Source organism: Microcebus murinus, chromosome 19, assembly GCF_040939455.1.
Source record: "Microcebus murinus isolate Inina chromosome 19, M.murinus_Inina_mat1.0, whole genome shotgun sequence".
Classification (NCBI taxonomy): domain Eukaryota; kingdom Metazoa; phylum Chordata; class Mammalia; order Primates; family Cheirogaleidae; genus Microcebus; species Microcebus murinus.
Window position 1 is genome coordinate 26,390,350 of NC_134122.1, and position 143,064 is coordinate 26,533,413.

Sequence of the window (143,064 nt, forward strand, 5' to 3'; positions counted from 1 at the left end):
GGAGTTATTTGAGCTTCTTGGATATGTAGCTTAATGTTTATCATCAAATTTGGGGTATTTTCAGGCATTTCTTCTTCAGATATTAGTTCTTACCCTTTCTCTCTCTCCTCCTCTTCTAGGGCTCAGATTTTGTGTATTTTGGTTATTTAATGGTGTCCTACAGGTCTTTGAGGCTTTGTTCCTTTTTTTTAACTTTTAAAATAAGCTTTTTGTCTTAAAATAGTTTTAGGTTTATAGAAAAGTTGTGAAGATAATACAGAGAATTTCCATATACACCACATCCAATTTTCCCTATTATCAATATCTTACATTACTATGGTATGTTTGTTACAACTAATGAATCACTATTGATACACTATTATAACTAAAGTACATACTTTATTCAGATTTCCTTAGTTTTCACCTAGTGTTCTTCTTCTGTTCCAAGATCCCATCTAGGATACAATATTATAGTTAGTCATCATGTCTCCTTAGACTCCTCTTGGCCGTGACAATTTCTCAGACATTCTTTGTTTTTCATGACCTTGACATTTTTGACAACTACTGGTCAAGTACTGTGTAGAATGTCCCTCAATTGGGATTTATCTGATTAAACTAATGTTATATGTTTTGGGGATGAAAATCACAGTTCATCACATCATATAAAGAGCACATAATACCAACATGACTTAACAGTGTTGATGCAGACCTTGATCATCTGGCGGAGGTAGTATTTGTCAGGTTTCTCTATGCTTTGTTAAAGCTATTCTTCCTGCCTTCCCACCACATTTTGCTCATTTTTAATCATTCTGTTTTCTTTCTGCTCCTCAGACTAGGTGATCTTCATTGGCCTACTTTTAAGTTCATTGATGCTTTCTCTGTCAGCTCATATCTGCTGTTGAGTCTCTCTAGTGAATTTTTAATATCAGTTATTATGTTTTTCAACTCTAGAACTTCTATTTGGTTATTTTTAAAATAATTGCTATCTTTTTGTCAATAGTCTGTATTTTTTTAGTGGTTTGTTTTCTCGGGTAATGAACTCACTTTTAAGTGTACAATTCAATAGTTTTTAGTATATTCACATATATCCATAATGATCACTGCAATTATTTTGACAATTTTAGAACATTTTTGTCATCCCCCCAAAAAACCTTGTACCTATTAGCAGTCACTCCTTATTTGCTCCCATCACCCCTTCAGCCCTAGGCAATCACAAACCTATTTCTTTCCCCCCTCAGCCTCTGGCAACCATTAACCTACTTTCTATCTCTATGGACTTGCCTACTCTAGACATTTCATAAAAATAGAATCTTATAATATATGGTCTTTTGTGACTGGCTTCTTTCACTTAGCATTATGTTTTCAAGGTTCATCCATGTTGTAGCATGTATCAATACTTTATCCTTTTTATTACCGAATAATATTCCATTATAAAGATATATCATATTTTGCTAATCTATTCATCATTTAATGGACATTTGGGCTATAGCCACCTTTTAGCTATTATGAATAATTTTGCTATGAACATTTGTGAATAAGGTTTTATATGGACATATGTCTTTAATACTATTAGGTATATACTTAGGAGTGGAACTGCTGGGTAATATAGTAACTCTGTGTTTAACATCTTAAGGAACTGCCAGACTATTTTCCAAAGCAGCTGTACCATTTCTGTTTTCATCAGCAATGGATGAGAGTTCCAATTTCTCCACATTCTCACCAACATTTGTCTTACCTTTTTTTTTTTTTTTTTTTTTTTTTTTTGAGACAGTCTTGCTCTGTCACACTGGTAGAGTGCAGTGGTGTCATCATAACTGACTGCAACCTCAAACTCCTGGGCTTAAGTGATCTTCTTGCCTCAGCCTCCTGAGTAGCTGGGACTACAGGTGTGCATCACCACAGCCGGCTAATTTTTCTATCTTTTTGATAGAGACTGGGTTTTGCTCTTGCTTAGGCTAGTCTTGAACTCCTGAGCTCAAGTGATCCTTCCACCTCAGCCTCCCAGAGTGCTAGGACTACAGGCGTGAACCACTGTGCCCAGCCTATGTCTTGTCATTTTTTATTGGATCTGTCTTTTTTATTAAAGGTATTCTATTGGGTATGAAGTGGTATTGACTTGCATTTCCCTGATGCCTAAAGACACTGAACATCTTTTCATTTGTTTATTGTGCATTTGTATATTTCCTTTGAAGAAATGTGTATTCATATCCTTTTCCCAGGTTTTAATTGGATTATTTGTCTTTTTGTCATTGAGTTGTAAGAGTTCTTTATATAGTCTTATCATATATATGATTTGCAAATATTTTCTCCCATTTTGTGGGTTATTTTTTTACTTTCTTGGTGGTGCTCTCTGAAGCCAAATTTACCTATTTTTCTTTGTTCACTTGTGCTTATAGAGTGCTATCTCTGAAATCATCATCTAATCCAAGGTCATGAAGATTTATGCCTATATTTTCTTGCAAGAGTCATAGTTTTAGCTTTTACATTAGGTTCTTGATCTGTTTTGAGTAAATTTTTGTATATGGTATTAGGTAGGGATCCACCACCATCCTTTTGCATATGGATATCCACTGTCCCCAAACTCTTTATTGAAAAACTATTCTCTTTCATTGAATTGTCTTAGTACCCTTGTTAAAAATCAATTTATTGTAGACTTTAAGGTTTATTTCTAGACTCTCAATTCTATTGTTTGATCTATATATGCCAGTGCTACACTCTTTTGATTACTATAGTTTTATAGTTCATTTTGCAATGAGGAAATGTGAGTATTCTAACTTTGATTTTATTCTCCCCAGAAGAGTGTTTTGACTATTTGAGGTCCCTTGAATTTCCATGTTAATCTTAGAATCAGCTACTAAATTACTGGAAAGAACTACATGGAATTTTGATGAGTATTGCATTAGATCTGTAAATCAATTTGGGGAGTATTGCCTTAACAATATTAAGTTTTTTGATCCATGAGCATGGGATGTCTTTCCATTTATTGAGGTCTTCTTTGTAGTCTTTCAATCAACCTTTAATTCTTTAGACATCTTTATAATAATGATTTAAAGTCATTGTCTATTAAGTCTAACTTTTTAGCTTCCTCAGGCTAAATTTTTATTGATTGCTTTTTCATCCTGTGTATGGAGCATATTTGTTCTTTGTGTGTCTTCGAACTGTTTTTTGAAAACTGGAAATTTTAAATCATGTATTGTGACAACTCTGGAAATCAGTTTTCTCTAATATCCCCCTTCACCAGGGTTTGTATTTTTGTTGCTGCTACCACCTTTCATATTTTAGTGCTTTTCTTGGACTAATTCTGTAAAATCTTTACATATTTTTAAATTGCGTATGGCCACCAAAGTCTCTGCTTAGTTAGCTTAGTGGTCAGCTACTGATTGCACAGAGATTCCCTTAAAATGCTTTGAGCCAATATGTCTCCCTGGTTTTATTGATGGTCTCTGTGTGTTGGGGCACGTATTTGATGCTCCTCCGGCAGTTTAAAATTCTGCCTCAGGCTTCAGTTCCTGCTTGCACAGTCTCATGATCAGCCAGGGATGAGAAATGAGGGCCTATTCGTGTTTTTCCTGTGCATGTTCATAGTCCTGCACATGCACGTGGCTTTCGAGATTTCCAGAATATGGTGGAGCTTTTCAAAGCCCCCAATTGACATATCATTCCCTAGATTTTTCTTTTAAGTTTTTGATCAGCCAATTAGTAATGCTGGCTCAGGTAGGCAACTGCAATGTTAAACAATTACCGCTGACTATTTTCAACAAACCAGGGATAGGACTGTTTACCACGAGGGATCTCTGAGTCATATCAAATAAAGATCCTGAAAATAGTGCCTTTCTAGGGAGCTGCCATACAGGTCAAATAGTGAAAATTCTCCGAGGATATACCTTTTGGGGAAGCTCCAAACCTATTCTGTCTCTTCCAGTAGCTGCTAGGCTGTTTTCACAGTTGCTATGGTAGTGAAGCTGCTGGTTTTCAAGGCTATCACGGAGGTAGGCAAAGAAGAATGGAAATAGGGCAAGTGAAAATGTCACAAAGCTCATTGTTCTTACCAGGATTCAGCCATTTTTCTTTAACAAATTGACTCATGTTGTTGCAAACCTTTGGCTAATTCCTAGAGTTGTGAAGAAGTTCATTTTGACAAGTTTTGCCAATATTCTTGTTCCTTTCCACTCTGGAAGTTCTTCTCCTCGTTATCTTTGTTTTTAATATAATTTAATTATAAATTTATATAATTTATTTTTTAACAAAGGCTGTGTTTAACAACCAGCATGCAAAATTCCTTAAGGTTTAACATTGGCTTTCACGAGGGCAGCTCAAGTACTGCACCAACAGGACCCTCCTAGGTGGCCTGTTTGATCCAGCTCAGCTCTGTGAATCTTTAATATCTCTGAGTGCCAGTCCTCTAGAGGTGCAGCTCATCCACTCCTAAACTTACTCCACAACCTTCAGCATCCAGCCCTCAGCCAGAGCTTACTGGTGGGACAGACACTGACAGGAGGGTCTTCTAAGTGCTGGCTTGGCATGGAAGATAACTTGGAAAAGGCTGAGTATGTGTGAGAACAGTTGTAGAAACTCTGAAAGATATTGCTTCTAATCTTAGGCATCTAATCCCAAATTGTGCTAAAGGCTGTTTTCTAACTCCTAGGTAAAACTAAACAAAGCCAACAGGTTTTCATTTGTTTACTAGAATCTTTAACTGGAAGTCTTCAAGAGAATTATTGGGCAAAGGGATAAATGGTGAGGTGGGTGGTGGAGTAAAGGTTTCCTTTAGACACCCTCTGAGGACTGTGTACTTTAATCCCTGTTCTGGTGTTTTCTTTAAACTTTTGGGCTTGGACAAATAATAACAAAACCTACTCTGGGATTGTGGTCTGATGTGTTGTTGGGATGTACCTTACCATGTGGATTACGAGGCAGAGCCTTCGTTAGACCAGTACTACTGCAAGCAGTAAGAGTCTCCTCCCAGTACACAGCGTGAGTGTTCCCTGGCTTCCTTGAACTCAAAGTCCAAAGCTTCCTGATAGAAGTAGAAACACAACAGAGTGATTGTGTCTCTTTTTTAGACCTTTGCCTTCCTTCCACATCCCACATAGAGACCAAGAGAAGCCTGGGATGTTTTAACTCAGCATTTCACGTTCCAGCTGTTTGTTTCCTTAGGTGTTTATTGGCTTGCCTCAATCATTCAACAAATGTTTTCTGCGTATTGTCTGTGTATACACTGCTGGGTTAGCATCATGTACAGCTGGCATTTAGGACATTTGGGGAATTTGGAGAACTGGGGAGGCTCCACTGTTGCCAGTGGGTCAAATCCCATTTGATAAGATTCAAATCAGTTCCTCTAATGCACAAACTGGACCATAGGTGCTTCTCTAGAAAGGCCTGGCATTTTCTCAACCCCAAGGCCCCTGACCACTATGTTACTTGTGCCTGGAAAGTGCTTTTTCTTGCTTCTCTGCAGGACTGGGATCTCACCTTACCTCTTGGTGGGGAGATGCACCAAGCAGCTGCTCCTTCCTGGTACTCAGGACTAGTAGTAGGCACCATTTCTTTAGAGAACACCTTCTCAAATCCAGGCCCTGGACCAGCCCCTGGGGATACCCTAGCTGAATCAGACTTAGTTGCTGTCCTTAGAAAGCATACAGTCACAGAGGCAATAGAACACGCAGCTGGGATAGCAATCTGTACAGGGCCCGAGGCGGAGGGGGGGGGCACTAGGAGATGCTAGTCATTTCTTCCGGTATTTTGTCGATGAAGTCATATTTCAGGTGAGTCTTGAGAGATGAAAGGAAGAGTGTCTGCCAGGTGGACAAGAGGGGACAAGAAGGGCACTCTTGGCAGAAGGAACAACCTGAGTTCAGGAGCTGAGTCAGTGGGTGACGCGGGGAGATGCATTCTCTTCTTGTGGAAATGAAAAGCCTAAAGCTCCTTGACGGCCGATAGGATGTGTAGGTCAACCTAAGGAGAAGAGCCTAAAATAGCGCTGACAGGTAAAAAATACAGCAGAAGACAAAACAGACCTATTTTTGCATGTTATAAAATTCTGACCAATAGAAACAGGATGATTTTTATGGTCTTCTTTACATTTTCCTGTATTTTTTAATTTTAAAATAATTGTCGGTATTACCTGCTACCCACGCACTCCTCCGTCTGCAGGGGGCGCACCGGCGGCCACCTCTCCCTCCCTCAGGATGATGGGGCGGGGCCTCCTGGGCCAGTGTGGACTGACGAGTGGCTAGCCGGGCTGTCTATCACGGCGGTCCCGCCTCCGCGCTACGTCACATGACGCAGCCCATCATGGCGGCGGGAGCGCGGTTGCCGGGGCCCGCGGCTCCGCAGGGCTGCTGCCGTTGCTGCTGTTAAAAGGCAGCGGCGGCGGCGGCGCAGGCGGGCAGGAAGGATGGTGTTTGTGCGGCCAGAGAGGCAGGTGCGGACCAGGAGCCGGACTGAGGTTTGGCCAAAGCAACGTGTGCTCAGAAGCAGCCGGCGCGGGTGCTGTTGAGGCAGCGGAGGGAGGCAGGACCGACTGACGGACGGACGGAAGGAAGGCGACCGGAGAGCGGGTGCGGGAGCCGCACGGTGGGCGAGATGCCGGGGCCGCCGGCGCTGCGGCTGCGGCTGCTGCTGCTGCTGCTTCTCCTGGCCGCCGGCAGTGCCGGGGCCGCGCCACTTCCGCAAACAGGTGCAGGTGAGCGGGCCCGTGGCGGGGACTGGACTGCGGGTCCCCTGCGGCGGGGGCGGCGGGGGAGGGGGTGGCAGGCCCAGTCAGGCCTTGGCGCCAAGGTATCCGAGGGCCTGCCCCGAGCGGGAGGCCCTGAGAAGCAAGTGATTTGGAAGATTTCTGCCGCAGGGGCGTGGGATGGGGGGGGCGGGGGTGAGGCGATGCCTTCGGAGCTACGGAGGGCGGCAAGCTAGGTGGCAGAGACCGACCCCTCCCGGAGTAGGCTGCGGTACCAGCTCTGGACCTGTTGCCTAAAGGTCCTCATTTTCTGTCCCTTTTTGGCAATTCTGCTTCTCTTTCCAGATGTCACCTGCGTCTCGTGCGTTTCTCACATCTTATAATAAGAACCGTTTCTTAGCCCTAATCATACTTAAATGCAAATGACTTGGCAAGCTGTACAGAGTTTCCTTCGCTGCCTGCAACTTATTCTGAAGTTGCAAATTGATTTTAGATACTGTGCTTTTTATTCGGAATGAATCTCTGGGGATGAGAAGGAAACAACTATAAATATTTCTATTTTAGGAAGCCTGTATTTAGAGTAGCAGCCTTTGAATAACTATTGACAAACTGGCTGAAGGGTGATTGAAGTTTCTATTTTAGCTACGTCAGTGTATGCTTTTTTCTTTCTTACCATTTTCTCAACATTGTTTTCATTTGAGGTTTATGTTCCTAAATAAAACTTCAACCCAAGAAAGCATCCCTAGTTAGGTCTTTCTTTTTTCTTAAAAGGAAAAGAAAAAATCTAGGCTAACTTGCTACTATCATCTCTTGCTTATTTTTGAAGTGGGGAGAGATTGACATTTCATAGATTTATGGAATTTTAGAGTTGGAAGAGGCTTTAAAGCGAATTTAATCCAATTTCTTCATTTTGCAGTTAAAGATATTGGGGCGCTTGGGGTCAAATGACCTACTACCCAAGGTGACACAGCTAAATTATAGGCGGAGCCACAAACCCAGGTCTGAGATTCCCCTATTTGTATGATTTTTTTTCCACTTCATTTCAAGTCTGTTTTGGAATACTCTTGAGGTCAAGAGTTATTTTAGAATAATGTTAATTGGGTACAGAATATGAATTACTCTCTCCAGTAAAGAGAGGTTTTTCAAACAAATCTACAGTGGAAGCTACAAATAATTGCTTCCAGAGCTACACGAGGTTATGTCATTGAGTGCCCTTTAGTTGAGTGTTAAATGTTATCATTGTACCATATAATGTAAATTTTTGCCACTGCCTTAGATCAAATATTTGTTAAGGTGAATTCTGTTTTCTGATCTGATAGATAAGAAGAGTCAATGTTATCAGAAGTCTGTAGGCAACCCAGGTAAGGGTCGCAGAAAATACCTGGGAAGTTATGGAAGATGATATGGAAAGATAGTGATGTTGATATTTAAAGACATTGAAATTGAAAATTAGTACTAGAGTAAGAAAGTTGGTAGAAAGAGTATTTATATGAAGGGGATTCAAGAAGTTTCCGGATGACTTTGCACTTAATCAGATTTCTATATATTTTGAAAAATCAATTCTTTATAGGAACCTATGAAAATGTGTCTGCCTGTACACCTCTTACATGGTTTTTATTCAGTCTTTTACTCTTTTATGGAGGCATGAATTATTTTAAAAATGAGTTTTTCTGGGGTGTTGTAGATCAAAGCAATCAGAAAAATTAATCCATACCTAGAAATATCAAATCTTGACATAAAGCATAAAGAAGTATTTGGTGATTTATAGCGGCTTTTGCAAATTTTTCTTTCATATTCTGGTCCTTGGAGAATAGGTATGCGTTTAGAGGTGTGGCATATGAATAACAGGTACCTCAGATTAAATTCTGTGAGAGAGATGCATAATCAAACATAGATTCAGGGGTTTGTTTTTTCATCCAAAAGTGATTATTGGTTAACTGGTTAACTGAGCTGCATTTTTGATAAAGATGTATTAGACCAAGAAGAATAAAGACACCTTTGAGCTAATCCTGACTGTCGAGCTCACTGATTAAGGAAGAGGAACCCCTTCTAAACATATATGCTAAAAGAGTAGTTACACGTTGAAAACATCATTTTCAAGCTTTTGATGATCCAGTAGCCTGCATTCCATATGAAGATGGTGCTAGCCATTTTCAAATAAGGATAGACCCACTGTGTGTAGAGTCTTTTGCCTTCTTGGTCTTATTCTTTCTTAAAGTTCAGACTATTTAATTTGATGGTGGCTTGTGAGAAAGTATGTTTGTCAAAAATTTGTTGAAAAAAAATACTTGAGTTTTATCCTTTGCCAGCCTATTTGCATGGGGAAAGAAATGAGGCAGTTCACTAAAGTTCAGCTTTTAAACTGACATTCATTTATCCAAGGTGTCTTCATAATTGAGTCATTTCTAGGTTTGGAAGTTGAAAAAGGTGTTTACTTGTTCAATTATAATAAAACTAAGTAAATATACAGAGTGCCCTTGCACATTAGGCAAGAAGGCATTGTTTGGTTGAACTTTATTTTGGATCTCTTCATTGTTGTGGGATGCCTTCATGCTCCCCTGTCTAGGAGCCTCTTTTCCTGAGAATCTGTATTTCTGCAAGGGCCTTTGTTGCTACATAGACTGAGACCTTGTTGGTCCTTGCTGAGAAGCTTTTGTGTAAAGGGAGAAAGTCTACTGTTTTCACATTCAGTTAAATTATCAAACTGTGATTACAGTTCAGTTCCTTTTTCCAGATCATAGTCATTAGATCATTCTTCTTTTAGAAAACATTTATGTGCCTTTTGTTAGATTCTTAGGATTTACATCATAAATTGGGATGCAAAATAAAGATCTTGTATATGTGAAAGCACTCCTCTAAGCTCACACTTTCCTATTAATATTAGGATAGTGGTTAGACAAGGAAACCCACTTCTATTGTTCTGCAGCATATTAGGTCACAGAGTACAGAGGAAGCTTTTAGCAGTTCTAGATAAAGGACCTCACGGAAGCGTGTGAAGCCAGTGGGACTCAGCTACTGATTAAACGACAGCGGGCCTCTCTCGTTTTAGGTTAAACAAGTAGACTTGTATCTTGAAAAAGATTTCTAAAGTAAAGGAAATGCTTTCTAGAGTATGAATTTTTGTGTTTATTTTAACAGCTTCTGAGAAATCAAAGTTATTTTCAACAGGCTTTTCATGCACATTATTTCAAGATTTATACCTATAAGGCTTGAAATTTTATTTTGGTTGGGATTGCTGTAATTGCTTTTACATGGTGGTATTTTGGGGTTAACTAAATAAATATGCTCGTTCGAATGGTAATAGGAAACCTGTCCAGTAGTTTTGTAGCTGATCAGCATTGAAGTTATCAAATCTCTACAATTTTGCTGATACCAATGTGCTGAGTGTTCATGCAGTTCTTTGAAATTTAGAAAGTCCTTGGGCCCTCTCTGCCCTCTGTGTGCTGTGTCATTTAGATAACAGCTGTACATATAATAAAAAAGACATTGTCACATAAAGAAGGGATGTCCAGGGTTCTGAAACAGTCAAATCAGTTGTCAAAACAGTCCTACAAGGACTTTTAAACGGACATATAAAAAGAATCTAACTTTTTAGTCCAGTTGAGAGTAAAATACATGAACCATTCCTGGAGGAGGAGCACAGAATCTTAGAAAGAACTTGGGATTTAGAGTTAGACTTGGGTGTGAGGCCTTCTGCTGCCACTGGAGTAGCTTGAAGACCTTGGATCAGTTAGGGGACCTTTGGGCTTCTTAAAACTCAACCATTAAAAAGGATGATGATGATGATGATCATGATGATCATCTTCTATCTGAAGTGATGTGAGGGAAGGGAGTGTCTCAGTGGTGTGCCCTATCACATATTTCTTCATTTTTCTTTGTAAATTTGGTGGGTTATCATAGAATTGACTAATGGTAGGTGGTATGGCTTCAAAAGATGAGCTTAAAATGGTAGCTGCTTAACATGGCGTGTCTGAAATTTATCTGATTTAAAAACCTTTGTTACTCACAATAACTTGTTATATAGTGGATAGAGATTCTTTAGAGAGAAATCTGGTTCATTTAAGTATGATATATAAGCTGGTATTGTCACTACTTGAAATTCATAATGTTGAGGAACTATGCTAGAAATTTTTAGGATGTCAGGATGTGTATGGCTGAGTAAAAAAAAAAAGAATTTTTAGGATGATCTGGATTAGTCTGCTTTTATGTAATAAACCTGTTTTTAAATTTCAAGATGACTAAAGCTCTTGCATGTGAACAGTTGCTGGTTTTAATTTTCTTAAAGGAAGTTTTCTTGATCCCAAACACAATTGTGTATTCGAATGAAGCGTCCCTGAAGGCAGCATGATTAACCCCGGCTGTGGCAGAGCAAGCCCAGGGCTGGTGTTTCCCCCCAGAAACTGAGGAGATTAATGTTACTGACTTTTTGTGTGTGTCTCTCTCTCTCTTAAAATCATATGCTTTTATAGTCTACCAGCTGTGCTTTATTAATCTTTTTAAAGTTTTTATTTACTAAGACATGAAGACAATATCATGAAAGTAGAAGCTGTACAAACATTCTTATTTAGAACAGACTGCTTATATCTAGGGTTGTTTTTAGATTCGATTCTCTACTTTTATTTGAGTCTTCACATGAAACTACTGTTGTAGAAAACTAGGGAAATATGGTAAAATCAGTGTGTCAGCAAAGCACAATAATGGAGTGATGTATTTTAAAATTGTAGCAAGTGACTAATTTGGAACCATGCTGTGGCATTACAATTATTTGAAACAAAGCAGGCATATCAGAAAAATAACCTCAGTGTTTTTAAAAAGTTTTTTTGCAAAAGTTAGCACGGTGCAGTGATTCCAGATCTCATTTGATTTTGTGATTCAAGTAGGAAAAGTGAGAACTATTGACGCCAAATGTCTCAAGTGCCTGAAACCACAACGTGGTAAGTTCATTCTCCCTGCCTGATTTTGATCTTGGCCGGTTTCTCCTCCCTGAACCACAAAAGAGTGATTTTGTGGTTTTGTGGCCCTCTGCTCCCTGGGCCTTCAGGGGAATGATGGTGGTAAATCTTACATTTTATTTCTGACAGGTTGGCAGATTTTGCATTTTACTATATAATATGTGTTTGTTTTACTATTTTTAAAGGGTTGAGTTACCCTCAAGTCAAATAGATGTGGCAGGACCATACGCTGTGGCTAAAGTAATAACCCCTGGGTCTGACCCCAGTTTGGTAAAGGGAGGTTATTGCATCTAGATGTCTGCTGTCAGGTGTCTATTGTTCCTGTTGCCACCTTCCATGGCACTTTCCTAAGAGCTAAATTGATCTGTTTATAGTTTGTAAAACTATATTCTGTGCAAATTCCCATCTTCTAGCTCTCCATATATTATCCTTTTGCAGTTGCCTGTCTCTTTCCTTCGCTAAGTGCTGTTGTCTTTGTTTTTTAACCTCTTTGCAGAACCAGCTTCCCTACTGAGTTTTTTGTCCAGGCCCCCCTCCCCCTTTAGAGATCTCTGCCCCTGTGAACTCTGGAAGTGTGGACCTGTGGAGCAAGATGTTCCAGGGGTACCTGATAGAAACATTGGAACTTATGTTTTTATTTATTTTCATTTTATCTTTTTAAAATTTCAACTTAATATGACTTTTTAAGGTATAGACTATATTGGTACACGGACACTTTTATGGTTTATAAATAAGTAAATTTACATGGAATAGAAAGAACATATAGAAAATTTATTGATAAGCTGTGTGATCAAAAAAGGTTTAGATTCATTGTACCAGTTTATCACTTGTACTTAACAAATACCACTTGGTATCATTGTGTAAGTCCTGTCTCTTCACCTAGTGTGCAAGGACTGTGTCTTATGTCTTTGGTATAGATATAGTACATCCTTGGTATAAGTGTTTGCATGGTATGTTGCAGGTTGTAGACACTCAGTCAAAGTCTGTAACCGAGGATGATGAAAATGATACTGGAGAACCAAGTTCACCAAACCAGAACCCCAGCATGAGTGTATGAGGGTGTTAAAAGGAGAGGGTGTGAACTAAAGCCTCCCCTTCTGCTACGGACTTGACTTTGCATGCAGCCACAGTCCTTCATCTGGAATGAAGCCCGTTATAGTTTTGCATTGTTTTTAAATAATAAGTTTTTCTTTTAGAACAATTTTAGATTTACAGAAAAGTTGCAAAGATAGTACAGAGTCTTCCTGTATATCTCTTACCCAGTTTTTCCTATTGTTAACATCTTACATTAGTGTAGTACATTCATCACAACTAAGGAACCAGTATTAATACATTATTAACTGAAGTCCATACTTTATTCAGATTTCTTTAGTATTAAATGTTTCCCTAATGACTCTCAGGATACCGCATTGTATTTTGTTGTCCTGTCTCCTTAGGCTCCTCCAGTCTGTTCCTTGTTTTGAATGACTTTGATGGTTTTGAGGACAGGTCAGGTCTTTTGTAGAGTGTCCCTCAACTGGGGTTTGTGTGATGTTTTTCTCATGATTAGACTGGGGGTCTGGGTTTTTGGGAGAAAGACCACAGAGTTAGCCATTCTCATCCCATCACATTAAGGGCAGATGCTGGCAGCATAACTTTGCACTTGATCACTCGGCTGAATGGTGTTTGCCAGCTTTCTCCACTGCAAAGTTACTCTTTCCTCCCCTCTCCATAAGTGTATGGATGCACCTTAACCCTTCAGGGGTGGCCAGTTATACTCCACTTCCTCAAGGGAAGGTATCTATGGACATAATGGGAAGTCCTTGTGTATGGGAGATTTAGCTATTCCCCCATTTATCTATTTATTCAAGCATTTACTTATATAAGTGTGGATGTTTATTTTATACTTTGGGTTAATCCAATATCATGTGATTTAATTTTTTGCTCACATTGTACCAGTTTTGGCCATTGGGAGACCTTTCAGTTGCCTCGTCCCATTGACATGGCCCCCATTTTTTTCTTCTTTTTTTAATAGCACTTTTTTACTTTCTGGCGTTACAAGAAGCTATAGGCTCATCTTGTATATTCCCTGCCCTAGCCCTGGAATCAGCTTTTTCTCCAAGGAGCCCTGGTTCCTTTTATTGGAGAATATTAGAAACCAAGATCTGGGTGCTGAATTTGCTCATTGCTTCTGGGACATTTATAATAGGGTTTTGATCCTCTCCTTCCTATATGTAATCCTTGGAGTTGGGGGAGGGGAGGAGAGGACAGTTTTGGAGGGACAAAGGACCTCTTAGAGACAGATGAGTTGGAAGGACTCTGCCTATGTTTTTTCCCTGTCACTTAAACTGTTAAACACTATTCTAAATATCCTAAATGTCATGTTTGTGGTACCAATGTGTTGTAACAATATTGGCAGGATTTTATTTTTCTTTTTAGGGAGATAGATACATGAAAAGTAGATTTGATTTACTTTCTCCAAGAACAGGCTAATCTTTATAAGACTATGAGAGAGGCCTGGCGTGGTGGCACACACCTGTAATCCTAGCACTCTGGGAGGCCGAGGCGGGTGGATTGCTCGCGGTCAGGAGTTCTAAACCAGCCTGAGCAAGAGCAAGATCCCGTCTCTACTATCAATAGAAAGAAATTAATTGGCCAACTAATACATATAGAAAAAATTAGCCGGGCATGGCGGCACATGCCTTGTAGTCCCAGCTACTCGGGAGGCTGAGGCAGGAGGATTGCTGGAGCCCAGGAGTTTGAGGTTGCTGTGAGCTAGGCTGACGCCCCGGCACTCACTCTAGCCTGGGCAACAAAGCAAGACTCTGTCTCAAAAAAAAAAAAAAAAAAAGACTATGAGAGAAACCTCTTTGGCTTAAGAATTTAGTTAGAGAAGGTTATTTTGGGGTGAGGTTCAGCATTCAAAATTGTAGAAAAGAGTTGTAGGCAATTCCTTGAATTGGTAAAAGTTCAGATAAAAATTTCCCTGGCATATCTCTTGAATAGCTGTTTTGTTTACAGGGATTTGTTTTTCTTTTAATTTTTTATTATGGAAAATTTCAAACATACACAAAGGTAAATAGTATAGTGAATGCTCATGTTGCCGTCACCTGGCATTACCAGTTTTTAATTTATGGTTCATCTTGTTTTCACTACCCTTCCCACCGCCTTGGCCCCTGTTGTTTTGATGTAAATCCCAGCCTCTAATCAGCTGAAAAGGCTTCAGGAAACTGTATGGATGCTTTTATAAAACAGCATTGCTTGCATCAGGATCTCCTAGGTGTTTATAGAAATGCAGATTTTTTGGCTCCTAACTAACCTACTGAATCCGAGTTCTGGAGATTGGTCTGGAAATCTGCATTTGTAATACTTTACTGGAAAGTTGTCTTCCATAAAACTTAGGAATGGTGGGAGGGGTGTTGTGGGGGTCACAGCAGGAGGTGAGTGGTGGGTGGGCCAGCGAAGCTTCATCTTTAATTACACTGGGGAGAGGGGGACACCCCCCCATAGAAAAATTGTCTTCCATGAAACCATTTCCTGGTACCAAAACAGTTGGGGACTGCTGTCTAGATACAAAACAGTGTCAGTTATTTACTAGAAATCTATTGACTTGTGTAACTGGTGAGAGCCAAGGAAGGAAGGAGAATTTTAGATATAATTACAAACTTTAAATTTTAAAATGTATGCCAACACCTGAAATCTGAAGAAATCACTAATCCTGACCACCATGCATGAATACTGTTCTGAAGAATCTTCCTGTGAGAAGTATGTAAGTTATAACCACAAAGGAATTTAAACACTCCAGGGTAGAACACACTTATGGCTCTAAATACCTTTCTTTCTTTCTTTTTTTTTTTTTTAAACTTCAGGTCCTTCTTTGAAAGTCAGTATAAATAATAACCTCTTTACATCTTATGAATATCCTGTATAAATAATCAGTAAAAACTGTGAGCTGGTCGCCTGACAATCAGCTGCCAGCATAGTGAGCTAAGAACCCTGCCAGCCCTGGGCTGCCAGGCTTGGCCTGCTGCAGCTTGAGTCAAGGTGGCAGTTAACTAGCAAGGAAATTGCTAGAGCAAGTATACTATAGCAACATTTTTAATTCCCAGGGTGATAGATATGAGAACCCATGATTCTTGGTCTATACAATAACTTGCAGAGCTTTTTTCTTCCCCCAATACCATATGTTGTTAACACCGTGCTTTAAAAAAGTTTATTTTTCTAAGCTTAATTTATTTTAGTATGGCCCAGGACTTGTAGCCTATTTAATACTTTTCAATATGTACTTTTTTCATAGCTAGTCCCATTTTGATATATTTGCTGTGGATGTATTGATACATACAAAATATTCTTATGATGAGCTAAAGAAAGAAAACTTATCTCTGAAACTGCTACATTATAATGATTATATGTGTAATCAGTTGGGTTTGATTAAGAACATCATAAGCTCATAAACTGTAGTACAGACTATTTTTTTGGCACATTTGCCTTGGGTGGGAGAAAAGAATACAAGCATCTAGGAAAATAATTTTTGAGAGTGAAGTTGCTCTTCTTTAAAGGTGAAAACCACTATACTTTTTTTTGGTAGTGATGAGGTCTTGTTTTATTGCCTAGGCTGGTCTTGAACTCCTGGCCTCCAACTGGTCTTCCCCATTTGAATTTAATTTTTAAAGGCTTGTTTGTGTCTTTTTTTCCCCTTTCAGGTTCGTGTTCACAGTCCATCTCAAAACTTTGTTCTATTTTTGCTATACTGACAGGAGACTTGATTTTGACATGGTGTAATTGCAACCTTTAATTATAGGAAGTGAATCTCTAAGACATCTTGAACTTAGAAGATAAAGGATGAGTTTGCAATCATTTTGCATGTTTAAAATATCTATTTTAACTAACTAGTAATTGCAAAATTTTGTAGTTTCAGCTTTTTATTGCAAAACTAAAGTGTTGTGATCTGTTGGTTGCCTCCCAGATTAGCTGCTAAATTTCAGCTTAAAGTGTTTTTCACATTGCAGTTTCTTCCTCAGAACCCTCAATAAATTCAAACCCGTGTTTCTTTCAAAGGGAAAAAAATCCTCTCCCGATTCCTCCCTGGCAATTTGCCTTTGTAGAATGATTCTCTACATAGGCAATAACTGTTACTTTCCAAGGATACAGCCTGTCCCTGACTGTGTGGAGTCGCGCTTGACTCTTACCTCAGACTATTATTAAAATGCAACACCCGGACACTGATTGCTAGTAAGGCACTGAAAAATAACAAACTTACCAAAATAGTCCTCTGGGAACACTTTACCAGAGGACTACTGCAGCATTGCAATCCAGAAATCTGTAATTTAACTTAGTTTTCCTTCAGGAAAATGAAATTAACTTTAATAAAAGATCTGATCACCAGTATTAGCCACATAGACACTTAGTAGACTCAGAAAATTTTGGAATCATAAATCTTGACTATAGAATTTTAGAGCTGAAATGCCAATTTACAGATGAAGGAACTGAGGGCCAGAGAAATTACGCAGTGTAGTCACTCCCCTAGTGCCATTTAGTGGCAAATCTAATTCTGCAATGAGGAATTCTAACACCTGGCTACCCTGTTCACCAAGGTGAACTGCCTCATGCTTTAAAGAGCCCACTTGTTAGTGTGATTCACACATGCACACACATAGACTACCTCTAATCACGTCCCTTCTAGACATTTATTTCTGTTTATTCTCTGAAAGTACTAAGGTGAAATTTTAAACTATTTGTCATAAAAATGATTCTCGAAGTACTAAAGAAAATTCCACATTGAAAATTAGGAAACTAAAGTACTGACTTCCATAATCAGCCTCAAAAAGCCGTATTACATACTGTTTTTAAAATTGTAAGAGCACCTGTTTAGTTTCCACATCTGAGATAAAGTTGTATCATTTAATTAAAGGTAATAAAAGTATTTCTGACCTTTAAGAAATGTAATCATAACCTTGCAAACATGGAAAATTCTTTAAACACCATTAATTTATATGCTTTTGTGGGGATCTGGACCCTTTTAAGCATCTGCTGACTACTGTGGAGCCTAAGAATTCTACTTGTTCGCAGATATTTTATATATCCTTTAAGGATTCACAGACAGGTATTTTAACAAAGCATGTGAAGTAGTAGACAAATGTCATTTTTGTCTTCTCTTCTTTCTCCTGGTCCTTTAAGACCAGCTTCCTGTGCCCTGGTCCCATCCTTTCCTGGCTCAGCTCCCTTGCAGGACCTGGGGGGCAACAGCCTTTCTCACTCTCACCCTCTCTGTTTACTGTAGGCATTCTCTCAGCTTATATGGTAAATAACAACTCGGTGTACCTATACTTTCCATATAGCTTCATTGTATAATATTTGTCAAATAATGTGTGTAAATGGTTTAAAAAGTTAAATAGTTTTCCAGGGCTTATAATTAAAATAGCAAAGCCACTGTGCGGTTGCATCCCTCCCCATCCTTACCTCCTATTCCTGGTGGTACCGTCCTGCAGCTGTGTTAGTTGTACTGCCAATTAAGTGCTTGTACCACTGTTTGTTGGTTTAATTAGATATTGAATTTCTACTATGCAAGAAGAGGATTTATATATTCACACATATACATGCATACCCTCTTCTCCTCAATAGATATTTTAAACTTTTTGGTTAAATCACTATTCATTATTTATATTTTTATGACTACAGACATTATTCACAGTTGACCCTATAGTGTTTATGATGATTAAATTTATTTTATATCTTTTGTTTTGCCTGGACTTGCCCTTTGTTATCCATTTTTTAGTTTTTTATGTATGCATCCTTAATTCACCCATGTTCCTCAGCAAGAATTTAAATCTCCTCTCAGTGTGTTTGGCTGGTCTGTCCTGGAGCCCTCTGTCTCCTGTTCCAGTCTTGGAGTGGTGGCTCTGGCTGCCTTCCAGTGTTCTATTGAGAGGTCTGAGGACATCTGATTTCCTTTCCTATGTAGCCTCTTTTTTCCCCTCCTTGGAAGCGTTTGGCGTTCTCTCTGTCTAGATTCTGAAAAGTTGTAAAGCTATGCCTTGGTATTAGTCTTTTTTCATTCATTCCATTCGTTCACGTGGATACTCAGTGGGTCCTTTGAATCTTGAAAGTTGTGTGCTTTAGTTCTGGAAAATTTTCATATATGTGTGTATATATATATGTACACACATATATACACACCCTTTTTGGGGGAAAATTATCTTTTCCTTTTCTTCTTTCCTTTTAAAACTTTTATCAGTTGAATGTTGTATTTTTTAGAATGAGCTTTCACTTTACTTCTGTTGATCTTTTTGTCTCTTTGTTCTTCCATGTGAGTGTATTTTTCTATTACATTTGATTTCCAGAAGGTTCCCCTTCCCCACTTTTTAAATAGCATCTTTCTTCTCATGAGCCATATTATCTCTTCTTATTTCTGAAAATATTAATTATAGTTGTTTAGTTTTAGTTTTTTTTTTTTTTTTAACCCCTGCATTGTCTGTTTTCTTCAAGTTCCTTTTTGTATGTTTGTGTTGGGCACTGACTTTTACCTAAGGTTTTCTCAAATGTCAGGTAGTGCTTGAAAGTCTGCTTTTGTTTAAGAGTCAGGAATTTACAAGATGGGTTGGAGGTGTCCTTCTTGGCCCTTTTCCCTCTTACTTTACCTCACATCTGCCAAGTCCTGGCATTGCCTGCTCTCGCCTCTGAACTGTCATGGACTGGGAAGGGCAGGCACTCTCAGTGTCCCCACACAGTAGCTGTGACCTTGGATAAGTTGCTTGGTCTCTCCATTGCTCAGTTTCTTTGTTTTAAAATGAGGTTAATGATACTACTTACCTTAGAGGGTGATTGTGGGATTGGATGAATTTAGAATAGTGCCTGGCACAATATAAGCATATTTAGGTATTAGCTGTTTTTATAATAATTCATGTAAGAAATGGTGGTGATTTTCACCACCATTTCTTACATGAATTAACACCACCATTTCTTACATGAATTATTATAATATCAAAAATGTGTTCCTTGGTCATTCCATGTAAAATAACAATCTCCCCATCCCCTGCTTTATTTTTCCATATTGCTTCTCACCACAAAAGGTATCATATTTATTTATTTGCTTATTGTCTGTTGAGAATGGAAGCTGTGTGTGCAGAGGTTTTTTTTTTTTTTTTTCATTTCTGTATTCCCAGAACCTATAGCAGTGCTTGTCCTGTAAAAGAGGCTTAGCAAATGTTGGATGAATGAATGGGGCTTCATTGGATGGGGCTTGCTGACTGGTGGGCTTCACAGTAGGGTGATTGAGCAGCCGTTTCTATGGGAGACACCACTCTTCCACGGCCCTCTTAACATCTGGAAGTCTTTTATCTTGGGCTGGACACCTGGGTATCTGGAAACACCTGATTTATTGGATTAAATTGGTTTTAGGTTTATTTTTCTGTATGATATAAAGATATATCAGTTGGAGCATCATCAAATAGGAAACCCTAGATAATCTTGCCTTTGTGTGCTATAGAACCTTGTTTAGGTCAGTGTTATAAGTAGTTTCTGGCTTAGTTTTGAAGATAGTACTTAAAAAATAAAACTTTATTATAGAGAATTTCAAACATACACAGAAGTAGATGGAAGAATATGATGAGTTCTCTCTCTCCATCCCACAGTCCCAGCCATCGTGGCCAGTCCTGCTGCATCCATACCACTATCTACTTCCTCTCTGAAGAGAAACTTTGGAGGACCCATTGTCTAAGATTGCATTTCAGTTACATTAGCAAGAATTTAAGTTAGACCTTAGGAAGCTAGAAGGATTCTGAGAACATAGCCTTTATCAAGATGTAGCAGGAAATTTAAAGAAAAAGGTAGACATGTTTTTCTAGGCTATTTACGGTCTGCTCTACCTGGGAAGTAAGAAGCTTACATTTATGGCATCCCTCCTATGCTTTGGCTGTATTGTGCAGAAATTGTATTGGCTAAGTGTTGTGAATCTAGTACCACCATTGATTTACCTACACATTTCTACAGATTTCAATGGAGAATTGTGTGGAAAAACAGAATATCCTTCCCCTCTACATTGTTGGTCCTCTGAACTTAGTAGTTGTGAGTGAAGAAGTGCTGGGAACCTGGCTCTGAGTTTCTACTTCTGGGCCTAGGTGCTTCCTGTTTCTGAGCTGGCTTTATGGGCTGTAGTTTGATCCAGGTTCAAAGCTGTTACATTTAAGTACTGTGAATTACTCCACAATGAGACTGTGCTATCAGCTTAGTTAAGATTATAGTTTGCAGCCTGGTATGGTGGCTCACGCCTGAAATCCTAGCACTTTGGGAGGCTGAGGCAGGAGAATTGCTTAAAGCCAGGAGTTCAAGGCTGCAGTGAACTCTGATCTGACCATTGCACTCAAGCCCTGGCAACAGAGTAAGACCCTCTTTCTAAAAAAACAAAAAGCAAAAAAGAGAAAAAAAAATTCTAGTTCACAAAATATTCATCCCATCATTTTCTTGGGGTGTAGGGGTCCAGCAGCAGACAGAAGTCATTCAAATCTGATTTCTTTTGACCAAACAGTACTGCCTTAGATGAGTTCTGTGGTTATTTCCAGCCTAGTTATTGTTTTGAAAACTGGAATTAAGTGACTCTTTGATAACAGATTTTAATGGAATAAGCTGAGAGAAACCAGCATCTTTGTATAAAATGATCTCATTCACAGGTATTTAATCAGCACTCAAATTATATAACCTTTCTGTAAGTGTGAGGCAGCAGTTGGGTTGGCTGACCTTGAAAATAACTTTTGAACAAGAGGAACACTTCATGTGATTAGCACATAGTGCAATTTGTTTTTCTAGGCCGATGATATTCTGGCTTAGGGGGGTCTTTGTGGAATCTCTGATTCATCCAACTAGATCAGCTAGATCTGTGTGTTCTCTGTGGTTGAGTATATTTAGTGCTGTGCTTCATTTCCCCTTTCCTTTCTAATATTAGAATATATTAGGGAGATTGTGGATTTTTTTAATGTTATTATAAATAGATATATTGTTACATTAAGAGGCAAGGAAAGCATTTTGTGACTTAAGATTCTATGTACAGGAAACCTATATAATAGATGGGCTTGTGATTTTGAGATGTTAAATAAAAATGCGTGATGTACAATGACTGCCCAAATTTTTATCTCTAAGTAGCATGATGATGATTTGTTTCACTAAGTCTCTGGGATGCAAAGCTCCTTGTCAGGGTATTGGAAGAGGAAGGTGGACTTACTGCTTATTTAAAAAAAAAAAAGCCCAAACTGTGTGTTTTAGAGATGGACTTTATGTCAGGGCCAATTTGGAAGATTGCTAGTCCTTAGCTTCCCTCAGTTCTACTGATTTTCCTTTGTCTAGCCAGCCCAGTATCCTCCAGTTTTATTAATAATTCTCAGGTAGGTACATAATCTTCTTCTGCAAATTCCCTGAGGTGAGAGTTTTGGGAAAACAGACAAGTTGTACACATACCTGACTTTCGCTTTATACTTGCTTTGCCAGACACAGTTCTTTCCCAAGGCAGGATATACCTATTCCTGTGCCGTCAAGGACGGACCCCCTTACCAGTGGGATGGTGTTCTTAAGTTAATTTACACAGTGTTACGGGCTGAATTGTGCTTCTCTGCCCCATACCTCAGTCTGTGACTGTGTTTGGAGACAGGGCCTTCAAAGAGGTAGGTTAAAATGAAGTCACAAGAGTGGCCCCTAATCCATTTTGACTGGTGTCCTTATAAGATAGGGACATTTGGACAACAAAGAGACACGAGATGCATGTGCACACAGAGAAAAGACCACAGGAGGACACAGTGAGAAGGTGGCCATCTGTAAGCCAAGGAGAGAGGCCTCAGGAGAAACTAAACCTGCTGACACCTTAATCTTGGACTTCTAGTTTCCAAAACTGTGAGAAAATAAATTTCTGTTGTGTAAGCCACCCTGTCTTTGGTATTTTGTTTTGACAGCCCCAGCTAACTAATACACACAGTGTGCCAGACTAAAACTTAAAGTTAAAAATTAGCACTTAAATTAAGACTAAAATTTAGAGTCACATCTTAGCATCAAGATTCCTTTTTTTTTTTCCCTTAAATATCAGAGTCTAGGCCCAAAGGCCCTGGCTAACCAGCAAAGGTGCCCTGCTCATGTGGTTTCTTCTCAGTCCAGCATGTCCTGGGGCTCTGGAGGAGAAGAGGGTGTGCATTTGGAGTCTTCTTCTGTTAACACATAATACAACTGCTCTCACTGTTTCCAGTGCAGTGAGATGATGTGGAGAACATGGTGCGTGTCGATAAATGTGTTAAGTATGTTATCATGGGAGAACATAAGTTGGGGCATATCCACTTTTTAAGAAAACTTAATTTTTAAAGAAAATAACCCAGTGGTTATACTGCTAAACAGGAATTGCAAAATGGGTAAATGTTTGTGGGAGTTCTTGGAGACCTGGGAAATAAGTGATTAACTACCCCAATAAAGTGTATGTTAGTAGTGGAAAATCCTCAGCAAGTAAGAGCATAAAGTCATTGGAGGAACGCTTCTTTTGTAATCTTCTTTTGTAATCTTTGTTTGGCCCTGAAAACATAAGTTTATTCTATTACCCGCTAGTTAAATGATGGGTTTCTTTCTCTTTGTTCTATTCTGCACCTTTCTCTTGCTCTAATCCCTGCTCATGCCCCTTCATTGCTGTCTCTCTCCCTTTTTCTCTCTTTCCTTCCCTCCTTCCCCCCACTTCCAACTTCTAACTGAATGCCAGGCACTGGGAGTCACGGGAATTATGCAAGCCTGGTCCATGACCCCATTTAGCTTGTAGTCTAGTGGGGATGGCATATGAGCATTTAAGATATAGAGTAATTGGCTGGGTGTGGTGGCTCATGCCTATAATACCAGCACTTTGGGAGGATGAGGTGAGATGATTGCTTGAGGCCAGGAGTTTAAGACCAGCCTGAGCAAAAGCAAGTGGCACACCTGTAGTTCCAGCTACTCAGGAGGCTGAGGCAAGAAGATCACTTGAGCCTAGGAGTTTGAGGCTGTAGTGAGCTACGACACCACTGCACTCTAGCCTGGGTGATAGAGCAATACCCTGTCTCAAAAAAAAAAAAAAAAGTGTGATAGATTCCATGGGGAAATTCCGGGTAACTGTGGGTCCAAACACAGGGACTCTAACTGTGGGACCTCAAGTACAGTTTCCAAGCTGAGATCTGATTGGCGAGGATGAATGAAGGATGTAGAGTTTCTTGGTAAGGGAGAATACAAGACTGAGTGACTAAAGATCCATCTGGAAGGATAGAGAGGGCCATTGTAACTCATGGTAGAGTTAGGGAAGAGCAGTGGGAGTCAGAGTTGGAGAGGTAAATGGTAGCCAGACGATGGAGGATGCTGCGAGCCTTGTTACGGAGTTTGGAGTTTGGCCATTTAGGCTAAGGATGGTGAGACGCTCATGGCACAAAAGTCAAAAACCATCAATGGATAGAGTACCTCCTGCCTTTGTTCCAGCCACCCTCCCTGTAGGCATTTGCTGCTGCCAGATAGTTACCTACAGGGAGATAACCTGCTATTCTCTACCTTGTCTGTTTTTGGTCTTTTCTTGTTTTCACTCAAACATATGTCCTAAAGATGGATTGAATTGTGTTCTCCCAGAATCCATTTGTTGAAGCCCTGACCCCCAGTACTTCAGAATGTGACCTTATTTGGAGAGAGGATCATTACAGGGGTGATCAAGGTAAAATGGGGTCATTAGGGTGGGCCCTAATCCAGTATGACTGCTGTCCTTATAAAAATGGGAAGTCTGGGTACAGATGCACATGGAGGGAGGACAATGAAAAGACACAGAGAAAAGGCAGCATACACCAGAAGCAAGGAGAGAGGCCTGGAACAAATTCTTCTGTCATGGCCCTCAGGAGGAACCAGCCCTGCTGACACCTTGATCTTGGACTTGTAGCCAAAACTGTGAGATAATGAATTTTGGATGTGTAAACCACTCTGCTTGTGGAACTTTGTTACAGCAGCCCTGCAAACTAATGCATGTATCAAGAGAAGGCAGGAATATAGGTTGTAAATTATTACATCTGCTTTTTTTCTATTTAAACTTTTTCTTTAATGGATGGGAAAAATTATTTAATAAATGGAAACCTTCAGGTTTTTGCAGGACTAGACAGATACTACGGTGAATTCCCATGCCCCTTTCACCCGGCCTGAACAATCATCAGCTTATGTCCCATCTTTTTTCATACTGCTCCGGCCCACTTCCTCCACCCCTCATACTATTTTGAAGTAGATTCCAGACATCACTTAAAAGTAGGTCACTCTCTCTAAAAGATAACGACTACTTTAAAAACCATAACCACATTACCATTCTCTGTTTTAGGAGAAATGAATCATACTTCTTAATATGATCAGTTATTCAGTGTTCAGATTTCCATTTGTTTCAAACATCATAATCTAATAGTTTGAATCATGATTCAAATAACATCCATACATTGCAATGATTGGTATGTCTTTTAAGTCTGTTTTAGTGTTTGTGGCCCTCTCCCCCATTTCTCAGTCTCTTTCTTTTTACAGTTTATCAGGTTTTTTTCCCCAAGTGTTTTTCATAGCCTATATTTTGCTGATTACATTCTTGTGGTAGTATTTCACATGTTCCACTATTCTCAGTGTTTCTGTACCTTGGTATTTGGTTGAGAGGCTTGGTTAGATTCAGATTTTATATTTTGTGTTTGTTTTAGGCAGAATTATTTCATAGGTGGCGATGTGTTATCTGTTGAAACAAATAATGTTGTCTTTCGCTTTATCAGCTATAGCTATAAATTTCGTGTGTCATGAAACATTGTTCTTTTGGGGTTTTTAAAAACAGCTGTTTAAAATTGTAAATTCTTAGCTATTCTTAGCTTTCAGGCCATACAAAAGCAAACCATGGGCAGGATTTCACCCGCAGGCCATAGTTTCCTGATCCCATGCTAGGGTATCTACCTCGGGAGGAAACTGCTTAGACCACAGCCATACCAAAGTGTTACAAAATGGTGCCAGATTGTTTTCTAAAGTGGTTGTAACACCAGCAGTGAATAAGCCGCTCTACTCCCTGAAACTGGCGTCTTTAAATGAGTAGTTCACTTTTAAAAAAAACCAAGAGTCTTGGGGAAATGATTGATAGGAGGTCTGAAGCAGGGAAAAAAAAAAAAAGCAAGCATGGAACACACCAGGAAATGAAAGAAATCCAAGAGATAGGGGCCCTGTTGCAGGGCTGAGGGAGCAAACCTCTTTGAAGGTCCTCCTGGCCAAAGATGGGACCATGTGAGCATCAGTAAGAATAACCACAATAGACAGAAACACGCCAGCCAGGTGGTCTAAATCCATTAGTTCATAATGATACCACAGAAGAACAGCAGCTGTCCTAACTGGTGACTGCCAGAGAATGTTAGTGAACAAACCGACCCATTTTTTAAAAAACTGAAAGAGAAAGATTTAAGTATCTAGCCTACCTTTCCTTTATGACTTGAACCCCACTGGGTTATCAAATAGTTTATATAGGAAATTTCTCTTTATAAAAGTCTATTAGCTAGTAAGTGAAGAAGGAATGACACAATTTGAATGTCAGCATTTTGTAATCCCTAATGGATCTAGACGTTGATCATCATTTCTTATCTGTGGGCCTTTACAAATTTTTATTTAATCCAAAAATGGATTCATAGGTACCTCTTTGGTTAATTACATATGGTTCAAGTTCCACTGGAGGTTCTAGAGATCATGAATCAGATAATTGGGCTGGAGTTATAATGGTTGAATAGTCAGGTAGTACTTCTGACTTACTCTGAGTCATTGCTGAGAAATTACATTCTCCAAATTACCTGTCTCTAAAACAGATAATATATACCTACCTCTTAGCATTTCTCAACCTTTCTGCTTATTAAATCAAGTGCTACATAGCTATTAAAATGCTTTGAAAACTATAAAATGAAAACTCACAAAATGTGCTGTAGAGATACCAACCAAGTAGTTTTTAGTCAGTGTCTTGGGGAGGTATTCCAAGTACCCCAAACCCCATAATTGCCCTTGTTCTTGGTTTGTAGTTGGTAAAGCTGCCTAAATATGGCCACACTCCTGTTGTTTTTGATGTTTTTCTTTGGCAGATGATCAGTTTGATTTATTCCTTTCTCAGTGCCGTAGACTAAGAATGTTAAAGGAAAACTGCCTTTCTTGATTGTGTTCTAACAATTGAACAATTACAAGCAGGAACCTTTTTGGGGCGTGGTTTCTAGTTTGACCGCTGGGGCATGGGGATTTTAGTTGTGGTTCCTCACGTCTAGAATTTACTTCCTCTTTCTGGTTTGTGCAAACCCATCTCACCTTCCAGCCTATGATTTGATTTCCTCATTTTATGAGAGTTTTTCCTTCATTCGTATATTTAAAGCATAGTGCTTTGGACTGAATGAAAAGAAAATTACAGTAAATAAAGTTTTTAAAAGTGGTAACTATAAAAATGCCTACTTGAGGCTATCTAGTAAATTTCCCAGGCAGTAATTTGTGAAGTCCTTTTAATGGGTCTGTTAGACATTGAGAAAATCTGCGTAGAAAGAGCAGGTGCTCACTGCAGTCTTGTGATAGAAATAAGCATGGAATAAAGGTAAGGCACAGCTTGGCACAACGTGTTGTTTCTAACATGGGTGTTGCTTTTCACACCCACCTAATGACTCCAGGGACAGTTTCATGAATCAGATAATGGGGCTGGTCTTCAGGCAGTCCTGATCAAATTTTACAACAAATGGGTAGTGTGTGATGATAAAAACTATGGGTGAAGGAGAGGAAAAAGTAATTTTATATCAGCTTTGTGGAGTTTGGAGAGTCCCAGAAGTATGAACTTCCTTAATTATCAGTAATAGACTTGGGTTCAAAGTACACTAGGCTGTTTTTAAGTGTTAAAAGTTAACTATGTTGAGGCAGAACATTGTGGTTTCAAGGAGGGAGTGGGGCTTGCACTGAGAACCCCTGAACTCTGCGTTGCCACTTTCCCACTGTGGGTTCGTGGGCATATCTTCTTCATCTGTGATGTGGAGCAGACATGACAATCAAGTGTATTAACACTGTATTTTATCAAATCTCAGATAAGATTAATTATAAGTCACACCCTACTATTTGAACCATTGAAAAGGAGAGATGTGCTGCCAATTAAACTAACTTGGTTTCAAGTGTGAGATGTACCTGACATTCAGAGTTGTTATGGACAAATTGTGTCTTAAAAATCAATATAGGCCGGGCGAGGTGGCTCACGCCTGTAATCCTAGCACTCTGGGAGGCCAAGGCGGGAGGATCACTCAAGGTCAGGAGTTCGAAACCAACCTGAGCAAGAGCGAGACCCTGTCTCTACTATAAATAGAAAGAAATTAATTGGCCAATTAAAGATATATAGAAAAAATTAGCCGGGCATGGTGGCACATACCTGTAGTCTCAACTACTCAGGAGGCTGAGGCAGGAGGATTGCTTGATCCCAGGAGTTTGAGGTTGCTGTGAGCTAGTTTGATGCCACGGCACTCTAGCCTGGGCAACAAAGTGAGACTCTGTCTCAAAAAAAAAAAAAAATCAAATCAATATAATACAGTGTGTGTGAAAGTGCTTTGCTATATGATCCTCAAGAGTCATATTTAATTTTTATTGTGTGAGTCGGGGGAGTGAGGCAAAGTTATTAGGAATAAATAAATACCAGTGGGGAAGCTCAGGCTCAACTGGGTGAGAGAATGGCTAGCTGCAAGGAGGAAGAGAAGAAGGTGATCTCTCTTGGTCTTCATTCACAGAAAATTGGCTCTTAGTGCCTCAGGCTCCTCAGTTTAGTTTTCCAAATGTATGCCTGTGCCAAATGTATGCTGTTCTTAGGGAATATCTTGTTCCCAGAGAAGGTTGACTTCTTCCAGATTGGTTTTGAGAAGAATTACCAAGTTACCTCCTGTGTTAAATGCCTGGAGGTCTGCTTTAGACTTTGATGATTTAGACCTTGCAGATTCTTGACAACAACTATTTTGTTTTGTAGCACAGACTTAAGGAAGGCTTTGACTAGAGCAACCCCACTTGTAACAATGGTGTTTCAGCATTGCCTTCACAAAGGGACCTTTTGTTATTGAAAAAGAAACTTAGTCCTGTTTGCAGTTCATTTTAGACTTCTTTGATCTTCACTGAAGTTTATTTTAGAATAAACTTCAAGAATGTGTTTTGCTCGCATAGGAGCTTGGATGAGTTTTTCTTTTCTTCATGTACTATAGCTTCACTTATAAAAAAGGTGGCATTGTTAACTTATGTCTCTGCCTTCCCTTTGGTGCGTTTGAACACTTAGCCATAGGTGAGGATTTTAAGGAAAAGTTCATTTCTTAGTAAAACACCGGTATCTGAGACTTAACAGTTTGCTCTAACAAAGAAAATATTCAAAATAAGATGTTTTCTGGATAATTAAGTCCACCTAAAAGCTAGATGTAAAAATCTTTATGCTCTAGATAGGGATGGGAAAAGCAAAGCATTCTTAGCTGGGAGGTCCATTTATGGAACAACAGGCCACACAGGCTGTGGTTTGCAGACACTCCCTCCCCCTGTTAGAAAAGCACCTTTCATGACCAGGGCTCCCTGGAGAAATGGCTGATTCTAGAATCAGGGTAGGGAAAATATAAGAGGAACTTGGAGCTTCCTGTAGTGCCAGAAGTAAGGAAGTGTTGGAGAACAAGGAAATGGATGGGGTATGTCAAAAGGATCCAGTAGTCAGTCAGCTTGAAAGAGTTCCCAGTGGACAAGCTGGAATCATTTGAGCCACAAAGTAAATTATGATGGTATTGGATTATAACCCAGGTAAATATCCAGGAGTCCAAAACTGTATAAATGACACTGTAAAATAAGTAAGTGGAAGAGGAGGGACAAATCTTCCTTACGCAAGAATTCTAAATAATGAATATAGCTAAAGTGAGAAACAGAAAATCACCATTAAAACATCACAGTATTGGCTGGGCATGGTGGCTCATGCCTGGAATCCTAGCACTCTGGGAGGCCGAGGCAGCTGGATCATTTGAGCTCAGGAGTTTGAACCCAGCCTGAGTAAGAGCCAGACCCAGTCTCTACTAAAAATAGAAATTAATTGACCAACTAAAAATATATAGAAAAAATTAGCAGTATTAATTGCTGTAGGCAAGATGCACTGCCAAATGCAAAAATGGGTGTGCAAAACTTTAAGGAGAACCAGGGCATCTGTGTAGCCTCAGAGTATCCCCCCAAATATGTATTAATTGTTGTTGTGTTTTTTGGGGTTTTTTTTTTTTTTTTTTGAGACAGAGTCTTGCTCTGCTGCCTGGGCTAGAGTGCTGTGGCATCAGCCTAGCTCACAGCAACCTCAAACTCCTGGGCTCAAGCAATCCTCCTGCCTCAGCCTCCTGAGTAGCTGGGACTACAGGCATGCACCACCATGCCTGGCTAATTTTTTCTATGTATTTTTAGTTATCCAGCTAATTTCTTTCTATTTTTCAGTAGAGACAGGGTCTCACTCTTGCTCAAGCTGGTCTCGAACTCCTGACCTTGAGCAATCCTCTTGCCTCAGCCTCCCAGAGTGCTAGGATTACAGGTGTGAGCCACCGCACAGGGCCTGTTGTAGTGTTTTTAATATGTCTCTACAAACTCTTTCGTACTCCTTCACCGAGGAAATACAACTTTCTTCTCTTCCCTGTGGGTATGCACGGACTTTGTGCCTTGCTCTTGAGAAATGCAACATGTGACAGAAAGGTGGCAACTTTGCAATGGTGAGGCCTGGCCAGACCCACCTGGACTGTGTGATCAAAGGTCACCAGGAATAAGTCACATTCCAAGAAGGAGAGCAATCTGCCCTTGGCCGTATTCTAGGTTCTTCCCAAATGCCTACAACCTCGGTCTAATCCTGAGAAAACTTCAGGCAACCCAGACTGAGGGACATTCCACAGAATAACTGTCAAAGTTGTGAAACACAAGGAAAGACAGAAACAGACAGAGATGGGAGGAGACATGGTGATTAAATGCAGCATTGGTAGTCTGGGTTGCATCCTGGAAAAGGAAAAGGGCTTCAGTGGAGAAAATAGTAAAATCCAAACAAGTCTGAAGTTCAGTTAATAGTATTGTGCCCATGTTATTGTTCTAGTTTTGATAAATGTACTGTGGTATTATAAGCTGTTAACATTAGTGGAAGCTGGGTGAAGGGTATATGGGAACTCTCTGTATTGGCTTTGCAACTCTTCTGTAAATCTTAGATTATTTTAAAATACAAAGTTAAAAAAAACCCTCAACAACTTACCCTGGTCATCAGCTTTATCTGGAGTGTTATTTTAGTAACCCTTGATCCTATTTGTATCCAGAGGAAAATATATTGGTTCACTAATTAAAGTTGATTTTGAGGAGTGTACACGTTTTTAATATTATTATCTCTCTTTCCAGGGGAGGCACCTGCTGCGGAAGTTTCCTCATCTTTTGTGATCCTATCTGTGTGCAGTTTCATGATATTAATTGTGTTAATTGCAAACTGTGTATCCTGCTGTAAGGACCCAGAAATAGACTTTAAGGTGAGCACAGATGGTAGGAACATTTAAAATCATCTTCTAATGTGTGTATCAATAATATGACTGCATATTACAGTCCCTTGGGAGCAGGGTCAGCAAACTTTTCCAGTAAGGGCCAGATAGTAAATAGTTTCTGCCACAGCGAATAGTAGATACTGTGGGCCAGTCTCTGTCACAGCAGCTCAACTCTCAACTCTGCCATTGTAGGACTACATCAGTCATAGGCACTGTGCTAGCAAATGATCATGGTTTTGTGCCAGTAAAACTTTATTTACAAAAATAGGCAGTTTGGTTTTGGCCCATGGCTGTAATTTGCTGACCCTGCCTTAGGACATCATTGACAATAACTACTTGTCTGTGGTGAGTTTAAGTTTTTGCTAAGCGAGGAATAAAGCACTATGATTGAATTCACTTGCCACGGACCTATGAGAAAGAGCAGGCTGGTTTCGTGTTGTTGTTTTCTTTTTTTTCCAAACTTTTGTAGGCTGGTGAATTTGTGGTTGTTAATATTACTGAGACAAAAGGATTCCCCAATGTGTCTTGTGTATGAGGAAGAGCATGGAAACCACCACTTCCCTAAAGGGGAGAAGAATGCTGCCTATTGTAAAATCCTGGCCTGGGGATAGGAGAAAAGGGCTGGAGGTGTAGCAGCTGTGAGTGGAATCTACCAGTAAACCAGCTGGGAAATCCTGTGCTAGAACTTGCTACTTGCCTGCTGGCATGTATTAGGGCTCAGTAATTACTTGTTAAGAAGGAATACATGGAAAAAAAAAAAAAAAGAAGGAATGCATGCAGAGAAAATGGTCCTGTAACTAGAGTTGGCCCAGAAGTCCTGAGGGCCACTGGTTCAAATTAGGAAAAAAAGAAAGTTGTCTCCTAGCTAAAACCTTCTCCTCACTGGACATGGGGACTTGATTTCTAGAGCCTCATACTTGTTTTTATAGTGTGTTCTCTTTACCTTGAGTGTGGTGACAGCTCTGAGGAGACAGGAGATGGGCTGTTCTTACAGCTCAGCACACAGAAGGCTGAGGACAGAACAACGCAGTAGGAAAAGACTCACTAACATATGTCATTTCTTTAGAAGATTTTGCCTGAAACCTGTGGGGCTTTATTCACAGCATCAGCCCCTAGGCCTTAGAATCCATACAGGTACTTCTGCAGGAACTTAATGACTGCACCACGGGGTCACAGTTGTTAAGTAGACTGGCTGTGTCCCCTGACTGCCGGTCTTTCCGAGGGACTTTGCACAGAAACCTGGCCATTTCGGGACAAAGATAAAGTCTAATCAGTGTTGTTGATACTGAAATCCAGTCTTCATCTCACATTTCATGATACCTCATTCTTGCCTTAGATTGTTCTAACGCTTTTGAATCTCAGTATCAAATGAGAGTGTTCATTATGATGCAAATTCAAGGCAGGATGCAGGAATCTGTATTGTCAGGCTTCCCCAGGTGATTCTAATGCAGGGGACACAGTATGTTACAGGACCCTCTCTAGCTCTAGAATCTATGTGACTAAATAATAGTATTACCATCTGTGATTTGTTGGTTTCCTTTTAGACTTAGAGCTATGTAATTTCAGAGTTGATGGTCCTGTGGATGTCATTTTATAGACCAGGAAGCTACAGTCTGGTAAAGTAAGTGACTTGCCCAAGTTCATCCAGATAGCTATTGGCATAACTTTAAAAGTGACCCAGTCTTATCTTATTTTTCTCATTATTATACTCTATTACCTGTCTGAATCTTTAAAACCATCTACTGGTATATATCTAATGGTATGTCATGCTGCTGCCAAGTTTTAAGTACATTATTTTTAAGATAGGAGTGATAGACAAAGTTTTTTTTACTGAGAGAACTTTTAGGAATGTCCAAAAAGGAAAATCAAGGAATTTTTTCAGCCCAGAAGTAAAGTTACAGTACTTATTTTTCCTGCTTCCTGCCCCCTTCATACAAATAGCCATAATGTCCTTTAATGCATTTGAGAACATATATGAGAATAATGTCTTCTCACGTGCATTTGTAAACATAAATGTTATAGAAATCTACTTTTATAACTTTTCGTTTCTTCCTTGTATGGGTGGGGGCTGAGGGAAGGTGGTAGAAAATGAAAATGAAAGGAAGGATATTCAGAGAGGAATGGAAATCGGTCTTGTTCACTGATCTGTTCTCAGCTTCTGTTATGGTGCCTGGAGGGGGTAATACTTGTTAATTATCCGAATGAATGACTTGATAATTTGCTGTATCTGTGGTAAATTAACATGGACATCAAGGTATACCCAACTCACTAGAGTGATGAAAGGAAGAGTTGGAATAGCTTTCTGCAGCACAGTCATTTAAAAGTTTTCCACAGCCTTATTGGTGCATCCTCAAAGTTGTCATCTTTAGAAAACCAGACATTCTTGTATGTTAATTCCACTTACATGCTACATAGTTTTACTACTTACCTCTGTGGTTCAGACCCTGATGATTTTTCTACCCAGTTTGATAATGTTTTTATTATTACTCTTTCCAGAGAAATAGGGCTGTCTTAAAAATATCTTTTGAGTCTTTTAACTTTCTTTATTTTGGTAGGAATCACATTGCAATTGGAAATACACAATTTAAAAACAAAATGAATTCGTTTTGATTGAATATGCAAAGAGATTTATGAAACTGAATAATTTTAAGAATTGCTTAAACTGTAGTAATTTAAAGTAAACTTTTCAGCTTAGAAGAGTATTTCCATGTTAAGTTCCATGGTTATTTTAGAAAATTTTGCACTTCAAGCCATCAGTTTTAAAAGGTACATAAAATATATGTAATTTATTTTCAACTCTTATTTATTGTGCTGTTTGGAGTTGGAGAACATAATTATATATGCTTTTTTCGTGAAGTATGTATAAATTGGAATTAAAGAACTATGGCAAATTCAAAATGAGTGAATGAATATGTTCCTATCTTAAGTGTTAGCCAGTGGTTTTTAATACTTGCTCTCTTTTAATTTAGGAATTTGAAGATAATTTTGATGATGAGATAGATTTCACACCACCAGCAGAAGATACTCCCTCTGTCCAATCTCCAGCAGAGGTCTTCACACTTTCAGTACCAAATATTTCACTACCAGCTCCATCACAATTCCAGCCTTCTGTAGGTAAGACCTTCCATGCTAATGTCATAGTTCCATGATTCTTCTGAGAAGTGAGAATGGGAGCCTTGCTATCATAGAACATTGGTCTGTCCATCCCCTCCTTTGCTTGTTTCTCTTCCTTCTGCTCCTAGTGAAGCTGGATTCTAGTGGTCAGGCCCATTGTATTCCTTCAAAAGCTGAGTCTTTTCCTTTCTGGACCATGGGTCTGGTATAAGAATAAAACTGGTCATCTTGATTCATTGAAATTGAGTACTTGGACACAGTGCTCTCGGATTCTGTTTTGGTAGCTGGTTTCTTTACTAGTTCTGGACACTGCATGTCTTGCTGAGTAGCACAGTGCTGTCTTCTACTGGGATGTCCTGCATTTGGGAGGGAGGGGTATATTTGGCTATGTTAATCAGATTTACTTTCATAAACTTCTTAAGATAGGTTTGATTAGGTGTTGATTTCTTGTTCCAAATAGAATATTACTCATGGTTCAAGAAATAAGGTTTTCCAAGACTACTACAAGAAAGCTGTTTAAGTCTGTAGGTGCTAGGACTGCCTTTTGTGGTCCTACATGCACTGCAGGCTATGTTTAGGGCAAAACAAACCCAAGACTTGATTGTACCACTGTAGGTATGCATGACTACAAGAAAAAGTCAAATGAAACATGACACAGCTGGTGCATTTCATTTAAATATTTGTAGTTAGGGTGTATTTTCCTTAATCTCTGGGACAGCTTATCTCTTCAGTAGGAGGATGGCTGCTAGCAATTTCAGGTCCATATCCTTGTAGTTTTACAACCAGAGAGAAAAAAAGGCTTCTCTCTCCTTGGACCAGAAGGAAAAACCTTGGAAAGGCACTCTGGTTGGCCTCACCTGAGTCACGTGATGGGGAGCCATCATGGTAGGCAGGAAGTTAGGAACAGATAAGAGACTGGCAGCTTCTCTTTAGGATCTACTGGGGATGGACGGGAGCACAGACAGACGTGGGCAAGAGAGAGATTCTAGGGATCTGGGCAGCCATCCTAATTTTGTTTATACACACCTCCCCTTTCTGTTTTACTGAAGCCCTCTGTTTTAAAATCCCTCTTAATAGAAAAAAATCATTTTAAGTTTCTCTGCATAGAATACCTACAGAATATTTTTTTATCATCTTGGGATATAAGAGGCCTTTCCAAGCAAGGCACCAAGTTAGAAGCCATAAAAGAAAATATTGCCACATCTGATTTATAAAATGAAATATTTTATATGGAAAAAGACACTCTACACAAATTTGCATGTAGTAGCAAAAAATATTTATGAACTACAAACAAGATTTGAAATGGTTACGTATTAAGAATATAAACAATTATGTAAGAAAAAGAGTAACAGGCCACTAGAAAAAAAAGCTGAGGACAGGAAAGAAGAAACTCATGGAGAGAAATTCAAATGGCCAATAAACATAAGAACAAAAAGAAATGTGGGCAGGGGTGGTGGCTTAATACCTAGCACTTTGGGAGACTGAGGTAGGAGGATTGCTTGAGGCTAGGAGTTAGAGACCAGCCTGGTCAATATAGCTAGACCCCGTCTCTATTTAAAAAAATGTTAATTAAAGAAATGCAAACAAGGTAAGCTGATTACAGATAGATAAAGATGAAGAAAAACAGCACTAGGTAATGATTGGTGGGTGTGCCTATGGTGGAAGCTACACTGGCGCTTAGTATAGCCATGAGCTGGAGGCATTCTTTCTGGAGGGGCAGCCTGACAGTGTGTGTCAGAATGTGAAATCTGTTTACTCTTGATCTAGCAATTCCACTTTTAGTCATTTATCTTCAGGAACTAATTGGGTAAATATACAAATATATATGTAAAAGAAATTTACTGCAGCATTGATGGGCAGTGTAAAATGGAACCAGATTAAATGTCTGTCAATGTGTGATTTGTTAAATTACAGTAAATTCATGCAGTGGAGTATTATGTGTTACTATGAAAAGATGAATGTGAATTGTATTTGACTATGAAAGATATTTGTGATATGTTACGTGAAAAAGGTATGCTACATACTCAGGAGCCTAGAAAAAAAGTTCTACTAGTTTTTTTCTCTTTTTAAAATGTTATTTTATTTTTTTGAATAAATAACATAGTCACTTGGTTCAATGAAAAACCAAAGCATAAAGTATGTATAATGAAAAGTCTCCCTCTAATATGTGAATCTGACCTCATTTTCCACCTCTACCTTCTTTAGGTAACAACCTCTCTTCTTGGTTCTTGTTTATTATACATCTTTATAGAGTTTGTTGATAGAAATATCCCCACCGTTTTAAAATTTAATTTTTTAATTTTTAAAAGATTTATTTTTTAGAGTGGTTTTAGGTTGATAGCAAAATTGAGAAGAAGGTACAGAGATAGCCACATACCGCCTGCCCACATATATGCATAGGCCCTCCCCCTTTTTGACTCAAAGGCATCATGGTAAATACATTAGTCTACATCTTGCTTTTTTCACTTATCAATATACCTCAGAGATCTTTCCATATTAATAAGGAGAACTTATTTATTCTTACTTATCGGTTCATACTTTGTAAACTGTATGGGTTTAGCACAATTTATTTAAGCAGTCTGCTGTTGATCGATATTTGGGTTGTTTCTAATTTTATGCTAGTACAAATAAAGCTTGTGTCTATGTTGTTTTGCACATTGTTGTTGTGCTTATATATTTGTAGAATAAATTTTTAAAACTGGGTCAAAGAGTATATGTGTTTATAATTTTGATGGTTATTGCCAGCTTACCCTCCACAGAAGTTGTGCCAATTTATATTCCTGCCAGTTGGTATCAATTCAAACTAGATGTTTATAAGTTTAGGACATTAGCTGTAATCCCCATGGCAACCACTAAAAACTATACAGAAAAGGAAATGAAGAGATAATCAAAATGATAAACTAGGCCGGGCGCGGTGGCTCACGCCTGTAATCCTAGCACTTTGGGAGGCCGAGGCGGGCGGATCGCTCAAGGTCAGGAGTTCAAAACCAGCCTGAGCGAGACCCCATCTCTACCAAAAATAGAAAGAAACTAATTGACCAACTAAAAAAATATATACAAAAAATTAGCCGGGCATGGTGGCGCATGCCTGTAGTCCCAGCTACTCGGGAGGCTGAGGCAGTAGGATTGCTGAGCCCAGGAGATTGAGGTTGCTGTGAGCCAGGCTGACGCCACGGCACTCTAGCCTGGGCAACAAGTGAGACTCTGTCTCAAAAAAAAAAAAAAAAAAAAAAAAAAAAAAATGATAAACTAAAAAAAAAAAATCACACATACACAAAAAAAGATGTTTTTGATGTATAAAGTTCCTAATTTTAATATAGCCAACTTAACAGTCTAAGAGTTTGAAATTTTAGTCTTTTTTAGAGTTAAAACATTTTGTCTTAAGAAATCCTTCCTCATTCTATGATCAGAATAACGTTTTTTAATGTTTTACTTTGACATTTAAATCTATAACTCTTTTTGAGTTGATTTTTGAGTATGGTGTTAGGAGGAAATTCAAGTCGTTTTCCTTTGTAAATTGTTATATTTTTCAGTTTCATTTGTTCATTGGTCTTTGCTTTTCTCTCTGCTTCCGTTTGTCTGGGGCTGTTTTAGGTTTCCCATTCTCTTTCATTAGTTGATTTGTCTATTTCTTTTTTTTTTTTAATTAATTTTTTTTTATTTCGGCATATTATGGTGGTACAGATTTTAAGGTTTCAATAAATGCCCTTTCCCTCCTTCCCCCCATGATTTGTCTATTTCTTGCCCTAGCACCACTCTCTTGATTATAATAGCTTTATAATAACATATGATTTGCAAGTTTTTTTTACATTCTGTATGCTCTCTTTCACTCTCTTAATAGTGTTCTTTAAAGCATAACTTTTTGATTTTGATGAAGTCCAATTTATATGTTGTTTTGTTCCTTGTGCTTTTGGTGTCATATTTAAGAAACTATTGCCAAATCCAAAATCATAAAGATTTGCCTGTATGTTTTCTTCTATGAGTTTTATAATTTTAAGTCTTAAATTTAGCTTTTTGACCCATTGTGAGTTAATTTTTTTTTTTTTCATTTCACTAAATGTGTAACATGTGAGTTAATTTTTAAATATGATTTAAGTTAAGGGCCCACATTAATTCTTTTACATGTGCTTATTCAGTTGTCTCAGTAACAATGTTTGAAGAGACTGTTCTTTCCCCATTGAATTGTCTTGGCACCCTTTTTGAAAATCAGTTCACCATATTTGTTTGAGGTTTTTTTCTGGACTCTCAGTTGTATTCCGTTGATCTATATGTCTGTCCTTATGCTAGTACCACACTGTTTTGATTACTGTAGGTTCTGTTTTGTACTAAGTTTTGAAATCAAGATGTGTGAATCTTCTGAATTTTTCTTTTTTAAGATACTTTTGGCTATTTGGGATCCCTTATAATTCCATGTGAATTTGAGGATCAGTTTTTCTATTTCTGCAAAATAGGCCATTGGGATTTTGATAGGTTTTTTTTTTTTTTTTTTTTTTTTACATACCATTTTGATTCTTTCTCATTCTCTTTTGATTATATTCTTAAGATATTTTCTTAATGATTACCATTAAGATTATAATTAACATCCTAAATTGATAACAGTTGAGTTTGAATTAATATCAGCTTAACTTTAATGGCATGTAAAAACTCTGCTCCTATTATAGCTCAGTCCCTTCCCTTTAAGTTGTTGTCACAAATTATGTCTTTATATATTTTGTGCCCATTAATGTAGATTTATAATTTTTTATGTGTTTGTCTTTTAAATCATGTAGAAAATAAAAAGAAGAGCTACATACCAATAATACAATAATATTCGTTTTTATATTTACCTATGTAGTTACCTTTGCTGGAGATCTTCATTTCTTCAAATGGCTTCAAGTTACTGTTTAGTGTCCTTTTATTTCTGTGCCTTTTATTTCTCCCTTTAACATTTGTTGTAGAGCAGGTATACTGGCAGCATACTCCCTAAACATTTGTTTATCTCAGAATATCTTAATTTCTCCTTCATTTTTGAAAGATAGTTTTGCCAGATATAGAATTCCTGGTTCACAGAAATTTTCTTTCAGTGCTTTACATATATCTCACTGCCTTCTGGCCTCCATGATTTCTCATGAGAGATTGGCTTTTTTTTTTTTTGAGACAGAGTCTCATTTTGTTGCCCAGGCTAGAGTGAGTGCCGTGGCATCAGCCTGGCTCACAGCAACCTCAAACTCCTGGGCTCAAACAATCCTTCTGCCTCAGCCTCCCGAGTAGCTGGGACTACAGGCATGCGCCACCATGCCCGGCTAATTTTTTCTATATATATTAGTTGGCCAATTAATTTCTTTCTATTTATAGTAGAGACGGGGTCTCACTCTTGCTCAGGTTGGTTTTGAACTCCTGAGCTCAAAGGATCTGCCCGCCTCAGCCTCCCAGAGAGCTAGGATTACAGGCGTGAGCCACCGCGCCTGGCTGAGAGATTGGCTTTTAATCTTATCGAGGATCACTTGTATGTGATGAGTTGCTTTTCTCATGCTGCTTTCAAGATTCTCTATCTTTGGTTTTCTATAGTTTGATTATAGTGTGTCTGAGTATGGATGAATCTCTTTGAGTTTATCCTACTTAGAGATTTTTGAGCTTTCTGGATGTGCAGATTCCTGGCCTTTAACAGATTTGGAGCAGTTTCTACCTTTATGTCTTCAAATATTTTGTCTGTCTCTTTTTCTCTCTTTTCTCCTTCTGAAGCTCCTCGTATGTGTATGTTGGTTCATTTGATAGCATCCCACAACTTCCTTAGGCTCTCTTCATTTTTCTTCTTTTTCCTTTGTACTTCTCAGACTGGATAATGTTATTTGACTTATCTTCAAGTTCACTGATTGTTCTGTCTGCTTAAGTTTGGTTTTGATCCTCTCTCGTGAATTTTTCATTTTACTTACTGTACTTTTCAGCTCCAGAATTCTATTTTGTTTCTTTTTATAATTTCTGTGTATTTGTTGATTTTTCTCTATTTGGTAGGGCATAATTCTCCTGATTTCCTTCAATTCTTTGTCCATGTTTTCCTTTGGCTCTTAGAACATATTTAAGAGAGTTGACTTAAGGTCTTGTCTAATAAGCCTAATGTCTGTTTTCTCAGAAATGGTTTCTGTTCATTCCTTTTTTACCTGTGAATGGGCTATACTTTCTTTGCATCCTTCATAATTTTTTTTGTTGAAAACTGAACATTTTAAATAATATAATGTACAAAAAAGAAGTCGTAGAAAAGAAAGAAAAAAATACTCTCTAGGCCTTTACAAATTGGCTCTGTGTGTTAGGGCATTCCTTCATCACTTAGCCAGGCTGTGTACAACTCTGCCTTAACCTTCACTTCCTTCGTGTGCTGAGCCTAAAGACTAGCCAGAAGTGAAAGCTTATGTTCTTCTCAAGTCTTTCTTAAGACATATCCTTCCCTGAGCATGCGCATGGCTATCCAGGTTCCCCATACACATAGTAGTGTTTCAAAGTCCCTTTTCTTCCTCCAAAATCTCACTCCCCAGCTTTTCTGCCAAAGCTTTTAGCATGTGTGTTGTTTGCCTCAACTGTTACTTTTTGCCCCAGGCAGCAGTGGCTTTTTCATTTGACTTTAGTTGTTTTCAAGGAGCATGTGACCACTCTGGCCTGATAGAGTTCTGAGTTAGGTGAAACAAAGAAGCCACTGTGGCAGTCCTTCAGTGCTGCAGTGCCCAACCTCCAGGCTGTGGACTGGTACCAGTCTGTGGCCTGTTAGGAACCAGGCTACACAGCAGGAGGTGAGCGGTGGGCAAGCTAGTGAAGCTTCATCTGTATTTACAGCCACTCCCCATTGCTAGCATCACCGCCTGAGCTCTGCCTCCTGTCAGATCGATGAGCAGCAGCAGCATTAGATTCTTGTAGGAGTGTGAACCCTCCTGTAAACTGTGCACAAGAGGGATCTAGATTGCACGCTCCTTATGAGAATTTTTCCGAAACCATCTCCCCCATCCCACACCCAGTATCTGGAAATACTGTCTTCCATGAATCCTGTCTCTGGTGCCAAAAAGGTTGGGGACCACTGCTTCAGGGAAACCCTGGTCAAGTCAAAATAAACAGTTATTTGGGAATAAGGTCCACTTTGCTCCCTCTCAAACTGGTACTCACGCTGGGAACACAAGCCATCTTATACTGCTGCTGCACTGAGGTGGGGGAGTGGGCTTAGGGTAAGTGAAAGCTACAGCTTCAACCCTGTCCCAGTAAACTTTCTCCTGGTTCACTTTGGTTACTGGAAACCTTTAAAAACCTTTAACTATCTTCCAGAGTTCCGATAAGGTTGATATTAATAGTTTTTGAAATGATTTTTAGTGTTTCTAGGAAGGGACAGCCTCCAGAGGTTCTTACTTCAACATTTCCACTGATGTCACCTCTTCTATGGTCAATTCATTTGATAGAGGTGCAGTTACATGGTGCTGGAACAAATGGATATTCATAGGCAAACAAATGAACCTTGATCCATACCTTGTACTATATATAAAAATTAACTCAAAAGGCATCACAAGCCTAAATGTAAAGCATAAAATTATAAAACTTATAGAAGAAAATCTTTGTGATCTTCAGTTAGGCAAAGATTTATTAGATATGACACCAAAAACATCATTAAAAAAAGGAAATATTGATAAATCGGACTTTATCAAAATTAAAAACTTTTGCATTTTGAAAGACACTATTAAGGGAATGAAAAGTCAAGCCGTGGACTGGGAGAAAATATTTGGAGCTTTCAAAACTCAACAGTAAGAAAACAACCCAATAAAAATGAGGCAAAGGGCTGAGCATGGTGGCTCATGCCTATAATACTAGCATTCTAGGAAGCTGAGGCAGACGGATCATTCAAGCTTAGTAGTTCAAGACCAGCCTGAGCAAGAATGAGATCCCATCTCTATTAAAAATAGAAAGAAATTAGCTGGACAGCTAAAAATAAATAGAAAAAATTAGCTGGGCATGGTGGTGCATGCCTGTAGTCCCAGCTAATCTGGAGGCTGAGGTAGGAGGATTGCTTGAGCCCAAGAGTTTGAGGTTGCTCTGAGCTAGGATGATGCCATGGCACTCTAGCCCAGGCAACAGAGTGAGACTCTGTCTCAAAAAAAAAGAAAATGAGGCAAAGATTTGCACAGATACTTCACCTCAGAAGATACACAGATGGCAGATGAGCAAGTGAAAAAGTACTCAACATTATGAGTCAATAGGGAACTGAAAATTATAACTAAAATAAGGTTGTATACCTTTTATAATGGCTAAAATGGAAAAGATTGACTATACCAAGTGATGGCAAAGATTTGGAGCAACTGGAACTCTCACGTTTTAAGAAGCAGTTGGGGCCGGGCGCTGTGGCTCACGCCTGTAATCCTAGCTCTTGGGAGGCCGAGGCGGGCGGATTGCTCAAGGTCAGGAGTTCAAAACCAGCCTGAGCAAGAGCGAGACCCCGTCTCTACTATAAATAGAAAGAAATTAATTGGCCAACTGATATATATATAAAAAATTAGCTGGGCATGGTGGCGCATGCCTGTAGTCCCAGCTACCCGGGAGGCTGAGGCAGAAGGATCACTCGAGCCCAGGAGTTTGAGGTTGCTGTGAGCTAGGCTGATGCCACGGCACTCACTCTAGCCTGGGCAACAAAGCGAGACTCTGTCTCAAAAAAAAAAAAAAAAAAGAAGCAGTTGGTAGCTTCTTAAAAACTTAAATACACACCTACCATATGATCTAGCCATTTCACCCCTTGGTATTTATCCAAGAGAAATGAAAGCATATGTCCATATAAAGATATGGACATATAAACATATGTTTATAGCAACTTGATTGGTGATAGCCCCAACCTGTAAACAACATAAATACCCACCAACCTGTGGATGAATAAGCAAAGTCTAGTATATCCATTCAGTAGAAAACTTTTAAGTGATAAAAAAAAAAAAAAGGATGGACTCTTGATATACACAAAAACTTGATTGAATCTTAAAATAATTGATAGAAGCCAAATCATTAAAGAATACATACCATATAATTTCAGGTACATAAAATTTTAGAAAATGCAAATTATGGTGCACATGAATGGTTGTTTAGAGGTGGGGTCCAGAGGGAGGGATTACTGAGGGGTGTGAGAAAACTTTGAGGGGTGATAGAGATGTTCAACATTTTATTTTGGTGGTGATTTTATAGGTGCATAAATATACCAAAATATATCAAATTATACATTTTAAATATGTGCATTTTATTATATATCAATTATACTTCAGTAAAGCTGTTCTTAAAACATTAAGGGAGAGTAGTTTAAGAGGGCTAATCCTATATCCATGTGAGCTGTTAAAGAGAGATCATAAAAATAAGAACTAAGTAAAGGCTGTTGGAATGGTGAGTGGTGGTTATGTTAGAGTAGTTGGACCAGAACAAAACAGTACAAGGTATTAAAGGATCATGGTAGGATACTCATTAAAAAAATATGGTCAGTTTTAAAACCTGAAATTGTTTTGGTATTGTTAGTTTGAAAGAGATGTTTTATGTGTCTATTTCTACCTTTATTAGCACAAGCATTAAATTTCTGTTAGTGTTTGTACTTTATAGGTTATGTATTTAATATTTACTTTAGTTAGAAACTTATATTTAATTTTTAATGTTCTTTTCTCTACAGAAGGTTTAAAGTCTCAAGTTGCCCGCCACAGTCTGAACTACATACAGGAAATTGGAAATGGCTGGTTTGGAAAGGTAAAATGTTCTTCACTTTGATTTTTTCCCCCCTCCTAATTATACTGTTTAGAATTTAAAGCTAATTAAGAACTGTACTGTGAGACATTACATGTTCTCTGTAGACGCTGTAGTACTAATTGAGTTTCCCCATTGTGAGCCTCAACATTCCTGGGTGTGTAACTTTTTCCAAGAAGGTTGTTTTGGTTTATTCAGGCTCTTGTTAACAAAGTACCATAAACTGGTTGGCTTAGAAACAACAGGAATTTGTTTCTCACAGTTCTGGAGTCTGGGAAGCACCACATCAAGGTGCCAGTAGATTCAGCGTCCGATGAAAGACCTGCTTTCTGGTTCATAGATGCCGCCTTCTCTCTGTGTCCTCACATGGTGGAAAGGGAAAGGCAGCTCTCTGAAGCCTCTTCTGTAAATACACTAATCCCATTCCTCCCAAAGGCCCACCTCCTCACCACGACATTGGTTAGGCCCCCACCCCACTCCATGCTCTGGCCATACAGTAAGGCTGGGACTCACCAGAAGATTGGTGGTTAGGTTTGAACATATGGATTTTGGGGGAGCACAAACATTCAGATCATAGCAAAAGTCTTTTTTTTTTTTTTTTTAATGTATTAGAGACTTTTTCGTTGTTGTTTGTTTAAAGACAGGTTCTTGCTCTGTCACTTAAGACAGTCCTCCTGCCTCAGCCTCCTGAGTAGGTGGGACTACAGGTGCATGCGACCATGCCTTGGCTAATAGCGCCTTTTCTAATTGTTGGCATAAGAATGGTAAGAAGGGAAAAGAGACCTGGAATTGTAGCAGCTTTTTGTCCTCCTCGAGTTAAATGATTTGTTTTTTTCTTCTTCTTCTTTTTCTCTCCTTTCTCATTCTTTCTTTTGCCCTTTCCTTTATGGTACTGAAACCACTTTAGAACTGTAAACATACATTCTTAATAGAACGAAGACCATGGTGATGATGAAGAGCCACCTCTTGTTTCTACAGGCCTGTCAAGTGGCCTGTAGTAACAGTACTTTGTTGACCTTTTTCCCATACATTGTTCAAAAGGAATAATCTTACACACATCTTCCCACCCTATAGCAGTCATTCTCAATAATAGGTTCCTAATTGAGGGGTGATTGCATCGTCAGCAGGGTGCCTAAGGTGGCAGGATATATTTGCTGTTGTCATCCATCTAATGCTGCTGCTGCTTCTGTTCAGATCTGTCTGTTGGTTCTATATCTTTAATGCCTTCCATCCTTTATTAGTTACCAAATGTGAGCTGTTTAGGAAATCCTTTGCATCCTAGGCATTATTCTCAGGATGGAGGTATGGTGTAAAGGACTGCAGGGAGTGTAGTAGCAAACACAGTAGACTCCCCGCTTCACAAGGCTTAAATCCCTAGCTGGGAGAGTCGGACATAAATAACCTGCTGTAGGAGGTGGGCTCAGAGAGGTATGGGAGAGTCAGATGATGTGGATATTGTATGCACTAGAGACTTAGAGTGTTACTCAGAACGAAATGAGGAAGTACTCTGTTGGTTGAGAGATGAGTGACACGATTGTGTTACCTTTAAAAGGATCACTATGGCAGTTATAGAGCAAAAGGTAAAATCAGGAAGTTGGTGAGAGGGCTGTTGCAGTCATCCAGGGAGAGATCCAGACGGGTTTGAACCTGGGTGGTAGCAGCGGAGGTGGTGAGAAGTGTGTGAGGAGGGGACCAAGATAGACCTTCAAATGAGAGCATGCAAGACTTCGGGTGGATTAGATGTGGACTCTGGAGGAAGGCAACAGTTGAGGATGGCTGTTGGTGGCCTGGGTAACTGGAAGAATGGGGTTGCTGTCAGCTGAAATGCAAAGAAAACTACCGGAGAAGCAGCCTTGGAGGAGGAAGTCAGGAGTTCATTTTCCACTATATTAGGTGTGAGGTGGCTGTTAGACATTTAAGTAGGGCTACCAAGTAGGCAACTGGAAACACAAATCCAGAGTTAAGGAGAGAGGTTCCAGGCCACAGAGTATACAGCTGGTGTTTAGAGCCATGAGACTAGATGGAAACAGAGAGAGTTTCAAGATGGAGAAGACAGGGAGTGTAAGGACTCATCCCAGAGGCTTATACAGGGAGAGGTCAGTGTAGACAGGGAGAGCCAGTGGGCAGGGAGATGTGCAGGAGAGAGGCGTGTTCTGAAAGTTGGGTGAAGAAGGAATTCCAAGCAGTTTAATTGTAAATGCTTTGGCTTACAAATCCAATAAGATGAAGACTGAGAGAATTACGATTCAGCCACATTGAGTTTCTTGGTGTCCTTGAAAGAAGTTGTATAGGGGGAATGGTGAAGGCACATCCTTATGTAGAATGGGTTCAAGAGAGAAAGAGGAGATAGTGCATTTAGACAACTCTCTTGAGGAGTTTAAAGGGAAGCAGAAGTGACAAAGACAGGAGGACCCCTTGAGGCCAGGAGTTCGAGACCAGCCTTGGCAAAATAGCAAGAACCTGTCTCTATAAAAAATTAGCTGGATGTGGTGGTATGCCCCTGTAGTCCTAGCTGTTTAGGAGGCTAAGGCAGGAAGATTGCTTGAGCCCAGGAGTTCAAGGTTACAGTGAGCTGTGATCACACCACTCTATTCCAACCTGGGTGACAGAGTGAGACTCTATCTAAAAAAAAACTCAAAAAACAAACACAAAAGAGAAGCAGAGAAATGGAATAATAGCTGTTTTGGCAACCTTTGTGAGGCCAAGGAAAGGTTTTTTGATGTGCTTTTTTTTTTTTTTTTAAATAGAATAGCAAGTTCTTTCAACATGTTCCTATGTAGAGGGGGAGGCACAATGCAGGAGATGGATAATTGCAGGAGCAAAGTCCTTAGTGAGCAAGGAGACGAGGTCAATAGCACAGTTGGAGGACTTAGTCTGAGGAGCAAAGGCAGCATCTCTTGAAATGGCAGTGAAAGCAAAGGGTGGAGCATGTGGATTTGGTGGAAGTTCCCTTCTGATTGTTTTTCAGTGAGGAGGAGGCCAGTTCCTCACTTGAAAGGGAGGAGTAAAAAGATGTGTTAGAAGTTTGAACCAGAGAAGGTGTGAGAGAGTCATCTGGGAAAGTTTATCCACTAGGGAAATGGGGGACGGTGAGCGCTGAAGGCCCTCACCAATTGAAAGTGAGACTAGTCATTGTGGTTGTGTGGTCTCTTTTGTGTGTGTGCTTCTTTACAGGCTGGTAGTTGGATTGAACCAGCACTGGGGTTTGGCTGGGCTGATGTGCCTCAGAGACAGGGTTGAGGGGTGGTAGGGAGGGAGCAGTGGGTCTAGAGTGGTCCAGGAGGGCAGTGAGGACTGGTAGGGGGTAGGTATGAGAAAGTGGTGCTGTGAGTGGATTGGGAGGGCAGATTGGACACCTGTTGGGTTCCAGTGTTGGAGTAAGTACACTGGAAATAAAGGGACTGGGTAGAGAAAGAGAAATCAGAATTCAATAATAAGATAATTATTAGCCAGGTGTATACCCATGGAATTGGTTGCTGAAATTGTAGAGAAGATGATTGGAAGGAAATAAAAAAGCTAAGAGGTATGGGTGTAGAAAGAATTGTCTCTGCAGGTAGGGAAGACCATGAATGCTTTCAGTGGTGGTGGAGGGGGACAAGCTGAGCCAATTGGTGACAGTAGCCTGTGGTTACTCTTCCCCGTTTCAAAAACTGATACCTTGTGATTGCTGTTCCTGTCACGTGTGTAGCTGGTTATTTGAAATAAAGAAAATGATTAATTATCAGAATTTCTTGTTCTCTTCATTTTTCTGTCCTTATATTCCTGATAAACACATTGAATTGTGTTGAAGTTCTTACTCTACTTCCAGGGCATTAAAATTAATCTATTTTATAAAAATACTTAAAACTAGTTTTAAAAGGAAGTCTTAGTTTTCATTATTCTCTAAATAAAAGCCTTTACTTTATCATTTTCTTTTTAAATGTTATATTTTTATCTATTTATTTTTGAGACAGAGTCTCACTTTGTTGTCCAGGCTAGAGTGAGTGCCGTGGCGTCAGCCTAGCTCACAGCAACCTCAAACTCCTGGGCCCAAGTGATCCTACTGCCTCACCCTCCCGAGTAGCTGGGACTACAGGCATGTGCCACCATGCCCAGCTAATTTTTTTACATATATATATCAGTTGGCCAATTAATTTCTTTCTATTTATAGTAGAGACGGGGTCTTGCTCTTGCTCAGGCTGGTTTTGAACTCCTGACCTCGAGCAATCCGCCCGCCTCGGCCTCCCAGAGAGCTAGGATTACAGGCGTGAGCCACCGCGCCCGGCCTTAAATGTTATATTTTAGGATGCCTTGGCATTGTCCTATGTTATATTTAATACTTCTCTGTAGCTAGTTTATTCTCATTTCATATTCTATTAATTTCAGTGGAATGTTTTTCCTGTGTATTTTACTGATGTTTTGGTACAAGATAAAGGCCTGGTATTATTGAAATACCATGGATTTTTAAGTTTCAGTGTAATGATTGTTTTACATTGGCTGTTTGTCAGTTTACTTTCTCATATGTAGCAGACTAACAAAAACTTAGTTGAAGTGTTTTTGAGAAATCTTTGAGTTGTGTTTGAATTGAATTTATAAATTGCACTTCTGTCAAGTCATGTATCCATGAAGTATAATACTTTTTAAAATAAATGAGTAAATCAAATATAAATAAATAAAAAGTATAATACATTTAAAAAGAAAGAAATAGAAAAGAAATATATAAAAACATATGAATGTTACAAATATCTGATGAATGGTTTAAAATGGTCCTTTTACTGAAGAAAAATATTTGAGTTTTGCAAGCTTTTTGTGAGTTAATATATAAAATAATAGAAGACCATACACTTGTTTTGTTTTCCTGTATTGCATTACCTGGTGAATGAGACGTACTTCTTTACTGTTTCAATGGAAGTAACATAGAAACTGTTTTTTGGTTTTAGGTCCTCCTTGGAGAGATTTACACAGGCACTAGCGTAGCAAGAGTAATAGTGAAGGAGTTAAAAGCAAGTGCAAGTCCAAAGGAACAAGATACATTTTTGAAAAATGGAGAACCTTACTAGTAAGTAAACCTTTTAACATGTGCTCTGAAACATAGTATGTAGTCCATGAAAATCAGGTGTTTAAAACTACTTTGGGATTTCTGCCTGTAACATACATGATTAAATGAGACCCAGAGTCTCATGAGGCCCAAAATGTCCAGGTGTGAATTGAAAATCACATATCATTGAAGAACCAAGAGAACTCAAGAAAAGACAACAGATACCAACACTGAGATGACAGTGATGTTAGAATTATCTGGCAAGATTTTAAAGCAGCCACCATAAAAATGCTTCTGTGGGTCCGTAGGCTCCTCCCCTGGGCGCGGCCTCTGGCCGCCTGTGCTGCTGCCCAGGTGATGCCGGCTCCGGCACGGCTCCGGCACGTGGCATCCTAACTGTTCTGCCGCCGCCAGAGCCAGGGGGGAGCCCGTGAGAGAGAGCCGCAGCGGGGCTGGCATCTGGAGTGCTGAGGTGAACTTGGGGCAGCATCCTCAACTGTCTCCTTCCCTGCCCTGAAGGTCCCCAGGAGGCTGAGGGGCGGAGGGCCAGCGTAGCCTCGACTGCCGCGGGCTTTGGGGTCAGCACGTGGGGCACGTGGGGGGGGGAAGGGGGGGCGGAGCGCGGATGCGGGGGGTGTTGAGCCGGGGCCGTGCCGCCTCGTCTGGGCGCTGACTTCGGGACCGGGACTGTTCCCCTCGAAGCGCTGAGGAGGACCCGCGAGACCGTCTGAATGCCCCTGAAGGCCCTCTGCGCCTCCTGGAGTCAGTTCCTGAGAAGGCTCCCAGAACACTGGCACCCAAATCTTTACTCTCATGCAAAGATTTTAGAAGAGTCTTCTCTGAAGAATCTGACAATTCCCAAGATACAGGCTTAAGAGGTTCTCCCAACAAATTGCCCATGCAGATTATCTTGCAGTGAATCTCAAAATCCTATAAACCATGTGCTCAAATCTTCCAGACAGCTTTTTAGTCCTCTTAATCATAAGCAGACAACCAAAGATTATCACACCTGTGAGAAAAATAACCCTAAATGTGAGTTTTAGAGATCAAAACAAATAGAAAAAAACAGTACTGAGGAAAACAGGCTATACAAGGAGATGAGAATTTTAAAACAAGTGATAATAATATTCTCAGATTGAATAGATACTGCATCCATGAAACAAGAACAGACTGGCATTCATGTAAGAAACTTTGAAAAATAAAGAAAATCTTGAATATTAAAAGCATGATAGCAAAAATAAAAATGCTAGAAGGATTGGAAAAGAAAATTAAAGAAGTCTCCACAAAAGAGCAATAAGCAAAGAGGAACCATAAAAGAATGAAAGCTAAGAGAGTAGAGGACCTGAGAGTTCAACCTACAAATACTGCAGGAGGAAATTATCCACAAAATATTCAAGAAAAATGTCCAGAACTAAAGGACATGAGTTTACAGAGTGAATGAGCCCACCGAGTGCCCAGGAAAATGGGTAAAAATAGATCTGTACCAAAGTACATAACTGCAAAATTTTAGAACACTTGGAGTAGAGAAGATCCTATAAGCTTCCAGACAGAAGAAATGTCATATGAAAAGGAACAGAAATCAGAATGGCTTTAGACTTGTAAACAACACAACCAAAAGCAAGGACACAAGCTAGAGTATAAACTCTTTGACTTTGTCTCTTTATGTACCTTTGTCACTGTTGTTCTCTGCTGGGTCCCAAGTGCTTAGAGACAGTGCCAGGCATATAGTAGGTTCTCAATAAAAATTTATTGAGAGAAAGAAAACAATAGAGACGGCTTCAAAATTCTGAAGAAAAATTTCTTCTTGCGTATAACTAAGCCAGTACAATATATATATCAGTCAAATATGAATTTAGAATAAAGATGTTTGCAAAGTCTCAAAAAAAAAAAAACTTCTGTGAACAATTGCAGCACACTTGAAACAAGTGAAAAAATACAAAATGTCAGCAAAGAAACAGAAGATATGAAGAAGATCTAAGTGGAAATTTTAGAACTGAAAAATACAGTAACTGAAATGAAAAACTCAGTGGATGAGCTCAACGGCAGAATGGAGAGGAAAGGAGAAAGAATCGGTGAAAGTGAAGATGAAACAATAGATATTGCACAATTTGAGCAACAGGAAGAAAATAGACTTGGGAAAAAAATGAATAGAGCCTCAGGGACATGGGGGGACTATGACAGAAAATGTAGCATTCATGTCGTAGATGTCTCTGAATGAAAGATAGAGGATAGGGCTAAAAAAATATTCAAAGAAGTAATGGTTAAACATTTGGAAAAGAAAAAGCCTACAAATTCAAGAAATCAAGCAAATCCCAAACAGAGTAAACCCAAAGAAATCCATGCCAAGACACGTCATAGTCAAACTTCTGAAAATTGAAGACAAACAAAAAATCTTGAAAGCAGGGAGAGAGAAACTTTACCCATGGGATTGGAGAAACAATTTGAATGACAGTGGATGTCTCATCAGAAACCAGGCAGAAGGAAATGGAACGTTCTTGAAGTGATGAAAGAAAAGAACCCTGAAATTGTTTTAAATGTATCCAGGGAAAATATCCTTCAGAAATGAAGGGGATATCAAGACATTTTCAGATGCAGGAAAACTTAAGACAATTTATTACCAGCAAACTTACCCTAAAAGAATGATGTAATTTTCTAAACAGAAAAGAGATGATAAAAGAAGGAATCTTGGAACATTAGGAAGGAAGAAGCGACAACAGAAAGAATAAAAATATGGCTAAACTTTCTGAAAAGGAAAAAACTGATATATTATATCATCAAAATTAAAAACTTTTGCTCTGTGAAAGACACCAGTTAGAGGGCGAAAAGACAAGCTACAGACTGGGAGAAAATACTTGCAAACCACATAGCTGACATAGCATTCATATCTAGGATTTATAAAGAACTCTCAAAACTCAACAGAAAAAAAATTCAATTAGAAAATTGTCAGAAGACATTAAGGGACATTTTACTGAGGACCATATATGTATGGATAGCAAATAAATGCATGAAAAGATATTCCACATCACTAGCCACTAAGGTAATTAATTAAGATCACAATGAGATACCACTTCACACTTATTAGAAAAGCTGTAATAAGGCCATGCACAGGGCTTATGCCTGTATTCCTAGCATTTTGGGGAGGCTGAGGTGGGAGGATCCTTTGGGGCCAGGAATTTGAGACCAGCTTGAGCAGTGTAGTGAGACCCTATCTCTATAAAAAATACAAAAATTAGCTGGGTGTGGTGGTGCATACCTATAGGTCCAGCTACTCAGGAGACTGAGGCAGAAGGATCACTTGAGCCCAGGGGTTTGAAATGGCAGTGAACTATAATGACACCACTGCCCTCTAACCTGGGCAATACAGCAAAACCCTGTCTCCAAAAAAAAAAAAAAAAGTTACAATGAAAAAATTGTGTCAGTAATACCAAATGATAAGGATTTGGAGAAACTAGATTTTTCACACATTGCTGGTGGAAATGTAAAATGGTAGAGCCACTTTGGAAAATAGTATGACAGTTTTTCAAAAAACTAACATGTATTAATATTTATCATAAATACTAGCATTCTCCAGAGAAACAGAATCAATAGGGTGTGTGTGTGTATATATATATATATATACACATACATACATATATATATATATATAGAGAGAGAGAGAGAGAGGGAGGTAGAGGTAGTTACGGATGCTGGCAAGGCCATGGTCTGCATGGTGGGCCAGCAGGCTGGAGAAGAGCTGATGTTACAGTTCAACACTGGAGGTTGTCTGCTGGCAGAATTCCTCCTTCCACGGGGGAGGTTAATCTTTGTTCTCTTTAAGGTCTTCAACTGATGGGTAAGGCCCACCCACATTATGGAGGGATCTGCTTCACTGAAAGTCCACACATTTAAATGATAATCTCACCCCAAAACACCCTCAGAGAAACATAGTAAGAATAACATTTGACCAAATATCTAGGCATTGTGGCCCATCCAAAGTGACACATAAAATTAACCATCATCACATCATATAACCTAGCAGTTGCACTCCTGGGCATTTATTCCTGAAAAATGAAAGCTTATTTCCATACAAACACCCTTACATGATTGTTCATAGCAGCTTTATTTGTAATAGCCAAAACCTAGAAAAACTAAACTGTCCTCCAGTAGGTGAATGATTAAACAAACTGTGGTACATTCATACCATGGAATACTGCTCAGCAATAGAAAGGAATGAACTACTGATACATGCAACAGCTTGGATGACCTCAGGGATTGTGCTGAGTGAAAAAAATCAATCTCAAAAGGCTACATACTGTGTGGTTCCATTTATATCATACTCTCAAAAGAGTACATGATACAAATGGAAACATTAGCAGTTGTCAGGGGCATAAATGGGTGCATGGGAGATAACTTCGTGGCAATGGAGTAGTTCTGCATCTCTGTCAGGGTGGTGTGTACACAAATGTGCTACTATGACCCAGAATGCTACACACGCTTCATTGCAGTGTTCATTCCCTGATTTGGGTATTGTACTGTATGTAACTAGGTCAGGTGTAACCAATGGGGAAACTGGGAGACAGGTATACCAGACTTCTCTTTACTGTCTTTGTAACTTCCTATAAATTCATACTTATTCAAAATAAGAAGTTTTTTTGTTTTTTTTTTTGAGACAGACTCTCGCTTTGTTGCACAGGCTAGAGTGAGTGCCGTGGCGTCAGCCTAGCTCACGGCAACCTCAAACTCCTGGGCTCAAGCAATCCTCCTGCCTCAGCCTCCCGAGTAGCTGGGACTACAGGCATGCGCCGCCATGCCCGGCTAATTTTTTTCTATATATATTAGTTGGCCAATTAATTTCTTTCTATTTATAGTAGAGACGGGGTCTCACTCTTGCTCAGGCTGGTTTCGAACTCCTGACCTCGAGCAATCCACCTGCCTCGGCCTCCCAGAGAGCTAGGATTACAGGCGTGAGCCACCGCGCCCGGCCAAAATAAGAAGTTTTTTAAAAAACTATTTTGGCTGTCTTCTATTTAACTTTATTTTCTTTTTGACAAAATATCTTCCAAAAAGATTTTGCATACACTGTGAGAATTTATGGAAATAGTATATATAAGCTAGCTAGTCTGAATGAGAAACTGAGTTACTTAATATTTGGCTTGAAATGTTTATTGAATTTGTGTATATACAGTTGGCCCTCTGTGTCCATGGATTCAACAAGTGGTGGATTGAAAATATTCGGGGTGGGGGGGGGACACCAATGAAAAGTAACAATACAATAATAAAAAATAATACAAATAAGACATAAGTACATAGAGTTTACATTGTATTAAGTATTATAAGTAATCTAGAGATGACTGAAAGTATATGGGAGGATGTGTGTAGGTTATATGCAAATATGACCCCATTTTATATCAGAGACTTGGGCATCTTTGGATTGGATTTTGGGAGGGGATTCTGCAGGGGTTCCTGGAACCAATCTCCTACAGATACCAAGGGGTAACTATATAGTTTGCCTTCTTTTAGGTGCTGCCTTAAAATATTATCTCTAAGCTTAAATTACTAAGGGTAAAGATTTTTATTTTAGGATTTCTCTTTTGTGAAAATGTTTACCTGATTGGCTTTGAATTATTCAATCACCAGACAGTTAATGTCTGTTAAGTATAATCTTCATGTGATCTTTTCCGTTTGTCATATTTAAATCATGAATGTTAAAGTTTGGATTACTGTTTGGACAATGTGACTGTCTTGCTTCCCGGTGAATAACACTGTGACTTTTATTTTTACCAGCATCCTTCAGCATCCAAATATTCTTCAGTGTGTCGGGCAGTGTGTAGAAGCAATTCCCTATCTTCTGGTGTTTGAGTTCTGTGACTTGGTAAGTTTTTAGCAGAAATTCAATTCAAGCATTCAGAAGGTTGTATCCAAGTGTTTTTGAGAGAGAAATGCTGGATGAGGGACTGCTTTCATGTCTATCCCCTATTTGAAGAACTTTATGATACATGATTTCATTATCTTTGGTAATAGTGTTGATTGACACATGGTGACTTATACTACAGTCTACAGTCCCTGTGCTAAGCTATTTACTAGCATTACCACATTTAATTATAACAAACCCCTGGGTCAGGTACTAATATTTGTCTGTACTTTATGTATGATTAAGACTCGGGAAGATTAAGACAACGCTGTGTATTAAATACATGGTAGAGCGAGAGGTTGGTCTAGGTGTGCCTGTCCTGAGAGCTTGAGGTCTTAGCTTCAGCTGGGCATTTTGAAACACTTCACCCCAGTGAGAGAGTCCAAGACCCTTCTTACCTAGAGTATTCATGGTATGGCAATTTTTGAAAATAGCGTATGTATATAACATTTATATTTCTAAAGAATTAGATTTATTTTCTTAAAATTAATGCCCTTATTTCTTGGCATGATATTACTTATTGAGACTTATAGTTAGAAAGATTGTTCTTTGTGCAGTTTTATGAATAATTTCTGTGTGAAAATTTTCTGTGAATATCTTTTCTCTTGTGGAGAATATTTCATCTTTTTTTAAAGCCTATTTTTAGCATGTAATTGTATTTTCCAAAAAGAGTGATAAGATGTTAATTTAATTAACTAGGTTTTAATTGAGTCCTTTGCACTGTCTCAGTTTTCAGAACATTAAAACTTCCTGGCTTTGCACAGAAAAGTGGGAGTACCCCCAAAGAAATCCCCAGTTAATTTAGATTACATTTTCAGCAGTTACAATAGGAATAAACATTGTGAATTTTTAATTTCTAAATGTGATTTGAATGTTTCTCTTATTGGTAGAGGTGATTAAGTTCAAAGAAAAGTTAATGCATAGACTTGATATATTTATTAGCTTTTATTGGATAATGTCATTATAACCCTCAAATCTCTTTGGTTAGGGCAACAAAATAGTTCTCGCACATTTTACATGTTGGCTTTGGATCAGCTGTAGCTCTTTTCCAGGCTGTATTCATCTTCAGTGTAGGGTCAGTGTTTTTTATGTCTGTAGAGGCTGGCAGAAAAAAAATGTGTATTCTGATGTTGTTCCATTCAGTGTTTTTTAAGGGGCTTTTGGGTGAAGTATATGAGATTGTTCAAATCAGTTTTCTGTCACTTATTAAGAGAGGCATATTAAAATCTGCCACTCTAGTTATGGATTTTCCTTATAATTCTCATTTTTTGCTTAATGTATTTTGATACCTTGTGTAAGTGATACAGATTTAGAATTGGTATAACTACCTATAATTTGAACCTTTTATTAAAAGTATTACTAAGATGAAGTCTGTTTTACTGGTGATATTATAGTGATACAAGCTTTCTTTTGGTTAGAATTTGCCTATTTTTTTTCTCTGTCCTTTGCCTATTAATAAATAACTTACTGGTAAAATTTTTCTTACTCTGGCAATCTTGGCCACTTAAAATGCAGCATGTAGTCCATTTACATTTATTATGATAAGTGAGATATTTGAAATTTTATCTACCTATTTGGTATTATTTTCTCTGTTATAAGTTTTCTGTTTTACTTTTTTCCTAGTCTTCTTGAGATTATTTTTTTTCTTGTTTCAATTTTTCCCAACTACTTTACTTTAGATACTTTTCCTTAATTTTGTATATGAGTTACACTGGAAGTTCCAACATGCATGTTTAACTTAAAGTCTAAAATTAATTAACATTTTAACCTTGCCTCAAAGAAGCTGGGACCTCATAGAGCTCTCCCTCCATGTTAGGAAAACTGGAATTAACCTACTTTTCTGGGTCGTCCCATATTCTCTTCCATTGTGGAGGGTGCTTATTTATTGAACACTTGCTTTAGTAAGGCAGCATGCTGCATCCTCGAGATACAGAGACAAAATGTAATCATCTTCTATGACTCCCAGTTAAGAGAGGAAGCATGTGATGAGTTACCAAGAAGAGCCATGAGAACTAAGAGGAAAGAGTTCTCACTGTGTTCCTGATAGCTTCATTGCATATTATATTTTGTCTTGATTATCTCAGTATGGTCAGTTATAATATTTATGATTCTAGGTTATGAGGATATAAAGATAGTTTCCTTTTCATCTAGATCTGTGTGACCAGTATGATAGGTGATTCTGGTGCCAGTACTGCATTTAGGAAAACAGATACAACACAAAGATGAGCTCTTATGTGATGAGACAAGTCTGCTTGTCAGAAGTTCACTTTTCTGAGATGTTGAGTGGTGCTTTCTTTGGTCCCTAAGCTCCTTATATTGATTATAAATAACAACCAAAGTGTGTTCTTTGTGAGTGAAAATAAAAGAAATGTAGCAGGAATCAGGCATCTACTTGAAATATCACCTGTTTCCAGGCTAATTGAGGTGGTTTATAAAACTGTCTCGTATATTTTTACATTTTTATATTCTTCTTTACACTTTCGTATTCATTCCTGAAAGTTTTTTTTTTTTTTTTTTTTTTTTTTTTTTTTTGAGACAGAGTCTCACTTTGTTGTCCAGGCTAGAGTGAGTGCCGTGGCATCAGCCTAGCTCACAGCAACCTCAAACTCCTGGGCTCGAGTGATCCTTCTGCCTCAGCCTCCCGAGTAGCTGGGACTACAGGCATGTGCCACTATGCCCGGCTAATTTTTTATATATATATATATATCAGTTGGCCAATTAATTTCTTTCTATTTATAGTAGAGCCGGGGTCTCGCTCTTGCTCAGGCTGGTTTTGAACTCCTGACCTTGAGCAATCCGCCCGCCTCGGCCTCCCAAGAGCTAGGATTACAGGCGTGAGCCACAGCGCCCGGCCTCCGGCTAATTTTTTGTATATATATTTTTAGTTGGTCAATTAGTTTCTTTCGATTTTTTTAGTAGAGATGGGGTCTCGCTCTTGTTCAGGCTGGTTTCGAACTCCTGACCTCGAGCAATCCACCCGCCTCTGCCTCCCAGAGTGCTAGGTTACAGGCGTGAGCCACCACACCTGGCCTCATTCCTGAAAGTTTTATTAGACAGTATTGTTGGGTTTTTTTCCTGATATAGTAAACGACTCTGGATGCTCAACTTAATGTTTTCTCTGAATTTTCTTCTCAGTTCAGGAGACAAGTTTTGTTTTAGTGCTGTGTTAATTTATTTTTTAGTGAAGCTATCCTTTTGGAGAGTAGTCTATTTTATAAAGAAACATTAAACCATAGCAAAATACACAAATAACTCCTATGCCATTAACATAAATGACCCAGCATTGACAAGATTCCAACATATTCTTAGTATCCTTGTCATTTTTATGAAAATGTAAGAAATACATATGTTCTTTAATCAGCATTCTTATAAAGTTTTTCTCCAGCACTTTTAGAATTCAGATTTAAATACATGTTATCCAACTACTTAGACTAAGTATTCAGAGTGTATTAATTTACCGAAGTTTCATTGGGTTCATACTTTTGGGTGAAGATTATGTATACAACCCTCCAGAATTAACAAATGTGACTTCTTGAAACTCATATTTTATGTGACCCTCCTAAGACACTTGGGGGAATGTTCACTCATGGAGGCTGAACATCCAGAAGAGCTTTGGTCTCCACCAAAAGCTTTGTTGGCAGTGCAGAGCTAACAGCTATTTTTAATTTTCGTACACCACTCAATGGTATATTGGTCAATAAAATTTTTGAAGCAATCATTGTTCATCAAAAAATTAAAAATAGAATAGCCATGTGATCCAGCAATTCCACTTCTGGAGATATACCCAAAAGAAATGAAATTGGTATCTCAAGCAGATATTTGCACACCCATATTCACATTTTTGACAATATTGAATTATTATCAGCAGCATTATTCACAATAGCTAAGAGGTAGAAGCAGCCCAAGTGTCCATCAATGGGTATGGGTAAACAAAATGTGGTATATCTGTACAATGGAATAGTATTAAAAGGAAGTAGGTTCTAAGACATGCTACAACATGAATTAACCTTGACATCATGCTAAGTAAAATAAGCCATTCACAAAAAGACCAATACTGTATATTCTGCTTATATGTGGGACCTAGAATAGTTAAATTCATAGAGATATAAAGTAGAATGGTGGCTGCCTGAGGCTGGCTGGGGTGGGGTCACAGGGAATGTGGAGGTGTTATTTAATGGATACAAAGTTTCAGTTTTGTAAGACGATCAAGTTCTGGAGGTGAATGGTGGTGATAGTTGTGCAACGAAGTGAATATGCTTAACACAAAGGAACTATATACTTAGACATGGTTATGATGGCAGATTTTATGTTATATATTTTTTACCACAATAGAAAAAAACATTGATAATTATCTATACTACTGTTTAAAGTGCTATGTCAGCTGTTACCTATATTAGGAGGGTCCAGTATGTCCTTTGGAAATCTTTGGTCATTACTTGGCATGGCCAGACTCCAATCAAAGTAATGGCCATTAACCCAGAGGTCCCTCCAACTTGCCCAGTAGTGAGAGGTCACATTCGTCTCCTTGGTCAATTTCATGTTCATTACTTCTGGACCCTAGAAAATGTCTAAAGGAGCAGGTTCTCTAGCAGCAAGGACTGGGGCCCTGACAGTCTGTTTGTTATTGAAGTTCACCTTCTCTGGGCTCAGTTTGTACAGAGACTATGTGGCAGGAGTGGTCAGGTAGCACCAGCCCAGTGAGCCAAAGGGGGTGTCCACCTGCACGAACTGATAGGTATCCGGTGGGACACACCTAAGTTCACACTGACCCTGAGCCCTGCTCCCAGCCTGGATACCCCAGAACCTGCCCAGATTCTGGCCAGTCTGAGCAGAGGGGCATAATCCGAGGCAGCACCTGTCCACTGGCTGTGGTCCAAAGGACAAAGAGGGCAGTGGTCCGGGCTTGGCGATAAGCAGCTATGGCCACAGTGAAAGGACCAGCTCTCTTTACCTGTGCTTAGTGGGTCAGGAGCTATTGAATGAACAGTGGCCTTTTAGTCATCACTGCTCACTGATCATGCCCAGTGATAACATCTTCCAAGTAGAAAAGAGAGAATATTTTTGCACTGACATAGTTATTCCTTTTAAGATGGAATTACCAGCCTGTTTTTAAGAAACACTTAATCTTGGAATTTTTATGAAAGTAAAGGAAAACTCTTCTGAGTGCATTTGGTAGCTGGACTGCAGCCACTCATTCGTAATGCTGGTGGTGGCAAAGTTTATGAAGTGAGTTGAGAGATTACTGTGGGGTGTTTTATATACCTTGTTGCCATAGCAGGTACACAGTGCTCTCACATGAATGTCAAGGCAATGAGGTTGTCTTTTGGTTAAAGATCCCTCATTCCACAAAAATGTATTGAGCAGGTATTAAGTGCAAAGAGCTGCTAGCACTTCAGGGCACTCAGAAGGAAATAAGCCCCTGTCCCTGCTTTGTCTGCCTGCAGAGCCAGGCTGGCCTGCCTTCCAGTGTCCATCCTGCCACTTACTTGTTTATCACCTCGGAAAATTCCTTAACCTCTTTAAGCCTCAGTTTAGACATTGGTAAAGTAGGGATAATATGGCCTACCCCTGGGACTACCTTGACCATTAAATGAGGTAATGAAATGACTAAACACATACAAAGTGCTCAGTAAATGGTAGTTATTTTTAGTTGCTAAAATTAATTAATTGTGATTACTTATTCAATAAAGTTTTGAGTAATGTGTGTAGAAGTATAGAAGATTCTAACCAGGATCATTGGGAAGGCTTTGCAGAGGAAATGGCATTTGATCTGAGTGTTGATGATTGAGTGCTAGACTTTCTTTTGGCAGAAAAGGATGGCAGGAGCCACTTGGGCCAGACCTGGGAGCCTGGCAGTGCTTGCAATTTGGGAGCAGGAGCTGATCGACTTTGAGTGTGGAACCTGGGGGTAGAGTGCTCAGGGGAGACATGCTGGAGCTGCAGGAGAGAGAGAAGGGTGTAGATTAGACTCGGCCGTGTCTTATCGTTCTTACCACTCACCAGTTTCTTCAACTCTACCTACTGACTCCAGAGCAGAAGATGATGGTCATATACATATATATATTTTATTTCAGCGTAATATGGGGGTACAAATGTTAAGGTTACATACATTGCTATTACCTTCCCTCCCCCTTCAAGTCAGGATGGTCTTACATTTTTTGCAGAGGTGTGTTCTTGAATGTAGTGTTCTAATTTCCTTTACTAAATTCAGCCAGTAAAGCAGTGGCCAAATGAGAATGGGAAAGATGTGTTCCTCTGTGGGATCTGCTTTCTTGGGACTCTTGTGAGGATCACATAGCCCGGGTGGGCAAAGACAAAGGAGCTTAGACTCATGGGCTCTTGGTCCTGGAAGGAACCTTGGCTGCTATCCCCAGTGGGGCGTTGGGAAGGGAAAGGTCTGATCCCTCCGGGCTGGGCCTTGGGGTGGACATTTGTTATTTGTTCCTCATTTCACAAGTCTTCCTGACAGCTGTGACATAGGTGGCTGTGACATAGGCATTATTCTACAGATTAGAAAACTGAGGCTGAGAGAGACGAAAGGACTTATTGAAGAATCAAACTCAGGTCTGTTTTCAGAACCGTGCTTTCTGTTATTTTATTTGGTTGGCTAATTGACTTGCCTGAGGGCACATAGTTACTAATGCCAAAGTGGGCGTTTTAATGGGTGGCTTGATTTTTATTCTGTGTACTTTTATACCAGGTGGTTTAATGCTTCCACCAGCAGGAAGGCCCCATTTTAGAATTGGCTTTTTGTACAGAAAGTGACTAATTAATGGGCATCTCTGCTTTATAAATGTAGTCATTAAGTAAGCCCTATGTACCAGGGACTCCTCCAGCTGCTGAGCACACAAAGATAAGAAATGTATCCCCACCCCTAAGGAGCTCATATGGAAGAGGGGACATACAGAATCATAGTGGAACAGATGTGAGGAGGGCTGGGGAGCAGGTGGATGGTATATCTCACTCAGAGCCAGCAGAGGGGACACCTGTGCAGGATGGTGATGACTGCAAGCTCAGGCCTTACGATGAGGTGTGGGGTGATTGTGGGGTTATTGTGGGGTTGTATTCCCAGGCCCCAACCCAACCCTGTACTGGTGCCCTGCCAGTGGCTTTTTCCCTCCCCATGCCTGGCTGCCACCCAGGGACCACTGCCTTGGCACTTTGTTGACAGGCTGCCCACTGCTTGTGGCCAGGCCCTTCCTGCCCTCCGTGGTGCCTGCTCTCCCCCCTTCCTACCCCCCAGGTTTGCTCCGCAGGTGCTGCTCCCCTGTTTGCTGTGGCCACCCTGCTCCTTGGTGCTGTCTTCTCCCCGAGTCACAGCAGTGATGGCTCATCACTGCTTACAGCATCAAGGTGCAGGAGGGACATGCAGTGGAAACAGTGGTCTCAGCAGCAATAGCTTCTGGAATGGTGTTGGGGGCTTCATTATTTGTCTCTAACTGCAGCAGCCACAGGTGACTATTGATCACATGGAAATGGCCAGTCTGGATGGATATGCTATGGAATATAAGATGCATATCAGATTTTGAAGACTAAGTACAAAAAAGAAATTATAATATCTCAATTTTAAAATATTGATAACATGTTAAAATGATATTATTTGGGATGTATTAGGTCAAATAAAATATATTTTTATTTTTTGAGATAGGGTCTTGTTCTGTCACCCTGGAGTGCAGTGGCCTAATCATAGCTCATTGTAACCTCAATCTCCTGGGCTCAAACAATACTCCTGTCTCAGCCTCTGGAGTAGCTAGGAGTACAGGTGTGTACCACCATGCTCTGCTGATTTTTAAATCTTTTTGTAGAGATGGGACCTCACTATGTTGCCCAAGCTGGTCTTGAACTCCTGGGCTCAAGTGATCCTCCCACCTCAGCCTCCCAAAGTGCTAGGGATTATAGGTGTGAGCCACCATGCCCAGCCAAAATCCATTATTAAAGTTACATTTACCTGTTTCTTCTTATGTCTTTTTGCTTTTGATATTGCTACTAGAAAATTTTAAATTATATATATAATATATATATTGTATATTATAATATATATATTTTTTAAGACGGAGTCTAGCTCTGTTACCTGGGTTACAGTACTGTGGTGTCAGCCTAGCTCACAGCAACCTCAAACTCTTGGGCTCAAGTGATTCTCCTGCCTCAGCCTCCTGAGTAGCTGGGATTACAGGCGTGCACCACCATGCCCAGCTAGTTTTTTCTATTTTTAGTAAAGACGGGGTCTCGCTGTTGCTCAGGCTGGTCTCAAACTCCTGACCTCAAGTGATCCTCCCACCTCAACCTCCCAGAATGCTGGGATTATAGGTGTGATCCACCTTGCCAAGCTGGAAAATTTTAAATTATGTATCTAGCTTGCATTATATTTCTGTTGGACAGTGCTGGTCTTTAATGTATCTCTAGAGAAATACCTTCTGAGGTCCAGGTGGTTATACAGTCATGCACCACTTAACTGTGTTTCGGTCCACCATAGACTACACATACAGTGATGGTCCCATAAGATTATAATGGAGCAGAAAAATTCCTTTTCCCTAGCAACATCATAGCACAACGTGTTTCATGTTTGTGGTAATGCTGGTATAAACAACCCTGCACTGCCAGTCATATAAAAGTTTAGATGGCACATATAATTATATATAGTACATAATAATTGATAATGATAATGAATAAATTACTTGCTTATGTAACTTTTTATCATTACTTTAGCATGTTTTCCTTCTACTTATTAAAAAAATTTAAATGTAAAACAACCTCAGGCAGGTCCTTCAGGGAGTATTCCAGAAGGAAGGCATTGTTGTCATAGGATGACAGCTCCATGCATGTTATTGCCCCCAAAGACTTTCCAGTGGGACCGATGTGGAGCTGGAAGAGAGAGATTGATGATCCTGGCCCTGTGTAGGCCTGGGCTAATGTGTGTGTTTGTGTCTTAGTTTTTAACAAAAGTGTTTAAATAAAAAGTTTAAAAAAAATTAAAAATAGAGAATAGCTTAGAGAATAAGGATATAAAGAAAAAGTATTTTAATACAGCTGTACAGTGTGTGTTTTAAGCTAAGTGTTATTACGAAAGAGCCAAAAAGTTAAAAAATTAAAAGTAAAAAAGTTAAAGCAAGGTAAGGTTAATTTGTTATTGAAGAAAGAAAAGTATTTTTTATAAATTTAGGGTAGCCTAAGTATACAGTGTTTATAATAAAGCTTACAGTAGCGTTCAGTCATTTTCTATCTAGGCCTTCACTTTCATTCACCACTCACTGACTCACCAGAGCACTTCCCTTGCTCCATTCATGGCAAGTGCCCTAGATAGGTACACCTGTGCCATTTTTTATCTTTTATACTGCATTTTTGCTGTCCCTTTTCTGTGTTTAGATATATTTGGATACACAAATACCTGCCACTGTTAGGATTGCCCACAACATTCAGCACAGTAACATGCAGTCCAGATTGTATCCTGGGAGCCGTAGGCTTTACCAGACAGCCCAGGCGTATGGTGGGCCAGACCATCTAGGTTTGTGTAAGTGCACTCTAGGGATCTCCACTTGGGCTCTCACCCACCTGGATCTGTAACCCTTACTCATCACCTCCTCTTTGGTTACCCAGATTCTTCACCCTTGTAAGCTCAGTCTCCTCGTGAGTCCATCTCTTCTTTCTGCTCTAACACTCAAATACCTCCCAGGTAAATCCAACAAGCCTTCCTCTGACTCCACAGCCCTCTCCTGCAACCATCCATGTCTCTTCCCTTCATGGATAAACTCCTCAGAATCCTGGTCTGTTCTGGCTGGCTCCACCTCCTGGCCTCCTCCCTTACCCCCAGAACCCTCCAGATATACTTTTGCCCACCACTTGGCTACAGCTCCCTTACCCCCAGAACCCTCCAAATATACTTTTGCCCACCACTTGGTTGCAGCTGCTTCCACCGGGGCCACCAACCCATGACTAGATGCCTCCCTCCAACAATGGTGGGTTGCATCTCACCAGTGTAACAAGGAGACAGGCCCAAGTGGAGAAGAAATAGACACAGGCTGAGAACTTCTGGGGTGGGGGCAGGTGGGTGGGGCAAGAGAGACATAGCCTTGGGTTGGACGGAGGCATGGCACGTTCATCAACAGAAGGGGGAGTATGGCACTCTGTCATTATTAGCAGTGAAACAGCTTTAATTCTTTCATTAATTTTTGTTGAAAAATCATAAATTTTTCCTAAAATCATCCTATTAAACATATAAATGACTATAATTTTTTAGTTATAAAGCTACCTGTTGACTTTTTACATTATAATGAAATTAATTCATTGTTCTCAGGGTCCTGCAAAAAAACTGGATAAAGCCCGCCTGGCTTTTTGTGTTAGAAATTAGGAGGGCATTTATGAGTAACACACAGGTCTTTGAATGACTCATTCTAAGAAGTCATCACAAGTTGCTTGTTCTGTTGTGGGAGTTCTTAGTGTAGCACTTTGCTGCCATCTAGTGTCAGAAACTTTTCTTTTGGAGTTTTTTTGGAAGGGGTGGGAAAGAGCAGAGAAATTTTTAAAACTTGGATAAAGGAAAGTTTATTTTAATTCAGAAAAAAATTGCTGTTCTTGATGAGTTTTTTTCTTTATATTGTGGACCAAAGTAATAATCCATGTCTACTCATCATTGAACACCATTTAAATACAAATAAAATAAACCAGACCTCTAAATATAGATTTGTCTTCAAGACTAAATATAGATTTATCTGTTTTTACTAGAATGAACCAATTTTGATACTTGTTTAATGTAAAAATCTTTACTGTGATTAAATATTTTATGCTAATTTTTTATTTTCAAACTGTGGTACTAGGAGAGCTGTAAGGGGCCATTCTAGAACACAGAACTAACCTTGGGTCCTACACAGTCCTTCACAAGCCTCATCTGTGAGAAACCATGATCAGGATCCTCAGTAATCTGTGATGTTGACTCCTTATCCAGGTTAAAGATATTTTTGCCTGGATTGTGCTGACAATGTCAATTCTTAAATAAGATCCTCTTCTCTTTATTCTTTCTTGCAGTGAAATTTGGGGAGGGGGCTGTTGCAGGTGATGTAAGCAGACTTCAGCTATTTTCATGTTTAGTTTCTATATGGGCTACCTTATGAATAAAAATCCCATTAGCCTATAGTCCTTGAGTTTTTTGCTGGAATTTTTCTGGGTTAATTTAACTGTCATCTAAATCATTCATCATTCCCACAGCTCCCATGCTGGATAGAGCCTATCCTGGACCAATGAATATATATTTTTAGAAGCAAAAAAAAAAAAAAAAAAAGATGTCTATTTCTCCTCTGGAGTAGCTTTAATTCCTCTGGGAACAGAGGAAGAGAGCACCACGTTTGGAAGGAAATCTGTGAAGGACAGTGATGCCAAGTGCTGCCTCAGTGTGCACGGTGGCACCCAGGGGAGGCTACTGTGTCCCTGGCAGAGCAGTCACATGACACTTGGGAGAATTCTGCAAATCGATGGCATTGAGCTTATGTTATTTTACATTCATTCTTATAAAGCAAATTGATTTCATCTGCATACTAATTTAATTCACTTGCTAAATAGAATTCTCTTGACTAGTTAGTAAACCAAAAAGTAGAAGCATAGTCCTATTCTTTATTAGCTCTGTGGCATTGGGCAAATCTCTTAACCTCCCTCCCTAAGCTTCAGTTTCATATCTGGAAAACATCTCAAATTGTGACAAGTATTTGCATTAATAAGTGTAAATGTTTGGCACAGTGCTCCAGAGCTCAAATGGTAGTGAATATTAATATCAACGTTATCATTCAGTAAGCACCATTGAAACTGGGAATGGAAACAAATTGAGAATCTTGGAGTGGACCTGTAAGTGCTTAGTATTAAATGTGGACAAATGTTTATAAAAGAATATTGTGTTTTAAAGTTTTATTCTGGGAGAAATTTGATAAATTTGCTATCTTTAGTAAGTTATAATAAATGTATTCTTTAGTTAGTTAAGGAAAATTTCCTTCCTTGGGAGTCTTTTCTTGACTCAGATTTAAAGAAATGGACTTACTTTCTAAATTTTATTAACTGATCATAGAAAGCTTTAATTTGGAATTAAATCATATCAACAAATATTTAATCATGTGGTAAGGAGAATATGGAAAACTTTATTTCCTCAAAACTGTATTCCCCAAAATGGGTATACTGTAACCCTCCCCCGCCAACATACAGTTCCAAATGAGAGTTGTGAAATAAAGACAGAGTGACACAGGGAGGACTCACAGGGGAACCCGGGAGCCCAGCATTCGCATGTCTGTGTAGTGGACACCTGAATGTGAGTTTGTTCATTTTCCTCCTCAGGCTGCTTTCCTTTGAAGAACGGGTATAACTTGGTTCGTTTTTCTGGAGTGACTGGATTGGTCTTTCCCACCGTGTTCTCTGGGCAGCACAGGGTGCTCAGGAAGCTGGGAGAGCCCTGAAGCAGTTGTTACTAGCACTGGCCAGACTCTCTCCTCACCTTCCTCACCCATTTTGCTTTCCTTCTCTTCCCTTCCATTGCTCATCAGCCTCTGGTGATAGCCACATAGCTTTCGTGACAAAGTGCCCACTGCTCAGGTGTCTCCTAGAATCCTTCAAACAGGCAGTACGAGTGTCATCATTTCTTTGACTCTCCACGTTATCTTAGTTGCCTGAGAATCTCTACTTCTGCACTGCACTTAATTAAAATTGTACATCTTTTTTTAATGGTTTTGTTTTACATGTGTTACATGTGTTCATATAACAAAAGTAAACTAATGTTTAGTCTAGTTAGAATGGCCCTAAAAGCATAATGGTGTTCCATACTTTTAAAACATTGGGTTGGAATTCCTTTTTGTAATTTGAAACTTGTTCAGTCTGAGGTTCTTTATTAGGTGCAAACCGAAGTCATTTTTAATAAATGATCTTAGTAGGTAGTGTCAACTAAGGCATACATTTAAGCACTCTGTTTCTACGGTTCATTTTGAAACTCAAGCGGGCTGATCTTTGCAGGGTGATCTGAAAGCGTATCTACGCACGGAGCAGGGCCACATGCGGGGGGATGCGCAGACGATGCTGCTGCAGAGGATGGCGTGTGAGATCGCTGCGGGGCTGGCTGCCATGCACAAGCTGCACTTCCTGCACAGGTGGGTCACAGGTGCGCCTCACACATTGTGGGCGTGGCAGTCTGGTGAGGCTGTCCAGATGTGAAAGGATCTACAGAAACCTCAGGGACAAGCCACAGAGTGAGTTCCTGGCTTGTGCAAGGAGAATCTACCCCTACTCTTCCCAGTGTCTCAATAAGGGTTGAGTTGGGCTTCATTAAAACCAATACCAGGGAATAAAATGTCTTAATACAGCCTAAGATCTGGAAATTATTTCCAGAATTTCAAAGAACTAAAAAATTACCCTCGCCTCAGAGTTAGGTGTAAACAGTATCAGTCTGCAGCTTACTTGTTGCATCCTTTTCCTGTCAGCCTTGGGCTTCTGATACTACCTGCAGGGTTTCATGGTGTATCCCAGTTCACATTCCTGAGAGAAGAAGAGAGAAAGAATCTGAGAGGCCAACAGTCTAATTTTGTGCAAGGTCATAGCATTGGTTTTTGGCCAGCTAAAGAGGTGGCTTTAAGTTGCCTTCTCTGAAACAGGTGTCGTGGGATCCCAGCTGAAGAGGCCTGCCCCTGTGTAGGGGTCAGGGATCATATGTGAGCAGGACAGTGATCCATGTTACACATTTCTGTTATAATCTTTCAGAGTCCACCTGAATGGCCACAGTTCTATTTTGTTCAGATCATTGATGCTGATTTTCATAATTAAAACAACAAAAGGCTTTGAATCCTAGCCCAAATAATAGTTTTGTTCTGTGAATCCAACAGGAGATTTCTGCTTCTTTTCCTCTAGGCTTTGAGGTCTGATTCATGTTTAAGATATGTTTAAAATTATTTCTGAGATCTCTAGGGAAACCAGGCAGTGTATCTCTTTAATGGACTTTAAGTAAATCATATAATTCTTAATAATCCAAAGACCTAAAAAGGAACACCTGTATGTCTTGAAGGATGTTCATAAAGTATTATGATTTTTTAAAAAGCAGGTTATATAATAATATATTTATAGTATAAGCCCCTTTTTTTTTTAAAAGTAAGAAAACACCTGGTCATATTTCTAGAGGCGTGTGTATGAATAGGCATGGAAAAGTACTGTACCTATCAAATCTCCACATTACTTCAAAGTGGGGAAGAAGGAAAATTATTAACCTTTTTTTTTTTTACACATCTATATCTTGTTTGCCTTGCAATAGTGAACAAATCATTCTGATAAAGTGTTTCTTTAAAAAAAAAAAAAAGACCCAAGATCCCTTATGTGAAACTTTAAAATATAATGAAGAAATCCTATATATAAGTCTTTTATAATAGGTTACTATCTAGCATAATTTGTAATCTTTTGTAAATGCAGGTGATTATTCCCTAACACTTGGTTTAGGAATTTTTAAATTTTGGAGAGGACAATTTAATTTAAAAGAGCATCTTGGCCGGGCACGGTGGCTCATGCCTATAATCCTAGCACTCTGGGAGGCCAAGGCGGGCGGATTGCTCGAGGTCAGGAGTTCGAAACCAGCCTGAGCAAGAGCAAGACCCCGTCTCTACTATAAATAGAAAGAAATTAATTGGCCAACTAACATATATATAGAAAAAATTGGCCAGGCATGGTGGCGCATGCCTGTAGTCTCAGCAACTCGGGAGGCTGAGGCTGCAGGATTGCTTGAGCCCAGGAGTTTGAGGTTGCTGTGAGCTAGGCTGATGCCACGGCACTCACTCTAGCCTGGGAAACAAAGTGAGACTCTGTCTCAATGAATGAATGAATGAATGAACGAACGAACGAACGAACGAACGAACGAACGAACGAACGTCTTATCAGAATCAGTAGCACAAAGTTAGAAACAGCTAGAAACTGTGTTCAAAGCCCACGTCTATTTCTTCTAGTGTATTTCAAAAATTGGTGTTCTCAGAGTAAATAGTATTTTTCCTGTGAGTTTCTTCAAGTTAAAGTTGTACTTAATTTAGAATCTTGTGGACTTTAGAACAAAATAAGAATGATAAATCACATAGTTTAGGTTTTATTCAAGTTCAGAAACACAAAGAAAATCCTTGAAACCATTGACAGCTGTTTCATTTAGTTTTAAAAAGTAGCCATATTTTATATAAGATTTCCATTTGGGGCAAAGTTTTGTGAGTTTTTTTTTTTTTTTTTTTGAGACAGAGTCTCACTCTGTTGCCCAGGCTAGAGTGAGTGCCATAGTGTCAGCCTAGCTCACAGCAACCTCAAACTCCTGGGCTCAAGCAATCCTCCTGCCTCAGCCTCCCAAGTAGCTGGGACTACAGGCATGTGCCACCATGCCTGGCTAATTTTTTCTATATATATTAGTTGGCCAATTAATTTCTTTCTATTTATAGTAGAGACAGGGTCTTGCTCTTGCTCAGGCTGATTTCGAACTCCTGACCTCTAGCAATCTGTCCACCTTGGCCTCCCAGAGAGCTAGGATTACAGGCGTGAGCACCACGCCCAGCCTAAAGTTTTGTGTTTTAAGTTCTTTTTTTGTTTTTCTGTTCTTTTCCCATTCTTATTTGTTCTAAAGTCCACAAGATTCTAAAGTAAGTAAAACTTTAACTTGAAGAAACTCACAGGAAAAGTACTATTTACTTGGAGAACTTCACCAATTTTTAAAATACACCAGAAGAAACAGATGTGGGCTTTGAACACAATTTCTAGCTGTTTCTAACTTTGTGCTACTGATTCTGATAAGATGCTCTTTTAAATTAAATTATCTTATATTTTTAGGTGGAAATTTAAAATATTTATTGGTTGACTCACAGTAGAACTTTCTGTATTTGAAAATAGAACAACCTGTGTGTCCAAGTGAAAGTTGTTAGCTGCATTCAGAAATTAATCTAGTAAAGTACCCCCAATAAAATTTATTTTTGCTTATTGTTTAAGAAGGGCCTTATTCCAGGCAGGCTGGAATCTCAGGCAGCCTGCATGTTTGATGTAGTGCACATGACATTGGTGAAGGCCACATAAATAGCAGGTGCTGCCAGTTTGTTACTGTTCCATGCCACTCTTTGCCTAGCTGGCCTAGAGCCTGGTCTTTCCAGTCCCCTGTCTCTGAGTCTTCCTGAACAGCTCAGCAGTGAGATAGATGCCACCAGGTCACTGTGGTGAGTTTAGGGCAGATGGTTCCCATAGGCACATGTGTCCTTACAGTGGCTCACATAGCTGGAACGGTGCTGCGCTCGAGTAATACTTTGGGATGATTATGCATGGAAGAGCATTTTTAGGATTTGGCTGGTTTTTTTTTTTTTTTGAGTCAGAGTCTCACTTTGTTGCCCAGGCTAGAGTGAATGCCATGGCGTCAGCCTAGCTCACAGGAACCTCAAACTCCTGGGCTCAAGCAATCCTGCTGCCTCAGCCTCCCGAGTAGCTGGGACTATAGGCATATGCCATCATGCCTGGCTAATTTTTTCTATATATATTAGTTGGCCAATTAATTTCTTTCTATTTATAGTAGAGACGGGGTCTTGCTCTTGCTCAGGCTGATTTCGAACTCCTGACCTCGAGCAATCCGCCCGCCTTGTTTCCCAGAATGCTAGGATTACAGGCGTGAGCCACCGTGCCCGGCCTGCCTGGTTTTAAAGTTAAGTTACTTTCTGCTGAGAAACACGGAGTTTACTAAGTTTTCCAGCCCTCAGAGTGCTGGGTAATCAGGTGTTTAAAAAACATGATAAATAAACCCCTTAATGTATGGTGTCATTTTACATTTTTTTTTGTTATAAATTGTATGACAGGTGTCCAAATTGGTAAAATTTAGTAAGTCTGGTCACTAAGCAGCTTGTGCTACAACTCTAGCTTGAGTATTTCTTTGAGTCAGCGAATTATTCTTAGGGGTTTTATTTGTGTTTGTGTGTAAAATCTTTAGATTATATAGTCACGCACTGCATAAATGCATTTTGGTCACCGAAGGACCACATATATGTCAGTGGTCCCATTAAGATTATAATGGAGCTGAAAAATCCTACTGCCAAGTGACCTTGTAGGGGTCTTAATATTGTAGTGCAACATATCACTCACCTGTTTGTGGTGATGCTGATGTAAACAAACCTACTGCACTGCCAGTTAAATAAGTCTGGCACGTACAATTATGGGCCATACATAATTCTTGGTAATGATGATGAATGACTATGTTACTGGTTTATGTATTTACTATATTATGCTTTTCATTGTTATTTTAGAGTGTACTCCTATTTATTTTTTTAAAAAATTAACTACAAAACAGCTTCAGGCAGGTCCTTCAGAAGGTATTCTAGAAGAAGGCATTGTAGTCATAGGAGATGACAGCTCCATGTGTGTTATTGCCCCTGAAGAGCTTCTAGTGGGACACATGTGGAGGTGGAACATAGTGATATTGATGATCCGGACCCTGTGTAGGCCTAGGTTAACATGCATGTTTGTGTTTTAGTTTTTAACAAAAAAGTTTAAAAGGATTAAAAAAAATTAAATTAGAAAAATCTTAAAGAATAAGGATATGAAGAAAGAAAATATTTTTGTACAGCTGTAAAATGTGGGGTTTTTTTTGAGACAGAGTCTCACTCTGTTGCCTGGGCTAGAAGTGCCGTAGCGTCAGCCTAGCTCACAGCAACCTCAAACTCCTAGGCTCAAGCGATCCTCCTGCCTCAGCCTCCCGAGTAGCTGGGACTACAAGCATGCGCCACCATGCCCGGCTAATTTTTTCTATATATTTTTAGTTGGCCAATTAATTTCTTTCTATTTTTAGTAGAGACAAGGTCTCACTCTTGCTCAGGCTGGTTTTGAACTCCTGACCTCGAGCAATCCGCCCGCCTCGGCCTCCCAGAGTCCCAGGATTACAGGCGTGAGCCACCTCGCCCGGCCTACAGTGTGTGTTTTAAACTAAATGTTATTGAGTCAGAAGGTAAAAAATTAAAAAGTTTATAAAGTAAAAAAGTTATAGTAAGCTAAGTTTATTATTAAGTTTAATTTATTATTAAAGTAAGAAAATTTTTTATAAATTTAGTTTAGCGCAAGTGTGCATATAGTGTTTGTAAAGTCTACAGTAGTATACAGCAATGCCCTAGGCCTTCGCCATATTTTCACTGTCCTTCATCTATGTTTAGGTACACAACTATTTATCAATTTGTTTTAGTCACCTACAATATTAAGTACAGGAACATGCTGCACAGGTGTGTAGCCTAGGGGCAATAGGCTACACCATATGGCCTAAGGGTACAGTAAGCTCTACCATCTAGGTTTGTGTAAGTGCGTTCTGTGATGTTTGCGCAACAATGAAATCACTCATTTCTCAGAAAGTATGCCTGTCGTTAAGTGATGCATGACTGTACTTTTAAAAATCCCTTCTAAGTTTACTAATTTAAAGATGGTTTTTAAGGAAAAATGGATATATGGCAATAAATATAATTTTTCTTTGATGCATTTGATTGTTAATTTTAAATTAAAGCCACAGGTAGTGCCTGGCACATAGTGGTATTAAATAAAAAACTACACCTCTAACATCATTTTGCTTTCCTGAGGAAAACCTAAGGCTTTCCCTTAGACTGTGGAATTGGGCCTCAGGGGAAGAAAGCCTACAGCACTCGGCCAGTTGTGTGAGGAATGAGAGGATATGCAGGCCCCGCCTGGCTCATGCTCTTCACTAGTAAAGTGGTGATGGTGGAGCTGAGTTCTTGAGATTGGTGTGAGAAGCCGGTGACATCCAGAGCTCCCGTGAGTGTCTGGCCTGCTGACAATAGAGGAAGGAGGAGAAGCAAGAGATATGATAGTAGTGATGAATGAGGATGGGCCTTGCCTTAGTTTCAGAGTTTAAGGTTTTCTTGCTTTTTTGGATTTGGTTTGATATTAAATTAAAGACAATGTAAAATCTGTTGATTCAGTAAGTATTCATTGAACTTCCACAGTCTGCAAAGTTCAGAGATGGATAAGGTGAGAAATAGAGACATATTGAAAATCAAAGCAAAATATACGGTCTTTGCTCACCACCTAACACTCCAGCAGGAGAGTTCAAGTGGATTCACGTTTGGCAGGATGATCACTGTGTCCTAAGCATTCGTAAAATGTTCTGTGAACAGTTATTTGATCCCAAGGACAGCCCTATGAGCCACAAGGCAGGTACTGTCCTTCATTCTATTTTACAGAGGAGAATACTGAGGTTCAGAGTAGTGACCAGTTTGTCTCTGCCACTAATTTAACCAGGACTTTGAAGCCAGTTACAAACACCATGTGTGGGTGTTTGCACAGGAGGAATAGTTAACTGTTACCTGGGAGGAATCCAGGCAGGTTTTCCGTGGCTTGCCATGAAACAAATGCACAAAAGTCAGTAGTTTTACACTGTACTAGGAATGAGTATCTAGAAATGGGAAAAAAAATTTTTCATTTCAGTAATGCCAAAATCAATTTGGGAATTAATTATCTGAGAAAGAAAGGACTATGTAAAGAAAATTATGAAATCTTATTGAAGGATATAAAATAACGTGAACAAATGGAAAGATGTATTATGATTTATGGTGGGAAGACAACAGAGAAATGTCAATTAACTTAATTCTAATTAGATTCTTAACAGGGTTTGTATTTGGGTAAGCGGGGAGTTGGATGAAACTATCTTTGGCTTCATATGGAAGAATAAATGTCTAGAAAAGCCATAAAGTATGAAAAAAGTGAACAGTAGGTGCAGACAGGGAGGCTTGCTTTACCAGGTATCAGAATATACAGTAAGTCATCACAATAAAAATCAATATGGTTTTGGCAGAGAAATAGGTTAATAGACAGTATACTGTACATATAAAAGTGAATATATGACAAACATTTCACATCAATGCAAAAAGGAGGGCTTATTTATTAAATGCTGACACAATTAGTTATCTGGGGGGAAAAATTGAACCACAGCATTTTCCCATATATAAAAATAAAGATATAAAAATTGATAGAATTCTAGGAGACTATCTGTACAACACAAGGATGAGTAAGACCTTCTTAATTAAGACAGGAAACCCAAGAGTTATGAAGTAACTTTGTATAGAACAGATACTGTAAACAAAGCCAGTATCAATAGAGTTAGAAAAACACATCTACAATGCAGGTAGCAGCTAAAGGCTAATATTTATTAATATAATACACAAAGAGTTCTTACAAATCAGCAAGAAAACCATGAGCCAGTAGAAAAATGGGCAAAGATATAAACAGGCCCACAAACATGGAAACATTCAAATTCACAAGTTGATAAAGGGCTATAGTAACTGTGACTCAAAAAGTAAAGGAGTGGCCACACCTGTTCCCAGGAGGATACAAGGGAGTTTTTGCCACAAATTGTATATATGTCATGTCATATGTAAATTATTACAATGTTTTGAAAAGCTATTGAGTAGTATCTATATAATTAAAAGTATACTTTCCCTTTAGTCCCCATATAAGCACTAGAAGAACTTAAGATTATGTGTATTAGAAATAACTCTTGTTTGAAGAGGTGACAAAAAAAAAGACAAATAAATGTTTATGGGGGAACTAGAGTAAATTTAGGTACATCTGCACTATGGAGTGTTACATGACTATTGTAAAGCAAGATTTAGAACTGCTAGGCTAGTTTACTTGGAGTGATTTTCGTGTTGTGATATTGTTAAATAAGAATGCAGCTAAGTAGGCAAAATATCACAGTTTTGTAAGGCAAATGCTCCTTATTCCCCTCATTTTGTATATTTGTGTGTGTGCATGTGCTGCGTATATAAGTATGGGAAGAATGTAGGAAGAGTGCCCACCAGTTTGTCAATACCTAGTACCTGGAAGGAGGAAGATGGTTAAAAGAAAACATGGCTGCACTTTGGGAAAACACAGAAAAAGCCCAGCATTCATATTACCCAGTGCTATCACTCCATATCTCTGTGCCCTGGTTTAGAAAGTGGCCCTAAGTAGAAAGCTGAGGGAATGTGGAGCTTAACTCTGGTACTTCCCTTCTGTCCAGGATCAGAAGCCTGGGCTATCCCTGGTCTAGTACTTGAAAGCTGCTTCCTTTTATATTTTGTCCAGTTTTATAGTTGTGGGATGATAAACCAGAACCGGAAGTTGAGACCTTAATATGCCCTACTATCCAGCTCAGAGTCACCTCGATCCCTATTTTATCACTGGCCTCAAAACCTGGGATTCAGTGGCAGAACCCATTCTAGCCAGAGGCATTTTCCTCAGCCTAAGAACTTCACAGTGGAAGAATTCCCTGTGTACCCAAAGCCTAGCCAGGTGCCTGGTATACAGGAGGAACTCAGCAAATGCAGTGTTGCTCAGCCAGCAAGAACTGACCTAATAAGCAGGGCGAACTATCATAACCCATTAACGTTGCCTCTGTGCACCTTCTCAGAATCCTCCTGGTTTAATCTTCTGCTTGGCCTCTCCAGCCCGTCTTAGAGTGATAAGCACAGTGTCTCTTCAGAACCTTAGAGCTTTGTGGCCGCCCAGGCAGAGTGGCGTGGTCAGCAGAGAGTGGCTTTGGGATTGAAGTTTTAATTCACTTCTCATCAGCTTTACCCGTATAAGCCTCAGTACTTAATCCTTTTGAGCTTCTCTTTTCTATAAAATGGGGATCATCTTTAAAACCCCAAAGATTAAATAGGATAGTGTGTGCCAAGCTCCTAGAAGTGTGTTCAGTAATGTTCAGTTATTTTGCTCCCTGTTTGTTACTCTCTTTTTTTTTTTAATCAGGAATTCAGGTTACTCAAGAAAGCATAAGTAGTTCACATAAATAGCAGTGTGGATTGTTTTGAAAATGCTCCCACTGCATCGAGCAGTTTGCATCAGGGAATCTTTCTGAAGATAGGCAGACTGTAATCCTACGTGAGTTAAAAACAAGTAGTGATGCTTCCTTGTGATTCCAGACATGGCTCCCACTTCCTGTGCCCATCCGCCCTGCTCACGTGGCCTTGAATCTCATGTGGTCACTGTCGCCTGAGTCACAGCAAGTGCTGCCAGACAAAGGTGACCAAGCCAGATCCTTCCCAGAGCCTTGCAGGGCTGGAGTGTTTGGCAGCCTCGTCACTAGACCTGTTTTTCAACTTAAAGGGAGAATATACTGGCTACTTGTTTGTATTTCCTGACAAAAGCAGCCATTGACGTCAAGAGTTACCTCTGTTGTTAAGAAGTTATTCCTGTGTGTTTTTCTAGTCTTTGGCCTTGCATGTTGTTGGGCTTCAGAGAATATCATTTTTACTAGTTTTGAACTTAAGTATATCATCATTTTAAATCTGTACAGCACTTTAATGTTTTCAAAACATTCCATATATATTCTTTTATTTTACCCTTTTAATAACCTTGTGAGTGAGCCATTTCAGCTGCATCCCTATTGTTTTGTGAGGAAACTGAGGCTCCAGTATGCACATGACTTGCCTAGTGTCACATGGGTCTGAAGCAGTGGCTCCAGGCTCCTGACCTCGCCCAGCGTCCATCCCACTGTGCTGGGGTACCTGGGGTGCTTGGGTGGAGGTGGGAACATGCTTATGAGAAATGTCCCTGGTCATACCGCTGTTGTCTTCCTCATCACCTCTGGGTTTCAGATAATGAGAAGCATTCCACCTCCCTTGGGAATACCAGGTGGATTGCATTGGAGTTTTATGATGAGAGCCAGAGGCCTTCTGCATGCACAGTTGTTCTCCTTTATCAAGTCTTCACGTTTCATAATCTGAAGACCTACGCAGAACACATGTGAGGAGACAGAAGAGGAGGGAGGAAATGGGTTAGCCATCCTGTTGCCCAGGAGGTGCCTGAATGGACCTGCTCTCTGATGGCTTCAGCCAGCCTCAGGTTGATGCCCCAGCCCAAAGAGGACATACACATGCCACTTTTGGAATGCTCGAGTTCAGCTTTTAGTCGTGGTATTAGGAGAGAGACATTAGGAAGATTTGGCAGGATCTGTTTGTAGAGACCGTGGAGATGCTTGTCAGTGGTTCTCAGTAACTGAACCTCTGTTGGCAAAACCCATAGCTATCCAGTTGCAGCTGTTGGCCCAGTGGATAAAGCAGACTTAAAGTATTTTTATTTTCCTGCCCTCAAATGGCATGTTACTCCTCCTCCTTTCCCTCCTCCCCCCCCTTCTTTGCATAATTCCAAAAAATAAGGACCAATTTTCTCTTTAGGATTGGAAGATTCTGGCCTGGTGCAGTGGGCTCACACCTATAATCCTAACACTCTGAGATGCCTAAGTGGGAGCATTACTTGAGATCAGGAGTTCGAGACCAGCCTGGGCCATAGCAAGATCCCATCTCTATAAAAAATAAAGAAATCAGGCTGGGCATAGTGGCTCACGCCTGTAATCCTAGCACTCTGGGAGGCCGAGGTGGGAGGATCGCTCAAGGTCAGGAGTTCAAAACCAGCCTGAGCAAGAGCGAGACCCTGTCTCTACTAAAAATAGAAAGAAATTAATTGGCCAAGTAAAAATATATAGAGAAAACTAGCTGGGCATGGTGGCACATGCCTGTAGTCCCAGCTATTTGGGAGGCTGAAGCAGAAGGATTGCTTGAGCCCAGGAGTTTGAGGTTCCTGTGTGCTAGGCTGATGCCACTACACTCTAGCCCAGCAACAGAGTGAGACTTTGTCTCTAAATATATATATATATATATATATATATAAAAATCAGTTGGGTGTAGTAGTGGCCTCTGCCTGTAGGCCTGTAGGCCTGTAGCCTACTCAGGAGGCTGAGGCAGGAGGATTGCTTGAGCTTAGGAGTAGGAGCTTTCAGTGAGCTATGATCACACCACGCACTGTGGCCTAGGCAACAGGATGAGACCCTGTCTCAAAAAGAAGAGTACTAAGAGTGTAGCATAATATAATGCACTCAAATCCAGATCAATCATGTTTATTGAGGCCCAGCCATGTGCATGGTATAGGGCTGCAACTATTTCTGTGTTGTCATTCATAGTTACAGATGATAAAAGTATGGTAATTCTACTGAATAATAACTTGCTAGCTTTGTGGCCCTGGTGAAGTTACTTCAACTCTCTGTGCCTCAGCTTCTTTATTTATTAATGAGGAAAATAATAGTCCCCACCTCATAGGTTTGTTGTGAAGATTAAATGCTTAGAGAAAATGCAAGGTGCTTAAAGAAATGCCTTGTGTAAAGTAAGTGCTTTGTGAATATTAGCCATTATTATATATAATTGAATCAGTGTTATGTACCAAGGCGTCATTGAATTATATTAGTGTTAGCTGTTGCCACTGTCATTTTCATTATTATTATATTTCAGATGTGAGATTTAGAAATTAAAATCTTTGACGATATGAATTTGATAGTTTAAGTTTTTAGTCTTTTACAATTATATAAAGACAAACAATTTTAATTTTAGGTGGTAGAAATTCAGTTTCCAATATCTTTAATTTATGAGTTAAAACTAGAAATTAGGTATCCTTTTCTATTTTAATTTAGTGCCTTTTTAATTCATATGCCAGTTGATTATTTAAAAGATTCTAAGGACTAAAGCCAAAATCCAAACAATTTAATCTGTTATCTATATGGGAAGTTCCTTTAGGAAAAGTAGTTTTTATGTGTTAAATCATGTGTTTTTGAAAATTAACTTGTTCTTATATTATGTAAGTAAATTGTTTTAAGTAAGTCTTGAAAATAAGCTCTTAACCTCCCTGTGGAGAGGTGGAGTTTGGAAGACATGAAAGTAATTTGGAAAGGGCTCAATTATAATGCTTGCATATCTTTGAGAAAGGAGGAAAAAAACATTTTTAGCAGTAAAGATTATTTTGGGGTGCTTGAAGTTGTAACTTCATTAATTTTATATTAAATAGCAAATAGACCATTACTGAAGTAATAACAGTTGTTATAAAACATTCATACAGTTTAGCTAGTAACATTTTAGAATTCTTTCTTGGTCACTCTTAAAATACTAGGAAATAAGCCATAAATCTGGTTTTAATGCAGAGCATGGTATAGATATAGTCATTATTTAACCTTAGCATTCATAGTTATTTGCCAAAAATGTGATCTTCATTATTTAAGTAATTGATAATATATTTAATATATAATCCTTTTCCTGTGAAAAAGAATTTTAAAACATTAATTATTAAGCAGAGATCTCAATATACTACACTATGATTCCTAGAGAAAGCCTTTTTATGTAGCAATTTCATGCAACATTATCCTGATTGTTGGTTCTCTGTGGTGTTGTTGTATTCACTTCCATCTTTCTGTTTTCAGTGATTTAGCCCTGCGGAATTGTTTTCTTACCTCTGACTTAAATGTGAAAGTGGGAGATTATGGAATAGGATTCAGCAGGTACAAGGTAAGCCAAAGGTTTAAATGTTGTCTCTTTAATCTCAGTTAATTTCAGTTGTGAAGTTGTAATATCACAGAAATGCCTCTCTGCTTTTGGAAGAGAGGGGCAAGAGCCTTGGTCTTGGCTGCCTTTCTGGAGAGGGGTTTGTTGCACTCATTTTAATGGCAATAACGGCTTCTGTTGAGTGGTTTGTCTACATCAGTGGCTTTGTGCCCAGTGTTTTGTGACAGCTTTCCAAGTATTTTGTTTAAAATGATTTATAAACAGTGTAATTGATACAGTCTGATGGTTCATAATAAATTTTAGAATGAACATGTGAGTAATAATAATTACTATTACTTGTATAATGAAATCTACATGTTATATAAGTGTTTCTCCATTATGTGGTCAGTAAAATTTTAGCTGAGATTCAGTAAGCTTGATTTAGGTTTTGTAACTCTGTCATAAATATATCCCCAAAGAAAACAAGGGAAGAAGTAGATGAGATTTTCATTTGTGTGTGTTTTTGTAGCCCAGCTGAATGAGGTAGCATGATGTGGGGCAGAGATTGTCCCAGCTCCGTGTTGTCAGGAGACCTTGGATAAGCCATTTGGCCTCCATTTTATAACCAGCATCATAAGGATAATACCTGTTCTATCTTAGGAGCTAAAGAGGTAACATTTTCAAAAAATATTGTGCAAATATAAATTGATTATTTGTCTACATAGTGGCTGTAGTGTCTTGAGTACTTGCTGTATACCAAGCATTTAGAAGTACTTGCCTGTATTATATCATTTAATCCTCATCACAGAGGTAGGTAGTTTGTGTTATCCTCATTTTACAGGTAATGAAAAAGACTTCATGTAGTTGTTGCTTACCCAGAGTCGCATAGCTGGTAAATGGTAGAACGGAAAACTTACAACCCAGTCTGTTGGATTCTAAAGCCTATAGTCTTATTCATTAACCAGCATCTCTATTCAGTGCGTAAGGCCCAGTATATTTTAAAAGATGTTTTGCTCAGTCTGCGTTGCATGCATCAGACACAGCGTACCTTCCTTTTCCAGGAAGGATGACTTAGCAGGCATTCATGGCTGAGAGACGAGCTCATGAAGCCCAGGAGGCTTCAGAGAAACTCTTTACTCACCTTCTGCCCAGAAAGTCTCTCTTCATGCCCACTTTTTTTTCCTGATACGTTTTTTGGGTATGTTTTCTGAGAATGCTCTGGAATTAAATCATTGAGCTCACTAAAAGTATCGTTCCATTCAAAATTCTGTATGCTTTCTAACAAAACAGGAGGATTACATTGAAACAGATGATAAAAAAATTTTCCCTCTGCGATGGACTGCTCCAGAATTAGTAACCAGCTTTCAAGACAGACTACTAACTGCAGATCAAACTAAGTATAGTAATATTTGGTATGTATTGGTTTACCATTTTATTAGGCTTTTGTTTGGCAAAGTCTTCTTTCTCTTTGAGTAATTTCTTAAGGGAAAGTAATTGTATAAGATGTAGGAACAAAAGATTTTCTGATGGTGTGAAAGAGACCATTTAAAGACATGATAGCAATTGTCAACATTGCAATGATATAATTAACTTTTTGGAGACTATCTTGCTTACCCATTTTCCTTTACAAAAGCAGGAACCAAGTCTATTTTATATTCTATACCTCCCGCAGGGCCTGGCATATAATAGGTATTTAATACATATTTATTGAAGTGAATGAACTGAAAGGGGTTTGTACTATTACTTAATACTGTGATTTATAGGGGTCAGTTTAATGGAAGCTAAAGAGATGTATCTAAATATTTGACTTAAAATTTCTGTCACAATCTTCTTAATTTATAGCTACTTTTTAAAAAACAAAACAAAACACGGACTCTTGCTCTTTTACCCAGGCTGGACTGCAGTGGAGCAGTCATAGCTCACTGCAGCCTCAAACACCTGTGCTCAGTCAGTCCTCCTGTCTCAGCCTCGAGTAGCTGGGGCTACAGGCACATGCCACCATGCCCTGATAATTTTTAAAAATTTTTTTGTAGAGATAGGATCATACTGTTTTGCCCAGGCTGGACTCAAACTCCTGGGCTCAAATGATCCTTCCGCCTCAGCCTCCCAAAGTGCTGTGATTACAGATATGAGCCACCATGCTCTGGCCTGTAGCTATATTTTTTGTGCTTTTGTTCTTTTTCCATTTCTTTTTCTCTTCTTGCCTTCTTTTGGATTGATTTCTTTTTGCTTCTGTTGTTATCTGTAATTGACATAATAATTTGGAAATATATTTAAGGGATACATGTTATATTTCAGTACATGTATACAATGTGTAATGATCAAATCAAGGTAATTAGTATATCCATCACGCCAAACATTTATCATTCCTTTGTGTTGGAAACATTCCAAATCTCTTGTAGCTATTTGAAAATACACAATAAATTGCTAACTGTAGTCGCCCTATAGTGCTATGGAACACTAGATCTTTTTCTTCCTGCGTAGCTGTAATTTTGTATCTGTTAACCAACACCTTCCTATCTCCTCTCCCCACCCTTCCCAGCCTCTAGTAACTACTGTCTACTCTGTATTTCTATGACCTCAACTTTTTTATCTTCCACATGATTGACACAGTTGGATTCCTTTCTCTTTCTCCTTTGGGTATCTGCTCTCCCAGTGAGTTTTATATTTTTGCATGTTTTCATGATAGTAATTATTGCCTTTCTCTTTCAAATGTAGGACTCCTTGGGCATTTTTTATTTTGTAAGACCAGTCTAGTGGTGATAAGGTCTTTCAGTTTTTGCTTGTCTAGGAAAGACTATTTCTCTTTCATTTCTCAAGGATAGCTTTGCTAGGTATGATATGCTTGACTGGCAGTTGTTGTTGTTTTTCTTTTAGCACTTTGAATATATTATCTCATTCTCTCTTGGCCCATAGAGTTTCTGCTAGAAATCTGCTGTTAGTCTAATGGGAACTCCCTTAGACTTGATGCTTTTCTCTTGCTATTTTTATTTTTATTTTTCAAGACAGGGTTTTACTTTGTCACCCAAGCTTGAGTGCAGTGGCACAATCATAGCTCACTGAAGTGCTAAAATTCATAGGCTCAAGTGATCCTCCTGCCTCACTTCCTGAGTAGATGGGCCTACAGGCACATGACACCATGCCCAGCTGATTTTTGTATTTTTTATAGAGAGAGGGTCTCACTATACTGCTCAAGCTGGTCTCAAATTCCTGGGCTCAAGCAATCCTTCTGCCTTGTCTTCTCTAAGTGCCAGGATTACATTTGTGAGCTACCACCTGACCCATTTTTAGAATTCTCTTTGTCTTTGACCTTTGACAATTTGACAATAGTGTGCCTCTGAGAGGACCTTTTTAGGTTGAATCTATTTGGGGACCTTTGAGTTTCCTGAATCTGTACATATCTCTCCCAAGACTTAGGAATTTTTCAGCTATTATTTTCTTAAGTAAGCTTTCTATGCCTTTTCTTGTCTCTCATATATTTGTTTGCTTAATGGTGTCCTATAAGTCCTATAGGCTTTCTTCATTCTTTCTTCCTTTTTTTTCCCTCTGGCTGGGTAATTTCAAACAACCTGTCTTCAAGTTCAGAGATTCTTCTGCTTGATCTAGTCTGCTATTAAAGCTCTCTGTTGTATTTTTATTTCATTCATTGAATTCTTCAGCTGCAGGATTTCTGTTTGGCCACCGGGCAGGGATGGTTTGGTGGCAGCTTAGCCTCAGGAATGGAAGAGTTCCAGTTTCAAGATGATGTAGCATAGGAGCTGCATGGGCCACAGAGGATGGGACACAGTGTCAGAGCCTTCTCTGGAGGGAGGCGCAGCTGTGTGGACCTAGTGCCTGTGAGGACTATAGGGGACCCCAGTAGTGAGGACTGTGAGTCCAGGGTGTTACTGGGGGCTGCTGAGATCCTCTTGCTTACCTTTCCCGTCAGGGAGATGTTCCTCCTGGTCCCTTGCTGGTCCTGCTAGGGGACGGAGTGGTGGAGGGCAGGCATTTCTTTCTTTTCTCTGTGTGGCTGTCCTGAATATCTGTGCTCACCAGGGTTTCTGTTTTTCCTTTGATGTGCTCCAATTCTTTCCTTTAGTTATTTTGTCAAAATGTAGTTGTTCCTTGGTTGCTTTGGCTGTCAGTATCTGGATTGATTTGTTTTTATTGTTTTTTTCCTCTTAGTTTGAGAGCTACATACTCTGTTCCTATACTTTTATTAGCTACCCTGGAAATTAACAGCTTGCATATACTTCATCTACCTCAGCTTAATATTAGTTCATATCGTAACCCTCCTTCTGAACAATACAAGGACCTCAGAACACTTTGACTCAGTATATCACACATGCACACTGTTATATGTTATTATTGTTGGGTATTTTAAGTTTTTCTTTTAACTTCCCAAGATTGTTTTTTAGCATCAGTGGTTTTTTTTTTTTTAGATTTATACACATAATCAAACCACTTTGCTCTTCATTAATTTTTTTTTAATCTCAGACTTTCCATCTGAGACCACTTTCTTTTTGCCTGCAGTGTATCCTTCAGAACTGCCTTTAGTGAGGGTCCATTGGTAATAGACTCAGTTTTTGTAGGTCTGAACATACCTTCATTTTGTCATTCTTGAAGTCTATTTTTACCTGATGGCTTTTATTTTCTCTCAGCGTGTTCTACTGACTTCCATTATTGCTTTTGAGAATTCAGCTTGCTGTAATCCTACTAAGTTCTTTGAGGTAACGTGACTTTTTCTCTCTGGCTGCTTTTCAAATCTTTTCCTTTTTCTTTTTTCTTTTTTCTAATAGTTTCACTATGATGTGTGTGGGTTTGGATTTAAGATTTTTGCTTGGGATTTACTTGGCTTTTCAAATCTGTAGGTTAGTGTTATTCATTGGTTCTGGAAAATTCTTTACCCTTATCCTTTAAATATTGCCTCTGCCCCCTTTTCTCTCCTTCTGGAAGTCTAATTAGACACATGTTATAGCATCTTGCTTTATCTCCTGTCTTTCAAGTTCTCTTATGTATTCCATCTCTTCAACTCTCTGCCACATTTCTAGATAGTTTTTCAGACTTAGACTATAGTCACTTATTTCTCTTTCTTCAGCTATGTCTATTCTTCTGTTAAATCTATTAAGTTTTATAATTCCATTATTGACTTTCAAGTTTTAGAAGATATTTTTTGTTTTAAAAATTTGTCACAGTGTTTTTTATAATTGGATTATGATCTGTGTCAGATAATTCCACTAACTAAAGTCTTGCTCCTGCTGCTTCTTGATGGTTCCTTGTTTTCTCAGGGACTTTTTTGTGTTGAGGATTCTTGGAAATGTAGAACTGAGGTACATTCCTCCAGAGAAGATCTCCATTTGTTTCTCCTGGGTACCTGGGGGTCCTGCCGTGTACAAGGCGCTATACCAGGCCAGGGCTTTACATATTCAGCTTGAGACTTTATGAACCACTCAGATGATGTTAATTTGGGCTGCAAATCCAGGTAAAAGCCAACTCTGTGGTTATAACTTCTGAGGGCCCTGCCCCCCTCACATACACAGTCAGTCTCCACCCTCACAGCACCTCAGTGCTAAGGCAACTTGCCTTCCTGCCTATTAAGGGAGGCAGGAGCAGGTTGATCCTACCTTGAGGTCTCTCAGTGAGCCCCCTTACCTTGGGCCTATCATCTCATCAAGCCTTGGAAACCATAAACACAGAAGCCCAAGGTCTGTGCTTCAGCAAAAGCCACGAAAGAGGTTTTAGTATTCTGCTTAGTTCTCCAAGTTCTAGATTTTTGTCTTTGTAAGTTCCTCCATTCTTATCTACTCTTAGATGCCTTTAAGAAGATGCTTTTTATGCTTCATCCTGCATTTTTATTGTTCTTAGTGGGGGGATTGAGCTGGCAGTATAGCCCGTATTTCCAGAGACAAAGCCAGCCCCTATACTGACAGGTTGAGCAGTCACTAGTGGCAGTGCCAGGTCATGCCAGGGGCAGAGGCCACACTGCCTCATGCTGGGGTGACTGAGAAGGACCTCACTTAGAGAATTTAAGGGTGAAGAGAGGATAAGAACTACAGGACATTTTTCCTCCCAGAAGAAAGAGGCTCCATGGTTAAGGAGGCACAAGCCCATGGTAGGGGAGGAGATGAATCTGAGGCCTAAGAGGAGGTGATGATGCCATGATCCCAGGGGATCCCTGCACAGAATGCAAAGCTCCAGGAGAGAGACTCTCAGGGAAGATGCTATGCGGCAGTAGGGGTGGGGCTGGGGAAGCCTGTGCTTCCTGTTCTGTGCAGGTAGTGGCTAGAGAGGGGTTTGTTTATGGACAGGCCTTACTTGGGGGTGGGAAAGGGAGCTAAAGTAGGGACTTGGAGAAATTGAGACGGGCAGAGTTATTTGCCAAAGGTCAAGCCAGGCTTAGTGGTAACACTGATGTTGCCATTGATCACATACCTACCACCTTTGTGGTCTTCAGTATTTCATGGAAATTTCTTATTTTCCTCAAATTGTAAACTCATTTGAGCAGTATTATCAAAAAGCTCCCCAAGGAGCTCCAATAGGTCATTAGCACTACCTTAAACTTCTTTTGTACAAAACACAGTCACCTACACCTACCAATTCTGTGCCAGGGAAGAGAAAGCACTTCTTACTTTCTAAATTAAACTGGGAGATTTGGTTCCTTTTATTTGCTTTGATAGAAATGATCTCTCAACTTAGATACTGAATATGCTGATTTTTTTCACTAATTTGTGAAAGCAGTGTAAGAGAATGTAAAGTTGTGTTATACGATGTCAAATAAACTATTGATTATTCGATACGGTTTGTTATTCACATAAGTGTCCCAGTGGGTATTTATCATAGTTGTGTAAACCACAAATCGGGGGATGTCAGAATCACCAGGGAGCTTTTTAAAAACATGGGTTTGTAGGTCATACCTGGATCTGCCAACTACGAGTCCTTGGGGTGGACTCCAAATACCAATGTGTTTGTTTAAAGCTTCCCAGATGACATGGATGACCAGTCAGGCTTGGGAGCAGTGCAATGAATAGGAAACAATAATGCAGGACAGAGGCAGTGAGTGACAGGGAGGAAGTGCAGGGGCCATGTGGAGAAAGGACAAGCACTTTGTCTAACCTCAGCAGCAGAGGCCGTGTCCACTGGGGCAGAACACAGGGTTGTGAGAGCTAGGCAGGGACAGAGAAGGGGTGTTCCGGCTGTGTGTGGCAACCCTGGGGGCCTCAGAGGCTCAGGCAGGTGGCCTCTCCTCTCCTGCCACAGAGACAGCTACCGGAGTGCTAGGCCATCCTGCGTGATAGCAGGAAAACCCAGAATTCGGAGGAGTAGCTAAAATAAGGAATGGGTGGGTCTAACAGGGAAGAGATTTTTTTTCCACATAAAGATTTCTTGTAGATATTTTCTGGCATCTACTACTGTTGTGAATGAACTTTTTCCCCACAAAAACCCCCAGAATTTAGGGTGTTTATCTTGTGTGTAGCCATTCTGCCAGTGTCTTGAAACATTCTAATGGCCTTTCACATAAGTTCTTGAATTTTTAAAGTTGACGGTCATATTAACCTCATCTCTATAATTATGCCTGTCATATCTGTTTTGTATTTTTTTCGTTGGCCAAAACTTCTAGAGTGGTATTCAGTAGTAATGTGAGGAGGCATTCTTGTCTTCCTTATTTTAAGGGAAATGCCTTTTGTTATCGTGATATTGATTATTGGTTTCGAAGCTATTTTATTATGTTAAAGAACTATCTTATTATTAATAATCTTCCATACACACCTTGTCCTTAACATTACTGACTGTATAAATAACAGTGTGGGTGTTAAAAATTTGACATCTAAAGGGAGAGAGAAATAACCCTGTTTTTTTCCTACAGGTCCCTGGGTGTGACACTTTGGGAGCTTTTTGATAATGCTGCTCAACCATATTCTAACCTTTCCAATTTGGACGTCCTCAATCAAGTCATTAGAGAGAGAGACACAAAGCTCCCCAAGCCCCAGCTGGAGCAGCCTTATTCTGATAGATGGTTGGTAACTTCATGTTCTCTGGGTTCCACTTTATTATCTTCACTGTGAAGATAACTGGGAAATGTCCTGAAAACACAAAAATTTGGAAATATACTTCTTCATTTCCTCTTTCACCACACTCTCACCATTTTTCTGAAGTCCTTCGTGTGGTTGGCAGTGATTAAGATGTAGAAACTTGTGGGGTGTTCAGTTTCCTTTAGGGGGTCCTTGTAAAGTCTTTTCTTATTTTAAAACAACTTATTATCGTTCCATTAATTACCTCTCCTGTGCTGCTAGGTATGAAGTTTTACAGTTCTGTTGGCTGTCACCAGACAAGAGACCAGCAGCTGAAGACGTGCACAGACTGCTGACTTACCTGCGCATGCAAAGCCAGCGGGACTCAGAAGTTGACTTTGAGCAACAGTGGAACGCTCTTAAGCCAAATACGAACAGTAGAGACGCTTCCAACAATGCTGCTTTCCCAATTCTTGACCACTTTACCCGTGATCGGCTGGGCCGTGAAATGGAGGAAGTCCTCACTGTGACCGAGACAAGCCAGGGACTGAGCTTTGAGTACGTCTGGGAGGCGGCAAAGCATGATCATTTTGACGAGCGCAATCGGAGCCACCCAGACGAAGCCTTGTCCTACACAAGCATCTTCTATCCAGTCGAAGTGTTTGAGAGCTCCCTTTCCGATCCTGGGCCTGGGAAACAGGATGACAGTGGCCAAGATGTCCCTCTGAGGGCCCCCGGGGTGGTTCCTGTTTTTGATGCCCACAACCTTTCTGTTGGAAGTGACTATTATATCCAATTAGAAGAAAAAAGTGGTGGCAACTTGGAGCTTGATTACCCTCCTGCGCTGCTCACAACTGAAATGGACAATCCTGAAAGGATGGGTGCTGAGGCAGCCCAGGGTGCGGCACACAGGAGCCTTGAATTAGAGGCATCTAGTACCGATGAGGACTTCTTCCAAAGCAGTACGGACCCCAAAGATGCTAGCTTACCTGAGGACTTACATGTTCCCAGCGGCCCTGAGAGCCCTTTCAACAGTATATTTAATGATCTGGACAAATCGGAGGATTTGCCCAGCCACCAAAAAATATTTGACTTAATGGAACTAAACGGTGTTCAAGCTGACTTTAAGCCTACCACTTTAAGTTCGAGTTTGGATAACTCCAAAGAGTCTGTAATAATTGGCCACCTTGAAAAAGAAAAGTCCCATAAGCTTTTTGACTGTGATCCTCTTTGTCTGTCAGAAAATCTTATGCACCAGGATAATTTTGATCCATTGAATGTTCAAGAATTGTCAGAAAACTTTTTATTTCTTCAAGAGAAAAACTTACTGAAAGGCTCATTGTCTAGCAAAGAACATGTCAGTGATCTTCAAACTGAGCTTAAGAATGCTGGTTTTACTGAAACTGTATTAGAAACTTCACCTAGAAACTCTTTAGATACCGAGCTTAAGTTTGCTGAAAATAAACCAGGCTTTACTGTGTTACAGGAAAACCTCGGCGCAAAGGGCAAAGATACAGACATCGTGCTCATGGATAGCACTCCGAGCGCCTCGCTGCTGTCCTCCCCGGAAGTGCAGGTACCTCCTACCTCACTCGAAACAGAAGAAACGTCTCATAGTGTACCTCCAGGTTCATTCCAGCAGCAGGGAGAAACCAAACCCGCATGTTTGGACGTCAGTGTCTCTGAGGACTGTCTCTGCCAGGACGTCAGTGCAGACACCGCGACTGTCCCAGTTGAAATTCTGTCAACCGATGCCAAAACTCACAGCGTTGGTGACGGGTCCCAGGACTCAACTCACCAAAGGGAAGAGACCTTGGGAGTAACCAAAAGTGACTCAGTTGTTGTTGATGATCTTCTTCCTACTAAAGCGAGTATAGGGAGTAGTCCTCCCGAATTAGGACAGAACTTACAAAATAAACCTTTTTCAGAAGACCATCATGGTAATAGTTTGCTAGAGAAAAACTTGGAAGCTGTGGAGACTTTAAATCAGCTCAATTATAAAGATGCTACAAAAGAAGCAGGCTTGATGTCTGCCCTTTCCTCAGACTCTACCAGTCAAGACAGCCTCTTAGAAGACAGCTTGTCAACACCCTTTCCAGCCTCGGAGCAGTCCGTGGAAACCCCGGACTCCTTGGAGTCGGTGGATGTCCATGAGGCGTTACTGGATTCTTTAGACTCTCACACTCCTCAGAAGCTCTTGCCCCCTGACAAGCCGGCAGACAGCGGCTACGAAACAGAGAACTTGGAGTCGCCTGAGTGGACTTTGCACCCTGCCCCCGAGGGCCCCTCCGACTCAGAGTTGGCCTCAGCTGGCGATGGTGGTCAAACCAGTTTGCCTCCCAACCCGGTCATTGTTATCTCAGATGCAGGTGATGGCCACAGAGGTACAGATGTGACTTCACAGACTTTTGCACCTGGCTCCCAGAGTTCATATAGAGACTCGGCATACTTCTCAGATAATGACTCTGAGCCCGACAAAAAGTCTGAGGAGGTCCCAGGAACCTCCGAGTTGGCCTTGGTGTCAGTACAGGGCCCGTCCCTGCCCGAGGCAGTCAGCCCAGAGCAGAGTCCTGATGCCGAGGGTAGTTTCCTGGAAACCACAGAGAGCCAGCCGGCTCAGGGTTGTCCACCTACTTTACAGAATTCCAGTCACCTGGAATTAAGAGAAACGCTGGAGCCAGCACAGGCTGATGTTTCTAAACAGATGCATCCTGCAGACGACGAGGCTGGCAGTCCCTTGAGTTTGCTGCATTCAGAGCTTAGCAGCAGCGATGACTTGGAGACACAGGAAGATCGCCCCTGCACCCTCACTTCCACCGGAACCAACACTAATGAACTCCTCGCATATGCAAGTGCGGCAGTAGATAAGTCCCTGACCGGCCACTCCGACGGCCCAAAGTTGAAGGAGCCAGATATCGAGGGGAAATACCTGGGGAAACTGGGCGTGTCAGGGATGCTTGACCTCTCTGAGGACGGGATTGACGCGGATGAGGAGGACGAGAACAGCGACGATTCCGATGAGGACCTGAGGGCCTTCAACCTGCACAGCCTCAGCTCCGAGTCAGAGGAGGAGATCGAGCACCCTGTGCCCGTGATCCTCAGCAACGAGGACGGGAGACACTTGCGCAGTTTGCTGAAGCCCTCGGCAGCTGAGGCCTCCGACCAGCTACCTGATGACTGGAAGAAAGAAAAGAAGGCGGTCACATTTTTTGATGATGTCACAGTTTACCTGTTTGACCAGGTATTTGTTACCTCTAAATTACATATACATACACATACACAAGAATTCCAAAATACGTTTAGGAAATTGAGTGTGGTCTGGTTTTTTAATTGCTGTTTTGAGGCAACAGATTGTGATTAGTCAAAAAAAGCAATTTGGGGTTGGTTGCAGTTCCAAGAATATGCAGAAATGTGGTTTGCACAAGGAATTCTTATTAAATTAGGGGAAGGAGACCTGGATGCTCTTCCTGGGTCTCTTCACAGAGTCCTACTGAAACTAGTTACCCTTTACAGACCAAAGTTTTAGAATCTGACATTGGCAATAATACCCAACACTTGGGCGCAGGCCTACAATAGTCGCTGGCGCACAGCTCTGGAGACATGCCAGCCAACAGCAACCCTGCGGCGTGCACAGCAGGAGAGTCTGTGGTTCTTTTGGCCTGCTCCTTGCCCCTGTCCTCTTTCCCTGCTTGGAGCAGATGGTTACTGTACCCTGCTCAGAGGCACAGGCTTAGGCTCCTTTAATAGCTTATAATTCGAGCATTTTTTTTAACGTTCTTTTTTTACTAGCCTTTGTAACCCTTTAATTTGCTTCTTGCATCAGCTGGATTGTGAGTAAACTTAGCTGTGGGACATAGGGATGGAGTCCCATTGCACTCCAAAAGATGTGGGAGTCCTTGGTATCTCCTTCATGGCACTTGCCCTCCCTTTTCTCTTAGTTCTGGGAACCAAGACCTTGGTCTCTCAGCCCCTGTGTAGCATAGTCCCTCTCAGGCCTACAGCCCTGTGTCCTGAGCGCGGTTCCACCTCCTCCCCCCAGATCTGCATCTCCCTTTCTGTTGCATGGTACTTTATGCTTTGTTGCCTCTCTGTGTTTTGTTCACTTTGTGTTGTGATGTTTTTCAAAAAAAATCCTTGAATTACCCACATTTGTACTACAGCATATTTGAGGGGATGTGGACATTTAAAAAAAGAAGAGAGTCCAGGCACAATGGCTCACACCTGTAATCCTAGCACTCTGGGAGGCCGAGGCGGGTGGATTGCTCGAGGTCAGGAGTTTGAAACCAGCCTGAGCAAGAGCGAGACCCCGTCTCTACTATAAATAGAAAGAAATTAATTGGCCAACTAATATATATAGAAAAAAAAATTAGCTGGGCATGGTGGCGCATGCCTGTAGTCCCAGCTACTCGGGAGGCTGAGGCAGAAGGATTGCTTGAGCCCAGGAGTTTGAGGTTGCTGTGAGCTAGGCTGATGCCACGGAACTCATTCTAGCCTAGGCAACAAAGCGAGAGTCTGTCTCAAAAAAAAAAAGAAGAGTAGCTTCCTGCGCTTAGCCAGACCCATCAAACGTGAATCTGCAAGAGGGCCCAGGAGACTGCCTTCCTCTTTTTCTTCCCCAGATGGTTCTCACACATCTGAACTCCAGAACCTTTGAGCTCAGGGAGCCTAGGAAAGTAAGGTGCCATTTTCTATGAAGACTGGAAGGGAGAAGAGGTCACCTGTGTTCTGTTACCAGTGCATCCCAGTAGGTCGTTCTCCACTGTCTCTGTGAACATGAATTGCAGTCGCATTTCTGCACTGATGGGGCGCTCCACAGGTGGGACAGAACTGTAAACTGTGTTCAGTGGGCTGCTCAGGAGTCCAGGGTCCAGCTGGAGTAGTGAGATGGACACAGCCCCAGCGGAGGCAGCGGGCAGAGGAAGCTCCCGGGGCTCTAGGAGGCTGGACTCACAAGCACTTCTTTGTGGAGCATGTCATGTTTTGCTTGCTGTCTTTACAAGACGGGACAGAATTGCAAAAGATTAAGAGTCATGAAGGGCATGCCAGTGACAGGATCGAAGGTACAAAGATCAAATGGGAGACACATTTAATAGGTGTGAGGCTTTGACCCCAAGGGGTTAGTGTCGTAGAGAAAATCAGACAGTGGCTTAAAGCCAGAGTAAAATCCTGAGAATCTGATGATCTAAAATTAGTTTTCTTACGTGTCTCATGCAATTTGCCTTGGAGCGACAGCTACCAACCTTTTGAAGCTGATGATTGATGGTTTTCTCTTGCTCCTATGTTGTAACTTAATGAGCTAATTTTGATGTAGTTTAGTTTTTAAGTAGTTTAAGTATCTTAGCTGCAGAGTTTTTACTGAGTGTTCGTGGGTTTTGGCAGTATTGTGCCTTGGTTGTGTCACTATTTGTTAGTTAAGCAAATAGTTAATACTTACAGGCCAGGCGCGGTGGCTCACGCTTGTAATCCTAGCTCTCTGGGAGGCCGAGGCGGGCGGATTGCTCAAAGTCAGGAGTTCAAAACCAGCCTGAGCAAGAGCGAGACCCCGTCTCTACTATAAATAGAAAGAAATTAATTGGCCAACTGATATATATATATATAAAAAATTAGCCGGGCATGGTGACACATGCCTGTAGTCCCAGCTACTCGGGAGGCTGAGGCAGAAGGATCGCTCGAGCCCAGGAGTCTGAGGTTGCTGTGAGCTAGGCTGATGCCACGGCACTCACTCTAGCCTGGACAACAAAGTGAGACTCTGTCTCAAAAAAAAAAAAAAAAATACTATGTGTGAAGCAACATTCTCACAGAATCGTTGGTGAACAGTCTGTTGGTGCTGACACTTTTATACACAAGGTCTTGTGTTTCTCCCCCACGCAGGGGTGGTTGTCATGCATCTTTTTTTTTTTTTTTTTTTTTTTGAGACAGAGCCTCGCTTTGTTGTCCAGGCCAGAGTGAGTGCCGTGGCGTCAGCCTAGCTCACAGCAACCTCAAACTCCTGGGCTCGAGTGATCCTTCTGCCTCAGCCTCCCGAGTAGCTGGGACTACAGGCATGCGCCACCATGCCCGGCTAATTTTTTATATATATATCAGTTGGCCAATTAATTTCTTTCGATTTATAGTAGAGACAGGGTCTCGCTCTTGCTCAGGCTGGTTTTGAACTCCTGACCTTGAGCAATCCGCCCGCCTCGGCCTCCCAAGAGCTAGGATTACAGGCGTGAGCCACAGCGCCCGGCCTGTCATGCATCTTTATAGAGAGGACTCTGAGGCTCAGAGAAGTTAGACCTTGCAGAGGAATGGAGGCGCCATGAGTAGTGGCGACAGGACTTGCACTGAACTTTTCACCACCCAGCCCTGCAGCCTCTGGCATGGGCCTTTAAAATCTGAAGCATCTGGTTGACTTTTAGCTCCTACATTGTTTTTCTTGAATACCCCATTATCAAGGCAAAAGTAGTTGGTAATGATGCTTGCACTCCTGAGCTTTTGAGGAATAAACATTCTTGGGTTCCTCCCAGGTATTTCTGTTGGTTTTGTTTTGTTTGTTTTTTGTCACTGTCTTTGGTTTTGGTATCAGAGTAATGCTGGTCTAAGAAAATGATTGGGAAGTATTTCCTTCTCTTACAGTTTCTGAAAGAAAGATTTGTCGATCTTTCCAAAGAATGGTTTTTGGTTTCCTGGATTTTTATTTTTAATTGTTCTTTTCAATTTCATTGATTTCTGCTTTATCTTTATTATTTCCTTTCTTGATTTGGATTTATTTTGCTTTTCTTTTTGTAGACTCTTAAAAGCTTAGGATTTGAGACCTTCTTTTTTTTTTTTTTTTTTGAGACAGAGTCTTGCTTTGTTGCCCGGCCTAGAGTGAGTGCCGTGGCGTCAGCCTAACTCACAGCAACCTCAATCTCCTGGGCTCAAGAGATCCTCCTGCCTCAGCCTCCCGAGTAGCTGGGACTACAGGCATGTGCTACCATGCCCAGCTAATTTTTTCTATGTATATTAGTTGGCCAATTACTTTCTTTCTATTTATAGTAGAGACGGGGTCTCGCTCTTGCTCAGGCTTGTTTCGAACTCCTGACCTCAAGCAATCTGCCCACTTCGGCCTCCCAGAGTGCTAGGATTACAGGCGTGAGCCACCGCGCCCAGCCGACCTTCTTTTCTTGTATTAGCATTTAATGCTATAAATTTTCCTCTTTCTACTACTTTAGCTGAATCCTATAATTTTTAATGTGTTTTATTTTCATTTTCAGTCAGCTGAAATTACTTTTTAAATTTTCCTTAAGACTTCCTCTCTCTGCCTATCTCATTCTATTTGACATGACTTTCTTGTAGGTAGAACATACTTGGGTGGGGTTTTTAAAATTTATTCTGAAAATCTTTTAGTGGCATATTTAGATCATTTACATTTAATAAAATTATTATGTTTGGATCTGGGTACACCATTGTATTCTGTTCGTTCTTCTGGTTCTTATTTCTCTCCATTCTCCTTTCTTCCTTTGGGTAATTTGAACATTTTTAATATTGCATTTTAATTTGTCTGTTGTGTTTTTTACTGTATATTTTCTCTTTGTGTAGTTTTGTAGTGGTTATTCTAGAGATCACAATATACATACTTTTCACAATCTACTTAGAATCAATATTTTACCATTTCAGATGGAATGTAGAAACCTTTCTAGCATATAGGCCTTTGACTCTCCCTCCCTATCTTGACACCATCTTGTGTATTAACATACACATGCAGGGATAACCCATTGGACAGTGTAATACGTTTTACTTTAATCATCAGACTTTTTTTTTTTTTTTTGAGACAGAGTCTCACTTTGTTGCCCAGGTTAGAGTGAGTGCCATGGCGTCAGCCTAGCACATAGCAACCTCAAACTCCTGAGCTTAAGCAATCCTACTTGCCTCAGCCTCCTGAGTAGCTGGGACTACAGGCATGCACCACTATGCCCGGCTAATTTTTTCTATATATTTTTAGTTGGCCAATTAATTTCTTTCTATTTATAATAGAGATGTGGTCTCGCTCTTGCTCAGGCTGGTTTCGAACTCCTGACCTTGAGCGATCCTCCTGCCTCAGCCTCCCAGAGTGCTAGGATTACAGGCATGACCCACCTCACCTGGCCAAAACATTTTTTTTTTTTTAGAGACAGGGTTTCGCTCTGTTGCCTAGGGAGGAGTGCAGTGGCTCAATCATAACTCCCTGCATCCTTGAACTCCTAGCCTCAACTGACTCTCCTGCCTCAGGCTCCTGAGTGTAGCTAGCACTTGGCACCATACCCAGCTCAATCATCAAACATATTTTAAGAAACTCAAGAGGCAACAAATAGTATTATACAGTTGATCCTTAAACAACATGAGTTTGAACTGCATGGTTCCACTTTTACACAGTAGCTTTTTCAGCCAAATGCATATTGAAAATACAGTATTCATAAGTTAGGAAACCGTGTGTGTATATATATGGAGGGCTGACTTTTTATATAGTCAGCCCTCCCCTCCCTCCCTTCCCCTCCTTCCCTCTCTCCTTTCCTCCTTTCTTTCTTTCCTTCCTACTTTGGACAACAGAAAGAGTATAATAGATGCTGATTTAAGAAAAGCAAGCTATGGTTTATAGTAGGGTTTGCAAGGCTGACTTTGACTTGAGTATGTATAGTCTTGGAATTAATCCCCCAAATATACCAAGAGATGATTGTTTACCCAGATAGTTTGTATTGTCATTCCTCAGTATCCAAAGGGAATTGGTTCCAAGACCCGCCTCAGATAACCAAAATTTGAGGATGTCCAAACCGTTTATGTAAAATGGTGTAGTATTTATATATAACCTATGCACATTCTCTTGTATACTTTAAATCATCTCTAGATTACTTATAATACCCATACAATATAAATGCTATATAAAGTTATTATACTGTATTTTTTCTATTTTTTTATTTTTAATTTAGTTTTTCCAAATATTTTCAGTCATAGTAGGTTGAATCTGCAAATGTGGAACTCTTAAATATGGAGAGTTGACTTTATTTCTGTTGTTCTTTATTCACTATTGATGTTTCAGGGTTTTTTCTAGTATCATTTCCCTTCTAATTAAAGATGTCTGTTTAGCTTTTGTGTTCTTTTTTTGTGGAGTGGGGTGATGAGGGTTCACTATGTTGCCCAGGCTGATCTTGGACTCCTGGGCTCAAGCAATCCTGACACAGCCTCCCAAGTACCTGGTAGCTGGTATTATAGGCGTGTGCCACTGCACCTGGCTTCTTTTCTTCTTCTTCTTTTTTTTTTTTTATAAAAACAAATTATTAGGTTTTTTTTCCCATATGATACTGTCTTTATTTCATGCTCATTCCTGAATATATTCCTATATTCTCTGAATATAGAATTCTGAGCTGACAGTTCTTTCAGCATTGTAGAAATGTATAGCTTCCTTCTGGCATTTATGGTTTCTCATGAGAAATTTACACTCAATTCATTCCCATAGAAGTACAGATTGAGTATTCCTTATTTGAAATTCTTGGGACCAAAAGTGTTTTGGATTTTGGATTCTTTCAGATTTTGAAATATTTGCATTACTTACTGATTGAGCATCCCAAATCTGAAAATTCAATATCCCAAATGTTCCAATGAGCATTTCCTCTGAGCATTTGTCAGTGCTCAAAAAGTTTCAGATTCTGAAGCATTTGGGGTTTGGGGTTTTCAGATTTGGGATCCTCAGTTTGTAATACGTGTTTTATCTCTGGCTGGTTGCAAAATTTTTTTCTTTGTCCTTAACTTTGAGCAGTTTGATTATGATGCATCTGGGCATGGATTTCTTTGTGTTTATCCCATTTCCAGTTTGCTGAGCTTCTTGAATCTGTAGTTCAACATCTTTCAGCAAATTTGAGAAGTTTTCAGCCATTATTTCTTCCAGTACTTGTTCTGCACTACGTTCTGTCTTGCCCCTCCTTGGACTCCAGTGGTAGACCTCTTGGTGTCGTCCCACGGGGCCTGAGGCTATGTTCCTTTCTTCTCCAATTTTTTTTCTTGCTGTGTGGATTGGATAATTTCTGTTTCTCTATATTCAAATTCACCAATTCCTCTCTCATCTGATCTTCTGTTTAGCCCATCCTAGTGAGTTTCTGAATTTTAGTTATTGTATTTTTCTACTGTGAAATTTGCATTTTGTCATTCTTTTCATCTTCTATTCTTTTGCTAAGACTTTCTACATTTCCATTTATTTTAAGAGTGCCTTTACTTGTTAGAGTATTTTTATAATAATCTTTTTCAGGTAATTCTAGCATCTGTGGCACTTTGACATCGGCATCTGTGGATTGTCTTTTCCCCTGTGAATTGAGGTTTGGGGGTTTACTGGTTCTTTGTATGCTAAGTAATTCTAGATTTCGTGGCCTCACATCATGTTACCTGGTTCTGTCTTGTTTAAATTCTACAGAGATGTTATTTTTGTCTTAGCGGGCTTGACTGGCTGGGTTTAGACCACAAGTTCCAACCAGCCTTCTGTGGGTTGTGGTTTCAGTGTCAGTTCCCCTTTGAGAGCCTTTGTTGTGCTAATTCAAACCCACTGACATATGTCCCCTCCACTGGCCAGGCTGGAGCTTGGTGGTGGTCTCCAAGGAGTTCACCTTTTAAGGCGTTGGTGTGTTGTTGGGGTCAGATCTATGCGCGTGGCTCAGGGGTAAGCCTGGGAGTTCCTCAACAGCTCCTTCCTCTCTGCGAGGTCCCTGCTACTTCCAATTCTTTGGGCCTCCCCTTTTTGGTCATTCAGCCAGGAAGTTGGGGCTTTAGGTACCATACTATGCTGCATATTTCCTGCAACTCTGCCCATGTCTGCAGCCAAGCGGTGGGGTGGCCGAGGGCAAAGAAAGCAGGGACACCCCTCACTCTTGAGATCATAGTCCTCCGGGACAGAGGGGGCTTCACTCCCTCAGGATTGTAGGCACCTGTCGCCCAGGATTGCTTGGGGCTGGGAGAGACCTGAGAGAGGAAAACAAAATAACCTGGAGGTTTGTCCTTTTCCTGAGTATCAGAAAGGCCCCCTTTCTGCTCCTAGAACCAGAACCAAAGGCTTCTCCTGGAACTCCCTGTCCACAACCAGCTCCCACTTTGAATTTAGGGCTTGGTTGAGGCCAGTCCAGCGGATATGGGAGGGAAAAGTGGCAAACTCAGTGCTGGCTTGGTGGTGCTTTGATTTCTGGCGTTCTTCCCCATTCTGCCTGCTGCTGTTTACTTCTCTAAGGCCTGAGAGAGCAGCTTCCTGCATGCCCAGGTGTCAGAGCTGCAAGCAGAGGGAGAGACAGGGCTCTGTCTGTTCTACCCCACCCAGGACCGGAGCCAGCCTTGTTCTAAGATGCACACTTCATAGTTAGCAGTCAGGCGCACCTGCCGGCCTGGGGTGCGGTTACACTGGCCAGTTCCTGTTAGCAGGCCTCTGCTGACAGTTTCTGTTTGGCTTTTCAGGAGACCCCAACCAAAGAGCTGGGGCCCTGCGGAGGAGAGGCGCATGGCCCCGAGCTGAGCAGCCCAGCACCGTCCTCAGGCCCACCCTACCTGAGCAGGTGTATACATTCTGAAAGTTCCACGGATGAAGAAGGTATTTCACTTCATTAATTAGTTTTAAAAGAAACTGAAAAATAGAGCTTTGAATAACATAAACGGCTTTTTGAGGATAGTGTCACCTGTTGCTTTAAATGATGCCTTCGTGACACCAGGAGCAGCTCTGCCATCTGCCAGTCGAGCACACCTGTGCCTTCACGCTCCCTCTCTTCTTTATCTCGCAGTGATAAAGGGAGGGTTTTCTGTTTTTTTATTTCTAGGTGGAGGCTTTGAATGGGATGATGACTTCTCCCCAGACCCTTTTATGTCAAAGACAGCAAGTAACCTTCTCTGCTCCAAGCCTTCTCTACAAACGTCAAAGTACTTCTCGCCGCCGCCGCCAGCCCGGGGCGCGGAGCAGAGCTGGCCCCATGTGGCGCCCTACTCCAGGTTCTCCATCTCCCCCGCCAACATCGCCAGCTTCTCCCTCACGCACCTGACCGACTCGGACATCGAGCAAGGAGGTGAGAAGCGCGCGTGTGCTGGGCTGGGGGGGCTAGGGCCAGGGGAGGTGCCCTGATGGCCCGTGGGGCTGATGTGTCCATGGTGTTTGCTGAGTAGATTACAGATTGGTTTTTGTCAAACTGCCATAATTGTGACACTGTGCTCTGGGGGCCACGTCCCCCACCCTCAGTCACTCTGTGGGCTCATTACTGCTTACTCCTGCAGACAGGAGCAATCAGGTGGAGCCACAGCTCTGGGTCACTAGGACGTCCCCAGGGTGGAATTCTCCCTCTTCCCTGCAACCCTCTGTTCTCCCTTTTGCTGCTAGTCACCCTCCCCCAGTCTTCCCGCCTCCTTCCCGGAGGGACGGCTCTTCAGAGGCATATGCTCCTGCGAGCACGTGACCCGTGAGTTTGGAATTGAGCCCATGTGCATCTGGCTCTGCCCCTGAGAATGTTGATTTTGCCATTAAGTGTTGGTCTTCGTGCGATAGCAGAGGGCCGGTGGGAGTTACTGGGCGGGGCGCATTTGAAGTGGTGCTGTCTGTACATACGGACCCTCGTTTCTCCATAAGTAGATTGAAAGATAAATGGTAATAGCTACATTTTTTAATTTGAAGTTTACAGATCAAATAATAAATATGAAATATAAAGAGCTTTTAGTTGTGTTTGCACTGTGTTTCACGTGTGCTGATTAGATAATGCCGGTTCCCGCACGCTCTGTCCGAGGGCAGATGTGGATCAGAGCGGGTTGGCCCTGCGCTGAGCGTTGGCATCCAGCTGCGTGGCTCCCACGGCAGCTTTGGCTGCTGGAGTCGCACAGGTGCAGCTGCTGAAAGGGGAGCTGGGGCAGCTGGGGCAGGTGCTGGGACCCAAGCACTAGCTTCAGTTCCTCTTCCTGCAGTGCACCTCCGAGACCGTGCAAACTGTTAGTCTGTGATGATTGTTTTTCAAACCCCAGCTTTGTTGTGTTGCTTCCTCTCCCCTAAATAGGAAGCAGTGAAGACGGAGAAAAAGACTAGGCTGCTGTCCCAAGCCGCAGTCCCGTGCCCTCAGCCCAGACAGCGCCGTCCCCTCCATATTTGCTGCCACGAGATTGAGAGAGTGGGAGACGCACCAGGAGAAGGGAGACGCCCTGCGCTGTGTCCCAGGCGGGGCGCTGGGGGAGCCCCGGTGGGGAGCGCGGCCGTGTCCAGCAGCTGGTGTCCCTCGGCTCCGCGCACCCGCAGCTGCTCTCACACTTGAAGTGCTCACGCGGTGGTCGTTCTGGCGAAGCGCCCGCGCCACCTCCGTGCGCGGACGCGTGTGCACTGGCACCGGTGTGTGTGTGCTACAGGTGGGTGTTCTCTGCGTGCACACCTGTACACCGGTCCCCGCACGGGCGCCACAGAGGACGCACTGGGGAAATGGTCACGAGTGAGCCATATTTATTATTTTTAAAGAAATCACTAATTGCTTTCTGTAATTGCACTGTGGATAAATGTTAAGAGTCTCCAATGTTGTACAGAATCTTAAATTATTCAAGGAAAATAAGGCAGGTCAAGCTGGTGCTACCCCACTGGTTTGATTCTTTTTCTGTTCTATAGTTTGCTCTGCATGGTACCTGTAAAGCTTAAATATTTTGAGTGTTATGCTGTCCTTGGAATTGTTGGAATTGTACATATGGTACTCTTTCATAAATGATAATGATTCTGAATGTTAGTGTTTTATGTTCTTATAGGAAATATTTTCAGTGAGTCCAGAAATACCACTCTGTTGTGTTGATGGAAGCAAACACATTTTTGTCTCTTGTCTACAAGGTGGTTTCTCTGCAGCAAATGAGGCTTCTCTCTGAGGAGCTGAACGGTCTTGCAGCCTCTTCGTGCAATTCTCCCACCCCACCTTCCAACTTTTAAAAACCCTTTTGGTAAAAATGGACTGGTGGTGTGCCCCAGAGCTCAGTGCCCCAGCCCTCGCCCTCCTGCCTGTGTCTAGGAGGCTGACTACTGTGCAGCTTCAGTGTCCTCATGAGTCCGTCCTTCCAGAAGCCAGGACTCGGAGGAAGATGCATCTCCACAGAGGGCTCTGGTTGAGGATGGCTTAATTGTTTGTGCACTTCAGATGGTGTTGATTTGAGCTTTTAAAAGAATCTCCACAGCTGAATTTTCCCCTCGGAGCCACTCCAAGTCATGTCCAGGTGTGGCCAGTCTCTTTGTAGCCTCGGAGATATACTACAGCCTGCACCTGTGGGGGCAGGGAGCTGAGGGACAAGGGCCTCAGCAGCTGACACGTCTGCCTGGTTGGGACCTTGGGTGGCTCTGTGTGACCCCGGGGCTTATCTGCACAGACCCTTCCCTTCTGCATTAGGCACCAGGTTCTCCTCTTGCTTTGAAAGGGAGCGATGTTTCCAGTGCATCTTCGTGGTGTTGGCAGAATCCAGTGTTCACAGCACAAGGCTGACGTCATCCTGCCCTCGGTGAGCTCTGCCCTGACGCGAGGAAGCTTCCAGTGGCCGGCGCAGCACGCTGTGCTGAGGGAGTCGCCATTGGTACCAGCTGGGTCCACAAGTCTGTGGCCCCCTCACACTGGCCCTTCACCCCAGATATTTTCAGGTGCTGATGTGCTTTCCAGACCCGGTGGAACCCCAGGCTGGCTCTCCAGGCCCAGGCCGGGGCTGGCCAGTGTAAATCGAATGAACTCGTGTTCTAGTGCAAACTGCAGACGTGGACATGGCCAGAGTTTATATAGCAAATTATGACCTTTAGCACCAGTTCTGGTTCACTCCACTAATTTTTTATACTAAGCAATAACTTTCCAAAGCAAGAAAATGTAGAATGAAGAGAGTCCCCTGGCCCCCAGCTTGGTGTGAACACAGTGTGCTCCTGGGCTGTGCAGACAGCACTGGCTCTTGTGACATGCATGTTGTTTTTTTTTTTTTAAATTAACAGGGCATTAGAAAGTGATTTTGCCAAAATTGTCATAACTCACAGTTTCTTGCTATGGAGACTTCCTGAGTTTTCTGAATTTATACATCTAACTGCCAGTCTTGGTTGACAGAGAAATGAGAGGTGACTCTACTCATTTTTTCAAATTATAGACCTAACGAGTGAGTTCAAATTTAATGAGTAAAAATCAAGCAGATCCATAGGATATATAGTTTTCATACACAGCCTAGGATAAATTTATTGATATTTTGGGATTGTACATTTTTCACTATGATTAAGGAGATTTTAACAACATAATTCCCAATTTTATTTTAAGTCTATATCATTCTCACAATTGCCAAAATATTTTATACTTTGAGTTGGGGGGGGTGGGTAGAGTAGTGGAGTTGCATGGAAGGGAAGATTTATATTTATAATAAACATGTGAGTAAAACATGTTTTTTTTGAAATCTCAAGCAATACACAGGAAATTTAAGTAAATTGAAATTTTCAGCCCATTTTTGAAATGTCAGCATGTGCTTTGTTCAATTCAGTTTTTTTTTTAAACTAATAAGTTTGTTAACATTAGTGGGTTTTCAAAATGTACTTGTTCTAATCAGTTGTGCAATGAAATAAACCAGTGGCATTCTCTGGATCAGCGGTCCCCAGCCTTTTCGGCACCAGGGACCTGTTTCATGGAAGACAGTTTTTCCACAGGGGGTGAGGAAGGGTGGGAGACAGCGCTCAGGAGGTGATGCAGGTGATGGGGGCGGCTGGACATGCAGATGAAGCTCACCAGCCACTGACCTCCTGCTCTGTGCTCCCCCCCCATTCCTAAGTTACATGGAAGACATTTTCCACAGATGGGGGGTGGGGGAAGTTGGGGTGGGCAGTGGAGCTCTGCAGCCTGGTCCCTGTCTGGAGGTTGGGAACCACAGTTCTAGATGATGTGGGGCAAGGTTAGAATACCTGGTTCACGGTGATAATCTTTGTGTGGCAGTCCAGAATCTATCAGATTTTGATTAGTCTTACTTTGGTGGAGTTTGTATATTTTAAATACTGTAATAAAAGTAATCTTTCATTTCCTTCCTAGCAGGAGCTATTTTGTGTTATTAAATGACCCTGTCATAAGCCAGAAAGGGCAGTATAGAAAAAGTATCCCCCAGATCCCTCTGAGACTTGGACTGCGTCTGGGTAAGAAGCCGTTCATCTTAAGGGTGAAAGAATCTCAATTAAACTGAATTAAAAACAGAGCGTTCATTCTATTTTTAAATGTACAGGCTTGATTGTTTCTATAGAAATGGGTTTAACTCAGAAAAGTCTTTGTATGTCTTGCTGCCGTAGAACACCATCCAAAACCTCTTCCTTTAATTCATAATTCCCATAGGGTATTTGTAGCGTTAATGACCTATTGCATGTCTGTCCTGAGGGCCCCCAGGGGAAGGGAGGCAGCTCCTGGCTCGTATCTGAAAATTTAGAAGTGAACCACATGTTATACTCCAAAGGTTGGGCTTCAGTTATGGGGGCTTCAAAACATTAGCCTTATGAGAAGTAGCCTTAAAGTAAGAATGGGTGTACACAATTATTTCGGATTTAAGTCTCAAAAACAATATTCCTAAGTAGTAATGGGGTTGGCTCAAGCCTTGTCTGTTAACAAAGGAATTTCTCTTTAGTATACAAATAAATTCTTAAAGATGTGTTGACAGTATTGAATTACCGACAGCCTGTTGAGATCAATTCAAGTGGCTTGAACTTGTGCTATTCGAGTGTTCAGGTTTGCGAGGGTGGAGCTGGATCTTGATGATGGGACCTGGTGTGAATGTCCACTGTTTGCTCCCAGCTGCAGAGGAGGACTGATGGGGCCGTCACACCTACCGGGTCCCCCGTTGTACTTTAACACAGTCAAGAGAGGTTCACGGCAATATAACAGTTAATGAACTTTCAGTTTAAATTGTGTACATTTTTAAATTGTAAGATTTTTACTGTATATTGATGCATAGTGTGATTCAATAAATTGCTTGTAATTTAAAAACTATTTAATATTCAAAATAAATATAGTTATATATTTATAAACTCTGTTGCTGCGTTTATTCCATGTTTTTCCCTTGCAAGAGTGGGTTGGCCTGGCATGGCCACGTGTGTGCCTGTGGCCCTGGGCCCTCTGGAGATCGTGGTCCCTTTTCCATGACAGACCTAAATTCCCCACGCTTCTGCGAACACGAAGATTTGCATAATCCCTATAAAACTATAACTTTTATGTGGTGTTGGTGCTGCCTTGAAGCAAATCTGTAATCCCAAACCTTTGCACTCAATGAACAATTTCAGTAGCATTGTCATTTCCGTGGTCTGCGTTTGGCCCAGCCCCAGTGAGCGCTAGGCCAGAGTACCTTCCCTAATCTCTCTCTGCTCCAAACCAGCCTTTCCAAGGCCCTGTGGCCCTGCCCTCGCTCCTGGTCCCTCCCTCCAGGACCCAGCTGCCAAGAGTGTGGGAACAGCCTCCTACCAAAACCATGGCTAAGGGGGTAGCTCCAAGACTGGTGTGACCCCCACGGAGTAGATGAATGAGACTTCTGAGTCCCCATTCAGAGAGGCCTGGGACAGAGCAGAAACCTGGCTGGTCCTGGGTGTTGGGAGTGTGTGTGGAGCCCAGGCCGCACCAGGACTGGCCAAAGGACTCCCTGTCACCACATCGCTACAGTTCCGAGTGACCCCTGAGACAGTTCCGAGTGACCCCTGAGCAAGGTGCTGCGTTTAGCCCCTTTTAACCTATAACAAGTGTGGAGACCGAGCCACCGGGGAGGTGGGTGTCCAGTAAAGCGGTGGGCAGCTGAGCTGGTTTGGAGCCCAAATTGTCTTCCTCCCTGTGGAGACCTGCCTGAAGCACCCGCTGCGTCGGAGTCGGCATCCTCAGTCCCTTAGGAGTCTGGGCTGTTGCTCTGCAAGGCTGTGTCCGGCCGCTGCCCATTTAAGATCCTAGTATTGCAGGGTGGCTTTTCTCCTGTGACTGGCTTGGTGTTCTGAGCCTTAACTTCAAGGCCAGGTGCGACAGCCACGTGCAGTCGTGGGTTTTCCCCTCCGCCAGGGCGGGCTCAGCCTCATCCGCGAAATGGGCCCGGGGTCCCGCCATGCCATGCACCCGGGCGCCCTGGGCTCCAGCAGACCCCAGCCGGCTGCGGGGGCATGTGGGGGAGGGGAAGGCTGTAGGGAAGAGGGGAGGGCGTGGGGGGCGGGGCAGGGGCCGCAGGTTGGGGGAGGCTGTGGAGGGGAGGGGAGGCGGGGCGGGGAAAGCGAGGGGGGCGAGGCTACGGGGCGCGGCGGGAGGAGCGAGACCGGGCTGCATGGCCACCGAGTCACCGGGTCCCCAGGTCCCGAAAGCGCCGCTCTAGGCTGGGCCGCCCGCCCGCTCGCAGGTGCCACCGCCCCCCGGGCCCGCCCCCGACACCCCGACCCCGGCCCCGCCCCGGCCCCGCCCAGCAGGTCCATTTACAGGCGTCTGCGGCCCCGCCCGGGGCGGCTAAAGCTACGTGTCCTTGTCCCCCGTGGGCAGCCTCGGCTCGTGCAGCCGCGGATCCCCAGGTAAGCCGGGAGGTGTGGGTCCGGGTGGGGACCGGGGAGGGGCTCCGAGACAGGACCGGGTGGGGGCTGGGGAGAAACCGGTGGCGGGGCTCAGGACCTGGAGCCCCTGCCGGGGCCATCCACGCGGCGGGACTGCGGGCCGCCGCAGGGGCCACTGTCGATCTCTGACCTCCGACAGCTGCCCCATGTCCACAGCGGGCCTGCCCCGATGTGGCCCCTGCGTGTGTCACGTCCAGCGGGGCAGGACAGGAGCGAGGTGGCTGGAGTCCGTGCCTGTCAGTGGAGCAAAGAAGAGGCAGCGCAGCCTCGGGCGAGGGGCCGCCCTAAGCTAGGGTCGGGGCACATCTCTGGTTGGTCTGAGCAAATTGTCAAAGGTCACCTGAGCTCAGGAGGCACTCAGGGGACAGAGAGGGGCGTGGGCCAGAGTCACCCAGGGGGAAGGCGGGTGCAAGAACAGGGACCGGTCTGAGGGGTCAGTATGCAGTCAGCTCAGGGCTGTGCGAAGGGAAGGACCCTGGGGTTCCTGAGCACCGAGTAGTGGCTGCCACTGGCTCCTGGTGCCATTGCCCTCAGCGAGGAGGCTGCCGAAGAGGGCCGCTCTGCGTGTCCCCTGGTTGTGCCAGTGACCACCGTGTCCTGTGCTCTGGATTTCAGTTCGAGGGCCCCCTCCCAGCTTCCTCCTCCCGGGACAACCAGTCCAGAGCCATGAAGACCAAGAGCCGGCCCCCGCGGCGCCGGGCCCCGCCACAGGACGCGGACGCGGAGGCCGCCCCCGGGGAGCGCACCCCAGACAGGTCTCCGCCAGGCGCAGGCCCGGACCCGGCTAAGGGCGTGCGGAGCCGGGCGGCGCGGGCGGCGGGGGCGCGGGCCGAGGGCGGTCGCAGGCGGCCGGGGTCCGGGCCCGGCGGCCGGCGGGACAGCAGCGCGCAGCGGCGGCTGGAGAGCAACGAGCGCGAGCGGCAGCGCATGCACAAGCTCAACAACGCCTTCCAGGCGCTGCGCGAGGTCATCCCGCACGTGCGCGCCGACAAGAAGCTCTCCAAGATCGAGACGCTCACGCTGGCCAAGAACTACATCAAGTCGCTGACAGCCACCATCCTGACCATGTCCAGCAGCCGCCTGCCGGGCCTGGAGGGGCCGGGCCCCAAGCTCTACCAGCACTACCAGCAGCAGCAGCAGGCGGGGGGCACGCTGGGCGCCCCCGAGGCCCAGCCGCAGGGCCACCTGCAGCGGTACTCCACACAGATCCACAGCTTCCGGGAGGGCACCTAGGCCCAGCCCTGGGCTGGTGGCAGTGGTGGCCGGGCTGCTCATCCCAGCCCTGGTCCCAGTGCTGGGCTCCAGATGGGTGAGGACATCTCATGAGGACACGGCCCCAGTGACTCCGTTTTCCCTGGGCACTCAGCTGCAATCCCCCCCAGCAGTTTCTCCTGCACCTGTGGGGACAAGCAAGTGGCCCAGGGAGGCCATGGCTCCCAGTGGCCTGAGACCCAAACTTCCGTGCAGGCCCTGGGTCCTGCTTTCTTTCCCACTAATGGGGGGGTTGAAAGGCCTCAGCCTTCGTAGCTAAATTCTCTTCACCCAGACTCCCTCCCAGGGAGATTCCAAGAAAAGGTTTACTTACAAGTGTCCCAGCCACACTTGGGCCAAGGCCAGGGAAGGACCCTCCTCCAACAGCAGCGTGGGGCTGGCCCAGCGTCCTCATTTGGGGTAAACTGAGGCCCAGAACAAGCCAGGCAAAGCCTGGGGCCTCTGTGGAGGGTGCCTAAGATGGTTGGAGTGTCCAGGTCAGCTGCCAGAGACCCTCATCAAGTGACCTCGAATTCACTCTAAGGGAACCTTGGGATGAGGGGCTGGAGTCTCTTTCTCCCTCCTCCTGAGTGGGGGGTTCTGTGGGGGCAGCACCCCCAGCCAGTGTGGAACATCTGGGCCTGACCCCTGGGGGCACCGAGGAGCTGGAGTTGGAGGCAGCTGGGTGTCCCTGGTGCTGCCCTCTGGGCTCACCCAGGAGAGAGGCTTCCAGGTCCTGGAGCCTCCTGCCCAGCCCTGGCAGTGCGGGGAGAGGGGGTTTGTCCCCGGCCTCCAGCGTAGTGTCTGGATGTGGGTTGCCCTGTAATTGGCGAAGGCAGTCTGTAGGACTCTAGGATGTCTTGGGTCCTGGTTTGAGTTAGGGGACCCTTTAGGGCTTTCTGTGAGTGGAGCCTGGGGGTGGCAGCACTTCCCTCCCCCAACCTGGGTGGCAGAGCCCAGGCGACTTGGCATGTCCCTGACGCCTCAGGCCCAGCTTCCTTCTCTCGGGCATTCCTGTCCCACTGGCTCCGCCGGACTTGGCCACTTTGCTCTCAACTCCTCCCTCGTCCCTTGGCCTGGAGCTGTCCCAGAGGCCCCTGGGGGCCAGGCCCCTCCCCAGGTGCTATGGTTGGGGGCCAAGCTGGGCCCAGGGCTCTAGCTGACTAGTCCCCACCATTCGGCCTTGCCCTCCCCATGGGGGTCCTGGCACCAGACGCTAAATGCACCAACAGGTTTGGGGTCAGCCCTGGCCACCATATCAAGGGCTACAGGTGGCACCAGAGGGACTATTGGTTAGGCCCTCTGGAAGGCGGCCCCAGCATGTGGGTCTTGCCTCAGCGAGACTTACTCTCGTGCCAGTCCTGCTGCCCCTCTGGGCCTCATCTGGGGCTGAGCATAGGTCTCAGCTCGGGAGCCCAGGCCTCCCCAACTGTGGGCACCCGCTGGCGGGGATGTGACATGGTGGGGCCTCCAGCATGAGGGCAGTCACGGTGCCACAGACCTGGCAGCCTTTGTTTCCCTCCAAGCTGCGACCGGAGCAGGGTCTGTCCTTGCTTAATGGACAGACAGGCTGAGCCCGAAAACACAGGGCAGGGTGCCCAGTGGAGGCTCTGTCCAGGAGACCATGCCTGGTGACACGCCACAGCCCAGGGCTACTCAGGGATTTCTGCCCCAAACTGGCACCTGCGCCCTCTGCTTCTCAGAGGGTGACCTAGGGCCCGCTGCCCAGTCCTTCACCCGTAGCCGGAGGGGATCCACTGCCTTGTGGCCGCATGAGGAAGGATGTTCCGATGTCCCAGTCCCACTTCGGGGTGTCAAGTGTTAGGGGAGGTGAGGGGATAGGTCTTGTGACAGGCCTGCTGCCGGGCTGCTCCCTGGCGCTTGTCTCAGACCCCAAGCCCAGGCTGGACTCTCCCGCCCTGCAGGGAGGCTCTGCCTGGGCCATGAGGTCTGAGTTTCCCAAAGTCGTCACACAAGCAGGTCAGGGACCTACATGCTGTTGAGCCCTGGCCACCTGCGCCGCACCCCTGGGCCATCAACCCAGCCAGCTACCCACCCAGCCTGGCACCAGCGCCCTGAGCCAGCTCCGGAGGCGAGGTCCTCACCAGCACAAGCAGAGAAACCAGAACTGCCACTTCTCTGTCTGGGAAAACCCGACTGGAACTGAACGGCCCGTGCTCCTGCTGTAATTGTGGTGAAAATGTCTCTTAAATGACACAAATTTGCTTTTATTTTTTCTAATGGTCCCTTCAAAGTACTAATGAAATCAATGCTGTGTCATAAAATGAAAATAAAAGATTTCACAGCAGTTGCTGCTTTCGCCCATGCACAAGTGCACAGGGACTGCGCGTTTTAATCACAACATAGCAATCAAAGCATCATGCCGTTTACACTCTGGTGCAAATTTTTATTGAATAAAGCATCCAAAGGATGCTGAGCAAGTAAACAGTTGGTGCTTAGCAGTGAGAGAACATGTCACCCTGGAGAAAGGCAGAGTGACACCCTGTGCTGAGAGCCACCTGCAGACAGCGAGTTACAGCAGGACGCACAGGGCACTGTTGCAGGGGACGAACCACAATGCCCACCCACAGGACAACTGACACCAAAATGTAAACACGCAGCACGGGGTCTCTGCCTGCGACTGGCCTGAGCACCGCACCAGACACACCTGGCCCCGCTCCTAGCAGCACCCCCCCCCACCATGGGAGAGGACCCCAGGGGAGACCTTTTTTAGAGTCAGTGTCTATCTGGGTGACAGACACTGCAGCAAAATGGGATCAGATATAAACGCACAGCTGACCCTCTGCTGACAACGAAACAGGCAGGATCCCAGGGAGGCCAGTTGGTGACAAGTCCCTTCATTCTATCTCAAACTGAGCAGAGACAGGAATCGGGCTCTGACGACCTCCTAGGCAGAGTCCAGTGTAGGAAGCAAAGTCTCCAAACGGGGCACAATGGGATAAAAAGCAGCAGAGAAGTTGCTGGGCAAGAGCCAGGGCCACTTAGCTGGGCCCTTCCTCCTCGCCTGGCCGGGCAGGGCTCTCGCCCTGGCATGCACAGGACAGGCTGGGGGTCTGTGTCCACACCCTGCTGCTGGCCCAGGCAGTCCTGCTCCCCAGGACGCCTGCTGCCCCTCAACATGATCCACACCCAAGGAGCCCCCACACCCCCCCCCCAAGTCTGGGGAAGGGGCTGTCTAGGGGCTGATGACGGTGACCCAGCACATAGACGCCATCTCCCAGCCCTGGGCAGCCTCTGTCCTCTGCCAGCCCTGGCCCACCTGGGGAAGACACCCCACCCACTCGAGCCTTAGCTGTGAAATGAAACCCTCTTTGCAAGTCCTGCTCTGAGAAACAGTCACAGCTCATGACAAAGTGGCCCTGAGCCCCAGGCCAGTGTCTCTCAGGTGGGGAGGCGGGGTGGCAGGTCCGGGTTGCTGCCTGAGAGGCCGGCTCCAGGGGGCTCCTTCCTGGGTTCTGTCGAGGTGGGAGGCCGAGGGGCGGGGCCTCTGGGAGGTGCAGCTCTACCCCCCACCTGTGGAGCTTCTCGAAGGCTAGGGGACACATGCCGGGCATCCGGAGCTTCACATTTCTGGGCTATTTCAGCCAATGCCTCTGAAGTGGCCGTGGCCTCGCCCAGGTTCCCTCCTGAGCAGCCCCCATGGTGCACACTGCAGCTCAAGAATGGCTCAGCCTTGATCCTTCAACCGGGCACCACCTGCATCCAGGAGCGCTGCGGCCTCAGCAGCAGGCGGGGCCCAGGGCCTCCTTTGGGGCGCTCGGCTCCTGCTCCCGGGATGAGCTCCGGGGGGCTCTGGTGGCATTGGCCCGGACAGAGATGTGGTCCCAGCCTCCCTGGAAGGAGAGAGCTGTGTTACAGGGGGTGCCAGGGCTCCCAGGGGCTCTGCCTGGGGACCTTCCTTCCACCCCACTGCCCGAGTACCAGTGCGGGCAGTGTGACCACAGCCCTGTCTGGGCCAGCTGCCCCCACTTACCCCGATGCCGTAGTCCCAGCCCTGCCCACTGGGCTCGTGGGGCTGCACGCCCGTGCGGTGACACACTGTCCCCCGGCTCAGACTGCGGCTGCCCTGGACTTTGTCGGCGATCACCCAGACCTGGAACATAGACCCGCTCAGGCCCGGCCCCCGCTGCAGTGGGATCTGGGGACCCGGGCACTCTAGCAGTGGGATCTGGGGACCCGGGCACTCTAATACCCGCCACCCTCTGACCCCCGACCTGGTCCAGGGGCCCCACGGACACGCTGCACACGTTGTTGGACACGTGCTCCCAGCTGGAGCCCTGCGGGTAGCTGGGCGTGATCCCCTGGCGACACCACAGGTTCCCTGCAGAGAGAAGCAGGTCAGAGGCAAAGGCCACCTGGTCGTCCTTCCTGCAGCTCCAACGTTGGGCCTCCTGCAGGGTGGCTAGGGAGGCTGGGGGCCTGGCCACCCAGTCAAGGCCGTGCCCCTGCTGTCCTCTCTGGGCCACCACCGCCCTCCGCACGCTCTGGGCTTCCCCAAGCCTCATAATCATCCTATTGTGCCCAGCGGGGCTGGCGTCATGATCCTCTTTCTACTGAGGTAGAAACTGAGGACAAATAATTTTTAAACAAATAAAAAGAGAACCAGGTATCTGAAGTAAACACCTTGGATTTCAGTCTTTTTTTTTCTTCTATTTTTAAGGCAGGGTCTTGCTCTGTCACCCAGGTTGCGGTACAGAGGTACAATCACAGCTCACTGCAGCCTTGAACTCCCGGCCTCCAGCGATCCTCCCACCCAACAGAGTGCTGGCATCACAGGCGTGAGCCACCTCGCCTGGCCTGGATTTCAGCCTTGATTCTACCTCTCCCAGCCTTCTCCTTATCTGCAACAACTGCAAATACAGCAGGGAGCTGGCAAGAGCCCTGCCTGAGGTGACATGGGTTCAAGGATGGCCTCCTGTCACAGGCCTGGGTGGAACCTTCTAGAAGATGCTCCTTGTGCAGGCCCCGCCAAGCAGCATCACCCTGGCCTTGATGCCGTGCCATTGGCCGGTGCCCCCAGCCCCTGTAAAACTTGGGGAAGAGGCTAAGTGCCTCTCACGGTGGTTATAGGTCCGTGTCAGGGGCGGGACAGTGCTGCTCGGCTTGGGCCCAACCCCTGGTGGCCCCTCTGGGCCCGGACTGCAGCGATCTCATGGTCACTGAGATGGGCAGGTTACACCTGCTCAGCCCTGGCACCTGGTCCAGCTCCACAGCCCCCAGGAAAGCATGGCCCAGAAAGGCCTGGATGCTTCTGGAAAAAGGGAGGACTCCCACCCCCACCCCCTCCTGCAGCCTGTCCAGCGCGGGGGCCTCGTCCCGTCAGGTGCTCAGGGACCCGGCAGCTCCCAGAGGACCACAAAGGAAGATCAGAACAACTTGCCATTTTCGTCCAGGGCGTACACCGACGTCTGCCCGACAGACACCTGCTTTAGTCTCTGTTTAGGGGGAGACGGGATGTGGTACCAGCAGTCGCCTGTGAGGGGAGAGCTGACTCAGGCCGCACCCTGGGGCCCGGACACTCCCAGCCCACGCGGCCTCCTCCCCAGCTCGCAGTGGGCCAGGCGTGGGTGGCTGGCCACGGTCTCAAGCACACCTGTCCTGTGCCCTGCTGTCCACCCAGAACCCCAGCCTTGCCCTGGGCCCTCCGGAGGCCGTGGCAGGTTCAGACCCGTCTCACCAGCATGGACACGAAGGTGCCCAGCCTGGCAGTCAGTGGAGAGCCGGCCCCGGGGGCTGCCCTGCCTACCCCGTGCTGGGCCCTGTCCAAATGTGACCAGCGAAGAACATGCCAGCACAGCCTGCCCTCCAGGACAGTCCCCAGAGTGGGCCATGAGGGTGGAGGCACAAAGTGACCGCTGGAAGGGTTGGACAGCCAGGTCTGCCCTGTCACTAGGTGGTCCCAGCGGGATGAGGACATGGCCTCTGGGGGGAGCCTGGCCCAGCCCCCGTGCCTGGTCCAAAGGTGACATTCAATAAACGCTTGTTAAGCTGAACTGAAAATGACAAGACCAACCAGCCAGTGTCCGCCAACTCAGACATGTCGCTTACTTATCACAGCCTCCTGGGGGGTGGCACTCACCAGCCGGCCGGGAGGGGGACACAGAGCCCCGGTAGAAGGCGGAGCCGTCCCTCGCCACAGCCCACACCTGGTAGCAGGCCCCGATGGAGACAGAGGTGAAGGGCTGGTCGGTGCCCACGTGCAGCCAGGAGGAGCCCTGGGGACAGGCGGCGGGGGAATGGGGGGGGCAGTGAGGTGGCCACCGAGGTTGCCAGGCCCACCCATCCCCTCAGGTCTGGGTGACACAGCCCCAGCAGGTGGGCAGTGGGGGCAGCCAGGGTCACACAGACCCAGCCCTGCCTGACTTGGCCCTGACCATGGCCTGATCATGACACTTGCTGAACCCTCTGTTCACCTTCTCATCTCACACGCAGGGAAAGCAGCAGCGCGTGCACCGGACCACAGTAGTGTCCCCGGGCCTTGGGCAGTGTCCCTGGGCCTGCCTGTCACCCTTCCCCAGGCCCCGAGAGGGGCTGGGCTCCTTGCACCAACCTATCCTCAGCGCCAGCTGCCTGCAGGGCCCAGTGTCCCCCTCGGGAGGCCCAGGGAGGCCCGAGCTCAGCCTGACTCCAGAGCTGGAGTCCTGGTTTCAAGAAGCACCGGGCAAGGCGCTCACCGCGGGGTTGAGTGCGGACACGCCCAGGCGGCATAGCACGTCCCCCTTGTCGCTGACAGCCCAGAGCGCGATGCTGGACCCGTTCCTGTCGGTGCCTGGGCTCTCTGGGATGATGGACACGTCCCTGAGGGCGATGGGGGCCACCTCGAGCCAGGGCCCACTGGTCACCAGCTTGCATTTTCTGTACAGTGGAAAGAGCACAGAGGGGACCCTGACATCACCGTGCTGGAGCCCTGGGCATGAGGGAAGGGGAGGAGGAGAGCAGCCTGAGACTGGGGGAGGCAGGGAACTGGGGGCCAGGACCCTGAGAGAGGCCAGGATGAGCGCCCAGGGTGGCTCCCTCCCCACCCCCACCCCCAGCCAGGCCTGTCCTCTGTCCTTACAACTGGCCAAGCCTGCCAGTGACATTTCTCTTATTTGTTCTTGAAAACAAACTCTTCTGAAACCAGAGAGCGCTGGGAGCCCGCAGGCGTTTCCTGGGCTGACATTTACTTAGACTCGGCTTCCTGGCTTCCCGATCCCTCTCCCAGTCCCTCTCCCACTGCTTCCTGGGACTGAGGTCAGAGGCTAGGGACCCGGCAGTGGGGAGAGGGAGCAAGAGTGACCGTCACTGTGGCCCCGCCTCACCTGGCCCAGCACCTTCTCCTGACAAAATCCTTCATGGTTTTGTACCCATGGTAAGAGCTGCAAGAGAAAGAAGATGAGATCAAGGCCACTTCGTTGAAATTTCTGGAAAGTGACCCTGCACTCATTCTTTTTCTACCGGTTACAGGTCACACAGCCTCAGTGTAAGCCATTGACAGGCTCAGAGAAGTAGGTGTCCCAGTGCATGATCCTTGCCCCAGGGGACAGCGGCGGAGGGGCCAGGCCGAGGGCAGGGTCAATCTGGGAGGCCTGGCTGCACGAGGGGCCGGCCCTGGGTGAGCCACGATCTGGGGGCTGCTTCCTCCTCCCCAGGCCCTTCTGGCTCCATTGCCTCCAGGCTGGACGTGACTCATGTGCCCCGAAAGGCCTGTCCAGGTCCACACCTGCTGCCAGGCCCCAGGGCTGCGGCTCCTCACCTGCCTGGCCCCGGCGTGGGGCCCGGGCTAGCCAGGGCTGGGGGCAGCAGGGAGGTGCTTACGCAGGGAAGTCGCTGGCATACTGCCACCCCTCCTGGTCAGTGCCACCAGGCACGCTGAAATCCACAGACCAGTCAGAAACCTGGGGAGGAGTGAGTCAGTGAGGAAGGGACCCCCAAATCCACAGACCTGTCAGAAAGCAGGGGAGAGGCAGGGAGGGGCAGGTGGACACCCCTAGAGGGCAGCAGGGGTGCTCACCCAGGTCCACTGCAGAGATGGGGGCTTCGTGCTGGCCTTGGTGCACTCCTGCAGCCCAGTGGCGTCACTCCACATGTACCGGTCTGTGGGCAGTCCCCTGGGGCAGGACGACAGGGGCAGGCTGATGGGGGAGAACCGAGAGCTGGCCCGCCCAGCCCTGGTACCTGTAATGCTCAGTGGGGGCCTGAAGGAAAGTTCCAGAGCTCCAGCCCCAGAGCAAGCCGCCTCAGACACTCTCACTGCCGGGGGGTGATAGGCAAAACCAGAACTGCCCCAGACAGGAGACCGACCAACTGGGGTGACCCACATCACCCAGTGCTCCGTGCAGTGTGGAAGCCACCTCTCTTTCCCTTTCGCTACAGGTTGAACTGTGACCCCAAAATATGTTGACATCCTAACCTACATTCAACACCTGGGAACGTAGCCTTATTTGGAAATAGGGACTCTGCAGATGAACAGTTAAGATGAGGTCCTTAGGGGGGCCCTAATCCAAGATGACTGGGGTCCTCATAAGAGGAGGAAATTTGGATCCAGGCACACACAGAGGGAGGCCACGGTGAGGACACAGAGCCTGGGACAGAGCCCTGCGGCAGGCTCTCCCTCACGGCCGTCACAAGGAACCCACCCTGCCCACGCCTGGTCCGGGCCTTCCAGCCTCCAGAACGGAGAGACAATACATGTCTCACGCTCAAGCCACCCAGTCTGTGCTACTTCGCTGTGGCTGCCATGGGACACCAGCGTGGCAGCGAGCAGCACACGGGCCGGCGGGGCAGGCGGCTGTGAGGCCCAGATGCCTGGAGCCTACAGAGGGGCCCTCATAGGTGAGGACCCGTGTGGCCCTCGGCCTGCCCTCTCTGACGGACACGGGAGCACCACCCCACTCCTCGTGAGGACCAAGGAGGATGTCGGGAGGCCATCACGGTTTAAGTCACCAGATATTTAATAAACAACCAAACCAGAAAACCTCACACGCGTGCACACAGTGTGCACGCTACACTCGGCTGAGGTGCGGGTTTTCAGGAGATCTTGGCAAAGTGCGTCAGCCGCCTTAGAAATGTTCAAATGCTCTGATTTATGGGGGCAAACAGAGAGACACAAATATTTACACACGAGGGAGTCCTTTACATTGTTCCGTGTGTCAGTGAAAGGTCACAAACAATCTACACGTTCAAGACTGAGTGGAGGTTAGATTGGCCGGGTCCACCGCAGGTATGGGGTGGTGAGGCCGCTGCAGCCACCACCGTGGGCCTGGCCTTGTCACCCCCACGCAGACACACGAGAGCACAGTGGGCAGCTGGGAGGTAACGTGCCACGTGCTAACAGTGATTACTGTCTCTGGCTGGTGAGATTAGGGTCGTCATGGAGTTTGTTCTTTATGTCATTTGGTATTTATTTTGCCAATTTTGAAAATCAGGAAAAAAACTCAATTGTTATTTCTTTATGTAGCCTCGATAAAAATAGTAAATAAAAAAGTTGGTGCCATTAATAATGGTATCAAAAAAATATGAAAATAAAAGATGTCAGGACATTCACATAGAAAATCACAAAACCTCATTGAGAAGAAATTACATAAACGAGGTATACACCCTGTCCACGGAGTTAGAGACTTCCTCGTGGAAGAGAACCGTTCTCCCCAAGGAACCTACAGATCCAAGATCTTCCCAACCAAGATCCCAACAGTTTTTAAGGACAGTGACAACCTGCTTCTAAAACTCATCTAGAAAAGCTCCAAGAAGAGCCAAAGTGCCACTGAAGAGAATTTGTTCTACCAGCTCTGACACCTTCCTGTAGAGGGACAGTGACTGCACCGTGGGGATTAGTTCAAGGACACCAATTGCTGGGCGGGTCAGACTAGCCCTGGAACAGGCTGCTGCCTCTTGCTGCCTGGACACTTGATTCAAGACTAAGGTGGCACTTTGTAGTGGCGGAGGGAGAGGACAGCCTCCTTGATAAATGGTGTGAGTCACTGGATATTTAAGAAACAAGCAAAAAACCAACTTGACCTCACATTATCTACCAAATAGTCTGGGGCGGGGGGTGGGGGGTGGCGGCTGTCTGTTTCTGTACAGCCTACAAGCTGAGGGTGGTTTTTACACTTATAAATGGTTGCAAATAACCAAAAGAAGGCCAAGGCTTTGTGACATGTGACAATTATGTGCAACTCAAGTTCCAGTGCCCAGTAGAAAGTTTCGCTGTGACACATCGATGCATGTTCCCTTACGCGTTGCCTTTGGCCGCTTTCAAGTGACAACTGCAGAGGTGGGTAGTTGTGGCAGAGGCTACAAGGGCCACAAAGCCTGAACTATGTACTACCTTTATAAAGTTTGCCGACTGCTGTTCCAGAAGACGGCAGAATGTGTCTGATACCTCCGGTCAACGAGATGCCTTAAAAGGATTTTTTTTTTTTTTTTTTTTTGAGACAGAGTCTCACTTTGTTGCCCAGGCTAGAGTGAGTGCCATGGCGTCAGCCTGGCTCACAGCAACCTCAATCTCCGGGGCTCAGCGATCCTCCTGCCTCAGCCTCCCGAGTAGCTGGGACTACAGGCATGTACCACCATGCCCGGCTAATTTTTTGTATATATATTTTTAGTTGGTCAATTAATTTATTTCTATTTTTGGTAGAGACGGGGTCTCGCTCAGGCTGGTTTCGAACTCCTGACCTTGAGCAATCCGCCCGCCTCGGCCTCCCAAAGTGCTAGGATTACAGGCGTGAGCCACCACGCCCGGCCTCTTAAAAGGATTTTTTAACAGCCCTAAAACTTTATGCAAAGACGACGACTGATCAGCTGGGTCACATTTAAAAACCAAAAGTCACCGCTAAGAGAGGGAAAAGGCAAACCACAGCGGGAGAGTCATCTCACCACCACCAGAAACATGCAAAACACAGCGGTGCCCAGAGTGAGGGTGGCAGGTCTTGTGGACCAGGGGGTTTGAGGGAGAAGGGCTGGGGAGGGGATGGGGGCAGGGAGGTTTGCAATGTGCTGGTCCTTGACCTGATTAGTGGTGACACTGGTGCTCAATTTGTGATGACTCATGACATACATATAAAGAGATATACACCATACATACAGATACGTACATATATTTGCTTTGTGAACTTTGTATGTTATACCTCTTAATTAGTGAGTTTTTAAAATGTGCATTCCACTTAAAGAATCAAGTGGGAAGGAAACCTCGGAGAGCAGTAAGATCCAGTCAGCTCCAGGCCACAATGGACATTGCTGTCCTGTTTCCATCAAGGCCAGGGCCTGACCCAGGCGGCACCCGGCCAGGCACCCACCCCCCTCACCTGCTGGTGTAGCCCGTGACGGGGTTCCAGCGCTGGTTCTCGTAGATGTACACGCTCTTCACGTCCGACTGGGTGTAGATGTTACTGGTGCTGCTGGCCAGGCCTGCGGGGAGAGGAGGCTGCTGAGACCGACTCCGGCTTTCTATGTGAAGCACTGATTCCCGCAGAGAGCAGGCGGGAGGGCGGGTTGGAGCCAGGCCGGTGGAGGGGGCGAGCGGGCCTGCTGGGCTTATCTCGTGGGCCGGCCTGGCTTGGGTTTCTCTCCTCCGTGCCCTGATTATTCTGGGGTTGCGCAACCTCAATGAGAAGAGCCTGCTGTGCACTAAACTCCCATCCCCGCCACTCCCAGCACCCCCACGTCACGTTCTGCTCTCCGCCGCACCTCTTCTTCCTTGCCATCCTACTCATTCACCGGGAAGGTACAAGGCCTGCCCAGCTCACTCCTTATTAGCAAAGGTAGCTGGGACCATTAACCTCAGTGAGCCCCAATTTCCTCACTTGTCCAATGAAGACGAAATTCTTGCCTCACAAATAGGAAGGTTGGTAAGTCTGCTCAGACGCACGTTCCTGTGGTCTTAGTGGACCACAGTTCTACAGGGTTAGCTGCTCCCCACTGTGGGGCATGTGGGCTAAGGCTTAGGAATGTCCTTTTTCAGTGTTTCTGCTTCCATTTTCCAGTAGGAGACACAAGGATTACACCTCCCAGAAGTTGGGAGAACCATAGGGGTTCAGCAAGCTCTGACCCTGAAGGAACAACCACCTAACCAGGGGCCAGAGTTGTGGACAGACTCAGGCTCAGGGAACCGGGCACTGGGGCTGCCCAACGCCCTGAAATTTCACAAACAAAGGGCTGGATGGCTGGCAGCTGCCTTTCTAGAATCCTCAAGGCCTTTGGCTCAGCAGGTGCATCACAGGGGTGTGTGGGAGGTGAGGCCTGGTCTTGGGCTCCTGAGCCTCATGGGTCGGCCCAGGTTGGCCCAGCCTGTGTGGAGGCTGGCAGTGGTGAAGGTCACCTGTCAGCCAGCTGCTAGCCGAGTGTGAACACTGGGACAGCAGCCTGGCGCCGGGCAGGGGAGCCAGGCGGGGATCCAGGCAGGGAACGCCCTCACCTTGGAAGCAGCCTCCGCCGTAGCCACCTGTGTACACCCAAGCCGTGTGGTCGTAGCCGAGGCCCCACACCACGCCCTGGCTGTTGGCCTCCACCACCCGCAGGTGGCCTCCCATCTGCCGCCAGAACCTGCGAGGAGGAGAGAGTGCGGCGGGAACCTCAGTCCCAGCTTCCCAACCTTCCACTCCCCACAGCCCTGGGTTCTGTGGCCTCCCCCGGACATGGTATTTTATAAATCCTCGGTGTCCAAGCGGATAGAATCCTACCCTGCGTGGCCTCCCCTTTTGTATACATCGACGCTACAGAGCTGGCATGAGAGGATCGCTCACAGGCAGGGGGCCTCAGGAGCCTGTCCACCCAACCCCTGAGGTGACACGGATGGGCACAAGGCCAGCAGCTGTTTCACATCACTCCTTGGGGTCTGGGACATGGGGACGGGCTGGCCAGTGACAAGTGCAGCCAAGCTTGAATATCACGGCAGATAGCAGGAGATGACGTCTAATCATCTGCATGAGCGACAGTGCGGCCAGTGGCTGCCAGAGTGTCAGCAAGAGGCTGCCCTGCGACAGCGCAGCCTCCTAGGCAGGCAGAGTGCAGCCAGCAGTCGCTCAGCCCTCTGTGGCCGAGGCCCTGTCCCTGTCACCAGAGGTGGTCTGACTCACTTAATTAGGTGCCACTACCCCCTCCTGTGGCCAGGGCTTCCTGGGCTCATGTAAGTCCCCTGGTCCTGGCATCACTGGTAACTGAGTCCAGGGCCTCAGCAGCGCTGGGTGGCCTGCTGGGCAGCCCCTCTGACCAGGCCTGGGGCAGAATTGTGAGCACTGGTGTCCCCTGCCGGGCCCTCCTCCTTAGGACTCTGCTCACACTCTTCCCCAGGCAACCGCATTCCCTCTGTGGCTTTCAGCACCCTGACAGTGACACTTCCCATACAGCGTCCAGCCCTGGCTGCCCACCTCCTGGTCCTTTGGGTCCTGCCTCCACCAGAGCCTGCTCCTGTCCTCCCAGCCACCAAGCTCCAAGTCTTCTCTCCTGCCTCACGCCCAGTGGACCTCAAACCCTACCATCTCTACCCAGAAAACCCCCCCCCCCAATCGAACTTTCCCTCGGCCAGCAGCTACTCTCTCCTCTCTGCCCCCGGGCCCCAGCCACCCCTCACAGCAGGGGCTTGGTAGGAGTTGTAAGTGGCCGAGCGCCAGGTCTGTGCCCCGGGCAGGCGGAGGGACGTGACTTCCCAGCCCTGTCCTGGGACCCCAGGGGCGGGGCACTGAGCCAGCTCATCCGCTCTCTATGCGCCTCCTGACACTCGGGAGCTGCCCAGCCCTCAGCCCAGCCAGGCTTCTGGTTCCGCAGAGGGCTCGGGGCCTGGGAACCAGCAGCCTCTGGTCCCGTGTGGGCTAGGATCCTGGGTGCGGGGGGCTCCCTTCTGGAACCATGAGCACTGGGTGCTGGGGCAGGGGGAGCCCCAGGCCCCATCGCAGTGCAGCCTACTCACATCTGGTCACAGGGCAGCGGGTGTTCCTGGGCCTCCAGGTCTGGGCTGGGCTCACTCACGAAGATGTCCCCCTTGCAGGTGACAGACCAGATGGCCTGCGGGGACGGGCGGCCGTGGACCTTCCGGCTCTCACAGCAGGACAGGCTGAGCAGAGCGAGCTGCCATGGCACACTGCTGGTCACCACTGGGCAGGCCAGGCCAGGCTGCCCTGCGATGGCCGTCCCCCAACCCCACTCCACGGGGACCACCCCCCACTCACCCAGTCATTCATGTCCTGCTCGGTGGCGGCAGCCAGACGCACGGGCCACCTCTGCCGTGTCCTCTCAGGGGTGTACAGGGCAAAGGAGTGCTTGCCCTCACTGAGCAGAGGCACCAGCACCGTCACGTCATTGAGGAACACGTGGATGTACTGTGCAGAGAGTGGGCGCACGGGCAGGGCTGTCACCCGGGGCAGAGTGGGCCTTGGGGAGGTATGCCCCCCACTGTGGGGGACAGACACGGACAGGTCACCGTGATTCTACAGGGCGCGTCCTGGGCCTACAGGTCTCAGTGGTAGCTACAAGGCCAAGCATCAAAGCCAGACTCTGTTAACAGATGCCTCTGCTACATCTTAAAGACATGCTTTAAAAAATGTATTATTTTATTTTAATGTTTAGAGACAGGGTCTCTCTCTGTCACCCAGGCTACAGTGCAGTGGCATCATCATAGCTCACTGTAACCTCAAACCTCCTGGGCTCAAGCGATCCTCCCACCTCGGCCTCCAAAAGTGCTGAGATTACAGGCGTGAGCCACCACACCTGGCCAAGATGGTGACTGCCTGGCATGTGCCGGCTGTCGGGAGGGGTGAAAGACTATCTTCCTAAGCCTGATCTCTCAGCTGGAAAACAAGAGCCTGTAGGCAGCTACTCGGTGGGGGGACGGCTCTGTGAGGCTGGGGTCACGCTGGCATGCACCTGCCCACTGCTGGCAGGACCCGAGAGCAAGAGCTTGGTAAACTCGAGACGTGGATCTCAGACTGAGCACCTTGGCCCACTGTCCTAGACCCACTCCTGCACCCCCAGCCCTGTGTCCCCTCTCCTGGGAATACTGCCCCTTGGGGACACCCCTCCCTGGGCACCCTCAGCCCCACACCCCTCTCATCGAGCTCCATCCCCAGTGGGAACCCCTTCTCACCTTCTTCTCCCCGTGGACCACATAGTAGATGAAGAGGATGCTGTCCCGAGCGCCATCATGCCCCGTGAACTGCTCCAGGGCCACGCGGACGTCTACCCACTTGTGGGGCTTCCAGTCGCACCACCACTGCAGGGTCCCGGTCTTCACCCACACCGACTAGGCACACGCCCCAGGGCAGGGGGACAGTCACGGCAAGCCCTGGCCCCACAGACCCTGGAGCCCCACTCCCGGCACCCCCAGAGACACCCTAGTACCTGGCCTCCTTGCTTCCTGGGGGGATCTCCACCCCCAGTTCCACCTCTCACGTTAAAGAAAATAGTAATGCCATGGGACACCCAACGTGTTCTGGCTGGGGAAACTGAGGCTCAGGGAGGTTCCATACTTGGCCCAGTGTCACAGAGTGAGTCAGCAGCAAAGCTGGGACCCAAACTGTGGCCAGCCTATGTCCAGAAGCCCAGCTCAGCCACCGGCTGGACACTTCTGCCGAGCCTGGGCCAAGCCCTGAACAAGGCTGGTCACGTGCTCCAGGTGGGTCCCTGAGGGCCCAGGCAGGGTCGGCTCTGGGGATGGTCTAAGGCAGCCCTCACCCCTGTGCTGACTCGTGTCATTAAGACGATGCCTGTCTGGGCACCGGGCTGCCCTTAGCAGGGACAGGACAGGACAATGTAATTCCCCTCCCCTCCCACCTCCCTCGGAGGTTGCTGCCACCTCAGGGTCCCCAGGGCCTACATCCACCTGGAATGCAGTGGGGCCCAAACAAAAGTTCTCCATGATAAAAGAATAAGCGAATGAACTCATTTCTTTATCCTTGAATCTGCCGTGTGTGGCCTGGGAGGGATGCATAGAGCAGTGGATGCACCCATCTATTTCTTCTACCCCACCTAAGGGCTGGTATACAGCAGGCGCTCAATGAATGCCTGTTGGAAAAAAAATGCATCCAGGGACAGCAGGACACTCACCTGCTCCACGGCCTGCTCATAATGCCGGAAGTTTTCCAGCTCCCGCTTGGTCCTCTCTGTGAGCTGCTGGAGGATCTGCTTCCTCCAGGCGGCGGTCTGGGCCGGCATGATGGACAGGGACAACGTCTGCACCGAGGGGGACAGGCCTGTGGGCCAGCCAGAGCCTCAGGGCACCGTCCTGCTTGCAGCTGGGCAGGAGGCCAGGGCTTTTATTCCCTGCAAGACCAGCCTTGTCTTGCCAGAAAGCTACAATCTTTGCAAAATGCCCCGTGAGTCTCTCCCCACACTTGCCCATCCGATGGGCAAGTTGCTGCCCCCTGACAATTCAGCCTAGAAAACAGCCACTGCTGCTACGACAGGGGGCGATCAGGCAGGACAGTGGGCCTGCCCAAGCATCCAGGCCTCCTCTTTCTCTCCACGTCCCCCAGGAGCACCCTCTGGGACACTGGGCCCTGCCGATGGCCATGGGCTCCGCAGGAAGCCTTACCTGACTGGGCAGCAAACCACTTGGGCACGTAGCAGGCCTCCACCGCGCAGCCGCCTCCCGACACCCAGGCCCACAGCGGGTGGTCTTCCGCCCCATAGGGCTCCTCCAAACCCAGGGGCAGGAGCCCCATGGAGGAGAGGCCGGTGGTCTCGGGGAAGCCAGCAGCCGAGTGGCTGGGCACCTTCTTGGGCTCCTTCAGGTCAATATTGGTCCAGGGCAGCACCGCTGGGGTGGAGGCCAGGCCAGGGCCACCCTCTGTGGGGCAGGCATTCTCAATGACACCTTCTGCAGTCCTGCTGGCCCCTGGGCCCGAGGCCAAGCTCTCCTTGAGGTTCCTGGAGTTGTCCAAAGACTCCACGGGGAGATGCTGGCCAGGACCTGGTCTCTCAACTTCCGAGGTGGCATCGGTGTCGCTAGGTGCCGACTCGCCACTTCCCTTCACCTCGTCGCCAAAGAAGCAGCCAGCACTGGGGACAAAACAGGGCAGACCTGTCACTGCCTTGCGGGGGACACACACTGCTGTCAGGCAGGCCTGGCTCCAGCGTGCTCCACCACGGCTGCCCACGCGACCTTGGGCAAGTCCCAACCTCTCTGAGCGCCTGTCTGCTCCTCTGTGCAACACACACAGGGACACCTGCCTCCCAGGGAGCAGACCCCTGAGCGCCCCTCAGACCAATCACATCAACATATCTGCAGGCTGAGATCCAGAATTAGGATTTTTTTTACTGTGGTCAAATACATGACATAAAGATCACCGCTTTAACCACGCCCAAGCACATGGTTCAGGGCATTTAGTACATTCAAAGTGTTGTGCAACCATCACCACTACCTAGTTCCAGAACTTTTCATCACCCCAAATGGAAACCCCATATGGTGAAGCAATCACTCCCCATCCTCCTCCCCGCCACCTCCGACTCCCCTGGCAACCACCAATCTGCCTCTGTCTCTGTGGACTTGCCTACTCTGGACATTTCATAGAAATGGACTAGTGGAATTCACACGTGGCCTGTTGTGTCTGGCTTCTCTCACTCGCATGATGTGTCCAAGGTTTGTCTGTGTGTAGGACATCAGGACTTCCTCCCTCTTTGTGGGTGAGTGATGTACCATTGCACGGTTAGGCCACATTTTGTTCGTCCACTGATGGACATTTGGGTTGTGTCCGCTTTGGGCTGTTGTGATTAATGCTGCCATAAACATCCATGTACAAGTTTTTACTTGAACACCTGTTTTCAATTCTTTTGGGGACATGCCTGGGAAGGGCTTTGCTGGGTCATAGGGTAATTCTATGTTTAACTTCTTGGGGAGCTGCCAGACTGCTCTCCATGGGGCCGCGCCATTTTACGTTCTCTCCAACAGTGCACAAGGTTCCAATTTCTGCAGATCCTCACTAGTGGTTGTCATTGTCTTTCTTTTTGAGGATGCCTGTCCCAGTGGGTGTGACGTGGTATTGATTAAGGTTTTTATTTGCATTTCCCTAGTGACTAATGACCTTAGCATCTTTTCACATTGACTATTTGTGTATCTTCTTTGGAGAAATGTCTATTCAAGTTCTTTGGTCTTTCTTAATTGGGTGGTTTGTCTTGTTGTTGTGTTGTAAAACTTCTTTATATATTCTAGACACCAGACCCTTAGCAGACATAGGATTTGCAAATATTTTCCCCCCATTCTGTGTCTTTTCACTCTCTTAATAGCGTTCTTTGTTTCAGAAACGTTTTAAATTATGATGGAGTCCAATTTATCTATATTTCCTTTTGTTGCCTGTGCTTTTGGTGTCAGATTCAAGAGCCACTGCCAAACCTGAGGTCGTCAAGATTTGGCGTCACTAGTTTTTTTTTTTTTTTTTGAGACAGAGTCTCACTTTGTTGTCTAGGCTAGAGTGAGTGCCGTGGCTTCAGCCTAGCTCACAGCAACCTCAAACTCCTGGGCTCAAGCAATCCTTCTGCCTCAGCCTCCCAAGTAGCTGGGACTACAGGCATGCGCCACCATGCCCGGCTAATTTTTTTCTATATATGTATTAGTTGGCCAATTAATTTCTTTCTATTTATAGTAGAGACGGGGGTCTCGCTCTTGCTCAGGCTGGTTTCGAACTCCTGACTTTGAGCAATCCGCCCGCCTCAGCCTTTCAGAGTGCTAGGATTACAGGCGTGAGCCACCGCACCCGGCTGCGTCACCAGTTTTTGAAGCTTCTCAGCGGATTCCAATGTGCCATCCAGGTTAAGAACTAGCAGCTGAGGAGACTAAAGCCTCAGGTGAAACGTGAGCAAAGCCCTTCCCAGCTCCTCCCTGGCCCTCGGGGCTGACGGTGCAGTAGGCTGATGACCCCCAAGCTTGGGGAGCGAAGAGGTGTGGACCAGGGGCTGGGGAAGGTCTGAGCTGCAGAGCCGGGGACCCATGGGCCGTCTCAGTCCATGCACATGACTGTGGGCACTTCTGCTGTAGAGCTCAGGTGTCCCCAGCTCGGACACCAAGTCACTCATCTGTGCTCTCATGGCTGGTGGGCAGAGCTAGGACTCTCCCATGCTCTTTAGACCCATGGGTCCCAAGGTGAGGTCCCCAGGACTGTAGCAGTGGCAGCATGACCCGGGACTTTATGAGAAACGCAAAATCTCAAACAGAAACTCTGGGTAGGGGCTTGGAACTCCATGTCTGAAGGAGCCTTCCAGCAACTCTGGCGCACGCCAAATCTGAGACCACTGCTGCAGACAAGAGACCCTCCATTGTGCCCTGGATTCCCTTTCAGAGGGGCCTTAGAGTCTAACCCACAAACAAGCCTTTTCTCTCCCAGATCTCCTGAACCAGTGGACCAGCCCTGCTCAGGTGGAGCCTGGCTCCTTCGGGACACCCCAGGCTCGGCCTGCCCCCAGGTGCAGCCTAGGGTGTCTAATGACGCCTCTGTGTGGCTGCCCCAGCTGCCCCCAGGACCGCCTCTCTGGGGGCCGCGGTGGCCGAGCAGCACACCAGGCACAAATCTGAGGGCAGGAGGCTGTAGCCCTTAGTGGTTCTTGTGGGCCAGAGACGGATTTTCTCCTGCCGGGGACAAGACCCATCACCCCGCCAAGCCAGGTGGCAGCCTCCTCTGGACGCCGCCCTCCAAGGCCACAGACAGCCCATCCCCAGCCCGCCTCCTCAACACCCTGCCACCCGGATCACCTGAGGAGACTTGACGAGCTGCCAGAGTGCGACCGGTCACACTCTCGGGCTGCCATGATGGCCTTCCATGTCTTTCCGCTGAGCTCGCTGGGGGTGACGCCCTGCCGGAAGTACACAGCTCGGTCCTCGCAGCCAATGCCCCAGACCTGGAACAGAGAAGGTGCTGCTCAGAGGAGGCTGGTACAGGCCTAGGGGCTACTCTCACTTGTTGGGAGTGCGGGGGTAGGACCGGGGCCGGAAGATTGTGCCGCAGGGCTAGAGGACACGTCTGCAGACACAGGCAGGGGCCACCACATGTGGGGGGTGTGTGCATGAGTTTGTGTGAGGGCTGAAGGTCTGTGGGGGCTGTGCAGGAAGTGGAGGGCACACCAGCAAGCTCAGGAGAAGCGGGGACCTGGTCCTGGCTCCCTGACCCAGGCAGACCCAGGGCTTTGGGGTGACAAGATGCAGAGGTGGTGGTGTGGCTGGTGGACCCTGTGCGAGGACATGAGGTCCACCCACGTCTCTGTCTTCTGCGTGGCCTCTGTTGGGAAGCTGATCCCCAAGTGAATCTAAAGACGGTCCTGCTCTTTTAAAGATGCAAAACAACCTCGTCGACTCTGAGCTCACTCTTCAGGGAAGCGTGGCTGGGCCGGTGTCCTACCCTCTGCTCTTGGGTGCTGGGGAAGGAAGGTTTGCTCAGGGGCCAAGGTGGCTTTGCTGGGTGGGCTGTGGCATCTCTATCACTTGGCCAAGGAAGCCTGAGCCAGTCATTGCCTCAGGCTCAGCCCCCTGGGCACCAGCAGGTACCTGTCCTGCACCAGCCACTGTGTGCTATGTCACCAGGGTGGGTGGCAGGAGTACATGGCGGCCAAGGGAAGCCCAGCACCCTGGAAGGAGCTTCTAGTGCAGTGCAACAGGGTGCGGGTGTCACCTTCAAAGCAAGGACTGTACTCTCTGAGTCTTACAGCTGCCCAAACCTCAGTGTCTCCAAAGAGGAGGCCCCGCTGTAAAATCAGGCAGGTGGTGCTTAAAAGAACAGCACCCACAGAGCCAAAGTTAGGAGATCAGCTTCTTCCTTCACTTGGTGGCTGACCCACCTGAGTCACCCAGACGTTTCTCAATGAAACCCTCCAGTTTCCAAGATCCTCCCTGCCACCCTGCAGATCCATACTCATTGCTCTGAGGGTCCTTGGGGACTGATCAGGGGATGAGCAGGGGCTCTGGGACTGGCAGAACCAGCCCCACAGGCTGGGAGCGTGCAGAGGTGCCGGGACCCCTGCTGTGCTGCCAGCACGAGGCCCCCCCCCCCCCCCCCCCCCCCCCCCCCCCGTGGGAAGGGACAGCGGGATGCCTGGAGGCTCCCCCCACTCTGAGACCACCACTGCTTACGAGCTGCGACCCCAGCGCACACCTGGTCGTTGAGGCCCACGTTCACCATCGTCATTTCTCCCACCATCTCGATCCAGCTGGTGCCGCAGGGGTTGTGAGAGTTGACGCCTCTTCGGAACCACACCTGGGAAAGTCAGAAACAAACATGCCTCCCTGGAGGGCCACTGAAACAGAAGGGATTATTTTAAGGCTCAGGAAAAAGAAATGAATAATTTGGGCCGGGCGCTGTGGCTCACGCCTGTAATCCTAGCTCTTGGGAGGCCGAGGCGGGCGGATTGCTCAAGGTCAGGAGTTCAAAACCAGCCTGAGCAAGAGTGAGACCCCCGTCTCTACTATAAATACAAAGAAATTAATTGGCCAACTGATATATATATAAAAAAAATTAGCCGGGCATGGTGGCGCATGCCTGTAGTCCCAGCTACCCGGGAGGCTGAGGCAGAAGGATCACTCGAGCCCAGGAGTTTGAGGTTGCTGTGAGCTAGGCTGACGCCACGGCACTCACTCTAGCCTGGGCAACAAAGTGAGACTCTGTCTCAAAAAAAAAAAAAAAAAAAAAAGAAATGAATAATTTGATCCTTTGGTTCATGCCACAAATGAGCAGGGCACACGTTTAGAGAGGAAGCATCTGAACACGTCCCTCTTCACACGCCCTGGCCGCGACCCCTTCTGCACTTGGCACCGTCCCCACCCCGAGGGCTGGGGGTCACCTGGCCTCAGCCATACCTGTCCTGGCAACTTCCCACCGGTTCTCTGGCCTAATGCTTGGAAAAGGCCACTTTATTGAACCCAGTTTGCCTCTGTGGAAGACAATGGCCTTAATGATGTTATCTAGGAAAATTTCCTTTAAACTCATTATTGGAATAAATAACCTATTTTGGGTTGATTCTTAGTGCTTCATAAAATAGTCTCTTTAAAGCTACTTTGTTCACACCAACTTGTAAAAATACACACAATCCAACCATATTTCCCCCATGCCTACCGGTGGCTCCACGAGTCACCTGCATGGGTCCCACCCCCACCCCGGCCCCACTGCACTCCCTCAGGGCTGAGAAACGCCCCCTTGACATGTGGCTAGAGAGAAATCACATGAGTCTGAAATTGGCTTGTTACTGGACCAGACGCTGATAAAATACAAATGACAGGCACTGAGTAGGAGAAAGGAGCAGCGTTCAGTTAACTGGGATGTCAGTAAATTAGCTTCTGATGACTTGAAACATTATGACCCAGTAAGTGATAAATGCAGTGGCTGCACCTTGGTACGGGGTGTGAGTGTGGGAAGATGTCACAGCACCAGACATCCTGGAGATGGGCAACAATTTTAGCGACATAAAAACACATTGTGCTTGGCTGAGGCCAGATTTGTCGAGAAGGGTTCAGATCACACTCACAGGAACAAAAAAACACAGCCTTCAACAGATCCAGCCCCAGCGTCCCTGTCGTACCTTCCGGTCCTTGGTGACAGCCCAGACCACGCCGACTCCCACGGAGACGTGCATGATCCCGTTTTCAGGCCCTGGAGGCTCCACTATGGACCAGCAGCTTCCTAGCAGCCCAGAGAACCCCAGGCGGCCTCCATCAGCCCAGACTGGGGGCAGCGAGCACCCCCTTCCCCTGGTGCGGGGCGAGGGCCCGTCCTGGGCTGCCCACCTGTGGGGCTGTTCCTGCCGATTCCTTCCCGGACCAGGGCCTGCCCCTCCCACAGGGTGGCCCACAGGAGGTCGTGGGGCCCACAGCTGATCTGGACCACCTCGCCAGGAGTGTCCACCAGGGACCAGGATGAGCCTTCGGGGTTGGAGTGGCTGACGTCCTCTCTGTACCACACCTGTGAGGCCAGAAGAGGGCATGGCACTTGCGTCACACGTCCACACTGGGGCTGGGGGCCAGAGTACCCGGACTGGCCAGGTCTCGTTCCTGATCCCCACTCCCACTCTGGCAAAGAAATGCAAACACCGTGGACCTCAGGATCAGAGGACAGACTTGTTCCTTTCATCTGCGTGAGAACCTGACGCCACCGGAGCAGGTCCCCTGGCTGCTCTGGGCCAGCCCGTGTGCCCTGCGCCCCCTCATGGTGATGTGCTCTCAGGACACCCGTCTCTAGGGGAGGCTGGCTGGGGTGGCTAAATGGCAAAACCCCCAAACCCCACTCGTACAAATGACTAAAATGTCTAGTTCTTTTTCTCCTTAACTGAGTAGTTAAGACTGAGCAACTCGCTCATCTCATTCAAACTGTCTGGCTCATTTTATCTGGAGGAGGCTGCACATTGCTTGGGGTCCAGGAAGGGCTGGTGACCCCCGCCAGAGAGCTGTCCTCACACTGGGGAGCCCTGGCCTCCAATCCTGCCACTGGCCCCCACAACTGGCCCCGCAGGACCAGGCCTGGGAAGCCATCGTCTGCTGCCAGGTGGCATCAGGGCCCGTGTGTCTCCCTGGCTCCCACAGGAGCCCACAGTCCTGGACCCACCTCTGGGGGACCACAAGGTGGCACAGGGCAGTGTGGCGCACAGCTGGCACTCGGGGACACAGACACTGTTCCATGGCCCCTGTTCTTCCCTCTCTTCGGGTCCAGGTGGGCATGGCCCCTCGATGGGGCTCCATCCCGGGCCAGTTCCCTACTCTGCCCAGCCCCCTCCCCCCACCCTTCAGTACAGCTTGGAGGAAGCCACTGTGGTTAACCTAAGCCTGGGCCACATGTGACCCACAGGTGAGCCTGCTAAAAAACCCTGCTGCGACTGTTCCAAAGCCGACTGGAGAATTGTGATCGACTTGTGGTAAGAGTGACTGAATAATCACAAAGCGCAATTTAAAACCATGACTGGAGTGCCGGGTCACCTGCGCTCAGGGCCATCTGCTGCTGCCGGGGTTGGCTGTATTCCTGTGCTTATTTCACACACTCCCTGAGAGAAGGGTCTCCTCTCTAGACATCCACAGATCCACCATCCAGCCACCTGCCACACTCCTAGAGACAGTGTAGGAGATACCGCAGGAGCCGGCAGGGTGCCCAGCAGCTGTCTGAGGTGGGGGCGATAATATTAATGGCGCCTGAGCCCACGGTGGGCCCTGACCAGTATGCTGGGGGCTCAGAGGAGGGACAGGTGAGGACCAGGTATGGGTAGGGGACAGGGGCTTCTGGGACGTGCAAGACTCAGGGTCCACAGAGCAGATTCCCAGGAGAGGGGTGTGGCAGTCCCGTCACCTGCCTCCTGCACAGAGGCAAGGAGAACGTCTCAAAGGTAGCTGTCATCTTTCCTCCACCCCTGGAAGGACACCTGGGGCAGCTTCTCTCTTCCTCCCAACCCCCACTGCCTGTGGCCGGCTCCCACGGCCACCTCTCATCCTGGGCACAGGGTCTGGCCTTACCCTTCCCTGCACAGACACGGCCCACACTGACAGGCGGCCGGAGGGTTCCTCCGTGATCTCCCATCCCCCCACAGAGAGGTCATTGAAGGGGTCAGGCAGCTGCTTGGGGTCATCCTTCGAGGGGATCTGAAACAAGGGGGCAGGAGGCAGTGGCAGTCAGTGACTGGGCAGGACCCCTCCCTGCCCGTCTCCCCTCTGGCCTCCCAACCCCAGCTTTGCCCCCAGCTGCCTGACTTCACAGGGACAACAGCACCAGGACTGCAGGTTCTTGGCCCTGGGTCCCCTCTGCCCTGTTCTATCCACCCCTAGGCCTGGGCCACTGTCCCCTGGTGGTCACTGCTGGTCCTGTGTGGAAGGTAGATGCACCATAAGATCTCAGCTTTGGGCTTCCCCGTGACCTGACCACTGTGACTCTGTTCCCCGCCAAAGAACGGGGCTGATGGCAGAACATGGCCCTGCTGCTGGCTGGCACCCTGCTATCCCAGTCCCGGGACAGCCAGGCTGGGCTGGGGGCCCCACCTCACAGCCATGGGCTGTCCAGCGAGGTCTGGTCAGTGCCTGCAGCCTGCTCGCACTTGGCCCAGGCCTTTCCTAAGTGGGGAGGTTCTCCTGGGTCATGAGAACACTAGAGCCAGAGGTGCCCCCTTGGTGGGGGAGGGGAGGACAAAGCACCAGAGGGAGGCTAAGTCTGGGACAGAGCAGCTTGGAGACCTCAGTCAGAACAAGTTCTCTGCCATCCTGGGCCACAGACTGGCTGGGCTCCCTGTGTGGCCATCTCCCAAATGAAGGGACACACAGCGCTGTGGTATTTTGGGGATAGGAAACAGCTCAGAGGCCAGGTCCTAGGGTGGGCAGGAGGGGTGGGGACCAGTCTCCATGTGATCTTCCTACCAGGCCCTGCTGGCCCCAGTCCCCCATCTGTCTTGGTCCTGTCCTGCCCCTAAGCCACACTCAGGTACTGAGACCTTGGCCCAGGTGTCCCGGGACTTGTATCTCCTGTACCGGATCCACTTCCGCCGCCGCACGCAAGAATTCCACTTCTTGTCTCGTGTGTAGGTGGCAGGAAAGTCGATGGCATATGTCCACCCCTGAAACACCAAGGTAGGGGCTCTGTGAGGCTCCAGGGGGAAGGAATTGGAAGAGCTGGGGAAGGTTGGGAGGAAGGAGAAGAGGAGGGAGTGAGCCAGCCTGAAAATCCCAATCCCCATCCCATCACAGCAAGCAGAGGTCAGACACCATGAGGTGTTAGGGACAGCCGCACAGGGGGCCAGGTGAGCCCAAGGCACCCCCAACCCAGGGCAGCCACGGTGGGTACTGAGTTCACCTACCCCTTTCTCGGTGGGCTCCCCTCCAAAGTTCTCATCCACGTACCAGTCGGACTCCCACTCCCAGTGCGGTGAGGGCAGCGCCACCCCATCCAGCGGCCGGTGCTGGAGCCCACTCACATCACTCCATGACCACCGGTCGCTCAGCAGGAGCTTCTCACAGAAGCCGCCCATGGGGTTCCAGCGCTGAGGGCCGGGGACACAGAGACGGCCTTGGACCCAAGCCTTCCGGGAGGGTCCCAGGCAGGCAGAGCCTCTCCGGGGCCAGCAGACCCTGCCCAGCAGGTCCCTCTTGCTGGTCTCCAGAATGGGAGGTGAGCAGAGGGCGCCCAGGGCCCGGGGATCAGGGACCCCGTGCTTCTTCATCATGGCGAGCACAACGGCACAGCTCCAACGGGCAGAGGACCCACCCGCCAGCCACAGTGCTCCCAGGGGGCAGGCAGGGGAGGGCGACCTCATCCTAGGCTCCCAGACAGGAGCCCACTCCAGCCCCACAGACCCTGGACACTACACAACTCAGAATTAAGTACAAGGAAGGAGATGCATGTGGCAATTGGCCTGCGGCCTCTGTTTTTCTTCTGCGGTTCATCACGTTAATCAATAACCCAGCAAATCCACCAACCCAGCAACTCCAAATGCCCGAGGCTACCTGATTCTCATAGGCCTCCTCTCGGCGGCGGATGGGGACATCGCTGGCGCACACATACACGTAGACCTGGTTGTCACAGGCGATGCCCCAGCAGCATTGCGTGGCTGCACTGACCCGCTTGAACTCCAGCTGGCCGTCCTTGCACAGCTCCCAGTACTGGCTGGCCGTGGAGAGCGTGTACACTCTCCCAAACAGGTCCACCGCCCACAGCACCGAGTTGGGCATGGCGGCGGTGGCTGGAGGAACACTGGTGGCAGGAAGGTGAGAGTCAGTGTCCTGGCTCCCGGCCCAGGGGACATCAGGGCCAGGTGGGTGTTGAGTGTCTTATGCCATGGATGGCAAAATGAGGTACAAGGAGGGGGGTGAGTGGTCACCCCACAAATTAGAAGCAGACCCTGGTTTCCAGTGTAGATTCCTTTTTCTTTCTTTACCTTTTCTTCCCTCTATTTTTTGTTTTTGTTTTTGAAACAGTCTCACTCTGTTACCTAGAATGCAGTGGTGTCATCATAGCTCACTACAACCTCAAACTCCTAGGCTCAAGCGATCCTCCTGCCTCAGCCTCCCAAGTAGCTGAGACTATAGGCACATGCCACCGCACCCGGCTAATTTTTCTATTTTTGGTAGAGATGGGGTCTTACTCTTGCTCAGGCTGACCTCAAACTCCTGAAGTGATCCTCATAGAGTACTAGGATTACAGGCATGAGCCACTGCACCCGACCTGCCTTCCCTCTAATTATGGGTATTTTTAAAAACATACAGAAAAGTACAGGGGAAAAAAGTAACATCTAAGTACCCCAAATTTAATGAATATTATTATTCTCCCCAAATTTAATGAATATTATTATTCTGTTATATTTCCTTCAGATCTTTCCTTTCAAAAGAATAAATGAAAGCTTACAGATTTGGTTGAGTCTCAAAACACACAACTGTCCTGCTGCCGCCCTAGGGAGGGCAGGTCTCTCCCCCTACGCTGGCCTCTCCCTGTTGACAGCATCCACATGGGCCTGGCATCCCAGCCAGAGCCTTTCACGGGCCTGCAGGAGCCACGAGCCACGTGACCACGTGGATTCAAGGATGTAAGGGTGCTCTCTTGATCCTCCCTGAGTGACTGCCTCCTTTCCCCTATCTCACTCTTGCCATTCTCCACTCCTTACTCCTTTCCTTTTCTCTCTTCTTTCTTTGTGCTTTGTAGGGGGTGGCCCAGGCTGCTGCTAAGCTCTGCCACTGACCACCCCCCACCCTCAGGCCCGACACTGCTAGGGCTCCCTGGGGTGTCATTTCTGGAGCCCTGGCTTCTGGTAGGAACAAGCTCCCTGTTAGGTCCCGAGCCGAGAGACAGACACACGAAGCCTCATATGTAGCAAAATGCTGTTTATTTGGAGCATCTGGGTGCAGATGGGTGGAAGCCAAAAAAAGTGTCCGCAAGAGAAAAGGGGAGAGCCTTGGGTTTTATAGAGGGTTTCTGTGGGAGGAATAAGTGGGCCAGAACAGCTGCTTGTGATAAATTCTTTTTCAAACAACCAGCTCCTAGGACCCCTGGCCCAGTCACATCCATCTTTCAGCTCCAGAGTTGTCCTTATCAGGGGAGCTAGGGAAGGACAGATTTCATTCCTATGGGGGAGAGGAGGGGAGGAATGCTGGCTGTAGTTGTCTGTTAGATTTACAACATCTGGGGACTCCAGACTCCTGAGGCTATTGTTTTACAAGCCTAAATTTTGCATTAACCACATTCTGTCCTATACATACTTTTTGGGTTGCTACCTGGAACAAACCTAACCCTCCCTACCAGGGCAGGGCCACATGGCCAGACACAAGGCAGACAAACACAGAAAGGCCAGAGGAGGACAACAAGGCAATCACAATGACAAGCTCTGCCTGACTGGGAGGCTCCCAGATCCAACCCTGGAACACTGCCCTGGGGCCAGAAAAGAGGAAAGAACCTAGGATGAGGGTGTGGCCAGTCTGGTTTCAAAACCGGAGCTACTACTAGGAGACAGTTTATTTAGGTGCCTGGAGGCTGGGGCCAGAGGCATGTGGGCGCTTCAGAAGGCAACAGTAAGGACAACAGGAGACTGAACGCAGCTGAAGATAGGAGAATTGGCTCTTTGGGAACAAAGTGTATCTTACAAACACCAAGAAGCCAGAGTGCAGATTGAGAAGGAAGCGATCGGAAGATAAGGAACAGGAAGACAGGGAAAGAGAGCAGAAGCCGAGCTCTGGGAAACACCTACAACAGGAAGCAGAGAGAAACAATAGGAAGTTGACTCTCTGGTTACTAAAAAAAAAAAAACAATAGGAGGGAAACTGACCAGCAGAAAGGAGCAAGCCAGGGGAAACAGACCCTGGCAGAATAGGTAACCTCCTTAACCTCAGGAGCACCAGCGCCCATCAAACAAACAAGAAAAACAGACCAGTCTTCCGGAGCCGTTTGACAACTAGCATCTGCATCCAGATGCCTGATTGGGACTCCTGGTAACTTCCAGCTACCCCTTTATTCCTCCCTGGTCGGGGTCCCTCTGGCATCTTCACAGTGACTACGAGTGCCCAAGCTGCTTGGACCCAGACTGCCAGTATTCAGGTCCTAGCTCCACCACTTTCTGGTGCCACCAAAACTAACCTCTCTGTGCCTTGATTTCCTACTCTATAAAAGGCAGAAAGGAATAGTGACATACTTACCTAGTTGTTGAGATAATATTAAATGAGATAATACAGGCACAGAGCTTTTAATAAACAGTGTGCAGTAGCCAGCAAGAACTCAATAAATGTTATTGATGTCACTTGGCATTATTTACTTTTTACTTGACATTTGCTGCCACAAACTGCCATGTATCTTCCATCTCTGAAGAAATCTCCCAAACTCAAGTCTCTTTCTGGTTAGCCTTTCCTCACAACCGCGCTCTGCACACAGTAAGGTGTTGAAGCAACATTTAAGGATAATTACCACCACATAACTTCAACATACTCCCAACTCCCAAAGACAGAAATATTGCCTCAGGGAAACAAAATGTTATAAACTACTTTCAAAGTAAGGTCATAATTTGTGGATAGATACATGATAAAGTAAGTATAGTAAAATATCAATAGCAGAAGCTAGGTGGTGGATATGGGGATGTTCACCACACAATTCTTTCAACCCGGCTGCATGCTTGAAAATCTTCAATAAAAATATTGGGGGGGCCGGGCGCTGTGGCTCACGCCTGTAATCCTAGCTCTTGGGAGGCCGAGGCGGGCAGATTGCTCAAGGTCAGGAGTTCAAAACCAGCCTGAGCGAGACCCAGTCTCTACTATAAATAGAAAGAAATTAATTGGCCAACTGATATATATATAAAAAATTAGCCGGGCATGGTGGCGCATGCCTGTAGTCCCAGCTACTCGGGAGGCTGAGGCAGAAGGATCACTCGAGCCCAGGAGTTTGAGGTTGCTGTGAGCTAGGCTGACGCCACGGCACTCACTCTAGCCTGGGCAACAAAGCGAGACTCTGTCTCAAAAAAAAAAAAAAAAAAAATTGGGGGAAAAGTAAGATTTTTTTTTAATGTAGGTTTCTGTGGTGTCATTTTAATATAAGTTAGTCTTCAAAGATAGCTCACAATTCACTGTATAAGTAGCCAGTTTAGTTAGGCTCAGTCTGCAGGTTGAGCTCAATGAGTGGAGACTTTGACTTGTATTTAATACACTTTCCTTCAGGGAAATGACTAAGCAGTAATTTCCCTAGAGACATAATTGAACCTTCTGGGCAGTTAATGGAAGAAGACTTTGCTGCAAAGAAAGGATGGCATGGGGGTTGTGTTTACAAACTCCCTTCAGAGTGGAGACCCGGGCACCAGTCACTTCCCAGCTAAAGGTGACACAAGGTAAACATCCTTGGTCACACACACCTTTCTGCCTCTGCCAGGATGCTGCCCCCACATCCTCAGGTGACACTTCCTGGCTGTGAACTGATCAGGCAACCTGTCCAGGCTCACTGGGTCAGAGGGCTCTTCTTGAAAGGGGGTTTGGAACACAAAATCCCATGATTCTGGCATCCTCAGACTTCTTTGTTTTATAGGGGTGAAAGGATGGGGGGCACATCTTACAAATAAACAACATCTAATTTACCAAGAATATCTACAAAGTGAATTTGAGTTGACCCTTCAGTCATTCTGCTAAGAAAGCCTGCTCACCACCCTCAAAGCCACCTACCTTTCTGCACCAGTTTATTCACAGATCCTTTCAGAGACCAAAAAGTGCCCAAGGGAATGGGGGCACAGACGTGGTAGCAGAGACACAGTACCGAGGAAGCTCCCAGGCATTTGCTTCCTCTGAGTTGGGCATTAGGAGTTCTTCCTAAAGGTTTCTTATCACACTGTCACACCCACCCGGTGTGCAAACAGTGAGAGCACTGCCTACTAAGGTAGCTTGCTGGCTTCCAAATGCAAGGTCTGTTCAAAAGCATCAGGGTTCAAAGAAGTGGGTGAAACAGTAGAATTTGCATGGTAGTTGAGTCCTTCTGGAAAAATAGGGTCTGCCCAGTGGGTGCACTGAGTCAGCCTGGCTTTCGTCCCAGTTCTGTGCACTTGGGTGACAGGTGGGCCCCCTGCACTGCCACAAGTAGCATATGTCGGAGCCGGAGCACTGGGCCCTGACCATCTGCCCACACTAATCCCAAGACAAGAAGATTTGCTTCTACCAACAGCTAAGCAGGCCCCTTGCAGCTCGATTCTCTAAAACAACCAAGCTCCTGTGATCGTCAAATCACTTGAACCCAAAGGCTGCAGTGGGGGCATCCCCTGAACCCGGCCACTAAGCTGGCCTGTGGGCGTACCCGGGCGAGGAGGGGGCGGCGCCCTCCAGGTGCGCAGGCAAGAAGACGAGTACGGTCCCTCCCAGCGAGTCTCCAGGTGAACGCAGTGGGGATTACGGGGGAGAGGCGCAGCTGCCCTCCGCCGCCGCAACCTTTCCCACGGCCCTGCCCGCCGCGGCGGAGGGGGCGCCGCGCAGCACTCACCTGGGCCGGCGCCCGGCGGGGCGGAGTCGCGGTGCTCGCTCCTTGGCGGCCGGGCTACCAGGCCGGCCCTCCCCCGGCCCTGGGCGAGAGGGCGGGCCGGAAGCGGCAGTCAGACCAACTCCCATTGGCTGATCTGGCCGTGACGCAGTGGCCTGGGGCGTGCGATTGGCTGAGGCGCGCGCGTCGGCGCGGCTTCGGGGTCGCGGCTGGGTGGCGCGCACGCCCACATCCGGGGTCGCGCCAGGTGGGTGAGGAGTTGTGGAGCTAGTCGCCCGGTTCCCCTGGGCGAAGCCAGCAGACCGCCCGCCGACCGCAAGCCCGGCCCACAGGAGCGGAGCAGGCGGTGTGGACGCGGGCCCGCAGGCGAGGAGAGGGGGCGGGCCGGCGGGCGAGCGGGCGCGTGGCGTTGCGGTAACCCGAGCAGCGCCAATGTGTGGGCGCTCAGCCTGGAGCGTGGAAAGGAGACACGAAACAGGTGTCTCGGGAATCTCCATAGATCCGAAATGTAGCCCTTAAATACACAGACTTAGAGCTTTACTCTTCTTGGGAGGAATCTGGGACCATATGTGATTGTGTGACTGTAGCATGATGTGTCAGTAACAGGGCACTGTATCGCTCAAAGTTCTTGTGTTGCCAGTGACAGAAAACCTAATTCAAGCTGGCATCATGTTAACAGTGATATGTGAGTGCTCCCTGGGTGCCAGGCACTGTTGTGTTTTACACAGAACTTCTCACTTCAGCCTTCCAGATACCCAAACAGGTGGTATGGTATTCCCAGTTTATGGATGCAGACACAGGCTCAGAAGATGAGTGATTTATACAGTAAGCAGTGAAGTGGAGATTTGAACCCACTGTGTCTGGCTGGGGAGAGAAGTAGCAAGGTTAGGATGGAGAAAGAAATCAAAGGAGGGATGTCTGATAAAAGGTCAGGCACAACCTGACACAGAGTCTAGAAGAACAATATCACCTGGATCTGGTTTCCCCCTCTCCCTGGGCTTTTTTCCTGATCGTCCCTGCAGGGGAAGCCCTGTGCAGGCCAACTCCAGTGGAAGGAAAAGCAGAAGCCTCCTGCTATCCCTGGATGCCTTTGTGGAGCCCTGTGTCTAATTTTGACCTTAGCTTGCGCCTGAGGGCTTGGCATTTGTGTACTTAGTCTGGAGATGTGGGTTGTAGAGCTCAGCCAGGTGAAGGGGTTGGTTGTTCAGAGGAAGATTATGGTACTGTTAGCAGAAGAAGGCTGAGTAGCCGCCAGACTGCAGAAGCACTAGTCTGAAGGCAGGAGAGTTGGGTTCTGTTCTGAGATACTTTGTAGCCATTTCTCCTCTTTGGTCACATGTTCCATATTAAAAGAGGCATTGAGCTCTCCGTGGTCCGTTGCAATTTTTGTGTGCTGTGACAGTTCAATAACAGTTTTCCTGAATTCAGGATCTGATACAGCAGGCTCTCTGGGGACTCCTGTCCCACCCCCAGTTCTTTCTGCTTTTGCAGAAAGAGTTCCAGAAACACTTTAGAAACAACACGGGGTTCAGCACCATTCCACATGATTGATCCAGGGCTGCTTTCCAGGTGACAGACATTACTATATTTATCTCTAGTGTTTGGAACAGGAAGGGGACAGCTGGACAAGACGAGGTTAGGCTGACCAGATCTCCTCAGTGGTTGCCCATCAGCCACAGGAGAGCGCTCAGGATCTTCCAATGGCCTTTCCCCACCTGGCTCTGTCTCCTTTGGTGGCCTGATTTCTGTATAGCTCCCATGAGCCTTTGAGTTCTAGCCTTGGCAGAACTCACAACTGCTGGCTCTCCCCCAACTCATCAGACCTCTGGGCTCCCCACATACAACCCCTACTGTCCTGAATGTCCTCCTCCTTGCCCTGTTTATTCTCATTAACTCCTTGAGTCTCAAATCAAAGGTCAGCTCCTACTGAACCCAAGGGAAAATAGGCCTGGGTTTTGGTACCTTGGTATCTTCTCCATTCTAACTCCTCACATGTTATATTATAATTGTTTTCCCATCTGTCTCCCTGACCACACAATGAGATCCTTTTCTTTTTTTTTTTTAAAGAGATGGGGTCTTGGTATGTTGTCCAGGTTGGAGTGTAGCAGCTATTCACAAGTAGGATCATTGTGTACTATACCCTCAAACTCCTGGTTTCAAGCAGTCTCCCAAGTAGCTGGGTCTATAAGGCAGCACTACTGCACCCAGCTGGAGATCTTTGAGGAAGTGCCTTTTTACTCATATTGGAATTTCCAGGGCTTGCTTAGTGATTGCCTAATACTTAATAGGTACTCAATTTATATTAAAGGAATGAATACCCTTCTATCCACTTAGATAACCAGTAGGTCATGCATTGAAAAATGTTTGAAGAGCCTCAGCAAATGGGGCAGAGATTAGCAGAATTGGCCTGTCCATATCTGTCTCCTCCTCCCCCCTTCTCCTCTCCCCCTTTCCCCTCTCCCCCCTCCTCCCATCTCCCTCTCCCCTCTCTCCTCTCCCTCCTCCCCCCTCTCCTTCTCCCCTTCAACCCCCACCTCTACCAGCAGTGTGTGGCTACCTTGGCCTTCTCTTGACATTACTTCTAGTAGCTTCTTTGATCTGGCCTCACAGGGAGGCTCTGAACATGTTAGAGGTGGAAGCGTTTGGGTCATTCCTAAGCTTTTCCTGATGGCCTGTTTGTTAACCCTTGATAGAATTTTCCTTTCTCTATGGAAACTATTACTTGCCGAGAGTAAACTCTTAATCACAAGTGGTTTGCAGTATTTTTACAGAAATTTTTGCTTACGGTCATTCCTCCTTTGTAAAGTGAGTCAAATGTCTGGCAGCGATCCTGGTTGCTCCTGAGGTAGGACTCTGGGCTTCAGCCACCCCATCTTACCACTCAAACCAGCAGTACCAGCACCTTCTTTGTTCTCTATTAAGCCCAATACTTCCTTTTTCCCTTGTGACAATTAACGTGCTTGGTGAAGCAGCTAGAAATATGTTTTCCCCGTCCCTGACAGAGGAAAGCTCACATAAACCATCTGCAGAAAAGTGCAACTTGAGTTGAGAAAAGTGCATGTCCAGATTCTTATATCTAAATATGGGCAACAAGGCTGAGCATGGTGGTTTATGCCTATAATCCCAGCACTTTGGGAGGTTGGGACAGGAGGTCACTTGAGGCTATGAGTTTGAGACCAGCCTGAGTAACGTAGTGAGACCCAGTCTCTATAAAAATTTATAAATTACTCATGTGCGGTGGTGCATGCCTTTAGTCCCAGGTGCTCGGAAGGCGGAAGCAGGAGGATCACCTGAACGCAAGAGTTTGAGGTTGCTCTGAGCTAGGCTAATGTCAAGGCACTCTAGCTCAGGCAACAGAGTGAGACTCTGTTTCAAAGAATAAATAAATAAGGGCAACAATGCCTTGTAGTGAAGAAATGATATTTTGTTTCTTAAAAAAAAAAATTGAAACCACAAAACCTCTAAAACCTAAAACACAAACAGTGGGCCAAACCTGGAAGTCAGTGATAGCCACTCATTGACTGAGTGACTCATGCCTGAAAAAACCCAGGATTCCATCTGTTTTATGTAAAGTCATGCAAACATGACTGAATCAAGTGTTCATTTGACACACATTTGCAGATGCTTAGTATGGGTTATGTTCTATGCTAGCACTGTTGGGGTTTCAAATTGGCCAAGAGACCATTTCACCTGGAGCTATAAAGGTCCAGTGTGGAGAAGAAATACTTGAGAGGGCAGGAAAGACTACAACCCGTAGGCCTTTATCGGAGTTGTATAAATCAAGGCTGTTAGTTAGGGGTTAAGTAGGATAAACTGA

At 44.9% G+C, this 143,064-nt stretch overlaps 3 protein-coding genes across 3 annotated transcripts; 2 read left to right on the forward strand and 1 right to left on the reverse strand.

Annotated features, from left to right (window-relative positions):
• Positions 1-6,262: 6,262 nt before the first annotated feature.
• LMTK2 (lemur tyrosine kinase 2) lies at positions 6,263-105,099 on the forward strand. The gene is made up of 14 exons (XM_012759215.3): positions 6,263-6,664; positions 30,973-31,097; positions 34,079-34,223; positions 43,867-43,940; positions 48,857-48,975; positions 54,718-54,805; positions 67,823-67,956; positions 80,070-80,154; positions 81,421-81,542; positions 87,977-88,126; positions 88,404-91,362; positions 99,546-99,678; positions 99,902-100,144; positions 101,117-105,099. The coding sequence occupies exons 1-14, from the start codon at positions 6,565-6,567 to the stop codon at positions 101,143-101,145; spliced, it is 4,506 nt and encodes a 1,501-aa protein (XP_012614669.2). The 5' UTR covers positions 6,263-6,564; the 3' UTR covers positions 101,146-105,099.
• A 1,441-nt stretch (positions 105,100-106,540) lies between these two features.
• Positions 106,541-110,200, forward strand: BHLHA15 (basic helix-loop-helix family member a15). The gene is made up of 2 exons (XM_075995288.1): positions 106,541-106,602; positions 107,257-110,200. The coding sequence occupies exon 2, from the start codon at positions 107,308-107,310 to the stop codon at positions 107,872-107,874; it is 567 nt and encodes a 188-aa protein (XP_075851403.1). The 5' UTR covers positions 106,541-106,602; positions 107,257-107,307; the 3' UTR covers positions 107,875-110,200.
• Positions 110,201-110,205: 5 nt separating this feature from the next.
• On the reverse strand, positions 110,206-139,333 carry TECPR1 (tectonin beta-propeller repeat containing 1). Its single transcript, XM_012759431.3, has 25 exons — positions 139,251-139,333; positions 134,267-134,513; positions 133,621-133,803; positions 133,258-133,380; positions 132,293-132,418; positions 130,583-130,757; positions 130,378-130,478; positions 128,958-129,059; positions 127,565-127,710; positions 124,415-124,881; positions 123,928-124,073; positions 122,969-123,124; positions 122,055-122,204; positions 121,796-121,953; positions 120,305-120,432; positions 119,196-119,298; positions 115,907-116,003; positions 115,711-115,790; positions 115,215-115,271; positions 114,588-114,768; positions 113,993-114,128; positions 113,294-113,386; positions 112,128-112,234; positions 111,887-112,006; positions 110,206-111,746 (listed from the first exon to the last, which is right to left on the reverse strand). The coding sequence occupies exons 2-25, from the start codon at positions 134,489-134,491 to the stop codon at positions 111,633-111,635; spliced, it is 3,474 nt and encodes a 1,157-aa protein (XP_012614885.2). The 5' UTR covers positions 134,492-134,513; positions 139,251-139,333; the 3' UTR covers positions 110,206-111,632.
• Between the last annotated feature and the right edge of the window lie 3,731 nt (positions 139,334-143,064).

What these genes read in the sequence shown, in the direction of transcription:
- LMTK2 (XM_012759215.3), top strand. Translation starts at nt 6,565, where the DNA reads ATGCCGGGGCCGCCGGCGCTGCGGCTGCGGCTGCTGCTGCTGCTGCTT. An exon ending in ACTAAGTATAGTAATATTTG is followed by an intron (nt 81,543 to 87,976) that starts GTATGTATTGGT and finishes TTTTTCCTACAG; the next exon opens with GTCCCTGGGTGTGACACTTT. An exon ending in CTCGGACATCGAGCAAGGAG is followed by an intron (nt 100,145 to 101,116) that starts GTGAGAAGCGCG and finishes TCCCCTAAATAG; the next exon opens with GAAGCAGTGAAGACGGAGAA.
- BHLHA15 (XM_075995288.1), top strand. Translation starts at nt 107,308, where the DNA reads ATGAAGACCAAGAGCCGGCCCCCGCGGCGCCGGGCCCCGCCACAGGAC.
- TECPR1 (XM_012759431.3), bottom strand. Translation starts at nt 134,491, where the DNA reads ATGCCCAACTCGGTGCTGTGGGCGGTGGACCTGTTTGGGAGAGTGTAC. An exon ending in TGGTCCACGGGGAGAAGAAG is followed by an intron (nt 122,205 to 122,968) that starts GTGAGAAGGGGT and finishes CTCTCTGCACAG; the next exon opens with TACATCCACGTGTTCCTCAA. An exon ending in CCGTGGGGCCCCTGGACCAG is followed by an intron (nt 112,007 to 112,127) that starts GTCGGGGGTCAG and finishes TCTATGTTCCAG; the next exon opens with GTCTGGGTGATCGCCGACAA.